Raw genomic sequence first — 144,179 nt, forward strand, 5'->3', positions numbered from 1 at the left:
GTCGGTCGCGTCGCGGCCGGCCATAAATGTACCCGCGATGCCCGCGACGCGATGCACCCGATTTCCCATAGGAATCAATGTTAAATGGCCCGACCGACGCGATTTTACTGTTAAATGCCTCAATGGACCCGATGTGGGCATAGGAAACAATGTTAAATGGGCCACAGAGGCCAAATAGGCAACCTTGACTGGGAAATGGCCCCCCCAATTGTTACCGCCACCCCACGATCAACGTCAACCCGAAGCGTGGCGAGCGCAGCAAGCCCGCGAGGGGCGGCGGTACGCGTCCTCCGACCTTTTCATGCCCTACTCTCCACGTCGGCGTGGAGTTGAGAATAGAATAGTGTGGCGAGCGCAGCGAGCCACCGAGCCCGAAGCGTGGCGAGCGCAGCGAGCCCCGCGAGGGGACGCGGATACCTTCACAGGTAAACGCGTCCCCTCGCGGGCTTCACAGGTGTCCGTGGCCACGCGGACACCTGTGAAGTCCGCGAAGGGACGCGTTTACCTGTGAAGGTATCCGCGTCCCCTCATGGGGCGCGCTGCGCTCGCCACGCTTCGGGCTTGGTGGCTCGCTGCGCTCGCCACACTATTCTATTCTCAACTCCACGTCGACGTGGATAGTAGGGCATGAAAAGGTCGGAGGACGCGTACCGCCGCCCCTCGCGGGCTCACTGCGCTCGCCACGTTTTGGGTTGGCGTGGATCGTGGGGTGGCGTTAAAAATTTGGGGGGACATTTAAGGGTTAATTGTGCCTATTTGGGCTCTGTAGCCCATTTAACATTGATTCCTATGGCCAAATCGCGGGCATTGAGGCATTTTACATGAAAATCGCGGTCAATCAGCCTTTTTAACATTGTTCCCTATGGGAAAATCGCGGTCATCGCGGGCATCAGATTTTTATGTACCCGCGATTTACCCGCGATGCCCGCGATGACCGCGATTTTTTACCCCCGGCGCCCTTCTAGGTAAAGAGTACCTATATGTACAACATAAATGCACGATACCTGAAGATACATTATTGAAATAGTAAAATATTCCAAAATACGGAATAATTCGTTATCCAAAATTCGGTACTTATGTAGTATCTGGGCGTCCGATTTTGTGATTGTATGCCTTACCTTAAGGCATACAATCAGATGCGATTCGATGCGATTTTACATAGGATTCAATGTTAAGAAGGTCCTGTTCATTTCCCCACTATCCAAGTGGGCATAGAGTTGATTTTATATAGCGTGGCGAGCGCAGCGAGCCACCGAGCCCGAAGCGTGGCGAGCGAAGCGAGCCCCGCGAGGGGACGCATATTTCTTAAAAAGTATTCTGTGTCCCCTCGCGGGGCTCGCTACGCTCGCCACGCTTCGGGCTCGGTGGCTCGCTACAGGTTTATATCCAACTCCATGCCCACTTGGATAGTGGGGAAAGGAAAAGGACCCCTTTTTCCCATTGAATTCTATGTTAAAATAGACTCAGACCATTTTAACATTGAATCCTATGGAAAAATCTTGACCATCGCATCGCATACGATTTGGTCGCATGCGATGCGATGCGATCCGATCCGATTTCTAAATCGGACGCCCAGATACTACATAAGTACCCAAAATTCTGCTGCTCCCGAGCATTTTGGATAAGGGATACTCAACCTGTATCATTAGCGGCTATGAATTATTCTTCTTACTATTATATAATGTGAGCACAAAAGTAAAAGGTGTGCATTGTCATATTCATTGCAATTTCAAATAACATGAATTTGTGTCAGCTGTCTCCAGTAATATCCCATAAGACACTAGGAGCAGGTTCCTCTATTGATTTTACTTACATTACAACATCCAGTAGTGCAGAATGTTATTTCTACATAGAATTATTTTATCTGGATATCTTTTTTGATTTTATTTGTAGCTTTTTCATAGAAAATAACATGTCATTTTAGATGTTGCTTATTTTAGATCTTACATGCATAAACACTTGTATAGCCTCTTTTAGCTTATATACCGAGGGCCTGATTTAACTTTAAAATGATACAGAAATCTTGAATCTCTGATTGCAGTACAAATTTGTTCTCAAAATGGGCAAAACCATGTGCACTGCAGGTGGGACAGATGTAACATGTGTAGAGAGAGTTAGATTTGTGTGAGTGATTTTGTTTCTGTGCTGGGTAAATACTGGCTGCATTATTTTTACACTGCAATTTAGATTTCAGTTTCAACACACCCCACTCAAATGTAACTTTCTGTACATGTTACATCTGCCTTACCTTCAGTTCACATGGTTTTGCCCATTTTGGGAACAAATTTGTACTGAGATCAGATCTGAATAAGGGCCTATGAGCATAAATGGTGGGGTTGGGATAATTTGGTCTACAGCATGATGGCCGACAGTCATTAGGTCGACATGGGAAGAGGTCGACATGGGAAAAGGTCGACATTGTTCTAGGTCGAAAGGTCATTAGTTCGACAGGTCGTTAGTTCGACAGGTCATTAGCTTGTCTATGTCAACAGTCAAAAGTTCGAAATGGGGTTTTTCACTGTTTTTTACCTGAATGTCAACACAGTCAGACTTGGACACAGTTTAAAGTGCTCCGCATCCCCTCGCATCGCTTGCTGCGCTCGCGATGCGTCGGGCACGGTGCCTTGCTGCGCTCGGCACACTATTTTATTCTCTTACCACGCCCTAGTGGAAGGTAGGGCATGTAGACCAAATGACCGCATCCCAAATGGTGCTACTCCTGCCTGTGCTATGTACTTACGTGGGGCACTACTCCCGCTGGCCCTATGTGCGTAAGCGGAGTTACTCCTGTGGGCATTAAGCTCATAAAACGCGCTACTGCTGAAGGGGCCGGATTAAGGGGGGGGGGCAGGGGGTCAGTACCCCTGGCCCCCCTCTATCTAGAGGACCCCTGGAGCATGTATTTTTTTTTATTTAGCTAATGGTTTGTGCATGGGAGTGGGGTAGTGCTGCAGTTTCATCTATCTGCCAATGTGACAATGATTAATGGTGCTGAGCATTAGGAGCCAAGGCACACTGACTGCACAAGTGTGCAGTGCATTACTGGGAGTTGACTAAGTACCATGAGACTTTGCTCAAGAGGTCAGAGGCTGAGAGGCTTGTGCTGAGCTCTGCTTGGTGGAGCTCATCATATGCTTCTCAGGCCCATGGATAGCAGCAGCAGCGACCTTGTCATGGGAGGGTTTTTAATCAGAGGGAGTGCTGAGCCTGTCAGGGCTTCTACAGAGTAAGGTACAGAGGGATAAACACAGGCTTTTCATGTGGTATTATATAATATATATATTTATATTAATCCCCCCCCTGCAGTTACCCATTGACCAAGTTTATACTGCCTTTACTCTGTGTTTTGATAATGTAATATTCTCCCATGCAGTTTGTGGCCAGTAATGACAAGTGGGAGGGGGCCCCCTTGTCTAAAGTGCACCGAGCCCCCTGAAGGTTTAATCTGGCCTTGACATTATGTGTGTAAATGGCGCTACGTCCATGGGCATTATGGATCTTGGCTGTGTATTTGGAGGGTGGCGGGAGGGAGTCAACCAGAATAATACCCTATGTGCGTAAGTGGCACTATTCCTTTGAGCATTATGCACATAAGTGGCACTATTCCTGAGGGCAGGGCCGGTGTCAGGCTTCTCAGCACCCTAGGCAAAATTTCAACCTACCCCCCAAACACACAGCCATACTGCCACCAATACCCAATTTTCAACCCCTTAAGGCAGGCATATCCAAACTGTGGCCCTCCAGCTGTTGTGAAACTACACATCCCAGCATGCCTTGCCATAGTTTTAGCATTCTCTAATAGCAAAACTGTGGCAAGGCATGATGGGACTTGTCGTTTCACAACAGCTGGAGGGCCGCAGTTTGGACATGCCTGTCTTAAGGCATACTTGCCTAACATTCCGGAATAGCAGGGAGGCTCCCAAAAATCAGGTGATCCTCCCAGCTCCCCAGGAAGGTGGTCAAGTCCTCTGCTTTCCCTGGAGGCCTACCTTTGCCTCCCACAACAGAGTGCAAGGAGGAGGTAGCAGCAGGGAAGTATGCCTCAAGGGAAAGTATGGAAGTGAGGTGTTAGAAGTTCCACAGCTGCCACTTCCATTAAGTACAACCAAGATCCTCATAGACATCACAGACTTGGTGGCGCCCCCTCAGATCTTGGCGCCCTAGGCAGCTGTCTAAAGCTGTCTAATGGTAGAGCCGGCCCTGCCTGTGGGTATTGTATGCTTAAGTGGAGTGTCACTACTGTGGGTATTGTGTGCGTAAGCTGTGTGGTACTACTCCTGTGGGTGTTATGTGCATAAGCAAATAAAATGGTACTACTCCATGTGGGCATTCTGTGTGTGTGTGTGTGTGTGTGTGTGTGTGTGTGTGTGTGTGTGTGTGTGTGTGTGTGTAAGCTGAGCTACTCCTGTGGGAATTGTGTGCATAATCAGTGATACTCTTGTGGCCATTACGAACGTTAGTGGTGCTTCTACTGTGGAAATTGTGTGCACAAACAATGCTACTCTAATGGGCTCTACCTGGCATAGTTTGTCTAAGTGGATCTACCTGGTGCAGAGTGTCTAAGGAGCTCTACTTGACTGAGCATAGGTGTGTGCAGCCCATTTTCTCAAGTGGTGCAGCATTGGAGGGGTTTTCATCACTTCTTACTCTGCATGTCTATCACTGCCTACTGGGCATCAATGCAAACTAAATGGGGGACTTACTTATGTATGTATATGGGCCTTAGAATAAATCATTCTCCCCCAGACACAGTAGAAACAAGGACAGTGCGTGCCAAAGGCCCGCTGCAAAAATGTACACTATAATGCCCATTACACATAATGCCACACACCATAATGCCCATTAAACATAATGCCCATTGCACACGACACACACCGTAATGTCCATTACACATAATGCCACATACTGTAATGCCCACTATATATAATGCCACAAACCATAATGCCCATTACAAATTATACCACACAACGCAATGCCTATTGCACATTATACCACATAAGTGAAGATTACCTACATTATTATTTATATGGAGCTCAAGGGTTCTGCAGCGCCTGCCGGACTTCTGGGGTGATATTTAATGGGATGAGATATTGTGACTTTTACGATTTTTTTGTCAAACTATCGCTATTTGTAATGTTGTGGAACTACAAGACCTAGCAGGCCCTTTAATTGCCCACTGCTGCCAAGTCCCTGCATGTGGGGCAGGCTTTCTGGGACTTGTAGTTCCATAACATTATGCAATAGTTTCATCTATTTTTTAGCCCGATGTCCAACGCCCAAGGGGCATCGGGACAGCTCCGGGCTTCATCCTGTCACTCTGGTGGGGGGGGGACCCCTTTATTGTGTGGTCCCCACTCCTCCAGGGTCCCTGCCCGGGCTGACCAGCCACAGGGATCAATGCTTTGGCCGAGGAAACTTATGTAAAAAGTTTCCCCCGGCTGTGGCATTACCCTGTTGGCTGTTTGGGCCCGGTGCTGGTTTTCAAAATATGGGGGACCCCTAGTCATTTTGTCCCTCATATTTTGGGAAGCAGGACCCACCCTTGAGCCTGGTGCTGGTTTTAGACATCTTGGGGATCCTCTATGTTTTTGCTCCCCTGAATTCCTAAAACCAGGACTGATTCTTTGAGCCTGGGCTGGTTTTGCTCAAGAGGGGGGACCCCATGCCATTTTTTCTTTCATTTTTTTTAACAAAAAATAAACATAACAAAGTCTACAAAATTGCACATGTCCACTAATTCGCACATTTTCATGACAAAAACGAGCACATTAAAAATCGCACCATATTGCACTTTTCACCCGCAAATGCGCAGCCCATTCAATAATCTTTTTTTTTCAAACCATTCCAGATTTTGGCCATTTTTGGTAGGCGCGCCGCCGACAGAGTGGTCTGCTGTGGGATGGAGGCGGTGTGGGTGTGTTGGGCATTAGGGTGTGCCCCCCCCCCCCCCCCCCCCCCCCCCCCCCCCCGCGCGCGCTATGTGTCTCAGTATGTCTAAGCTGCACTTAGTGTCGTAAGTTCATCCCAGTTGCCCGGAGGCAAGATAAATATCGGTGCCCCCCCTTCCTCACAAGCACACACATACCACCTTATTTAAATATTTTTGCTTGTGTGTATGTTTGTATGTTATGTGTAATATGTTTAAAATAAAGATAGTGTGACCTCTATGGTCCTGCTAGGCTGCTAGGAGGGGGAATCACACACAGAAGAGGTATCACTGGATTTCAATTGATTTAAACTAGCAGATGAGGATAGGTGCCCCCTTGGGAGCAGGAGCCCGGTGGCAGATGACTCCATTGCCTCCCAGAGTTCTGCCTCTGGCTGCTCTACCTGGCACAATGTATGTTAAGGTTCATGCACATTAGATGATCCCTGCCGACACCGATATTGGCGGCAACGGGGTGCGTACACACTTGCCGATGCTGGCAGGGTGGGCCATGCTGCTGTCTTTCAATAATCAGCCGCCTTGCAAAATCACAGGGTTTCGATCAGGTCTGAATAACCCCCATAGACAAAGCTTCCCCATCTATCTCTATCCCCTCCTGCAGTTCCACGCACGGTACACACATACACAGTACACACAGCACACAAATACATACACACACACACACACACACACACACACACACACAGCTCAGTCGGCGGGGAGATGGGAGAAATGCTAATGAGCCCTATATTTTTATGGCTGATGTGGATGCGTGCGGATCTCACCTCTCCCTCACACCTTTTGCTGCACATTAGCAGGGAGAGGGATATGTTATTTATACCCACATCCATAGCTCTGGCGTGCTGCTCTACTGCTATATACAGTAGCTGCCTGTAATCTGAGGACGGGTGGGGGGAAAGGATCACTGAAATGATGGGGACTCTATGTGCACTGTTATACCTGTAAGTGAAGTTGTGTCTGGGGGGTTGGGGGGTGTTAACCCTCACATCTACGTAATTGAATGTAGAACATGCAATATGTGGCTATTGAGTGGCAACACACTGCTGCCACACAACAACTATTGCAGCACATGTGTTATATTATATAATACAAAGCGAGCCAGGCGAGGCACCCCTGAAATCCGGTGTTTTTATTTTGTGTTATGGGCTTTGAAATAGTTAAAACTCTCGTTGCTTAGCACTGTTATAAAGCCTGCAATGTCCCTGGACTGACGGCAGGTGGCGCAATTGCTGTAGGTGTAATAGAGCCCGGTGCTCTCGCTGGGAACAATGCAGCCACACAGCCAGCTGGCAGAGCGCAGAGCACGGCCGGGCAGGAAGGTACGGGCAGGTCTCTGGGTGAGAGTATGGGGCATCCTATGCCCCCGAGGAATAGGGCTGTCACCTAATCTCTGAGTCACAGCGAGCAGCTCAGTCCCGGTACGTGCTCCTCGGAACTATTGCATTACCTGTGTGTGTGTATATATATGTAATGTAACTGAGTGATGAGGAAAGATACGCGTGATTGATCGCTTGATGTGCTGGATCCACGTGAAGAACATGAACCACAGACGTACCGTTGTCTGGTTTGTTGTACTGTATTTGTATGATGATCTAATATGGAATGTACCTGTGTAAGGTGGGTGTCATGCCATATTCTGTGGATGGAGAAATTGTGTGTGTGATAAGAGGGGACCGATGCTACTGTATATACTGTATATTGACAATTTGTGCTCTAGGAGAATGTACATATAAATGGTGTGGATTTCTTGCATATTGACTTTGAGAGTTGCCTCCTCTGTAAGAGACGTATTTCCTGCTATAAAATACATATGTGTGCTGCTTACTAATGTACATTTGTTATTTTTGTAACTTACAAAATACTCTGTCCTTTTCTATGTATGTGTCATAATAGATCTTTAGATGTATCTGAGGCATCCTCTGCCTTTTACAGGAGAACCCTATTGTTTAAAATGCTGCATCCTTATGGGATGTATATACCTTTGATTTAAATGAGAAATGCTGATATAGTGTCTATACGTGTAGGTCACGTGTTCTAATAATGTGGAACATTGCGTGACTTTGCATAGGTGAAATGTGTCTGCTTACAATTGGTATACAGTAAAAGGGTTAATGGACTGTGATAACTGAATATTCCAATATATGGTTATATCAATGTATAAAATGTGTATTATATACCGTAACATATTTCTGTTATTATGTTCAGAGTCTATATGTGACCTGTTAGTTTGTCAAATTCTGTGCATGCTATGTATATTTATAATTTCAATATGCAGCTTTTGGTGTATGTACAATTAATATGTTGTCCATAGATAAGATTTTTTTTTCTATGAGCAAATCGTAAGGAATTGTGCTTTTATAATGTTTACTGTATTTAAGAAGTACATGTCCGTTGCAAATGTCTGGATTATAGTAAAAGGTTTAATTATACGATACACTGTGTAATCTGTATGGACACTTTTACACTCAATGATTTTTAGATGTGTATTGACAAAACTGTATATGTGGAAAGATTACATTGCACATGTAAAATTATATTTGTTATATGTATATATTTTAAGAGTAGTATGTTCATTGATGCCCTGTATTTAAATGGAACTTTGTTAAATTCTTTATCTATGTATACTTTAGAAATATGCGTACTGGTATACTGTACATACATTTTATATGTTTTTATTTATATACTATGTGTGTGCAAGAGCTGAGTATACACTGATATACTGTACATGTGTGAGGGGTGTGTATGCATGGAACTGCTGATATACCCAGACTGTGTGTACATAGAGTGTTTGCCTACATAGTACATGTATGGGAGAGTTTATGTTTAACTGTTTCTGTTGTGGTTGCACTGCTTTTCTGTGAATGTGTGAATAGCTGCTACATTGTCTGTAATTGTGTGGAAGCTGAGTGTGTCAAATATATTGAGCAGGTGTGAGAGTGTCCCTCCTTGCATGGGTCATGTTGGGAGGTATGTTTTAAATGTGTGTACTGATATAATGTGCAGGTGTGTGTGTGTGCGCGCGCTAATATACTGGGCCTGATTCTGGTTCACTGCAGGTGGGGCAAATGTAACATGTGCAGAGAGAGTAACATTTGGGTAGGGTTTGTACTTTAAACTGATATCTATATTGCTGTTTAAGAATAAAGCAACCAGTATTTACTCTGCACAGAAACAAAATTTCACCCGAATCTATCTCTCTCTGCACATTACATCTGCCCCACCTGCAGTGCACCTGCCAAGAGAATTTGCTTTTGCAAGTGAACCAGAATTAGGCCCACTGTGTGAGTGTGTGTCCTGTTATACTGTGCCATACTTGCCTACCTGACCCTCTCCATGCGGGAGAAAATGCTCTGTTCCTCGACTTCCCTGGTAATGTAGGATTGCCATCACCTGTGGGGAGCTAGGTAAAGGTGTTTCACCACAGGTGCTGGCAATCATACATTACCAGGGAATTCCAGGAGCAGAGCATTTTCTCCCGCATGGAGAGGGTCAGGTAGGCAAGTATGTACTGTGCAGATGTGATAAATGTGTACCAATATACTGTGCAGGTGTGTGTACTGATATACTATGCAGGTGTGTACTGATATACTGTGCACATGTGATAAATTTGTGTACTGTATCATACCTCCCAACATGACCCTCTCCAGGAGGGACACAATGCTCTGTTTCTGGACTTTTCTTTGAATGTATAATTGCCATCACCTGTGTTGAACAGGGTAATTGATAAGAAAGGTGTTTTTCAACACAGGTGATACAGTTATTCATTCAGAGGGAAGTCCAGAAACAGAGCATTGTGTCCCTTCTGGAGAGGGTCATGTTGGGAAGTATGCTATATACTAGTGGTCAGGGAACTCGGTCCTCATTACCCCACACAGTGCATGTTTTGCTGGTAACCCAGCAGGTGCACAGGTGTACTAATTACTCACATACACATGTTATAAGGTCCGCAGGTGGAGTTAATTATTTCACTTGTGATTCTGTGAGGAGACCTGCAAAATATGCACTGCGTTGGGTAATGAGGACCGAGTTCCCTGACCACTGCTATATACTGTGCAGGTGTGAGAAGTGTGTGTGTGTGTGTGTGTGTGCTGATATACCGTGCAGGTGTGAGGGGGTGTGTCCTTTTATACTGTGCATATGTGATAAATGTGACTGAAATACTGTGCAGCTGTAAAGCACACGGGGGCGATAGGGGCTGAAATCGCTGGGAATATGGTCGCTGGTGACCATATTGCCAGTGATGGGAGTGTGCCCCGGCGATAAATCGCCGGGTTTGCGCTCCCGTTTTCAGCCCCATTCTAATCGCTGATTACCTCTGCGGCACCACCCGCCAGAGGTTCTCTTTCATCAGCGACCATCTCTGGTCGCTGATGAAAAGGAGAAACTGAGCAATATATCTCCCCCTTGTGTACGCACATTAAGAGGTGTGCACTGATGTACTGTGCAGGTGTGATACCTGTGTGTAGTAGTGTGAGTTTCTGGGCAGTAAATGAGAAGTTACTGTTCAGATGCACAAACAGGGTCCATCTTAGGTGGCCATACACACGCAGATTTATCTGCAGATCTGTCTGGTTGGAACAAAAACCTGGTTATGGATGAGAGCAAATGACAGTTGACCATTTGCTTGGAAATGCTGGAAAACAGACAAACTGTGACTCCTCCATAACCATGTTTTTGCTCCAACCAGCCAGATCTGAAGATAAATCTTACTAGTGTATGGGCACCTATGGGTGTGTCACAGGCCTATCACTGAATAAGTTGCAAACTTAGATGCTTAATTTCTAACATTGGAGGCCATACTCTGATAGAGAATCTGCACCTAGTGTGGGGGCTGGTACAAGGCACTTATTGAACTCTGAAAAGTAAAAGTCATTACTTGGTGATTTTTGCTATTCTGTACAAGCGCACGCGACGTAGCGCATATGCTTACATTGCAGCATTGGGTAATCAGCGAAGCAGCATTGGGTCATGGTTGCCTACCTGACCCTCTCCTTCAGGGAGAAAATGCTCTGTTCCTGGACTTCCGTGGTAATGTATGATTGCCACCACCTGTAGTGAAACATCTTTCTTATCAATTACCTAGCTCCCCACAGGTGATGGCAATCATACATTACCAGGGAAGTCCAGGAACACAGCATTTTCTCCCTCATGGAGAGGGTCAGGTAGGCAAGTATGATTGGGTGGGTACGGACTGGACAATGGAGGCATGTCCACTTCATTTTCTGAGCTGTTTGTGGCGGCTGTGTGACATCACACGCAGGAGCTGTGAGCCAAAACATGGCGGCCCTGTTCCTGTCTTTGCAGATATGTTGAGCAGGCAGAGGGCTGCAATGTGATTACAAATATTTTGCAATCACATTGCAGTGAGTGACCCGGCATGCTGGGCAGCCCCACGCATGTCAGAGCAGTCGGGTACAGTTTTGCAGTTTTTCGTAAAACTGCAAATGAATCTGAATCAGATCCAAGATTGGGACAACAGGGAGGTATGTATGCTATATTTCTGTGTGACCGGAGTGTGTACTGACATGCTGTATATGTGTGACAGGAGTGTATGCTGACATGCTGTATATATGTGTGACCGGAGTGTGTACTGACATGCTGTGTATATGTGTGACCGGAGCATGTACTGACATGCTGTGTATATGATTGACAGGAGCGTGTACTGACATGCTGTGTATATGTGTGACCGGAGTGTGTACTGACATGCTGTATATATGTGTGACCGGAGTGTGTACTGACATGCTGTGTATATGTGTGACAGGAGCGTGTACTGACATGCTGTGTATATGTGTGACAGGAGCGTGTACTGACATGCTGTATATATATGTGTGACAGGAGTGTGTACTGACATGCTGTATATATGTGTGACAGGAGTGTGTACTGACATGCTGTATATGTGTGACAGGAGCGTGTACTGACATGCTGTATATATGTGTGACAGGAGCGTGTACTGACATGCTGTATATATGTGTGACACTAGCGTGTACTGACATGCTGTATATATGTGTGACAGGAGTGTGTACTGACATGCTGTATATATATATGTGACAGGAGTGTACTGACATGCTGTATATATGTGTAACAGGAGCGTGTACTGACATGCTGTGTATATGTGTGACAGGAGTGTGTACTGACATGCTGTGTATATGTGTGACAGGAGTGTGTACTGACATGCTGTGTATATGTGTGACAGGAGTGTGTACTGACATGCTGTATATATATGTGTGACAGGAGTGTGTACTGACATGCTGTATATATGTGTGACAGGAGTGTGTACTGACATGCTGTATATATGTGTGACAGGAGTGTGTACTGACATGCTGTATATATGTGTGACAGGAGTGTGTACTGACATGCTGTATATATGTGTGACAGGAGTGTGTACTGACATGCTGTATATATATGTGACAGGAGTGTGTACTGACATGCTGTATATATGTGTGACAGGAGTGTGTACTGACATGCTGTGTATATGTGTGACAGGAGCGTGTACTGACATGCTGTGTATATGTGTGACAGGAGCGTGTACTGACATGCTGTATATATGTGTGACAGGAGTGTGTACTGACATGCTGTATATATGTGTGACAGGTGTGTACTGACATGCTGTATATATGTGTGACAGGAGTGTGTACTGACATGCTGTATATGTGTGACAGGAGTGTGTACTGACATGCTGTATATATGTGTGACAGGAGTGTGTACTGACATGCTGTATATATGTGTGACAGGAGTGTGTACTGACATGCTGTATATATGTGTGACAGGAGTGTGTACTGACATGCTGTATATATGTGTGACAGGAGTGTGTACTGACATGCTGTATATGTGTGACAGGAGCGTGTACTAATATGGTTTATGAATATGTGACAGGAGCGCATACTGACCTGCTCTATATGTGTGACAGGAGCATGTACTAATATGTTTTATGCATGCGTTATAAGAGCATGTACTGATATGCTGAACATTAATTCATTAATTAAACATCCCTTTCTATATAATAAAAGGCTAATGCTGCTCCTCACCTCTTTGGGGAGGTCAAGTGTTTTGCATGCCGGTGGCCACTAGAGGGCTCCTGACGGAGCAATTGAGTGTTGCTCCATTCGAGCGCTCACAGCTCCCAGCACTGACATTACAAACGGCAGTACGGATGGTGTAATGGTTAGCATTACTGCCTCACAGCAGTGAGGTCATGGATTCGATTCCCACCATGGCTCTAACTGTGCAGAGTTTGTATATTCTCCCTGTACTTGCGTGGGTTTACCCCGGTTACTCCGATTTCCTCCCACAATCCTGGTAGGTTATTTGGCTTCCAACAAAAAATTAACCCTAGAATTGTCTGTGTGTGCATGAACATGTGGCAGGGAATCTAGATTGTAAGCTACACTGGTGTGAATGTTCAACTATACTCTGTAAAGCGCTGCGGAATCTGTGTGCGCCATATAAGAAACTGTTAATAAATAAATAACTAGTAATTTGATAAATTGCTTCAGATGGTAATATACAATGCTAAAGAAATGGTAGGAGATGTTTGAATATATTTTGTTGGATAATTGTGAAAAGATTATTGTGCGGTATACTTCTAAATTACCTGATAAAATTCAGTAATATATTATCGATTTTATTGGACTTTGCTTAAATGTGATTTGATCAGCCGACATATTTGTCCCAAGGTGAAGCAGCTCCAAATGTTTTCAAAGTAATTGGACATGACCTGAAGATACTCATTTTGTAGGGCAGAGTGAAGTCATTAATGTGAAATAAGCACTGTACTAAATTAGGCAGTTAAAGCTTCTGTTTGGACCACACACTAACCAATCAATATAACCCAAGCCACATGTCTGCACATCTCCGCTCTGTGGCCTGAGGAGAACATTTCCTGCTTTATGATATAGGAGAGAATAGGAAGATGTTGTGCCTGATGTAGAGGTGGAAGTATTATTCTCTTTTATGTGTAACAGTACGCAGTTTGTTCTGCATATGAATATCCACATTTAACTTTCAGGGAAGATGATGAATGATTTTATTTATTATTATCATCATACTGTATCTTGGAGGAATATGGGGGATCCTGAGTCAGGCCTAGATCACACGTAATCCCAATGTTCATGTAGTTGAACTACTGTATTACATACTTCAGGAAACGAAGGCGCATACATTATCCTAGGTGTATGCACTATCTGCTGATGCCCACTGCACAGATGAGATCAGAAATGGATTGGCAATGTAGTGAGCATTCCCGGATAGTGAACTTTAAAAGGTAGTGTCATGGATGTGCCAGTGAAGAGGCTGCATTGTCACACACACAGCCGCTTCCTCAAAGGCCAGGTTCATATAGAGAAACTGCATGGAATAAGAACTGCTGCAGCCGGTGTCAGTGGTATAGAAGATCTGAAGCATAGCGAGCGATGCGGTGCACTGGAAACTGTGTCCATGTCGACTGTCGACATTCGAGTACAAAAACAGTGAAAAACCCCATGTCGACCTTTTGACTGTCAACCTAGACACTGTCGACCTTGTCCCATGTCGACCTAGAACCATGTCAACCTAACGGTGTTGACCTAATGCTTGTCAACCGACATGCTGTAGACCAGACGATCCCAACCCTCTTCTTCTGGGTCCAGGCAGCCATGTGAACTTCAGATGCTGCAGAGTCCATGTTAGTATTTCTCCCAATATCCCAATCTCTACCTCTCACCCTAGTGCCTAAACCTAACCTCCCCTTTCCCACAACCTAAGCTTAACCACTGCCTTCTGCATAACTGTAAAGGCCCCCATACACTATGCGATTTGGGCACGATTTCACCCGAATCGGCCCAAATCGCACTTGTAGATATCCTGTCCGACCCAATGCGCCGTCCCATGCGCATCGGATCAGAGTCGGGAGGTCAGATGCCATAGGACGCCTTTGATTGGATGAGAGAGGTCTCAGCCAATCAGTGGCTGCCCATTCATCTGTATGGGCTTTTTTCTTTTCAAGTGCTCTGCTACTCCCACCGCTGCCCGGCAGCCAGCGTCTTCTCCTGCCCGGCGCCCTGCTCCCGCTGGCACCCTGAGTCTGAGGGCAACAGCTTCCTTATCTGCCCGGCTCCCTATGCCACCTCCCCCTGTTCCCTCAGCCTGGCTCTCTATTAGCCGGCACCCCCTGCCCGCTGCCATCCCCCGCATGGCTTCCTCCCCTGCCCGACTCTCAACAACAGCTCCCCCTGCCAGTCTCAAGGCTCCCTCCTCCTGCCGCTCCCCGGGGACTGCATCTGATAAATCCATGCGATTTATCATATGCAACACTTGGCACATCAAGTGTCTAATTGTGTGTCCCCCTCTCGGGGAGCTGCAGGGGGAAATCAGGGACAAGTCGTCCCTAGGACAAGTCGGTCTAATGTATGGGGTCCTTAACCCTAAAGCTGGAGCCACACATAGCAGCCAACATACACATGCATGAGCAATCAGGGACCTGCCAGCCATACTGCCCATGTGCATGTAATGAAGGTTATACAACTGGCATGTATGATCTAATGCTTGTGACACATGTGAAGGAGACTTTGGCTTTAGGCTGCCTTGCTGATGGTGAAGCACAATGTACCCAAAGTTATGGTTCCACTAGTAAGTTACATTGGCACAACCATCTGCCAATCTCCTTAAGAACTTTACCCCCACAGTACACCAGGACCGGTGATAGCTAAGAAGTATGGAATAAATTAGGTCTTATTTTAATTCTTCGGCTGTCACCTTCAAGCCCCCTCCCACCCCCCCTACAGTGAACACTAACCCCAGTCCTGGCACCCAATCACTTTATTGGTTAATTAGGCACTGATACTGGCTTTATTTACACTGGTATGTATCCAATAAGAGGAGGAATGTATGGTATTGCGGATGCAATGCTTAGTATATACCACTGCAAATCTCGTAGCCTTGCGTGTCCCCCAGTCGCCACCCGCACGGCCGCCCGTCCCCCCACGCATGGTGCAATTCCCTGCAGTAATGCAAATGGATGATTTGCATAATAATCCATTCGCAGTGTTGCGTGCGGGCACAAATTCCTTATAGTTAATGACCATCGAATGATTTTTCAAGTGCTTGCAAATCTAAGACACCTCTTTGGTGTCTTAAATCTGCGAGTGACCCTACAGTAAGCGGGCAGGCAGCTGACATCTGCTGACGCAGCGGCTGCACATGCACATAACTGACTATGCACAGATGCAAAAAATTGTTCCCCTGCACAAACACGCAGGGGAGACCATCAATCTGAATAAGGCCCTGAGTCTGCACAGTCACTTCATGTCCCGAGGATGGCCACTAGCAGCCCAGCATACAGTGGTCAGTGGCAGAGGCGCTGTCAGTGTGTGATTGCTGTCAGTCGCTGCATGCGGATGCTATGGTTCAGGGGGCCTTCTCATAGAGGGGGTGCCAAGGGATTTGACTCCTTTTGCCCCCTCCGCCTGAAATTGCAATGGTATTAAGCCTTGGGGATTATTCAGACCTGATCGCACAGCTGCACATTTGTTGGCTGTACTATAATCAAATGACTGCTCATGCTTATGGCTTGTAGTATACATGTGCAAAGGGGTGCTGGACGGCTCCCCGACAGTGGGGATTCCGACAGTCATTCCTCCAACGTCGGAATCCCGACTGCTCCCTGGTGGGGGTCCACAACCCCCATAAAGGGAGAATAAAATAGGTGGCGAGCGCAGCTCGCCACCGTGCCCGCAGCGTGGTGAGCGCAGCGAGCCCGCAAGGGGCTTCATTGCGCTCCCCTCACTGTGCAGTCGGAGAAATGACTGTCGGAATCCCGACTGTCGCCCATTTATACCACACCTGTGCAAAGCCATCCTGCTGCTTATTTTATTGACATAAGGCCGGCATTTGGGGTTTATAACCGCCCATTTTCTGGGAGTGTCATGGAAAATGCAGACATGCCTAGGTATTTGAAGGGAAGTCATGTGACGTCCGCTCTGGCCCTGATCAGCCTGTTTCTATTGCACAGCTGAGTAAGTCCTGGGCTACGCACAGACTGATACACTGGATAACTCATTTGATGATGAGCGGTTTGCGAATGGATTTACAGCTAATTGCAGGGCTGCGATAGGATGTCACTCTGTCTGTGCGGTGATTACCTGATTGCAGGGCTCTGCTAATTAGCAGCCCAGCAATCAGGTTTGAATAACCCCCTTAATGTAATATTGAAGTATTTAGAACTCTATGTATATGTTTATGTTATATCATTGCCATTGGGAATTTACACATTGTCATTTTGGATACAGTAGTTTTGCAAAAATTGACTTGCAATTATTTATATACCTCTATTTCCATGAAATAGATGCATTACACCTTCAGCCTAACGCGCCCACTTGAATAAATCATTATTCACTTCAATTGTGTTCTAAATTCTCACCTGCAGTGCATATAAAATGGAATTAGGGACTTGGCCGGTTTACCTGCACAGAGAAAGCTGCTTTATGCCATGGCACAGTGAGTACTGACCTCAGAGCCAGTGTTATATATGCTGAGAGTAATAATGTTTCAATAACAACAACAAACAGGATTTGTAACAATGCTTGTTGTTATAGACGTCTAACCAGGGGTACATTGATTTCTAGGCCTCTTAGCAGATTCCTTTGGAGAAGAACTGGCAATAATTGGGACTGGAATTGTGTATGTATGTATGTATGTATGTATGTATGTATGTAACAAAACAGTGCGCAAAGGGTTAAATCCTTAAAAGATAACACTTCAGTCTGAGCAATGAAAAATTGTTCCAGAAAAAACTTTTAGCAGTATTTATCGGATAACATATCCAGAAAGACAATTTAAGCCAATGCACTTTAGGTAATTATAAATCCGGCTGCTCCGTCTGTGACCGTAGCCTGAATCCAACAGGGGTAGCGTATCTAACATAAAGCAAACGGGCGCTCCATAGTGCAATTACCACACATAAAATAGGGTTTATTACATGAACAACCTTGTGGTGACGTTGTTGATGTAATAAACCCTATTTTATGTGTGGTAATTGCACTATGGAGCGCCCGTTTGCTTTATTTTAAATAAATGTATGTATGTGTGGGTACTTATGTATTATCTGGACTCCCATGTTAAATGCACCCCATTTTTTCATACCCCTACTATCCAACTACGCATGGAGTTGATTTTATATAGTGTGGCGAGCGCAGCGAGCCACCGTGCCCGAAGCGTGGCGAGGGGACGCGGTCTCCTAAGAAAACCGGGAGTCCAGATATTACATAAGTACCTATGTGTGCACGTGGCTCTCTCTCTTAATTGATACAAGGAGTGGCTATTAAATAAGGAGACTGATACTATGATTTACGTTTAATTATATTAATTACATTTTTACTCCATTTACACACTACATACTCCCCTTCTCTGCATCTTGCACTTTACGGCAACAAAAATGTTGTGTTTGCATCACAGGGAGTGTGCGTGTCGGGCATCATTGCCCTCCGCCGGGCACCCCCCCACCGGCTAACACTGGTAGTTGTAATTTTGCAGAATCAGGCCCTAAAGCCCTGTGTACACACAGGGGCGATAGGGGCTGAAATAGCTGGAAATATGGTCGCAGGCGACCATATTGCCAGTGATGGGAGTGTGCCCCGGCGATAAATCGCCGGGTGCGCGCTTCCGTTTTCAGTCCCATTCTAATCGCTGGTCGCAGGAGCTTGCTCCTGCGACCAGCTGATTACCTCTGCGGCACCGCCGGCAGAGGTTCCCTTTCATCAGCGACCATCTCTGGTCGCTGATGAAAAGGAGAAACTGAGCAATATATTGCTCAGCCATATATTGCTTGCAATATATGGCTGAGCGATATATCTCCCCTGTGTGTACAGGGCTTTAGATCTGATTGCATGAACAACTACAGACTGGTTTCAAGCCTTCCTTTTCTAGGAAAGATTGTTGAGAAAGTGGTTAGATGTCAAGTGGAAACCCCTTTGACTTCTTGGAGGGAGAAGTCGCATAAGATTTCCCATGAACTGAGCTTCCCAGGCATCAGGATCACATAATGTGTGATATATTGCATGCAGTCCTTTTCACCACTGCTGGAGGCTGTCCGATCTGACAGATGCTTCGCGCAGCAAGTCCGACCTCCGACTCCAATGGACATGGGACCTTGGATCGGATGTGAAACACATGTGTGTGAGCGAACCCTGGTGCTTATCAGCTGTGTGCCCAAGTCCCCTAGTTGGAAAGTCAGCGGCTGTACAATCAGGACGAGTGCACCCATCAGTTTCAGGATAGAGTCTCTGACAACTGATGGCACACCACTGTGGATTGCTCCATCCATCCATCCAGGAATGTACCTATGCCGGGGTAAGCTCACACACCTGCTCAATGGAATTATACTCCGGCCCGTATTGAAAACCTCCTGGGTGACTATACTATCAAACCCCTTTCCAAACAATTTACATGATATATTAGAGCTCCTGTACGCACTAATATAGACTAATACAGAGTTACCAGTTGAATATTTGGGTACTTGTTTCCTAGCATGGCGCCCGTCGTGGGTCATCGCATACCTTAAGTTAAGGTATGCGATGGACCCGACCAACGCGATTTTGGGCTATTTTTAGCCTTTTTCCGACAATTAAAAAATCGGGTCCATCGCATGCCATTATAATGGCATGCGATGCGACCAATGCGATTTAACATTGAATGCATTGTACTCAGTGTTAAATTCCTATGTAAAATCGGGTCCATTGTATGCTATTATAATGGCATACAATGCGACCAATGTGACGGACCCTGATTTACATAGGGAACAATGTTAAATGGGCCAATGCACCCGATTTTTGATTGTATACTCACCCTGATGGGTAATTTGTATGTGAAATGCCCCCCCCCCCCCCCATTGTTAACGCCACCCCACGATGAACGCCAACCTGAAGCGTGGCGAGCGAGCCCGCGAGGTGCGGCGGTACGTGTCCTCCGACCTTTTCATACCCCCACTATCCACGTCAGCGTGGAGTTGATTTTATATAGTGTGGCGAGTGGACACATAATGAAAAACAGGGGGTTTAAGCAGCGCTAAATAAAAAATGGTAAACTGTGGAGTGTTGGTAAAAAATGAATGAATGAATGAATGAAAAGATTGGTTAGATCTAGTACAATTATTTATTAATTCTAAAAAAGGGAAGTAGACATGTAGCCAGAATACATGGATATTTTTAAAAGCGGTTTAAAATAAATGTTCGTATCTCACCAAACCAAACCATGGAATGAGTATGACCAGGAGAGTCCCACAAGTCCGAACGGAACTGTAATATTGTCCCCAATATGGCAATAGGGAGGGAGGACCAGATGTACTGTCCAGGAGCGGCCCAAGATGGCACGAATCACCGGCTCCCTCCGCTAGATGGAATATAGCGGGATGGTGTCCTCGACCTCTACCTTATTGCAAGATATTTGTAATCCAAATTGGACGGGGATCCGGATGGTAAACAAGCGGGTCTGCACTCACAGGGTCTTTTGTTGTTGTAGGTGGTTTTGGAATTGGTGGAGATAAAATCCTAACCGGTTTCGGTGCTCCAGGCAGCTTTGTCAAACTTAATACACACTTAATACCTGTGAAGTAATGCGCGTCCCCTCGCGGGGCTCGCCACGCTTCGGGCTCTGTGGCTCGCTGCGCTCGCCAAACTATATAAGATCAGCTCCACCCCAACGTGGATAGTGGGGGTATGAAAAGGTCGGAGGACGCGTACCGCCGCCCCTCACGGGTTCGCTGCGCTCGCCACGCTTCGGGTTGGCGTTCATCGTGGGGTGGCGTCAGGGCTATTTTTCAGCAGGCTCCAGCAGGAACTGAGGCCCTTATTCTAGTTCACTCTTTCTGACAAAACCATGCGCACTGCAGGTGAGGCAGGTGTAAAACCCCACCCAAATCTAATTATCTCTGCACAAGTAACACCTGCCTCACCTGCAGTGCACATGGTTTTGTCCATCTAAGAAATATTTTGTCAGAGTGAACTAGAATAAGGGCCTCAGTTCCTGCTGGAGCCTGCTGAAAAATAGCCCTGGGTGGCGTTAACAATGGGGGCATTTGACCCATCAGGGTGGGTATACAATGAAAATTGTGGTCTGGTGGGCATTTAACATTGGGTCCAATGTAATATCGGGTCTCAGGGACCATTTTACATTGGTTCCAATTTTAAAAATCACATCGATCGCATCGCATGCGATTTGATTGCATGCAATGCGATCAATGCGATTTTTTAGGACCCGATGGATACAATTAAGATCGCAAGCGCCGTGCTAGGAAACAAGTACCATTATTTGTTTCACCAGAGTAGTGACCTAATAATCTTAATAAAAAGTACTGCCTAGTTTACAATACTAGATTAACAGTATAAATGCTATTGTCCACCTTCTGCGTTGAGGAAATTAATTAGTGTATATGAATTGTTCTTTTTTTTTTTTTTTATTATTACAGGTGTATGTTATTTCTTAAGTGTAAAAATAAATAACTGCATTATTTTAAATTATTGTGTATTATAATAAAAAGATTTTTTTAGTGTGGTGGAAAAACAATATAGAGCAAGGATAGTATAACCTCAACTACATATTCATTTGGCTATTTGTCCAATTTAAGTCAGTGTTTGGGTACTATGGCCTTTAATGAAGATGTTGTACATGTCCCAGCATGCCCTGCCACAGATTTTATATAATGGATTGCTAAAACTGTGGCAGGGAATGCTGGGACGTGCAGTTCCACAACAGCTGGAGGGCCATGAGTTTGACACCACTGATCTATACCCATATAAAAAACTATGCGTTTGACTTTGCACCAGTATGACTTTGCACCCATATGGTCAGTGGGTTAGCTTATAGCCAATGTACCAGTATAACTGCCTGGGCTGGCTGCACCAGTTCCATATGGTCAGTGGGTTAGCTAATAGTCAATGTACCGGTATAACTGCCAGGGCTGGATTATAGCAACAAAGGACAATAACGCCATAAATGTATCAGCAAACCTTGGTCACCACCACACCTCCAGCAAAGAGAGGATGCTCCTGGATAGAATTCATGCAAAATAGTCAGACAACTATACAGGTTGAGTATCCCGTATCCAAAATGCTCGGGACCAGGAGAATTTTGGATAACGGATTATTCCGTATTTCGGAATATTTTAATATTTCAATTATGTATTTTGAAGTATCTTGCATGTATGCTGTATAAACACATAATACACACAAATATATTTTATTACCACATAAAATACACACAAATATATTTTATTTGTTCAATAAACAAGGTTTCAAAACATGAAACAAAATTTGTGTACTATCTCAGATATTGAATTTGAATGCCAAGCAATCATTTTCTTGCACATATATAGTGCCAGTTACATATCATGTCACCAGTAGTGCTGTTACAAATGTCCCCAGTGAGTTTTTAGCAAAAAAAAAAAAAAAAATTCACTTTCTGGAATGTATGGTTTTCGGAATAATTCGGATAACGGATACTCGGATACGGGATACTCAACCTGTACCATCTGGAAAGCAATTTAAACTTTGCCTCAACTACCTTCATACTATTAGAACAAACACTAGTGGGGTGATTTTATTCTAAGTCAATTACAATTCTTTGAGAGACAAGTACCTATCCCAAGACTCCGGAAAAAATGGAACAGTAGGTAAAATAACAGTCAACAGCATTTGGTATATATTGGAGATAATGGGGGAAATTTACTAAAGGAAACTTGTAAAAAAATAGGTGTATTTGTATCCAGAAATACACTTATTTTTGACATTTACTATCCCGAAAATATGGCAATTCGTATTGATGTGCTAAGTGTATTTCTGTATACAAATACACCTATTTTTTACAAATTTCCTTTAGTAAATTTCCCCCAATGTGTGTTAGGGTGTGTTGTTGAGTGCATATATGTTCAAATGGAGTGGGTTCCCTAGCACATATGTCAGGCCCCCCATGGATGCAGCAAAGTGGAGTAGTTGGAGATACAACCAGTGATCTTTACTAGATACTGTAATTCCAGGTCTTCAGTCAGTGTCTCAAAGGGTTATACAGTATTACCCCAGCAGAGAACATTTGATAGTTCTTGGTGACATTTGCTCTTTACCAAAGTGTACTTGATCTGCCAGACATACCTGGCAAGTAAAAGGGCTTGGGAGTGAGAGTAGATATCTTAATGGTAAGGTATAGGCAAATGCATATGTTCTTCCATATAAGTAAGGTGGGACCCACTGTCAGATGTAAGGAGTGGTTCACATCAGATAGCCAGGGAGTATATTGAAGTAATCCAGAGGAAACCAACTCCAATTGAACCCCTTGTCTGTCTTCTGAGTGACATGTCCAATCTAGAATCCTACCATAGCAGACATAGTTGCATAATAAAATGTACACATTAGGAGCCATTGTCTACCTCCCTGTGATTTATGTCTGGCTAAAATTTGATGCTTAAATTGGGGTTTCCTGCCCCCATATAAAATCCCACAGCACAGCATAAAGGTCCGAGAGATATTTTGAGGGTATGGAATAAATAAAGTATTCAAGAAAGGATATTCATCTTAATTATATGGAGACAGCCTAATCAAGAGCATTTTATTGGTAGCCATATTGATAAATCGTAGAGAGGGATAAAATTTAGAGATAACAATTGGTCAATGTTGTTTGGAATGTGAATGGCCAAATATTGCAATTGGGCATTCACTTAAAGCCTCCATAAATAGTATGAAAATCAATGGCAATAGGTGGAATCCATGGCTCCTTCTATTATTAATGTGGATCAAATTGGAAAGGCTACCATGTACTTGTACCTGCCCTGTCAGAGCTCTGTATAAGGCTAAAGGTGCCCATACACGTACCAATTACCCGGTACTTTTTGTGCTAAAATAGCATTGCATCGCATGCACAATGCATGCACAACGATGCTATTTTAGCACAAAAAGTACCAGGTAATTGGAACATGTATGGGCACCTTAAAACTTTATGGACTCAAACAGGGCCGGTGCTAGGGTGTCTGGCGCCCTCCTGCAAACTAGAATTTTGCGCCCTTCCACAAACTGAAATTTTGAGCCCTCCCTTGATTTGTGCTACCAAACAAGGTTTTGTTAGAGTACCTCTTCCCGTTTGATTTTTTTTTGTTAGAGTACCCTTCCCCAGGATTGCAATGGATGACAAATGTTTGTGTGTAAGTATTTGGAACAAAAACTGTAGTGTGTGTGTGTGTGTGTGTGTGTGTGTGTAAATCCACTCCCAAATTAAATAGATGAATATAGACAGGCAGATATATAAATAATAAAAATAACAAGTTGATAAACCTAGGTGCGCTCACAGGAGCAGCTACAATACACTAAATCGAGTATGTTTCACCTAATACATATATCCTAAATACAAAAATCTCATGAACTCCCTCCCAGTGCTCACTTATTTATCAAAAATGGGAAAACAGGAAAGTTACTTCAAACAATGAACCTTAAATATTGGTGGTGATAATTCCACATGCATTGCCAGGTGTCACAGTGTATCGTATACATAAGACTTGTGCTGCCCGGATGGGAACAATATACTCCTATATCTTAAGTAACTGAAATAAAACAGAAATACATAGTGCAATACAGTAAAGTAAAAAAAAGGTGGGCTGGTGAATACTATTGCCCTATCACCATTAGGCCTTAAAGGTGTTTCTTCCCAATCTGATGTACGGCGTGAATTGGAACCACATGATAGGAGACACTGCCAGAGGGATCTCCTAAAAGATACACCTTTAAGGTCTATTTTCACCTAGCTAAGGGTGATTGCAATAGTGTTCACCAGTCCATTTTTTTTACTTTACTGTATTGCACTATACAGTATATTTCTATTTTATTTCAGTTACTTAAGATATATGTGAGTATATTTTTAGCATCCGGGCAGCACAGGTCTTATCACCACCAATATTTGTTTAATTGTTTACATAACCTTCCTGTTTTCCCCTTTTTTTAAAATCACTGAGCACTATTGCCACCCATACACGGTGCGACAAGATTCGTGCTCCCCCGCACATCACATGGCACAAGTATGTGCTGCAGGTACTTTTTGAACCATTGCATCTAGTTCAAAACGTGCAGCACATTGTATGCGTTTTGAAATAGATGCAAAGTAATATAGTTTAAAATGCATGGTGCACATCGCACCGTGTATAGGGGGGTTCATCAGAAAGTTAAATAAATAAACAGACTGACAGATATTAGACAGATAGACATACAGAGATAGATATTAGGCAGAGAGAGAGAGATGATAGATAGACAGACAGACAGGGATAAAGATATATGGGGAGAGAGAGAGAGAGAGAGACACACACACACACACACACACACACACACACACACACAGACACTGACATAGATAGAGTGAGATGATAGATAGATAGATAGACAGACAGACAGGGATAAAGATATATGGGGAGAGAGAGAGAGAGAGACACACACAGACACTGACATAGATAGAGTGAGATGATAGATAGATAGACAGACAGACAGGGATAAAGATATATGGGGAGAGAGAGAGAGAGAGAGACACACACACAGACACTGACATAGATAGAGTGAGATGATAGATAGATAGACAGACAGACAGACAGACAGGGATAAAGATATATGGGGAGAGAGAGAGAGACACACACACACAGACACTGACATAGATTGAGTGAGATAATAGATAGGTAGATAGATAGAATAGATATAGACAGACACAAATGAAAACAAACTCACTCAGCCAGCTCCTCTGTAGGCTACCGAGCCATCTCTCTCATGCACAGCTCCACACTGAGATGGGGGCATCTAGTGGCTCCTGCCAGTACTGCAGTTAGCAGTAACCACGGAGCTTTAATCTGCCTCCTCCGACGCTCACCATTCCCCGCGTGCAGGGTGGTACTTCATGTTGCCGACGCCGCTGTCTGTCAGGCAGTGTCACAGGCAGCGGCAGCTGACAGGAGCAGGGTGCAGAGCTGGGAGAGCGCCTCTGCTGGCTGGCGCCTCCCTGCTTTGCATCCCTTGCTGAGCGGGTTCCGCCGGCCCTGGACTCAAACCCAATTTCCCTTAGACTCCTTCCATAAAATCCCAGTCTATCCTGTTTAACACTTTCTCCATGTCAGTCTGTTGGTGGATCATGGGAACTTTATGCATGGAATATTAAGTCAATGGCCTTATTTAGTCGTGTTATCCTTTGACTTGCAGCAAGATACAAAGCCTACCTGGTCTGAGGGAATGAGACTCGGGAGCAATGTTTTAAGTCTATTTGCTACAAGTGTAGCATAAATCTTTAGATTCACATTAAGAAAGGAAATAGGCCTATAGCTAGCAGGTAGGCGAGGGTCTTTTCCTTCTTTAGGGATTACCATAATGTGAGCCAAGATAGATTTGTACGAAAACTGTGTTTGAGATGAGACCGCATTGCATGATTGCAGTAGCATGGGTAACAAATGATCCTGAAAGATCTTATAATATTTTATAGGGAAGCCATCAGGCCCTGGGACTTTTTTGATGCGTAACTCGATCTGATTGGTTAAAATTATATAAATCAGAATAATATTCATGGAAAATGTTGGCAATGGCTTCATTGCTCATTTCCTTTTTAATACGAAGAGCAGTACCTCTTATTGAGATCCATGCCTTTTTGGAGAGCTATACCCAGTAGAGCCTTTTAGGTGGTACAAAACACAGCTACATTACCAGGCTGTTAACCAACCAGCCCTATTCCAACAGCATAATGTCCATTCTATACTCCCTCCACCTACTTGATTATTATGATCTGTATATGAAGGACTATTAGCAGTGCCTAGAATCTCCCAATATTCATCTGAGGTTCAAACTTTTAGTCATTCTGCTCCAACTTTATGGAACTCGTTTCCCTGTACAGTTTGAGAGGCTTCCACTCTAGAATCCTTCAAAAAACAGACTCAAGACTTTCCTGTTTATTCAAGCATTTCCATGTGTGTCCCTTTTAATATCTCTATGCACTCAGTATTTTATGAAAAGCTTTTTTGTACTGTAATATGTTTATTCGGTACTTGTTTCCTATCAGGGCGACCACTAAGCTATTTGCTTAGTGGGCTATTATGCGAAGTGAAATCGCATCGCACATAGCATGCATGGCTTTGTGTGCCTTGCAATGCGTGCGATGCGATCTCAGTAGTTAATTTAGTTAATTTATTCACTGCACCCTGAGTGAAATCACATCGCACATCGCGTGAGATGAGATGCGATCTCAGTAGTTCATATGGTAAAACACCTAAAACAGCACCACTCTCCACGTCACCCTGAAGCGTGGCGAGTGGTGGCGGAACGTGTCCTCCGACCTTTTCATACCCCCACTATCCACGTCGGCGTGGAGTTGATTTTATATAGTTTGGCGAGCCCGAAGCGTGGCGAGGGTACGCGGATTACTCTACATGTATTCCACGTCCCCTCGCTGCTCTCGCCACGCTTCGGGCTCACTGTGCTCACCACACAATATTAAATCAACTCCACGCCGGCGTGGATAGTGGGGGTATGAAAAGGTCTGAGGACGCGTTCTGCTGCGCTCGCCACGCTTCGTGTGACGTGGAGAGTGGTGCTGTTTTAGGTGTTTTACCATATGAACTACTGAGATCGCATATCTCTCATCTCATCTCACATCTCACGCCACAAAAAAGGGCCATGCGATGTGATTTCACATTTTCAGGGTGCAGTGAATAAATTAACTAAATTAACTACTGAGCGTACGTAGGAAATCTGGGCGCCCTGCTAGGAAACAAGTACCGTTTATTCTTTTAAACGCCTTGATTTCACAGGCATTTTATAGTTTGTATAAGGGCAATTCCAAAGTACCGGATGTAACTCTCAGATACAATGTTTGTGGTAAACATCTGGATTGCTACAAATATAAAATGCAGATAAAGAAGCACATTTTACCACCATTGTATCTACCACTGGTGAATAAAAATATGAAGTGTGAACTAGCCTCACCATTGTTGTCTGCTATAAATCAATTCATTGTTTAAATGTAACGGATCTAACCAGGATAGGACATGGCAATTTCCAAAATAAATACATGTCTGATTTCTGTGAAACTACAACAAATATTTATTACCATACTTTGGACATAAACTATGTTACGTCTGTTACATTAAGCATGTTACATAGGTTACAGTACAGAACTGCCAAAGTCAATACGTTTTGAACAAATGGCAAAGGAAATTTTAATCCTTTCATAAACCATTCGAGATCTGGTAAATATCATGCATTTACTCATCTTTTTAACCAAAATATGGAAAAAAATACCAAAAAAACATAACGGATGTGACACAGTGGGTGCAATTTAATAGGGTCAGAATTTGTGACTTTTGCGATAAAATGGCTGAAATTGCACTTTTCCTGCAATTCGCACATTTTATAGGATGAGATTTGCGGGGAAAAATCGCACATTTCAAAGTGGCGATTTTTTATTCACACTTCTATTCGCATCCAGATGTTTTCCCATTATAAAGTATACAACTTGCAAATTTAATGGGATGCGGTTTTTGATAAACATTACTAACAATCGCAAAAAAAATAGACCAGGTTCCGACTAGCAAATTTGACAGAACCATGCAAAGATCATTGAGTAATTTTTTTTTGTATCCAAAAATACAGAGGACATAAAATGTAGGGGTCCCCCGTATTTCTGATACAAGCCCCGGTCTCTTGGACCGGTCCTGGTTCCGAAAAAACTGGGGGTCCCCCGTATTTTGGAACCAGCACAGGGCTCCAACAGCCCGCATTGTCATGCCACAGCCGGGGGACACTTTTACATAAGGTCTCCCGGAGGTATCATGCTCACCGTGGCTGGTCAGCCCTGGACGGGGTTCCTGGGGAGAAGGGAACCCCCTAAGCCTTTACCTGTTCAGGGATGAAGCCTGGGGCAGTCACCGGTGTCCGTGGGCAGTGGACACCGGCCTGATAAGGTAAAATCACAAAAAACATTGCCTTTACAGGTGAACTATGAGTCCCAGCAGGCCTCCCTAGCACTCCCCCAGGTACCCCGTTCTGGACTGACCAGCCATGGTGAGCATGATACAACCGGGGGACCTTATGTAAAAAGTGTCCCACAGCAGTGGCATGAGACCACGGGTTGTTGGAGCCCGGTGCTGGTTCCAAAATATGGGGGACCCCCAGTTTTTATATCCCTGTGTTTTTGGAACCAGGACCGGTCCAAGAGTCCGGGGCTGGTTTTGGAAATACAGGGGACCCCTACACTATTTGTCCCCCGTATTTTTGGAACCAGGTCCAGCTCAATGAGCCCAGGGCTAGTTATGCTCATCGTGCGGCTCCGCCTCCCGAATGCCGCTATTGGCCGCTAGGCCGCAAGGCGGCCAATAGCGGCATTCGGGAGGCGGAGCCGCACGATGTAAACACCGTGCGGCTCTCTGTCCGGCTGGATTCGGGGTGTTCGGTTTTTTTTTTTGCCAAGACCCTTACCTGGACTACGTCGCCCCGGGACAGGTGAGTATGGTTTCCTTCCACAGCTTCCACATGGATTTCGTCGGACCCGGACACCGGACGCCATCGCCGAGAAGGACGTCGACATGAAGAGGAACGCCGACACAGGACCGGAGGACATCAGGACCAGGGCTACCTACGGGAAGAAGATAGGTAAGTATTAGTATGTGTGTAATGGATGTATTAAAGTTTTATTAGTGTGTCAGTGTGTTTTGTGCACTATTTTTTTAACTGTGGAACTACAAGTGCCAGCGGGCCCTTTAATGCCCAGCAGGCTGGGACTTGTGGTTCTCCAAGTCCCAGCTTGCTGGGGAGGCTTGCTGGCACTTGTAGTGCCACAGTAAAAAACAATAGTTTAATCTATTTTTTACACCACTATCAGCTCGATGCCCACCGCCCTGGGGCATCGAGGACAGCACCAGGCTTCAGCCTGGTCAGGTAAGTCCTGGAGGGGGGGGACCCCTTCATTGGGGGGGTCCCCACTCCCCCAGGGCCCCTGGCCAGGTTGACTGGTCGGTAGGGTTAATGTTTTGGCCGCGGGACCTTATATTATAAGTGTCCCCCGGCTGTGACATTACCCTGCTGGCTGGTTGTGCCTGGGGCTGGTTCTTAAAATACGGGGGACCCCTAGTCATTTTGTCCCCCGTATTTTGGGAACCAGCCCCGGACCTGGAGCCTGGGGCTGGTTGTTAAAAATCGGGGATCCCCTATTTGTCGGGTTCCCTGATTTTTAATTACCGGCTCCGTCAGCCTGGTGCTGGTTACAGCTGTGGGGGGGACCCCACGCCGTTTTTTTTTTTTCATTTATTTATTTTTCTATTTTTTTTTTACACACTGCAGCCTGCACGGATCTGACTGATCCGTGCAGACTGCCTACAAATAATTCGTATTCGCTGCCGTATATACGGCCGCTAATACGGATGGCTACACCATCGGAGGGTTACAAAGCAGTCGTATCTGACTGCTTTGTAACTGACCCTCCGGAACACGAGTTTGCATACGACTTAAACAGTCGTATGCAACCGTAGGGGAAATACCAATACGAAAAACTAGGTTTTTCATATTGGTAAATTTCCCCCATAGTTTCTGACCGTACATGTCCTTAACTTGTGTTATATACTATAATAATATTACCCTTGTTTTCAGAAAACAGCAATAGATAATCAGTGGTCGCAATCAGTGTCTGCCTTGTAACCATTACTGAAATAAGGCAAAATAGCAGCATGTCCAGAGCCGGCCCTAGGCTTTGGCAAACTAGGCAATTGCCTAGGGCATTTGGAATGCCTAGGGATACCAGCAGCTTCTGCTGAGTAAAATGATACAAACAGAATATAGGCATGCTGCATGAGTGAGGCTGTATCTGCATATGAAATAGTGTATTCATGGAAATCACTGTAACATAGCATTCTGTATGCAGGTACAGCCACAGTCACACACAGAATATAGGCATGCCACATATCATTTTAATCATCGGAAGCTCCTTGTGTGTCCTAGTCACATAACAATGCAAATAAGACGAATTTTCAGCAAAAAATGCACCCAACGTTAGCAGAACTGGCCAGGAGCTTCATGGCCTATTGAGGCAAGATGTATGAGGAAACGTCTGTATCCAAGCGGAGGCAGAGGTCACAGTGTTAGTGGCTGTGCGAGTGCTGTCTGCGGGTGGGTTGGTTGTGTAATAGTGTTCGGCATATGTGTAAGGGGCATTATGTGTGTCATGTGTATAAGGGCATTAATAATGTGCAACATATGTGTAAGGGGCATTATGTGTGTCATTATGTGTATGAAGGGCATTAATAAAGGTTGGCATAATGTGTAAATGGCATTAATAATGTTTGTCATGTGTAAGGGGCATTACTGTGTGGTATTATCAGGGGTGCAGAGAGAAAGGGGTAGGGGGTACAAATTACCCAGGCCAAAGTCTGTTGGAAGAGCCCAGTGGGGGCCCCGGGCCCCTCCCCTTAAGTGACAGCAGCAGCTGCAGCTCTTCTCCTCTGCCCAGCACACACTGCTTTGTGCTGGGTTGCAGTGTGGCCATGGAGGTGCTTAAAATACAATATTTTCTCAGGATTTTTTTCTAAGGGTATAATGTGAGGAGTAATGTATATAAGGTAAAGTGGTACTACTGTGTGATGTAACGTGAATAAGGGACATCATCTCATGATATAATGTGAATAAAGTTGCACTACTGTGTGGCCTAATTTGAATTGGGGGTACTAGTGTGTGGCCATGCCCCTTCCCAGCAAGAACACACCCCTGTTTGGGCTGCGCACCGAATGTGTGCACTGTTTCTATTTAAAATATTGTGGGTAGGAGCACCAAAATGATGACTGCTATGATGAGGGTTGATGGTGCTGTCAGAGGCGGAACTAGTGGCGGTGCTAGGGGGCACCTGCCAAAATCTTGCCTAGGCCGTCATTTAGGCTAGGGCCGGCTCTGAGCATGTCATGTGACATACTGTTACCAAACGATTATTATTATATATATAATACTACAGACTATGACTGATGCACTGGGAAATTCATATTTTGAATATCCCAACTTTTTTTTTTTCATGACTCATGTCCACTTTTTGTTGGAATTGCCCATAATGGTTATCAGTCATTTTAGACTGTGACTATATGGTTGGTATGTTCTCCTCTTCTGCTGTGTCTACATTTGCACTTTTATGCTGTCAGGTAGGTTTGCATCATTGCATATTGTGCCAGTATGTCTGCATGCAATATACTGTATGTATATGATAGCTACTATATATGTCTTTTATAGTTTAACTTGGTAAAATCAATATACTTTCATGTTGTACATCTTTCTTATGGCTATACAGCATAACGGTTATCCCATATACAGGTATAGTTACACACATTAATTGAATAACGCATTTGTATTTTGTCCCGCCTGAGTGGTAATAGATTAAAAGCTTGTGAGCAGGGCCCTCCTACCTGTATGTCGGGTTGTTTCTGCCCAGTTTGTTTATTCACTATTGTCTTCAATTGTAAAGACTGTTGTCTCCAATTGCTGCGCTATATAAGAAACTATAAATAATAGGAGATGCTAACTCCAGGCTGTTTGTTCCTAGATTGAAGAATTGGATGGATCTGGTCTAGTGGTGATCTCTTCCACTTTAATCTGCAGTAACATCCACATACAAGGATGTTGTCTGTAAATTCAGATGGGAAAGTTTTAGTCCGAAGATGCTTCCTTACTCTCAGGCCATTCCGGTAAGTATATTAATATTATTATAGTTGTGAATTTGTGATGAAACTAGCATAGCACAAATAGAATTTAATTTATTATTACTACTTTCATGGAGGTCAGTTTGTAGTGGAACTGATCACACTGATAATACCTTCATAGTAAACCTATGTTAGCCTCCTTCTATAATTTACTAAATAATAAATAAATGAGAATGAATAGTAATTAGATGCACTAGGTGGATAGAAAGGTGAGTATAGGCTTTAAGGATCCTATTGTAGGTGTAGATGCTAAAGGTATATGTAGCTTATCTATTATCTAAGGAAATGCACTGTACAAGCACTTTGTGCTGGCTAGTTGGGGGTGCTATGGGTGAGATTTAATAGGATGAGAGATTCAGAAAGTAAGAGATTTGGTAAGGTTTTTTTAAGCGACAATCCTTTACACTGCAAAAGCAAACTGGTTTAGCAGTGTAAATGATTGCCGCTTTAAAAAAAAACCTGGAGATTTCTTGCCAAATCTCTCACTTTCTGAATCTCTCATCCTATTAAATCTCATCCTCTGTATCTTGCTTTGGGAACTTTCCCTCTACACCAGGGGTGGGCAATAATCAGCCCTCTAGCTGTTGATGAACTACACGTCCTAGCATGCCTTACCTTAATTTAGCTATTTAATTATGCTGAAACTGCTGCAAGGGAAGATGGGATGTGTAGTTCATTAACAGCTGGAAAACCACTTATTTCCCACCCCTACTGTAAACGCTGCATCTTATCAGTTACCATCAGGTTTTTATATCTTTTCCCATAGTGTACCATTTAAGGTTCTCGCTCTGCAAGACCAGGATACGGTCATTCGGTAGACACCATTCGATTGACATGGGTCTAGTTCGACAGGTCATTAGGTCAACACAAGCATTAGGTCGACATGGGCATAGTCGACATGGGGTTTTTCACTGTTTTTGAGCCGACATGTGCTGGCAGGCAGTATTTCATGCCGCCCTACCATCAAAACAAATAGCCACAAGGTTTCAATAAGGTGACCATCCACTAGTGCGATATGGCCACTTTTTATGTGATTCCAACGCATTGCTGCGACGGATCACATGAAAAGTGACACATTGCATGTAATTTACCTGCAATTGCAATGAGGCATGTTCCCGTGCACCTCGCATTGCAGTTGCAGATTCTACAGGCTGCCATGTATATTTGTGGCAGCCCGTAGCTGTTGCTAGGACGGTATAAGATACATTGTCAGGGCCGAAACTAGGTGTTTCGGCGCCCGGGTCGGCAGTCATTTGGACGCCCCCCCCCCCCCCCCCCCCCCCCCCCACACACACACAAAAAAAATCACTGCCTTGGGGTCAGGCAGCGGGGGTCCGGGGACTGGAGAAGGTTAACTCCGGCTCCTAGCGCTGCCGGGCGGTGGGCGGGAGGCAGATTTTGAAAAGACTTGCCGGACGCTGATTGGCTGAATTCAGCCAATCAGCGTCCGGCAAGTCTTTTCAAAATCATCAGCGCTTCCCGCCGCCAGGCAAATAGCGAGCGGCTGTGTATGTGAAAGCTGCCGCTACACCAGTCCCTGGACCCCCGCTGCCAACATACCTGTGTGTAGCGTCCAGGGGTCCAGGGACTGGTGTAGCGGCAGCCTTCACTTACTCCGTCTCCTAGCGCTATCTGCCTGGCGGCGGGAAGCGCTGATGACTTTGAAAAGACTTGCCGGACGCTGATTGGCTGAATTCAGCCAATCAGCGTCCGGCAAGTCTTTTCAAAACCTGCCTCCCGCCCACCGTCCGGCAGCGCTAGGAGCCGGAGTTAACCCACCAGTCCCCGGGACCCTGCTAGGACCTGGCGTTAACCCTTCAGTCCCCGGACCCCCGCTGCTCATCCCAGGGACCACGCTGCCGGGACACCAAACTAGCGCCCCCACCCTCCAGCGCCCGGTGCGCATGACCCCCTAGCCCCCCCCTAGTTACGGCCCTGACATTGTATGCAAGAGATCCGCCTACAATGTATTCTATGCGATCCTGGGAGCTGGGAACACACAACCTGTGCAAAGATGCAGGACATTTCTACCACCGTGCCTGAATTCCAACATTGTTTGTGCTAGTCTGGGATAGATTAAATTAAAAATCCCATGACCGGGACAGCTTTGATTGGGAATATGGGATGTTGGCACCTGGGAATAATTTATGAAATGTATTCACTTCTGCCATGGAAAATTAATTAAGTTTAATCCTATTACCAAATGGCTTGTTGAGAATCTGCAGGTTGTTATTCCATAAGCAGATCGAGCAGTAGCCTGCTCATAAAGCAGCACCTGAGACTTCTTGTGGATTATTATGATGTGGTTTATGGTATTGTACTCTAGTTGAGATTTTACTGAATTCATAATATATTTCTACGAGGAGGTTTTCCTAGAATGTGTCAGAGTCTGTTGTGAAAATTCTGCCTGTGCCCGGAGTCTTCTATTGTAAAAGTATTAGCTCAAAAGATCTAGCATTAAGTAGGTACATTTTATTTGTAGGCCATTCAGAGGACTGGATACAGTTCTATAATCTGTATATTGTGTAACTTTATTTTCTGATGGCAAATGTTGCGACATGTTTTCCTGTAAGCTGACTCTCATTCTTCATTTACCTGCAGGATTTTTGTCCTGGGCATCGGATTTTTTACCCTTTGCTTCCTGATGACCTCATTGGGTGGTCAGTTTTCGGCCAAGCGCTTGGCGGATTCTCCATTCACCATACGGACTGAAGGTTGGTGCTACAGTACTAGAAGTTCTCAGAATCAGAATGGATGTATGGATCTCCTAATAGGACTTATAACAAAGAAAAAAAAACGAGTGATGGAGAACACTGCTGAAATAAACACAAAAATATTACAGTACAAGGCATATGACAGATCGCACATAGAAAGTGTGTGAGGGATATATTACACTTAATGCACACACAACAAAACAGGTGCTAAGCAGAAAGCAAACAAATAACAGGATCTGTAATGGCAGAAATAATATGAAGTACACACAGACAGTGGCATAACTATAGCGCCGCAGACCCCGCAGTCGCGGGGAGGCCCTGAGAAAATATGGGCGCCGGGGGTCTGCGGGTCTATGTTACACCGCTGCCGGGACCTGCCGCCTCTCTGGTCGTGACCGCAGATTTACTTATCTGCAGTCCCGGCGCTCCTCCTGGCTCCTGCTATTGAAAACTGACCTTCAAAAAGATGGCTGCCTCCTCTAGCATCCTTAAAAACGGGGAAGCAAAATCCGTAGTTTTGCCACTGCACACAGATACTGTATTATATAAAGGATATGAAAGAGCTCACACAGACAGCCTATAGCAGAGCACTTACAGAAAGCATATGGAGGATATAGGAATGCAGACTCTGTGTTTCCAGTATGTTGCCTATGGCCCCATATGTTTTAGAAAAGTGCATTTAGAAATGAAGCTAGGAACATAATTACTATAGTTATATAGAATGGAGGCGGATGCTGGAGTGCACTAACATTATTTGTTTAAAGCGGGGAATGGTAAAACTGGGCATCTCAACACAGTAATAGGTGCTATAAAAAATGAAACCAGCAATATACAATTCTGTCATAAAATATCGTAAGAAAAATTTAGACCATTGCATGCAAATATCTTTGTGTATATGACTGTAATGTTATGGCAGATATCTGAATGTGAGGTTTCCTTACAAGAATGTATAACAAATGACTACAATTTGCAGGTGCGGGGAGGAAGAAAATGCAGCCAAGCAGCTAATCTTTATATAATAACAATAATGCATAATAAACCATAAATGTAGACATTACACTGTAATACCAGTTGAGTATCCCTTATCCAGATATCTATTATCCAAATTATTCAGAAAACCATAGTTTCCCGAATGTGAATTTTTTTTCTTGCTAAAAGCACTACTGGGAAGATCAGTAACTGGCACTACTGGGGACAACTGTAACTGGCGCTACTGGGGACATGATATATAACTGGCACTAAATATGTGCAAGAAAATGATTGCTTGGCATTCAAATTCAGTGCTGACATCATACACAAACTTTTTTTAATGTTTTGAAACCTTGTTTCATGCACAAATAAAATATATTTGTGTATTTTTCATGTGTTTGTACAACATAAATGCAAGATACCTCATGATACATCATTGAAATATAAAAATATTCCAGAATACGGAATAATCCGTTATCAGAAGAATTTTTGATAAGGGGTACTCAACCTTTTTTTGCAATACTAGTTGTATATAAAGTAAATGTCAGCTGGCAGTTGAGAGAACATAAAAGAAAAGTGAAAAGAAGTCATATTTAGCACTGTCAGGGACCAAAAAGTTATAGTAAAATTTAGCGCCAAGTTCTAATCAAACAGAAGGATTACTGAAAGATGTCAAAATGATGCGTTTTTTGAAAAACACACTCCCATTCCACACCACGGGGCGTCAGCACGAGGCCAAAGAAGGCAGTGGTGGATCACCTAAATCAGGGGTGGGGAACCTCAGTCCCGGGGTCCATATGCGGTTCCATAGCCGGTCTGAGTGGCCCGCCCTGCGACTTTGCCGGGAGTCAAGTAGAGGGGAATTCTCACGAGAGGTCGGTAGTTCTCGCGAGATTCCTCTTTATCAACAGCAGCCAGAGACTGACAGTCCTATTCAGCAGCAGCCGCCGGAGCGTGGGACCGCTGCAGCAGGACAATTTGTAAGAGAAATGTTTACATATGGCCCCCGAAGGATTTTTTTCCCCATACAAATGGCACTTGGCAGAAAAAAGGTTCACCACCCCTGGCCTAAATGGTAGAAATGGTATCTAACGGAAGTATGGAGATTTATAAATATAAAAAATATACCAGGATGTTTGGATTGAAAGACAAAATTATTATTAGAATTCATAACTGTAATGACGGGTCTACTACACCTAAAAATATAAAAAAATTAATATAAAATAAAAAAAATCGGTTCTTGTTTAGTCTCACGACGGCAACATGGCCACCCGCTACTTCCGGGTTTGTCGCTCGGCAAACTTTCTAAAATAAAGTCCATGCCAACGTGAATAGTTCATACCCCCACTATCCACGTTGGCATGGAGTTGATTTTAGATAGCGTGGCAAGTGTAGCGAGCCACCGAGCCCGTAGCGTGGGCGAGCGAAGCGAGCCCCGTAAAGGGACACAGACGCTGCTGCGACTGAGACGCTGCCACCGTGAAACTAAACAGGTACCAAAAAATCTAAAGAAACATACCCACATTCACCCCACGAAATTAGTTTTATATACAGACACTGGTTGGTTAATATATGGTTATGAATTTGTAAGGCTGTGCCAATTCACTTAGAACAGCAGCCAGAATCTGGGTACCCAGAATACTGTCAAAGTTTACATATGTACAGAATGTGCTAAAATTTCCACTCCTAAGTTGGTACGCATTGACCAAAGTGATGTTTTGTATTGACCACTAATTGACTGAGTTGAAGATGGGATGTTGCTATAGGCAACCAATCAAAATCTACTTCATATTTATTTAGCACCTCCCATCTTCAGTAGAATCCCATCTTAGTAATTAAACCCAAGATGTTGGAGGGAATGAGCAGGCAAACTCTGGTTAATTGCAGAATTTGAGTCCCAAAGTGAGAAGCGGATATGCCTGTCAGTTACAGGTGGCTGAGGGCTGGTGAAAATAAATGCAGATGATGTTGCCAGCACTAATTAGCTACTAAAGGTAGTGCGCCAGTGGTGCTCCGCTGGAGGCACCACTGGTGCACCTTCTACATAGTGGTATGCCTGGAAATTTTCCAGGACAGCCCGCTGCGGCAGCGCAGCTGATACTGGAAAATTTCTGGGCATACCACTAAAGTGGTTAAATCAAACCTAATAGTGATTGTGTCTTTCGCTATATAAAAAAATAGGGTACTTGTGTATTTGCCAGGCGCACATTTAGCATATGTACGCTGGGGTACTGAAATAGCATTTCACGGTTTCGTGCAATGCGATGCGATCTCACTAGTTAATATGGTACTTGAATATTAGCACGGCACCCGTTATGCAGTTAGCGTAGCGGCGCTGTCAGAATCAGCGTAGTGTTTCCGCATAGCCTAGTCAGTCAGAAGTAGCATAGTGTTCCCGCTGCCAGACAGTCAGTGTCCCCGTCAGAGCTGAAGGTGAAGTGACATTGTAATGGCTACAGAACCTGTCACAATGTTCAGCTTGCTGCAGACAGAGGAGGAAAGAATTGTATAAATGGACACCCAATGTGCCTCAGCATGAAGGAGTGCACGTGGCGCTGCCATATTAAATCGTGCCGTAAGAAGGTGAGCCTGCGGGAGGCAAATTGGTTCCTGGGTTGCGGTTTACCTTTTTTGACACTTGTAAGGTTTATTTATTCATGGGCGGAGGAGCTCACAACTATCTTTTTTCTGTGAGCGTCAACTTAACCTGTCCAATAAAACAACGGTCCAGTATAATAATGTTATGCGTGAGGCCAGCACTAGGGACCTGATGACACCGCCCCAATACAAAATTGGCGGTCCGGGGAAAATCGTAGAAGTCGACGAGAGCCTCTTTGTACAGAGGAAGAGCCATGTGGGGCGGATGCTGCCTCAGCAGTGTATATTCAGAGGCATTTGCAGAGAGACTGGTGAGTGCTTTGTGACACCTGTACCAAGACGTGATGCCAGTACCCTGATGGCCTCCATAAACCAAAGCATTGAACCAGGGACGACCATCTACTCCGATTGCTGGCGTGCCTATAATACGGACGAGCTGGAGCAGGAAGGGTACCACCATGCTCAGGTGAACCGTAGATCCGGAGACTGGGGTTCACACACAAAACATTGAACGGTTGTGGGGATCCTGTAAATGGCGGAACAAATGTCCAAGAGGCACCGCACGCCAGAATCTCAACTCCTACCTGCAGGAATTTAGGTGGCGAAAGACTGTAGGTGCACAAAACGATTTTGAGCGTATTCTTTATGCCCTTTGACTTCTACTAAAGGCTGATGCAGAATCAGAAGAATGACTGCTTTTATTATTTTCATTTGTCATGATAAATTGATATTATTGTTATTTGTTAAAGTGATCTTGTCTCCTTTATTATTAACTAAAATCTAGTTAACAGTTAACACATGTCGTCATTACTGTCCCAGATGTATGATATGGTAGGTGTGAATGTGTTCCTGAAATACCCCCACTATCCACGTCAACCCAAAGCATGGCGAGGGGACGCGTTACGCATCCTCCCAACCTTTGCATACTCCCACTATCCACGTCGCGTGGAGTTGATTTTATAAAGTGACAAAGCGTGGCGAGCGCACGTGGATTACTTTACATGTGTTCCGTGTCCGCTCACGGTGCTCGCTGCCTCGACACACTTTATAAAATCAACTCCACGCCAACGTGGATAGTACGGGAATGAAAAGGGTCGGGAGGACTCGTAACGCGGGGCTTGCCACGCTTCGGGGTGACGTGAATAGTGGGGGTGTGCTATATATATCATTACATTACATTACATCACAGAGACATGTACACTGGGGGTGTTGTTCTAAATTGCAACGCACACAAAATCGCATGCAATTTTGCGTGACATGCAATGCGCCTCCAGGGTGCAGTGAATAAATTAACTTGGAACAGTGAATAAATTAACTAGTGAGATTGCATCGCATCCCATCTCATGGCACGGAAATGTGCCGTACAAAGTGATGCGATTTCACTACGCAGAATAGCCCACTATTATAGCTTAGTGGGCGCCCGGCAAATACACAAGTACCAAAATAAGATTTTGGTAGAGAGGGGAGAGGCGTGGCCATGGCAGGACGTGAGTAAGGGCGCGAGTTCGAGCTCCCCTGTGTCTGCAGCTGCTTATGGAGCCCTCCCCTATGCTCGGTTGAGCCTCCCTGAACACAAGTGACCCAGCCCGGGATACACTGCCTTCCACCGCCCCTGAACCTCGTGGAGAACATTTACCCGTGGTGTACCTGGAGGCGGGTGACTGCCGGGAGACCGGCGAAGCGTGCCGAGGTCTGGGAGAGACTCCGGTGTCGGTGATAGCCGGACACGGTGACGGAGCTTCCCTCTTCTCCAGTTCCCCAGCTTCCTGCCAGCCCGGGCGTGGGTGAGTGACGTGCGCTGGGCAGTACAGCACAGCCGGTGATACAGGAGGGTCTGGCCGGAGTAAGAGGGCTACCCTCACGCCGCAACGCAGTACAAGTCCCAGCGGTCAGAGGGTATCGGGGGAAAGCCGGAATATTCCCTCCCCCTCCGCCATCTCCTGATAACCCGGGCACGGGTGTGAGACGTGGCCGGGTGACACAGCCCATGACCTAGCAAGCTGATGAACAAAGGTACAAGGCGCTAAGTCTCCCAACAGAGCACATATAGTGAAAAGCAGGTGGGAAGAAGTCAGCAGTTTATTGTACCGTTAAGGTACCTGGCTGGCATCCCTTGTCCGATATATAGTATCTGAGAGTCGGCTGGAGAAGGTAAAATAAAACTTTCGCTCTTTTTTCTATTTGCACTGACTGTTTATAAAAAAGGACGGTTACCTCATAAAGTGGACTGCTGTGTAGCGTCAGGTGGGAATCCCATCCATCCCTGGACACCATAGATAGCAGGGTCAAATATCTGGGCCTGCACAAATTAAACTTTTATGGTCTATTGGAGGTATTTGTGGGGTACGTGCAGGTAGCTCTCTTGTAAAACCGTGACTGTATCATCTAAAGATGGGGAAAACGGGACAAAGTGCTGTGGCTACACGGCTAGAGAAATATGCCAGACAGCAGGCAGGCAGTAGCTCACAAACCAATACCCCGCTTACCACCCCTGTGAAAGAGAGCAAAACCCAGCAGCTCCCAGAGGTAACTCTGCAACAGGTGTTGGAGGCCATTAACACCTGCGAGTCTCGTCTCTTAGAACAGATTAATAAAGTGCAAAGTGATATTATGCTCCTAAGGAATGTCGCACAAAAAATTCGGGAGAGAGTCACGGAGGCAGAAACTAGACTAGGGGCACTGGAAGACACGGTTGCGCCTTTGCAGTCTCAAGTTAAAACCTTAACTGGACAAATGTCTGATATGCGCCATAAAATGTCCGATATTGAAGGCAGACTTAGGCGTAACAATGTGCGCTTTATTGGGTTCGAAGAAAAAGCAGAGGGGAATGCCCCTGAAAAATTTCTGGAGGGGTGGTTGCTACAAAATTTTGGAGACAAGGCCTTTTCGGCGCAATTTGCAATAGAGCGAGCGCATCGGATCCCAGGTCGGCCGCCTCCCCCAGGGGGTCCCCCACGCACCCTGATAGCAAAACTCCTGCATTTTAAAGATCGGGACTCAATTCTTAGGTTGGCGAGGGATAAAGGAGACCTCGAATTTAATGGCAGGAAGATCTCGACGTACACCGATTTCCCCATTGAAGTGCAAAAAGATCGAGCCAAGTTCAGAGACATTAAAACTCGCCTTAGAGAACTGGATCTTAAATATTCAATGTTATACCCATCAAAACTACGGATCATTGCGGATGGTGCTACAAAGTATTTTTTCTACCCAGAAGAGGCAGCGCAGTGGCTAGATAGCACGTATCCGGGCAGAAAACAAGTATTATCAAATGTGACCAGTTAGAATAACGGCTGGGACTATGTGAATATGTGCCGTGAGGCAATTATTATATGAAATATTGTCGGATATACATGCCTAAATATGGATATATGTGGTAGTGAAGGCTGGGGAACTTGTTCTGGGGGATGGGGTGGGCGGGGAAAAGTAAGGGAAATTGTATAATTCTATGCAGGAAAGCAGGCATGGGGGGGCAAGAGCGGGCCTCGGTGGTGGCCATTAGTTTATTGCCTCTGGAGTCATAATAATGGTATAAGGTGGGGGGTGTGGGGGATAGGTATGCCTAAGGGTATAGGTTATACAGGGTGGGGGCGGGGGGGGGGGGTATTTGTACGTGTATGTATAAGTGTATGTCTATGTATGTTCCTGAAGTATCCACGCCCGGACCAAGGCCCCTAAAGGATCCTATGAATCCCCACATCCCTAAAAAATACCATAGGACTCCCTATAAGGATAAGAAGAATATATGGGCTCCCTACACCCCCGAAAATAGGGATACATGAAACAAAGTATTATGGTACATATATTGGTAGACTATTATGGTTAGGATATTGCCTGGAACGTCAGGGGACTGAATGAAAAAGTAAAAAGGGCTTTGGTACTTAAACAGTGTAAAATAATGGAGGCAGATATCATCTGCCTGCAAGAGACCCATTTAATTAAAGATCGGGTGATTTCTTTAAGGCGGCCCTGGATTGGTCCCTCGTATCATGCGCCCTTCTCCTCAGGGTCAAGAGGGGTAACAATTCTGGTGAAGAAGTTGTTGGTATTTGAATGTAGAAGGGTAAAAATTGATACAGGGGGAAGATATATATTTCTGGAATGTAGCATAGAACAAACTTGTATATGTATACTCGCTGTGTATATCCCCCCCCCCTTTTTCCTATGAAGTGGTAAAAGCGGCTGTTGAGTTCGCGGCACAGTACCCTGATAATATGGTGATATGCTTAGGAGACTTCAATAAAGTATTGGTACCCAGACTAGACAGGTGGAATAGATCGGAGGAAGAGATATCCAGGGAGGGAAATAGATTTGCTGAGTTTATGAGGGAGGTGGGTTGGAGGGATCCATGGCAGATTAGGAACCCTGAGCTTCAACAATTTTCATGTTATTCCTCTGCCCATAAAGCATTTTCCAGAATAGATATGGTCTTGGTCTCTGATGGGCTTCTTAATAAAATCACCCAGGTAGAATATAAACCCCGAGGGATTTCAGATCACTCTCCCCTTGTTATCCATCTGGACCTGGATATCCCGGTAGGTTTCCGGTATTGGAAACTTCAGCCCTATTGGCTGGCTCAGATGGGAACACCGGAAGAGTTGGATAGAACGATAGAAGGTTTTATGATGGATAACAAGGGCTCAACTCAAGCGGGGTATGTATGGGATGCCTGTAAAGCTTTTAGAAGAGGGACCTTTATTAAAAAAATCGCTTTCTTAAAAAAAACACATAGAGCTAGGGTATTAGAACTCGAGGGAAGAATGACTGCTCTAGAAAATATTTTTCTTGTAAGTAAAACTGATGAGGCCAGGTCTGAATGGTTGAGGGCACAGAGTGTGTGGCTAGAGTATATGCAAGATATAGCTTGCCGTAAAATGGCAATTGGGGCTCACAAATGGTACTCAGAAGCCGATCGGGCGGGGAAATTTATGTCCTACCTAATCAAGCAGGATAAACCCTCGAATATCATCCCCATAATCAGGAACGAATCCGGCATAACATTGACAGAAACCCCCAAAATAGTAGCAGAATTTGTGGCATACTTCAAAGAAATCTATCGATCCAAAATTCGATGTAGTGATGGAGAAATAGAGGAATATTTGGGTAGAATTGATTTGCCACAGTTGTCCCCAGAAGCAAGGGAATATTTGGATTCACCAATAACCCAGGAGGAGGTGGATTTAGCGATAAAAACACTTAAGGGTAATAAAGCGCCCGGGCTCGATGGGATCCCTGGAGAAGTATACCAGAAATATATAAAAACATTAGGTCCCCAATTGTTGGAGGTTTTTCAGGACATGTTAGTAGCCGGTTCAATCCCCCCCTCAATGTCAGAGGCGACAATAATTATGATTCCAAAGGGTGGTAAAGATCTAACGAGGGTCGAATCTTTTAGACCAATATCGCTCATAACAACTGATGCAAAAATATATGCGAAGATCCTCGCGAACAGATTAAGCCGGGTGATCAGTCAGCTTATTCACCCTGACCAGACGGGTTTTATGGCAGGAAAGTCCACCATGATCAATTTGCGTAGGGTCTTCACATATCTTCAGTGCATAGATCAGAAGAAATTGGACGCTGTGATAGCCTCGTTTGATGCGCAGAAAGCGTTTGATTCGGTAGAGTGGAAGTTCTTATGGGGGGCATTGAAAGCATTCGGGATTGGTGAAGGGTTTATAAATCTGGTTTCCCGGCTATATCAGAATCCGAGCGCTCGGATGTCAATTAATGGATATACATCCCCCCCTTTGTGTTGTCCAGAGGTACACGGCAGGGGTGTCCCTTATCCCCTCTGCTGTTTGCAGTGGCCATGGAACCCCTGGCGTGTATGCTGAGATATGCCTTAGAGGGGAGAGGTGTGGAAGGGGGCACTGGAAATAATTTAATATCGTTGTATGCGGATGATCTCCTGGTGGGACTGATGAATCCCCAGGAAAATCTTCCAGTGGTAACTGAGATTATACGAGGATATGGGGAGTACTCAGGACTAAGTATGAATTGGACAAAATCCCACCTCCTGCAAATAAGTAATTATAATAACAGGGTATCCTATGATAATACCCAGTTGCAGAAGGTGGACAAGTTTAAATATTTAGGGATTTGGTTTGCTAGAGCGCCACGGGATTTCATTCAGGACAATATTGTGCCTTTTATGGAAGAATTAAGGGCTAAATGTAGATGTTGGGTCAGGCTCCCAATCTCCCAAATGGGGCGAGTTGGTCTAGTAAAAATGGTTATTTTGGTACTTATGAGTTATCTGGGCGCCCGATTTTTTGATTGTATGCCTTAAGTTAAGGCATACAATCAGATGCGATGCGATATCGTATCGCATCGCATGCGACCATCGGATGCGATGACCCGATTTTTCCATAGGAATCAATGTTAAAATGGACTGAGTCCATTTTAACATGGAATTCAATGGGAAAAAGGGGTCCTTTTCATACCCCTACTATCCAAGTGGGCATGGAGTTGGATATAAACCTGTGGCGAGCGTAGCGAGCCACCGAGCCCGAAGCGTGGCGAGCGAAGCGAGCCCCGCGAGGGGACGGTATTCTGTGTCCCCTCGCGGGGCTCGCTACGCTCGCCACGCTTCGGGCTCGGTGGCTCGCTACGCTCGCCACAGGTTTATATCCAACTCCATGCCCACTTGGATAGTAGGGGTATGAAAAGGACCCCTTTTTCCCATTGAATTCCATGTTAAAATGGACTCAGTCCATTTTAACATTGATTCCTATGGAAAAATCGGGTCATCGCATCGCATCCGATGGTCGCATGCGATGCGATGCGATGTGCCCGATCCGACCTGATTTAGAAATCGGGCGCCCAGATAACTCACAAGTACCGTTATTTTACCTAAATTTACATATATAGTCCAACAGTCTCCAGTGTATATAAGGGATGACTACTTCAGGAAAATAAACAGCCTAGTCTCATCACTAATATGGCGGGATAAGAGGCCCAGAGTCAGGCTGGAAGTTCTCTGCAGGGATGGAGACAAAGGGGGGCTTGCTCTGCCTGATTTCAGGACATACTATATGGCGGCACAATCTGTCCATTTGTGCTCGTGGATCAGGCACGAGGAAGCATCTTATGAATTATTACATCTTTTTGAAACTGTGGACCCGGAATCGACACCCCTGCAGAGACTGATGGCTAAGGGGCTCCCCCGGAAATTTCCTCCAATTATCATACAGGCGGTTAAAGTTTGGAAATGGGTTAGTAAAACGTGTAAGGCGGAGGGCTTAGATCCAGACACGCCAGTTTTCTCATTACAGATAGTTAAGGCTATTAAAGAGCAACAAGGAGGGAGGATTTGGAGCGCATACGGGATAGCAACAATGGGACAGCTATATTGTGAGGGAATGTTGAAATCCTTTGACCAGTTGCAAAGTGAATATAAGATCCCAAGAGAAATGTTCTTTAGGTTTCTTCAACTACGGAGTGCCCTGAATCAATTTAGTGGGAATAAACGGGTGTGTATTATGTAGTCTCCATGTAAAAAATTCATTAAACAACTGGGACAGGGTAAGCGATTATCCAAACTGTATAATATCCTACACTCATATGCTCAAACTGAGGAATTGGAGTCGGTAAGGGCAAAATGGGTGGAGGATATGCCACAATTGGAGGAGCTAAGTTGGAAAGGGGCCCTATCCGTTCATAAATCAGCTACTAATTCTATAAGGGTACAGCAGATACAGTTAAATATTCTGCATCGGATATATATTACCCCAGTGAAGTTAAAAAGATTCAATGGGACAAAATCTGATAAATGCCCTAAATGTGGGGAAGGAGAGGCCGCATTCTGGCACCTACTTTGGAGATGTCAGGTGGTGGCCAGATTTTGGGATGGGGTAATTCAAATTATGGTCCAGGTGGGAATCCCTAGGAGCCAACTAAACGATGTGAATGTACTGCTAGGGGTATGGAGGGAGGGCGTTATGTCATGTGATATGATGCAAATGGCTAGGAACCTTTCTGCCCTGGCAAAAGTAATCTTGGCAAGATATTGGATGGCGGCCAAAGGTCCAGAAGTGGCAGAATGGTTGAATCTAGTAAACTCCACACATGACCATGAAAGGTATATATTCGCATCACGCGGGAACCCACAGAAATTTAAAAGGATATGGGGGTACTGGCAAAGATCTACCTATTATAAGTTGACGAAAGGCAACCTAGCATAAGAAGGTTGAATTGGGGCAGAGCGCGCTACTAGGAGGTGGGGAAGGGAAGAGTGAGGGTAAAAGATATGTAACGTATAAAAATAATAGAGTTAGAGTTAGAACCACGTAGTGTGTAAACATCATAATGTTTGATAAAATAAGAGTGGAAGATAAATAATTTAAAATACTGGATGTGTTTAGGATACGAGAGTTACACCGTATAGGAGTTCACAAAAAAAAAAAAAAAAATATATATTCACAGTGGGAGGGTAGGGAATGGGTGGGACGTCTCTGGGGGGGAAGGGTTACGGATGGGGGGTGGGAAGGGAGGGTAAGGGTGTATCGGTTCACATAATATATATAATACACGTGGGGTAGATATAACACTATTTAATAATGTTGGTCACACTAGGGGATGATATATGCTTACTGAAATTTTTCCCTTTCCCATTTTCCGCCTATATGAATTAAGGGTTAGATCTTTGCATAGTGCATTATGATGATTTGGGCTCCATTGAAAAGAAAAGCTAAGGGGGAAAAAAAAGTGAAGAAGGGGTGGGGAACTATGGGATACTGGGTGGGGATAGGGATGGGAGAAAGGAAACTCAGGAACTTGTATGTTATGTAATGTTTTTGTAATGTATGTTGTGATGTTTAAATATATGCGTAATTTTAATGGAAAGATATGTATTCTTGTATATGGTGAATGTCGGAAAATACAAATAAAGACTCAATAAAAAAAAAAAAAAATCTAGTTAACAGTTAACACATGTCGTCATTACTGTCCCAGATGTATGATATGGTAGGTGTGAATGTGTTCCTGAAATACCCCCACTATCCACGTCACCCCAAAGCATGGCGAGGGGACGCGTTACGCATCCTCCCAAACTTTGCATACTCCCACTATCCACGTCGCGTGGAGTTGATTTTATAAAATGACAAAGCGTGGCGAGCGCACGTGGTGTCAGGCCGCGGGATGCCCGGCGGCCGGGGGACGGTGCTCGGGCGGTGCACAGAGCACTTCCGCCCAGCACCGCCGAGCATTCACTGTGCGCTTCCGCTCGGCGGCGCAAGGTCACTTCCGCCCGCCGGGGGAGCGCGTCCTCACGTCCTCGGCGTGCCCCTGCAGCCGCTCAGCGGTTGCCAGGCAACAGGGGACGCCGAGGAAAGAATATCTCCGCTCGGCCACCTGAAAATTATTAATTAGGGGGCTGGTCTGGACGGCGGCCATTGATTGGCGGCGTCACCCCTTTTAAGGGGTGAACGCTGGCAATATGGCGCCGGTTATAGCTCCCAGCTTATGTATCCGGTCCCTGGTGTTGCTGCTTGTCAGTCTGCTCCAGTCCTGATATCCGCCTGCTTGTTCCAGCGTCGGATTCCTGGATATTCTGTCTGCTTCCAGTATCCTGTTTCCAGTGGTCGCTCCATCTCATCCCTGGCAGGAGGCTGCGTTGGTTCCACATCTTCCATTCCTTGGTGGGCCACGTAAGTGCTCCTTTGGAGCCTGGTTATTCTTTATTCTTGGGATTGGGTCCGCCGTGACCTCAGTCCCTCCGTGGGACCTCCCTTGTGTCTGTTTTATCCACTTCCCTCCTGTGTCTTCCTTCTTGCGCCCTTAGTTTCCTTAGGCAGGGGAGTCCCCGTTTTTTCCATCTGTACCCTGCTTTGTGGAAGCTAGTTTTCCTTGTGTATTCATTCGGTGTTCCCCGTCCTCATTGTCTCTGCGACTGGGTCGCACTATCCCGTCCTTGGCCTGGTGCCGGTCAGTCAGGGGTCCTTTTCCAGCTAGGTTCCGGTAGCTAGTTTGTCCTCTTGTGCTACCCCCTGGTGATCGCTTGCCCTTTGTCACCTCTTAACACCTGGCTGCATCAGGGTCGGAGCCGGCTTAACCAGCTCCTTCGGACGCGGCGGCTACAGGCGAAGCCTAGCTCTCTGCAGGGGCATTCCATCTTCCCGGGGGACTCAACAGAGTGAGTGTAGGTTTCGCTGTGGCCGTCCTTACCGGCGGTCCCGGCTGCGGGCTCACGCCTTATCTCCCTGTTCCCGGTTCCCAACACACTGTGCCTAGCGGCAAGCATAACATTATAACCGGCCAAACTGGTTATATAACGATAGTATTATATAGCATTTTCTGGGTTGTGATCCATCATGAACCCTCAAACTTTCTCAGATCAGATCCAGGGGTTAACCCAAATGGTGCGTGAATTGTCTCTTAAGGTGGCTTCCCAAGAACAGCGGGGTCGCTCCCCGGACTCGGGCGCTCTGGAGCCTAAGATGAATTTGCCTGATCGCTTCTCCGGTGACCGCAAGGCATTCTTTAATTTCAGAGAAAACTGTAAACTTTATTTTCGGACTAGGCCCCGGTCCTCGGGTACCGAATCCCAGCGGGTAGGGTTGGTAATGTCTCTGTTGCAGGGCGATCCTCAGACCTGGGCATTCGGTCTGCCCGCGGATAGTCCTGCCCTATCTTCTGTTGATAATTTCTTTAGTTCTTTAGGGCTTCTGTATGATGATCCCGATCGAGAGGCTTCTGCTGAGACACACCTACGGGCTCTCAAGCAGGGTAGAAATCCGGCCGAGGTTTATTGCACAGAATTTCGGCGCTGGGCTAACGACTGTGGCTGGAATGACCCGGCTCTCCGCAGTCAGTTTCGCTGTGGGCTGTCAGAGCCTATTAAGGACAGCTTAATTCAGTATCCGGTTCCCAATTCTTTAGACAAGCTCATGGAACTGGCTATACGGATTGATCGACGTCTCCGTGAACGACGGTCAGAGCGAGGTGCGCAGGCTAGGCCTCTGCCTTATGTCCCGCCAGTTTCGGATGAGGAGCCTATGCAAGTAGGTGCCACCCGCATCCCAGCAGAGGAGAGAGCCCGGCGGTTTAGTTCTGGTCTGTGTTTTTACTGCGGAGGGAAAGGACATCTTCTCCGAAATTGCCCAGTAAGACCAGTAAAAGCTCTGGCCAAGTGATCAAGGAGGAGGTTCATTTAGGCCTGCAGCTTTTCTCCTCCCAAAACTCCCTATTAGCCCCTTGTAGAGTATCATTTCTCGAAAAGGATTTTTCGGGAACGGCCTTCCTGGATAGTGGTGCGGCCGGAAATTTTTTGGATATTTCAGTAGCCCGGGGGTTGGGTATTCTCTTTCTTGAACTTGAGAGTCACGTCACTCTTAGAGGGATAGACGGGAGTATCTTACCTAATGGGGCAGTCTCTTTTCAAACCCCGCCCGTTTGTCTTACTGTGGGGTTCACGCATACAGAGAGTATTTCTTTTTTTCTCGTTTCTTGTCCTGTTGTTCCCATAGTTCTGGGTCATCCTTGGCTCGTCAAACATAATCCCGTGATAGACTGGAAGGCGGGGCAGATTGCCCGCTGGAGCTCTTTTTGCACGGGAAATTGTATCCAGTTTTCCTTGTTGCATGCCTCCGTGTCTGTTTCCTCGATCCCTACGCCCTATAGAGATTTTGTGGACGTCTTCTCTAAAGGGAAAGCGGACAGTCTTCCACCTCATCGCCCGTACGACTGTGCCATCCAATTAATTCCCAATGCTCCTCTACCCAAAGGGAGATTGTATGCTCTTTCCATCCCCGAAACCAAAGCCATGGAAGAGTACATTCAGGAAAGTCTCAGTAAGGGTTTTATCCGGCCGTCCAAGTCTCCTCTCAGTGCTGGCTTCTTTTTTGTGGCTAAGAAGGATGGTTCTCTCAGGCCCTGTATTGATTTTCGGGCTCTTAATAAAATCACTATCAAGAACACGTATCCCCTTCCTCTGATCTCCATACTTTTTGATCAGCTGCGTTCTGCCACCGTTTTTACTAAGATTGATCTTAGAGGGGCCTATAATCTTATTCGGATAAAAGAAGGGGACGAGTGGAAAACGGCGTTTAGTACTCAGACGGGGCACTATGAGTACTTGGTGATGCCCTTCGGTCTTTCCAATGCCCCTGCCGTTTTTCAGGATTTGATCAATGATGTTCTTCGGGAATTTCTGGGTAGATTGGTGGTCGTCTACCTAGACGACATTTTGATTTTTTCCAAAGATTTGGACTCTCACAGAAGCCAGGTTAGGCAAGTTTTGCAGAAGCTGAGAGAAAATCAGTTATTTGCAAAATTGGAAAAGTGTGAGTTCGAGGTTCCGCAAGTCTCTTTTCTGGGATACATCATCTCTTCCCGAGGATTCCAGATGGATCCTAAGAAACTTCAGGCTATTGTGGATTGGTCTAGACCCACCAATTTGAAAGCTGTCCAACGTTTTCTGGGTTTTGCGAATTATTATAGACGTTTTATCCGATCCTTTTCCTCCATTGTTGCTCCATTGGTGGCTCTGACCAAAAAAGGGGCGGATCCGTCTACGTGGTCCCCACAAGCTGTGTCGGCTTTTGAGACTCTGAAGAAAGCCTTTATCTCAGCTCCTGTCTTAAAACATCCAGATCCTGAGCTTCCGTTCATTGTGGAAGTGGATGCTTCCGAAGTGGGGGCTGGAGCAGTTCTGTCTCAGCGAGATCCAGAATCCCTCAATTTACATCCTTGTGCTTACTTGTCGAAAAAATTCTCCTCAGCCGAGGCCAATTATGACGTGGGCAACAGGGAATTGTTGGCAATAAAGTGGGCCTTTGATGAGTGGCGACACTGGTTGGAAGGTGCCGTTCATCAAATCTTGGTCCTCACTGACCACAAGAACTTGCAATATATTGAGTCAGCCAAAAGACTCAATGCCCGTCAAGCCCGTTGGGCTCTATTCTTTATGCGGTTCAACTTTGTCATTTCGTATAGGCCCGGGTCTAAGAACATTCGAGCGGACGCCCTTTCTCGTAGCTTTCTTCCTCGACACGAGACTAGGACTAGTAAAAGTCCCATTCTGCCTTCTTCTTGTATCCATGCTGGGTTTAATCAGTCTTTGTTGGATCTCATCCAGCAGGCTCAGGTTCAGGCACTTGTCGAAACCCCACCCTCTCGGTTATTCGTTCCCGAGTCCTTGCGACGCAAGGTACTATCAGAATTTCACGATTCTAAAATTGCTGGTCATCCTGGGGTTGCTAAGACGTTGGACTTCCTCGCACGTTCGGTGTGGTGGCCAGGAATGTCACGTGACACGAAAGAGTTTGTCTTATCTTGTCCGGTTTGTGCCCGGTTCAAAGTTCCGAGGGCTCGGCCGCTGGGGAGTTTAATGCCCTTGTCCATTCCTTCCAGGCCTTGGTCCCATTTGGCCATGGATTTTATTGTGGGACTACCTGTCTCGTCTCACTGTCAAGTCATTTGGGTGGTCATATACAGGTTTTCTAAAATGGCACATTTTGTGGCCTTGAGGCAGTTACCATCAGCCAAGGAATTGGTCGGGTTGTTCTTACAACATATCTTCAGACTTCATGGTTTGCCCACGGATATTGTCTCCGATCGGGGCCCACAGTTTGTTGCTCAGTTCTGGAGATTATTCTGTTCCTCTCTTAAAATTAAAACCAGTCTCACCTCTGCCTTCCACCCACAGTCGAATGGGCAGACGGAACGTTTAAACCAATCACTTAAACAGTATTTGCGATGTTTCATCTCCAAATGGCAAAATGACTGGGTTGGTCTTTTACCCATGGCTGAGTTCGCGTATAACAACGCTTGCCATTCTGCTTCTAAGGCTTCACCTTTTTTCGTGGTATACGGGTATCATCCCCGGGCCAATGCGTTAGGACCCGAAACCCCTAGCCCTCCGTCTTCTGCAGTTGCTCGTCTGAAGATTGTATGGAAGAGAACCCATGAGGCACTTAAAGCAGCAGCTTTTAAGGAAAAATTGTGGGCGGACAGACGGCCTTGTCGGTTTAAGGTGGGAGACTGGGTGTGGTTATCCACTCGAAACATCAAACTCCATCAACCGTCGGCAAGGTTAGGGCCCAAATATATTGGTCCTTATCGGATTGTCAAGAGAGTTAATCCGGTGGCTTTTCGTCTTCTGCTACCCAAGTCTCTCAAAATCGCCAGCACTTTTCATGCTTCTCTGCTCAAACCAGTATTCTTTTCACGAAAGTTCCCTCGTCCTATTCTTGCCAGGTCCACTCCCGTGATGATTCGGGGACAGCAGGAGTTCCGTGTAGAAAAGATACTGGATTCCAAGTTGCTGAGAGGGTCTCTTCAGTTTTTAGTTCATTGGAGGGGTTTCGGTCCTGAGGAAAGATCTTGGGTCCCGGATGAAGATTTGCATGCCCCTAATCTCAAGAGGTCATTCTTTAGGGAATTTCCTTACAAACCCGGTGGTAGGGGTTTGTCGACCCCTCATCTAGGGGGGGTACTGTCAGGCCGCGGGATGCCCGGCGGCCGGGGGACGGTGCTCGGGCGGTGCACAGAGCACTTCCGCCCAGCACTGCCGAGCATTCACTGTGCGCTTCCGCCCGGCGGCGCGAGGTCACTTCCGCCCGCCGGGGGAGCGCGTCCTCACGTCCTCGGCGTGCCACTGCAGCCGCTCAGCGGTTGCCCGGCAACAGGGGACGCCGAGGAAAGAATATCTCCGCTCGGCCACCTGAAAATTATTAATTAGGGGGCTGGTCTGGACGGCGGCCATTGATTGGCGGCGTCACCCCTTTTAAGGGGTGAACGCTGGCAATATGTCGCCGGTTATAGCTCCCAGCTTATGTATCCGGTCCCTGGTGTTGCTGCTTGTCAGTCTGCTCCAGTCCTGATATCCGCCTGCTTGTTCCAGCGTCGGATTCCTGGATATTCTGTCTGCTTCCAGTATCCTGTTTCCAGTGGTCGCTCCATCTCATCCCTGGCAGAAGGCTGCGTTGGTTCCACATCTTCCATTCCTTGGTGGGCCACGTAAGTGCTCCTTTGGAGCCTGGTTATTCTTTATTCTTGGGATTGGGTCCGCCGTGACCTCAGTCCCTCCGTGGTACCTCCCTTGTGTCTGTTTTATCCATTTCCCTCCTGTGTCTTCCTTCTTGCGCCCTTAGTTTCCTTAGGCAGGGGAGTCCCCGTTTTTTCCATCTGTACCCTGCTTTGGGGAAGCTAGTTTTCCTTGTGTATTCATTCGGTGTTCCCCGTCCTCATTGTCTCTGGGTCGCACTATCCCGTCCTTGGCCTGGTGCCGGTCAGTCAGGGGTCCTTTTCCAGCTAGGTCCGGTAGCTAGTTTGTCCTCTTGTGCTACCCCCTGGTGATCGCTTGCCCTTTGTCACCTCTTAACACCTGGCTGCATCGGGGTCGGAGCCGGCTTAACCAGCTCCTTCGGACGCGGCGGCTACAGGTGAAGCCTAGCTCTCTGCAGGGGCATTCCATCTACCCGGGGGACTCAACAGAGTGAGTGTAGGTTTCGCTGTGGCCGTCCTAACCGGCGGTCCTGGCTGCGGGCTCACGCCTTATCTCCCGTTCCCTGTTCCCGGTTCCCAACACACTGTGCCTAGCGGCAAGCATAACACGTGGATTACTTTACATGTGTTCCGTGTCCGCTCACAGTGCTCGACACACTTTATAAAATCAACTCCACGCCAACGTGGATAGTACGGGAATGAAAAGGGTCGGGAGGACTCGTAACGCGGGGCTTGCCACGCTTCGGGGTGACGTGAATAGTGGGGGTGTGCTATATATATCATTACATTACATTACATCACATAGACATGTACACTGGGGGTGTTGTTCTAAATTGCAACGCACACAAAATCGCATGCAATTTTGCGTGACATGCAATGCGCCTCCAGGGTGCAGTGAATAAATTAACTAGTGAGATTGCATCGCATCCCATCTCATGGCACGGAAATGTGCCGTACAAAGTGATGCGATTTCACTACGCAGAATAGCCCACTAAGCAAATAGCCGGGCAAATAGCTTAGTGGGCGCCCGGCAAATACACAAGTACCAAAAATAGTTAACTTTTTTTTTTTTAATTGGGGGAGTTGCTGAACACTCACAAGTTAATTCAGTTGGGTGTAAGGGAATCTGATCTACGCCTGATATTGGGCCTAATTCAGCATGAGTTGTGGTTTTGGCAGAAACTCCTTCCACTAGAATGCGGGGAGCCTCCCAGCAAAAGGCAATGCCGTCCGCCGCAGATGGAGGCCGCCCTGCATGCTAGGTCCCTCCCTGCAATGCGATTAGAAAAACTTGAAATGGCATTTCTGAAATGTGAACGCTTCACTCTATAGCGCAGCATCATTGGGGCCTAGCTGCAAAGGCAGTTAGCAAGCTGCCACTTCTCCCATTTCAGTGGCTGTGTAGGATGTCATGTAGCCGTTGTGACCCGCCCCGCAAAAAGACAAGACATGCATCTGTTCTCCAGGCCATGCCCCCCCCCCCCCCAAACACCATCTTGATGCCCACAAAACACCCTGTCACAGCCTTCCTCCGGCACTTAGACTGCGGGCACATTTACCTGAATGCAACCCCAGTTTAAGTGCTCATGCATGCGCGCTGCCGTGTGCATGCATGTGCAGATGGGTGGAAAAACGCAGAACAGCGATTTCCACACTGTAGCGGGGCTTTCTGAATTAGCCCCATAATTCACCACAAATAAGGACAGGACTAGTGCTCTCCATGCAAATTGCCTGAAAAAAGGATGTGCTTAGTTGTCCAAAGCATTGCTTTAAAATACAGAAAATTATCAAATATAATATTTAATACAACATACAGTACAAAACAATAACACACTTTAAATATCAATGGCAAGATGTGTATATAAATGCACAGTATCACAACATATATCTGGTCTGCACACTGGTACAATAAAGGTCATATTAAACCTTCTATTTTAGAGGTCTATGTACTAAGCCTTGGATAAGTTAAAGTGAATGAAGAAAAAGTATCAGCCAATCAGCTCCTAGCTGCCATGTTAGAGGCTGTGTTTGAAAAATGACAGGGGCTGGTTGCTTGGTAATTTATCTCCGCCCACTTTATCTCTTCCCAAGGCTTACTGCCTAGTCCACATAGTCTTTTAAATCCAGTTTTTAAGGATTATTGTATCCCAGTGATTTTAAGCTGAGAACGTTCAGTAAAAGTGCAACTAATTACCAGAATGTCCAGAGTATTAGTGCCTTATCCAACAGCTTTCATATTCTCCATCATCATAGGTAAGTTTATTTCACTGGCATAACCATGGCACACGTGTTGTTGGTGCTGCTAATGAGCAGGTCTCAAGATACAGATGACTTGAGTGTTAGGATTATAGTAAGTGCAAAACGTAGGGAACTTGAACCTTTTATGAAAAAACGTGGTGTTGCTGTGATCAGACTGGATACTCAGAAAATAGAAACCCCATTGATGATAGATACACAGAGATGAAGTATAATGGTCAAGCTATCGAACACACATAGTCATTGACCACAGGCATAATAACGCAAACCACACACATACCCATGTACTATAGCAGCTTGCTGTACACAGATTTCCATTCTCATACTCCGCTGCTCAGATAATGAAATCTTCAGGCGGAAGGGAGGGGGGATATTGCCACAGCAGCTTAAACTCTTCTGGGAGCTGTTGAGAATTGGAATCAAAGACAACTTTATAAACCCCTCCAGCAATTTCTCCCTCCCCCAACTTATGAGGACCGACAGAGCCCCTAGGGACTCAGAGTCATGAGGAGAGAGCAAGAAAATCTGCAGCACAATCCAAGCAGAGAGTAATAATTATACACACAGCTACATGTTTAATGTATGAGCACTGTCTGTGTCAGTATGTCACCCTGCAGACAGAGAATGGGTTCTATGTCCTAAAAATTTGTCCTGTCCTCTGTCACTGTGTCACATTGCATATGAGTAACAGAGTTTACTAAGCAGAGTAACATTTTATGGATTATTGAAATTAATGAGTCTCCAGTGTCTTTAGAGACAGAAGTTGCATTGGTACCGTTTGTGTGATGTCATTTCTGGATGTTGTGGCTGTGATTGAATCCGCACAATGTGAAATGGATAGAGTCAGTGCCTCAATATTCCTTTTGTTTCCTATAAACACAGACTGCTTGGGTACTTGGATTCATTCCTAATATCCCTGATTCAATGTAGTCCTGCCTTTAGATACAGATGTCCCTTTCCTTGGGGTGAGATCAGGCTCCGGGTACTGCAGTGATAGCTATATAGATGTTAAGAGAATGTTGACAGGGGGAGAGCAGAATTGCCCCTCAAGCATTTTTCTTGTTTTTACAGATGGGGGCTGGCACTGAGGGAAGTTTGGTGCTTGTATCTGTGCAGTAATTAGTGCACTAAGCATTACACAGTCACTGAGAATATACCCTACATAGCCGTGCAGCTGTTTAAAGAGTCTCTGTGGCCCAAACAAGCAAACACACAACAGATTTTCCCTCAAGGCTTCAGAAGCACAAATAGGTACAGTTAGGATGTTTTTAGCAGAACATCATTGCTTGCTCATCAGGAATTTTCTCTCCAACTCACCATGATAATCTTAGAGACTGCTATGTACCATGGTCCATTTACTTGTGATGAAACATTCTGTCCTATGCTGGTGGATGTACTGTACAAGCTTGTTTATGAACTATAGACATAATTTACTCTGAATCAGTCAGAGTCTAACAGAATTCATGATTCTCCAACAAGATCTGGCAGGATTATCCACATATTTGTAACTTATATACAGGTATATTGAGGTTTATCCTTGGGGGAAATGTATTTCCCTGACACGGCAGGCTGTAAGTGGTATCTTTGGATGATTGCAATCTCCTGAGCGACTGATTTGGTGAGCTTCCAACCAATCCGCTTCTGTCATTTTACAAACACAGCCTGTAATATAGCAGTAAGAGTTGATTGGATGTAGTTTAACTTTCTCCACTTTATCACTCTCTAATAGCGCATACACACTGATTGATATAGTTAACAATATTGTTTATTGACCTCATCAGGGTCCCATCCGTACATGCAAAAGTTGACGATCTAGTCAAGATTGAGCTACGTTTTCAGATGACGGAGGACAATGGCGGGAGTGCGCATCATTATCAACATTGAGCATACATACTAGACGATATTAACAATATATATCGTTAACAATATCGTTATTGATAACGATATATTGTGTATAGAGCTGTAGGCTTATTACATCTGCCCGGTACAGTTATGCACATCTTGCATTACAGTGGACAACATAAGGACTGAATGTTGTGCGAGCCAGCTGTAGCTATGCTAGGCACATCTCCACACTGTTGATAAATCATGCATTCATTGCTGTGCCAGCGCTCAACAGTGCTTTCAATGACTCTTCATTATAAAATACGAATGACCTCACTTCTCATGGTGGCATACCATATGTTGCTTACCTGCTGTACCTATAAAAAAAGAACGTTTAATTGCTATGTGTTTCTGCTTCTGTGACTACAGCATTTATTCGTTTTGAATGATAATTACTGGGGTTGAAGTCAGGTCACAGTAGCAGACTTTCAGATCTGCGTACCGTCATTTTTCCAGTGGACAAAGGGGGTTATTCTGGTTAATTCGCAAGGCTGCGAATTTGCAGCCTTGCGAGTTCACCAAACCCCACCTTGCGAATGGTGGTACACCGGCCCAACATTCGCACGGGCAATTCGCTTGCAGGGCCTGCGAATGTGTAACATCCATTTGCAGCCTTGTGGGATCCGCCCACTTCATTCGATAGTCGGCGACCATTGAATGATGGCGAAGGCACACATAAAGTGACTCTGAAGTCACTTATATATGTGTGGACGCTCGGGATAGTGGGTGGGCAGCTGACATACTTTGATTACAGCGGCCCGCCCTCTGCATCTGCGCCATCGGCCTATTAAAATGCTGGGCTTTCCCATATGCTAATGGGCCGGAAATGCTGCCCCACACGCCTCTCCGCCCCCCGCCCGCTATCTTGGGTGCGTATGCACATGCACAGAAATGCGCATACGCCGAACATCGGACCCCTTGCGAACGGACCAGAATAAGGGCCAAAGAGACAGCCTGCAGCCCTGTAAAACCATGCCCATCTATGTCCAACATGGGTATGGGTCATTGGGTCTACACATATTAGGTCGATATGCATTGGGTCAACCACAGAAGGTTGACATGGCTAAGGACGACACAAGCATTAGGTCGACAATTGCTAGGTCAATAGTTAACAGGTCAACATGATTTTTTTCACGTCTGACTAATCCCAACTGTCTAATCATAGAAATTCTTCCGACTTGGCCTAGTATTGCAGGGCAGCTAGGTGGCTGTAATGTAAGTATGTCTGTTTCAGTTCTGGGCTCAGGAGAGTCTCGAGGAGCCTTGCGCAGAATGAATGACATATTAGAGACCCTGGTGAGGAGGATGGACATTTTAGCAAGACTGGAAAATGCCAGCGAGTCTCGGAGGATAGAGGACACAGGACACTTCACATTGGACAGGTCTGTAACTTTATTTGTATATAACATGGAATAATAAAGTGCTAGCACAAATCCAGTAATGTTCACAGAATAGTGCACTGTCACCAGGCTGTACAATATGTGCTCACAAACCTACCTTATTCTCTATCTGGCCCGGCAATTACTTATTTATGGCACAGTTTTACAGTAGAGTGGGAAAAGGTAGATGATCAGTGTAAAAGGGAATTGTCACTTCACTCCTCCACTAGGAGATATAAACAGACTGTGTGCAGTGCCTGTCTACTAATCCTGACAGTTCTGTGCCAGCGTCTGGAATCTTGTCTTTTCTGGCTTTGCAACAAAGCATGCTTGGCGTTGTCTATACAACATTACTTAATGGGGAGAACTGTGCAGCCATGTGAGCCCTGTGTAAGCTCTATCAGTATGAAGTATCTATAAACCTTGTTATTGTAATATGTAAATGAGTGTGATTTATCAAAGATTGGAGAGAGATAAAGTTTAAAACAGATAAAACAGATTCTGTCATTTGTTGAACACAGCCTGTACAATGATGATGGGAAGTTGATTTGTTAGCACGATATCTCTCCTCTTTAGCTCTCTCCAAGCTTGGATACATTTCTCCCTCTGTCTGATTTTCTTTTCTTTTTGGGCCTACACACGGGGAGATGTGATGAGCGTTCTGAGCGATACTAAATCGCCGCTCAGAACACTCAGCAAGATCGCTCGGCACACAGCTGTGTGTCAGTGATGTGTGCTGAGCGATCTGTCAGGGCCAGAGTTCTCCGGTGAGAAAACTGGCCCTGACCGATTAATATCCAGCTTGCTGGATATTAATCGCCAGGGCCCAGGCAATACTGATGGTCGGGGCCGCGCATCGCTATCGCTATGGCTCCTACACACGGAGCAATGAAGGGGCATTTTGTAATTGCTACATGTGTGGGCCCCTTTTCTTAAAGACAATTTGTTTGTGAACAATTCAGCTTTTCAACATTTATATTGCTTCTATAATGCCAGCTGAATGAGGAATTTTAACTGCATCTAATGTCCACTATGAAATATTTGAAAATGCATTAATCATAATTCCATAAGTAAATAGAAATACATCATCTGATTGTGGTGGCATCCTTCCATTCTTATGTCAAACATTGAGAAAACGCCAGTGCATGCAGTAAAGAACAAAAACAATTACCGGAATGTGAAATTGAGGCTCTTAGTATAGTTTTTGGCCAATATTATGGGCCCGCCTACCATGGCTTGGTGACCTCATCTGGTGGGTCCCTAACATTCCTAAGGTTCATTTCCAGAGCAGATTGGAAGTATTTGACCAGCAAAAAATGTGGGGCAAACTTAACATTACAGTCAAACCGACGTAGACTAGAAAGCATAAATGACATTGCATGTCACTCGCACTGCGTGTATATGTCTTGCAGCGTGCAGTCAATGGGTCTGATGGAGAAGATTCAAGCTATTGCTCAGAATGTGTCTGACATTGCAGTCAAAGTGGATCAGATCCTGCGAAACAGCCTCTTGAGAGGGAAAGGTGAGGCATGCCAGATAACTAGATATGACCTCCATATGATATGTGGATCTCCGTGACAACTTTGTTGAAATATATAATGAAAATGTCTGCGGCAGCTTGTTGGCTTCTTGAGCTGCTTTTTAATTTTTTTTTACTGATTAATTAGACTATTAATCTCTGACCCAACCCAGGTCGCCATAACCCCCCAAGATCTTGGGGAGGCCATTCAGACATCCATCCCACTTTTATGCTTCTGCTGTTAAACTCACCACTGTATCTGATAAGAACTAGACACATTACAGGTTATCTATTTAGCCTCTAGGGTGCACTAAGTGGCTGGCTCTAAGTGAGATACAGCAGCTATGTGTGCTTCTTTTCCCACAGCTGCGTCTGCTATCTAATGCTATACACTGGTATAAACCCATTCCTTGTATACAAGCATGTGTCTGAATGTGCAAGGGCATACTCTTTGCATGTCTTTAACCATTGGATGCACCATTGGAACTTGCACCAGTCCTATGCTAGATGCAGATTATCCATCACAGTATGGCCTCCAGTGTAGGTGTTTATAGTCCATTCTGAGACAAACCCATGGCCGTCCCATAAGACATCTCGGTGTATCTAAATAGCCATCTTCTAGCCACTGCCCAGAAATGCCCAGTACATATCCCAAACATTTCTAAAACTGTGCTTCTCTATCAGTCCTGGAACTCTATACACTCACACCATGGGACCAATGCACTGTGAGACTTTTTAGCGAATTCGGACCTTATACTGTTTGACTTGCCAAGCTGCGTATTTGAGAGTCCACCAAACGCCGCCCATACATCTGCCCCCCGCCCGCATGCCGAGTTTTCTCACATGCGTGCGAATGGATGTTTTGTATAACAATGCATGCACAAGGGATGTGATCCAATACGATGTGTGCTGTTTAAGTACAGAACGGATCCGATGAACGGACCGTGTAAGGGGGGCTTTAGACTCATGTGCACTTCTATAGCATTGACCATTAGCATGATTACTGGCATTGCGTCCAACTCAGAATCCGATCCTGAATAAGAAACAAGCAAATGCAGGCAGAGTTAGCAGTACTAAGCCATTACAACACAGAATGTAAACACCTTCTGAGTGCCTCATGTCTATATGTCATATTAATTAATGTATGTTTTAGTGCTTGAAGGTCAGAGGGATCTTTGCGACATTCCAAGGGACCCCTGGTTCCCAGACTGCTTGGGAAAAGTAGAGGTATGTTCTAGTATCAAATAGTCAAGATAAATGTAGAAATACAATACAAACTTATGGCACCAATTTATAAGGAGATTACACTCCCCTTGTAGTAACTAATACCCCTGCCAACAGTGACAAAGTTGAGCACCTAAGAAATCAGCTCATCTGTCCACACATTAACAACATTTCAAAAAAATATGTACAATATATCAAGAGGCGAGTGGATGAAAGTGTTAAGTTACATTTAAAAGAAACTGACATATTTACCGTTAAGGATACATTATTAGAATTTAAGGACCGGACATAGCACTTTAATCTACAATATATATCAATAAATAGGCTATCAACCTTTTGAAATAACATTATTACTATGACACATATGCCATAACGCCTTCATCCACTCCCCTCTTCATAATAAAACAGCGGGGCCTGAATCACGGTTTTATATAACAAAAGCCTCTTCTATGGAAACAGAAAGATTGCTATTAATGTTAGCAATGGTCAAGCCAGGGTTGCCATGTTTTATATAACCTGTCTGGGCAACCTCTATGGCACAGATTACCTTCTGTGTGGGAGTATGGTGGTAATGAGTATGAGTGTTTGGCGATGCAGAACAAGGCAACAGCTATTACAGCAGTACAGCTTTTATAACTTGGTGTAAGAGTTCACACTATAACATTTGACATCCCTCACTGCATTTGTAGTCCAGCAATATTCCATATACAAAATGTAATACAAATAGTTAGCATTGGTTAGTGAGCAGGCAGTTGTTACTACTGGGCCGTCTTATTGTTTGCATTGCCTGTCCTCTCATGATCCCATGTTATCTGTGCTCTGTGTTTTAGTGGATGCGATCACGGTGGACGTCCGACCCCTGTTATGCTTTCTATGGGGTGGATGGCACAGAGTGCTCCTTTCTCGTGTACCTTAGTGAGGTGGAATGGTTTTGTCCAGTGCTTCCTTGGAGAAATCAATCTATTAATCCTTTTTTCAAGCCACGCCCCAAAAAGCAGGTATAAATTGGAATTCATGGTATATATAATGAAAGACACCACTACAGAATGTGGTACAATAAGTGAGCCCTGGAAAAAGCATATTCGTGTTTCTAATAGAATATTTTAACCTGCATCATACAGTGCAGTAACTATACGCTAATGTCCAGAGTTCTATAACCTCTGCAATATTCTGCCTCATAAGCCCTTTGTGTTCTTCAAAGGCTGCCTTCCGCACAGAGCTCTCCTCTCTTGTCGACCTAATGGGAACTGGCAAAGACTCTCTGATTTTTATGAAGAAGAGGCTTAGGAGGCTAGAGGCTCAGTGGCTGCTGGCTGCTCGGAGGTTGGAGGTCAGGATTAATAATACACCAAAGGAGCAGAAACAGGTAGGAAAAGCTTTCATTGTACAAGTTTCTCAATTTCTATCTTTAAAAATGGTTTGTTTTTATGAGATTATAAGATTTAATCTGAATCTTTCTAGTGCACCTCATGTGACATATTTTAATGTTGTAAATTGTTCAATACTGTTATATAACACTAGCCTTAGTACAATTTGCATTATGTAGGGTAAGGGAAAAAGCACCCAGCTGAAGAGTATAAGGGAAAGGATTTGTAGAAACACTAGTGTAAAACATTTCATAGAAGCAAAAAAAACTTCTCGTATTAAAACAGTAGGTCGACACTGAATGGTCGACCATAAACAAAATGTGCAGCTGATCTATAATCGGCTGCCTTTCAAAATTGCAGGACTGCAATCAGGTCTAAATAACCCCTATATATACATAATGTACCTACCTTTCATTTGTTTGGTGTCTTAGCTAGATTTTAATCACCTCCTATTCAATATCTCTCCAGATCCTTGTCCACATTGGATTTCTGACAGAGGAGTCTGGTGATGTGTTCAGTCCTAGGGTGCTGAAAGGAGGACCTCTGGGGGAGATGGTGCAGTGGGCAGATATCCTTGCGGCTCTCTATGTGTTAGGCCACAGTCTAAAAATAACAGTGTCTGTGAAAGAATTGCAGAGGTGAGTATAGCAACCATGCAATCGATTGCTACCTGAGCATGATATTTATCATTGATGCCAGTATTAGAGCTTAGCTGTGCCGTACCTGCAATGTGGACGGGTAGGCAACCATTTTAAAGTAATGTTAAATGATTGGACTATTCTGTGATTGTCAGGCTAGGAAGATAAATTGTAGTTTAGCAACAAAATCCAATTTACGCTTATCTTGGTGTTGAATAATATCCTCTTTCATTCATCCTTTTTTTTCATACAAAGGATCATCCAACCTTTAAAAAGACATTGATGAATGTACAGTGAGTTTGTGCATGTACAGTATGTGACGAGCTTGTATCTCCTAAGAATGTTATGCTCTGCTCAGGCTTTATTCCATGTTTCAGCTACTTAGGTGTCCCACCCGGAAGGGGAAATTGCCCACTGACAGAACCTCTAGGTTTTGATCTCATTTACACAGACTATCATGGCATGCAGCAAATGAAGCAGCACATGGGACTGTCCTTCAGGAAATACAGGTGAGAAAGTAGTGTAAATGGAGGCCACAGCCCCAGATATGGACTATGCACCCAGCTGTACTGTATCTGGGGCAGCCTGACTTCTTACTGAAATATGACCTGTGACTCTGACACATGACCGTGGGCCTATTTCAGAGTGTGTTGCCGTTAGCGAGGATTCGCCGTGTCCCGCTCTGCAATGTGGCAGCAAAATTTTGGGGGCACATCACTTGAGTATGAGCGCTTCGCTACACAGCCGTATTCACACATGACCAGCAGACCTCTGTCCGATAAGACTAGCTGCAAAGACAGAAGCAGGCCGGCGAGGTTTTGGGTCGCCTCAGCAGTGTATGACATTATGCAGGCCTGCCCCCTGGAGGTCTGGACACACCTGCATTGTCAGACCTATCCTGCAAAAAACAGCGTCGATGCCCCTGCAACTGTCTGTTGCTGCCCCCCATCGTGTGGTCAACACCCGCCATCACTACTTAAGTTGTGCTCACGGCGGGTCCGCAGTTTAAGTGCTTGCGCATTGGTATGTGCATGCATGCACAGATCTCCATAAATCAAGGATCTGCACATGGGTCTGATTCAGACCCATGCACAGATCTCCAAAAATCACTTCTCGAAAATGACTTGCACTTTAGTAGTGTGCCCACAAAATGTTGCGGTCCTCGCTGAACTGCAGCTCACTCTGAATCAGGCCTCATATGTGGCATCGCATAGATCCACAACCTGTAAGACCTCAATTTGCTATCAGACAAATCCCATGTACTAATTCCCATAGTTTCCTATTGTCATTTTGATTTATGCCATTCCCTAAAACAAATAGACCTGCTCTTTAGCACACACAGACATTTGATCCCTTATAAAGGGTCCACACCATGAATACCCCCCTCCTGCAGGTGCCGTCTACGTGTGGTGGACACATTTGGGACAGAGCCGGCTTATAACCACGAAGAGTATGCCACACTCCACGGCTATCGCACAAACTGGGGATACTGGAATCTTCACCCCAAACAGTTCATGACCATGTTTCGTAAGTTTGGGAAGATAGCTCTGGGGGGGGGAAGGACATTGTGTTTAGCATGCTACATGGCATATATACATGTTCAGTATTTTTTGGTCTATAATATGTGTTTTCATTGCTATTGTGCACTGTCATCTAAGGGGGAATTGTTGCTTTTAAACATTAAGCTGGGTACACTCTATATGATGTGTTGCCAGCAGGACATTGGCAGTGGGGAAGCCATCATCGGCAAGTGCATACACACTTGCTAATGCATGCAGCATCAGCGGGATCAAGCATGGCCCTCGCTAACGACATCCCCCATTGGCCCGATATGTTGGTAACATCTGCCAGATCGGGCGACCTATGCTCTAATGTGTACCCAGCTATAAATTAGTAAAAAGCCATGAATGTGGAATAAAGCAGTAGTATTCCCGATGCTGTGTTATACTGTGTAGATTTGGTCAACATTAGTTCTTAGTTATCCATTTTATATATTATGTATCCCATTCATTGCTAAGATTATATAAGTGAACAGTTGTTACCGTTGCATAATAATCAAGGCACTGTAAAAAAGACATACAAATGGCTGCAGTCCCTACATTCCATGACAGAGATGGCATACTATGACAAATGACTGCAGATTCATAATAGCCCAGGGCAGCTCTTGTGCAGTGTCATATGCATCGCTCTGTGTAAGATGCATTTTCCCAGTGACAAAAAACAGTTATTGTAGCAGTGAAACAAAGACTGTAAACCGCCACTACTGAACACCATTAAATTCATTACATACTGTAAATGGGTTTTTCATTTCCTGTAATATACTGATTTAAATTTATAGTCAGCTTATAATAAGACTTACAATTCTTATCTTTTGACGAAACTTCTCCTTTAGTTTTCCTGCACTTTAAAAACACAAATTGTAAATGAACCTCTCTCACTGACTGTGAAGTTAATTTCATTTCATTTTCCATTATCATCCTAGCAACAATTATGACTAGAATATAAAGCATTGACAGCGCAAGATTGTGTTAGTTGTCGACAAATTAAAACGTTGATTGTAATCAGATATCTGGGGTACTGAGAAGTGTGAGGTAGGAGTGCAATTTTTTAAATAATATATTTGGCAGGAATTTTGGTTGTTTTAAGAGACCAGGTTTAAATAGAGCTAATGAACCTTATTCTGGTTAACTTGCAAGGCTGGGAATTTCGCAGCCTTGCGAGTCCATCAAGTGACGCCTGCACGGCCGCCTGCACCCCCCCTCGTACGTGGGATGCCCCGCAAGCATGCCAATGGATGTTTTGCATTCGTAGCTTGCGTGTGGGGAGGAAATCATTCGGTGGTCGCTGATCATCAAATAATTTCTACAGCTCTCAGACCTAAGACACCTCTGTGGCTCTTTCCCAAGTCCAAGAAAGTAACATAACCGGCTTCTGACAATCATTACACTAAACCTGGTTACACATTTGAACAATATATAGTTTGTTTTAGCAACGGACAATATATCGGTAGTTCATCAACTCGCAGTATGTCTGTGAAAGACATCATATCCGATCTTCCCTGCAGCAGAAGCAATGCTGATATTTCTTGCAGATATATCAACATACTGTATATGCAGTGTGTATGGCCCACCAACTAACCGTCCCATATGCCAGCCACATGAACCACCAAAAATGAGGTCACAGCTGGAAAAGTTTAAATTTAAAAGCCTGCCTAGTGTGTGATCTTACCTAATTTGCAGCAGCATACAGTGTACCAAGCAAATGTGTATCTGGGTGTGCCTGATTCAGAGCCTAGTAAGCAGATTAACGCCATGGTCTTCTCCAAATTTGAGGCGGGTACTGACGTGTATGACATCATCCACCCGCACCAGGCAGGCGGTGGAAGGCCTGTGTTCCCTGGAGCTGGCCCACCCTTTTTGTGGCTACCAATCACTATTCGAACACCGCGGGGAGTGATAAACTCACCTTATGCTTGCTGCGTGGGTCTGAACATTGCCACTTATGTGCATGCACAGTCCCCCGCCATCAGAGAAGGGGGCCGAATTTTGACCTGAACGAGCAGGTTCTGAATCGATGTTGCTAAGATGGAAAATTGTACCTTCTAGCTGGAATTGTTTTCAAATTTAATGAGAACTATAGTTATAATTTCATCCACCTAAATGTTTTTGTTGTCAACAACTGAGCTGTATCATTGGGCCTCTGTTATAGCAAGGGCTTGGGCTGCTGCTAATGTACCTGTCCATTCCCTAATGCTCACCTGTGTTATTGCACATCCATAGCACTGTTCTGCTTCCCTGCACTTGGCTTCCTGTTGTTCTGTTATTAATGTACTGTAGCTTTTGTTCATCCACTTTCTTTGTGTCTCCTGTAATTCCACTACATTGACTGCAACAGTGAGGTTTATATCTGCTTATAGACTTTTTCAACAATATGCCCTTGTCTGCAGCTCACACGCCAGATAATTCCTTCATGGGATTTGTGACGGACGAGCTGAATGAAACTGAGCGTCAGCAGGTAGCTCAGAACAAGGTCCGGAACATGGCAGTTGTGTATGGCAAGGAAGCAGCCATGTGGAAGGTAAATGAGGCCATCCCCAACTGCCTATGTCTTACCTACAGTATATCCATAAACATTGCAGGTGTAGAGGTAGGCAATACCTATGAATCTGCCAGGGCATAGCTTTCAGGGATATAACAAGAGAATTGTCACCATGCCCATTGATCCCAAGGAATCAAGACAATAATGGACATTTAGAATATTTACAGTGCCTCTTTATATGTGCAAGATAACCTGCATCTCACTGTAAAGTACGCAAACCTACGTTATGGTCTATGTGGACACCATTGTACGTTCAGTTTGTGCTTAGGCCTATATTTGCAATGTGCTCTGCTAAATGCCCGAGTGGAGTATACATACGTGCTCAACAAACTACATCCTTATGGCCTGGTTCTGGTTCACTGGCGAAAGCAAATTCTCTCTCTAATGGACAAAACCATGTGCGCTGCAGGGGGATGGGGGGCAGATGTAACGTGCAGAGAGATTTAGATTTGGGCGTTATTATGTTCCTGTGCAAATAAGTAAATACTGTCTGCTTTATATTTACACTGCAATAGATATCAGTTTGAAGTACAAACCCCACCCAAATCTAACTCTCTCTGCACACAGGGCTGGTGTAAGGCTTTTCAGTACTTTAGGCAAAACGTCAGCCTACTCCCCCCCCCCTCCCCCCCCTTCTATACTGCCACAATACCCACTTTGCACCCCTTTAAGGCATTCCGGAATGGAGACTCGCAAACATCGGGTGGTCCTCCCAGCCCCCTGGGAAGGTGGGCACGGCCCCTGCTTTCCCTGGAGGCCCCCAGGAGGGGACAGGAAAATACGGAAGTATGCCTCAAGGGAAAGTATAAAGGTGAGGTCTTAGAAGTTCCACAGCCTCCACCTGAATTAAGTACAATAAGGATCCTCAGACATCCTTGTTTTTTTGATAGGCTGACTTGGTGCCCCCCCCCCCCCCCACATGGTTTTGTGCATTAGAGAGAGAATTTGCTTTTGCAAGTGAACCAGAATCAGTCACATCAACTGGTGGCAGTAGGCTTGGCTCCCCCTTTTGAATATTGGACTGTGCTGCAGCCCCAACTCTGTAACTGCCACTTGCAAGGAAATCCAGAAACAGAGCATTTTGTACCTAATGGAATGGGCCATGTTGGAAGGTATGCAAATGTAAGCATGTGACAAAAGAGCTACAGTTTAGAATTTTTTTCTTTCCTACAGTATATGATCATTTAATATGGCTGTACTCTCCAATATAGTTTGCCATTGCCTACTATTCTCTTATACTATGTACCTTTGTTCCCTTATCTCCCTGGGCATGCTGAGCTGCCCTGTGGTACATTTGCTGTATGTATGATATTATGTCCTCTATACAGTATAGTGCCACTGCATACTGATAGTGATACCACATATAGCTGATGAATTAAACCCATTTTAAAATATTTATTTAAACCTTAAAATCTTAAAAGTGTAAATCCGTGTTGAAACTATGTTATCTGCTCCTATAGGGCTGTGCTCTATGGGTGCTGTAGGTGTTTCATCCAGTCCGATATTTGTGCTGCTTGGAGTCACATCTGTCCGTAGCACTTTCGTTTCCTATGATGCAGTCAATCATTTTAAAAGTTGTCTCTCATGCCTGTACCTATTCTTATTTTATCAGTACCGTTTTGTATCAAAGACTACATCTCAGTCATTTCAAAGATAGGGAAGAGGAAAGACTCTCTTTTTCTGGGGCACTCTTGTCTGGAGATTAGTAGACATAATCTCGGTTTAAACAAATTATTACATGGGTAAACAGAGGGAGAAACGCCACCTAGGAGTACTCAGGAGACGCCCCTAGTGGTAACAATAAATGCTAGTATAACACGTGAAAATAAGAGGATGGTGTAAAGATGAAGGTTATGTGTAATAAAAATTAACTTATTTCTAAATATCGTTAAAACGAGTTACTAGACAGACATATACAGTTTATACACACAAAAACATAAAACACATTCTTTGAACCACACTTGTGATTCTAATGTATGGGTGCAAACTATGCTGAGATTGTCTCAGGTTTCCTTGCTCACCAAATTGATGGCTGGGGAGAAGGTTTCTGTGCCGGGTTGATACCTTATAGACCTCTATTCAGTGTGTAAAAGTGGAGATGTTCACAAAGTTTCAAAATATTGTTACACAGAGTTCAAAAAGAGAGACACAGTGGGTGATATTTAATAGGATGAGAGATTCAGAAAGTGAGATATTTTGTGAGAAATCTCCAGTTTTTTTAAAGCGGCAATCATTTACACGGCAAAATCAAACTGATTTTGCCGTGTAAATGATTGCCGCTTTAAAAAAACCAGGAGATTTCGCACAAAATCTCTCACTTTCTGAATCTCTCATCCTATTAAATCTCACCCAGTGTCTAACATAGATTGGTGGATCGACATTTATTCACTCTATATACAGTTCATCAAAAACCTGAACCTGTGCACCGGTCTACTCCCCCATTCCCCACATCCCTATACTTAACTACATCTCAGTCATGTCTGTCTGTTTCTAAATTGTTTCCATTTAATTACAATTGACAAATAGTTGAGTTACTGATATCCTTTTTCTTTTTCCATTGGAATATCCCCTGATGATGATGATGATGCACAGTTGCAGGTATGACTTGTATATCTACACCCCCAGTTAATTCTAGTTGTTTAACCTATGCTGCAATGACCCATCTTGCATTGCTAAAAGATCTGTACATTCCTCATAGCTGTAGTGTCATATGTTCAGTGGGTGTAGGCCTGTAGAGATTTAGAAAGGAAAAGTCTGGGGAAAAGCAGATAAACCGTAACAAGGAAAAGTAAAGGAAAATGCAAAGAAAACTAAATGCAAATGTATCTCTGTTACTTATGGGTACTGTACGTGGAAAGTAATATCCAGATGGCTGCCTGCAGGGCACTAGAACCTTTTGCATTGTATGTACATGTTCCTACCTACAGACAGAATCTGATGTATCTTAGACACGACTAAGCCCCTTAGGATTTTTTAAAATGATGGTTAGTTTCTCCCGATACCACTCCTCTCAGTTCTGTGCATTACCCGTAATACCTGTATAGTATTGCAATAGCTCTGCAAAGGTGGCATTGAGTAGACATTATGCGATTAGTCCAGAATTGTATGTTCAGAAAGACTTGAGTATTGATCATCTACAGATCCAAATAAGTGGTTCTTTATTTCTACTGTTGCCTAGTGCTCACGTAATCTGTGTGTAGTGGTTACTGATATGAGCGTATTGCTTGATCTGCCAATAAATGCAATATTCTGTTTATTTAGGGAAAAGAAAAGTTTCTGGCAGTATTACACAAGCACATGGAAGTACACGGGACTGTTTATTTCGAGACCCAGAGGCCCCCTGAGGTTCCTGCATTTGTGAAAAACCATGGGTTGCTGCCTCAGCAGGATCTCCAGCAGCTGCTGAAGAAGGCCAAGGTGCTTTGGGAGAAGGGTCATTTATTTATTTATTAATTTACAGGTTTTTTTATGTAGGGCAGCAGAGTCCGTTGTGCTTTACATTTGTAGATGAAAACAAAACTGGGTGACTTGGAGGGAAGAGGGCCCTGCTGCAAGCTTACAATCTATGGGTTATAAGGAGATGAATGGGATTCTGGCAAGGGGCAAGTAGTAGGGTGTAAACAAGATATGTGTCACAAGATCAATAAGCAGTGGCACCAGTGCGCCAATTGGGAATATACACTTACACATTAACACATTAAAATCACATTAAATGAAACCGAAAAGACCACGGGACTCTCATAGTGCGTATCAGATAGAACAAATAGGCAACAAATCGAGTCACTTTATTTGCATGAATGAATAGGTGTACCAGAGATGGGCCTCTCCTAGGCCTTCAGTAGCCTTCAGTATACAGGATTACGTATCACAAATTGGGGGTATCAGGAACCAGTGTCACCTGTGGATGGCGTTGGTTCACACAGGCAAACACTGAAAACTAAGTTTTTGGATTTTGCTGAATTGCAATTTGTATCATGAAGTTGCCAACACTATATCATGAAGATAATAAACCCTGCACTATACAGCATTGAACGCTGCAGTTACCGCAACCGCCCAGAGGCAGCGAATGAAGGCTAGCCTTCGCTTGTTGCTCGCAGGGTGATTAACACCCTCCAGGCATTTGGGATTTGGGAGCGTGCTGCCGGTGTGTTTTTTTGGGGGCGTCCCCCAGAAAATGCAGATGTTCCTCGGCCATTTGGAGGGAGGGACACTGACCTCAACAGTGACCTCCTTCTCCCCATGGCTTTTGCAGCGCTGAGTAAATCCTGGCTCAGTCAGCGCTGCGAGCAGGGAAAATCATTAGATAGCGAATGATTTTTCCCCTGTGCGCATGGCTGCATTTGCATTTAAAGCCATGAACAGGGGGTGGGGGTGGGGGGGGGTTGCACTCGGCAGGTGGCAGCTTCCTGCTCGCTGGCCTCCGAACACTCGCAGCCCAGCGAACAGTTCTGAATTGGGCCCTCTATGTGGTATTGCACTTAGTGGATAAAAAACAGTTTGCAACTAGAATTAATAAATATGGACCATTAACTGAAATGTCATTGTATAATTTGTCACCGGATATTTGGCATACTGTCACGTGATTGTGGAATTTCCATAATTTTTGCTGTATTTTGACAGCTGGGATTATCAGAGTAAACAATTTGTGTTGTGTGTAATTGTGATGTTCACAACTGAGATAAAGGCAAAATTACAGGATAGAAATCTAATTGGGTTAATACTAGACAATATGCCTAAATGTAGTATTAGCAAAAAGCAAAAGTAGTTACTTTGTTCTGTATTGCAGAAATGCCATAAAGCTTCTGAGAGTTTGTTAATGAAACATTAATTTAATGTACTGCTGGTCATACATCACAGCTGTTCACTGACTTTATCACTGTCTTCTGAAAGTCTGTTCTACAATTCCCAGTATGTGTCCATATCAGTTTTACAAGCCAGGCATTCTGGAATATGCATATTCCAATAACGGATGAACATCTTATCTTTATTTGAGCTCTGTATTGACCATCCCGCATGAAGCTTTCTATAATAGAAGAACAGTCCCCAGTTCGCCGACAAGTGTCAGACTTTTGTCAGGTTTACTCAGCAATGTCATTGAGCTGTGATGTACATTGATCGATATCTCCAGATGGTCTTTTATTACATTGGTGTAAATCCCAGCTGATACAGTAAATATGTGGGTATGGAGTTTGTGCATGAACAACCTAACCTTCTAGACATGTTTGTGGGGACGATGGGCATCTACTGGTCAGAAAATACTCAAGATCAGTCAGATCTTCACTCTGTAGAAGCAATATTAGAATTAATGGTAGCATGGGTCATTGGAGGCTTCACTTTCAACAGTAGTCATTAACTATATTGTTTTCCCTGCAGTTCCAATAGTTGCATAGTTTTATTGTCATTTACCTGGTAAGGGTATGTTTTAACCTTAATAACACTAAGTACTGTATTGCAGAGCCAAAGGCTCTGAAGAGGAGCATAATAAAAGGGATGCAGTCAATTTGCCGGCGGTCGGGATCCCCGCGGTCGGAATCCCGACACTGGAATCCCGACCGCCGAAATCCCGAAACTTTCTCCCTCCGTGGGTGTCCACGACACCCATAGAGGGAGAATAAAATAGCGTGCCGAGCGTAGCGAGGCACCGGGCCCGCTGCGTGGCGAGCGCAGCGAGCCCGCATGGGGGAGCGCTCCACATCCCCCCCATGTCGGGATTTCGGCGGTCGGGATTCCAGTGTCGGGATTCCGACCGCCGGCATTACATATCGGATCCTAATAAAATAACTGACAGCTGTCATTTGTGGCAAATGTAAATGATCAATTTTCCCTCGCTGCCTCAACTAAACTTGTGTTCGAAAATTCCAGCAACTCCGTTTAAAACTAGTAACAATTGATCATGACCTAATAAGCTTGTATAACAATAGACTAGGATTGATTTTGTCATGCAAGTGATATAAATATATATAAGCAGTATATATAAGCAGTGAAACATTTCTGTTAATGTCACACAAGATAAGTCATTTCTTGTCAGCTGGGTTCTGTTTGCGCGTATTTTTATATCCTGTAATCTAGGGCTTCAGTAGTTGCATATTTTAGGTAGAAATGAGTGTGTCCGGATTTCTGAAATCTGGACGCTACTGAACAGCAGGGATCTGAACTGTGATTTGAGTGCCATTCGGCATTTCCCCCAAGCTTGGCTAGCAGAACGAGGCAAAACATCCGAACTTGATATAAGTCCCCCTCAACTGCCGCCATCTTCACTCTGGCATTGGAGAGGGTTGAGGGAAGTTGGTCTCTGTGTCTTTCAGGGGTGGCAGTGGTGGTGTCCTGTGGTGTCTTGTACAGTCCCGTGCATTCCAGTCCTGTGGTACTTTGCTGTCTAGTGCTGCTGTATAAGTCCAATGCAGTGGTGCTGTCTAGTGCTGCCATTAAGTCCAGGGGTACTGCTGTTAAGTCCGTTGGTACTGCCGTTAAATCCAGTGGTACTGCTAGTCCTTTGGTAACGCCATTACGTTCAGTGGTACTGCCATTAAGAGACTAAAGAGGGACCTGTAATGTTGGATTCTAGCAGGGAAGAATTCATAATCTGTGAGGATGTACATACTAAAGGGGGTGAGGAATCTGAGGATGAGGACAACATCTTGCTTGTGTAAAGCCGGTTTGTACAGGGAGAGATGAATTGCTTCTTTTTTTGTAGAGGCCCAAATAAACCAATAATTTCAGCCACAGTCGTGTTGCTGAAATTATTTGTTTGTTAAAGTGTTCATGTCTTATTTGTGAAACATAAGGGTGGGTGGGAGTGCCCAAGGACAACTCCATCTTGCACCTCTTTTTTTGGCATTATGTGCTCCTTGGGGCCTAGTTTTTTAAACTGCCATCCTGTCTGCCGCAGCAGTGCCACTACTAGATGGGCCACATGTTTATGCTGCCCACTTATGTCACATAGCATAGTCATTCAGCTACCTTGGTGCAACCTTTTTTGCCTAAAAACAACATTGTGAGGTGTGAGATATTCAGGATAGACTGAAAATGAATGGAAATAATGTTATTGAGGTTAATAAATGTGCGATTTTTGCAATTTTTAAGTTCTTTTTTTTTTTTTAAATACAGTTCCAAAACATGAAACACTGAAGGGTGGTGCCTTGGAACAGATCCAGATCTAAAACACTGTCAGAGATACAGTTTCAAAACACGTTTCACAAAACAATAAAAGTAGCTTGTGCACATCTCTAATTGTAGGATAGATCTACTGAGACCTAAGCTTACATAACAACATATTTGGCATTCAGTATGCACCCAAAGACAAACACACGAGACAAATACTAACTTCAGCACACTACTGTGTGCGAATGGCACAGGACCACTGCGGCAGATGATGTATATGAGCACCACAGCACTGGAGATGGAATTACCAAGCACTGGGTACTGAACCACAATGGTGTTAGTGGTATAGTCCCAGGCAGTGTCTAAATACAATAGATTACAGGCATACAAGGGACAGGACTGGACTGTGGAGCAGAGCCAGCACAGGCGGGCAGATACAGACAGGCAGGACCAGTATAAGAAAGAGCTTGCTAGTACCGGCACAGACAGTACAGTACATATATATTAAATAGCAAAGTAGAAGCTACTACCGTGTTTCCCCGATAATAAGACCTACCCCGAAAATAAGCCCTACCCTTGATTTTGGGCACTAGTCCTAAATAAGCCCTACCCCGAAAATAAGCCCTAGTAAAATTTCATTATCTGGCTTTCAGACAAAAGATTCTACACCTGCTTAACCCCCCTGATCCCCCACTCACCACCCCTAACCCCCCTCACCTCCGTTGTGTAGGTAAAAGCACAGGCTTCTTCTGAAGCCGCTTCTATTCCCATGGATGTATTGCGGTGCGGTACGTCACCGCGCACATAACGCGGCTGCAGAACGGAGCTGTGTCACAGCAAAGAAGAGCTGGACATTATTGAGACTTAAAGGAGTACTGGGGTATGTTTACCTTTATCACGGAGGACTGGGGACATGTTTATTACTGTAAGGAGGACTGGGGGCATGTTTACCGGTATAATGGAGGACTGGGGGCATGTTTGCCGATATAATGGAGGACTGGGGGCATATTTATTAAGGAGTACTGAGGTATGTTTACCTGTATCAAGAAGGACTGGGGGCATGTTTCTTGACATTTGCTGTCAATGTTCATTAAAATAAGCCCTACCCCTAAAATAAGCCCTATGGTGTTTTTTGTTTAAGAAAAAAAAATAAGACAGTGTCTTATTATCGGGGTAAACACGGTAGCAACATGGACAGACATTCAGCATGACCAGACTGTGGGGTAGTTCTGGTTGCAGACAGCCAAATGCATACCTCCCAACATGACCCTCTACTCGAGGGACAGAATGCTCTGCTCCTGGACTTCCCTCTTAATATCTGATTACCATCACATGTTTCAAACAGGTTAATTGATAAGAAAAGTGTTTTACCACAGATGATGGTAATCATACATTAAGGGGAAAGTCCAGAAACAGAGCAATATGTCCCTCCTGGAGAGGGTCATGTTGGGAGGTATGGCCAAATGGGTGAAAACACAGGTACATAAACAGAAGCTCTTAGCAGAGCCAGTATAGGCTGGAATACCCAGGATCAGACACTTCAGGGAAATAGCAAGCTAGTGCATCGCATGGTAAAGGTGCGTACACACGTACAGATTTTCTGTCTGATCTGTCTGGTGGGAACAAAAACCTGGAAATGTATGGGAGCAACTGACAATCAAAAAATTGTTCCCAAACACTTGAAAACAGACAGTGATAAGTCAGACAAATTGTTTAAATCATACTGATATAGCAAATTTATCAAAGCATAGATTTTTTTTTTTCTGTTTTCCTGCATTTGGGTGGAAATTTTTGATTGTCATATTTCCAGGATTTTGTTCCCACCAGATAGATCAGACAGAAAATCTGTACGTGTGTACGCACCTTTACACTGGCTAGTCAGGATAAGATCAGGGTTTGTCAGCACAGAGAGCTAATGTAGGGTACACACCACGACGACCCGCTCACGATGCACATCGTGAGCAGGTCGTCAGTGTCTCGTCCGACCCGCTCACGGTGATGCGGGGGGGCACGACCCGCTCACGATGTGCACCGTGAGCGGGTCCGATCTGATGGCGACCCGCACCCGGCTGTATGGTCGTTCTTCAGATCCTACCTGCAGCAGGTAGGATCTGAATAACGACCGACCGACCCGCGGGGCCTCGCATCGGATCGGGATCGGACCAGAACAGGGGAAAAAAGGGCCCAATCTACCTACAATCTACATCCAATTGGTCGGAATTGGATCTAGATTGAGGGGATCGGGCCCTAGTCGTCCTGGTGTGTACCCAGACTTAGGACAGGCTGTATAATATAGGCAGCAATATCAAATCAGAACTGCTGGAATGGACAAGCCCCCTAAATGAGTAAAGTCACTGCAGGTAAGCAGCCTGATACACAGATGAACTGCACACAGAACAAATACACGAGTCAGTCTGCATTTACACAGACCTGCCAGAGGCGGCTTGTAGCAATATTGCTGCATTGTTAGAAGGGTATTCTGATTTCACTGACATTCACACAGTGGTGAGCTCCAATGGGATTTCACTAAGCAGTTCTGTACCAGACATACAATCACCACAATTTATTTTAACATTCTTGTTCTGTATAAAGCCCTGTACACATGCATCGATTTTTCCAGATTTTCGATTCGATTTTGCTTATAGAAGCAAAATCAAATCGAATCCTAAACTAAATCGAATGGTTTTTGTGTCACTTTCAATATACATTCGATTCGATGCGAGCTCCCGTTTTCACAAAATCTAACAGAAAAATCTACTGTGCAGCCAAGGAAATATCCTATTCGATTTAGCAAATCGAATGTGTACAATGTACCATGAATGTATATCAAATTCGATTTCTAATGCAAAAGTACAGAACTAATGCCAAATCTAATGGAAAGATCTAATAGAAAATAAAATCTAACATCAAATCAAAAGCAAATCGATGTGTGTGTACAGGGCTTAAGTGTCATGGATGGTGCAATGGTTATCATTACTGCCTCACAGCGCTGAGATCATAGGTTTGAGTAGCACCATGGCCCCTACTGTGCAGAGTTTGTATATTCTCCCTGCACTTACGTGGGTTTCCTCCGGGTACTCCGGTTTCCTCCCACAATCCAAAAATATACTGGTAGGTTACTTGGCTCCCAACAAAATTATCCCTAGAATGAATGTGTGTGTGTGTACGTACATGTGGTAGGGAATATAGATTGTAAACTCCACTGGGGCAGGGACTGATGTTTAAATATTCTCTGTAAAGCTGTAAATTCTCTGTGCTGAATATGCATGCGCTCTATAAATAACTCTTAATAATAATACATTTCTAATAGTTAAAAAACAAGGAAAGGTATTTGGACTGGTGCCAATAAGTAGCTAATTACCTGCAGCTTTCAAACAGGGTTTAGTAAGAATATATACAAATATGTTATGAAAGCTCTGATAATTAGCTGTTCTTTATTTAAAAATGCGAAATCACGTTAATACCTTAAAAAAATCCATGCAAACATATTAATACACAGAGTAAGAAAAAAATATGTATATTTATAGTGGCCATGGGTGAAATCCTTATACTTTTGCTATAATGTTCTCAAAAAATAAGAAGTTGTTAATATTCAGTTATAGATCAATAACACTTACCTCCAAGATGTTGCAACAATTCGTGGACAAACGGTATCAAACTGGTTGAAGTAGCTCAGGCATGTCCGAACTGTGGCCCTCCTGATGTTGTGAAGCTACACATACCAGCATGCCTTGCCATAGTTTTAGCATTCCCTAATAGCAAAACTGTGGCAAGGCATGATGGGACTTGTAGTTTCACAACAGCTGAAGGGCCATAGTTTGGACATGCCTGACGTAGCTATTTTGTGTCCATTTATGGAAAGAAACAGGAGATTGTCACACTGATGCAGAATTTATCATATGGGATTCCACTCTGGCTTATTACATATGTGTATGTAAACGTCCTGGCTGTCAGTCCTTGTTTAAGGCAGTCCTCAGCTAAAGGATTTTATTTTGAATCCCTGAAATTTAGGGCCTGATTCAGCATGGCTCACTATGCAGCGCACATTCACTGCCTAGCGAGCCCTTAAACTCTGCCCAGTGGAACGCCTGACCCCCATCCCCCCACAGCCGAATCCCCTCAGTACCATGTGAGGGGATGTATGCGAACATGCGGCCGAAGGGGAGAGAAATAATTCGATGATCGCCAACCATGCAAATTTTTTCTCTCCCCTTCGCTAATAAAAGTCAGTCTAAACTAACTATTATTTCTGTCGGATCAACCGAAGACGGGGTGTGTGCTGACTTCATGCGTTGTCAGTCACCCGCCATGAGCATCAGTCTGCCTGCATTCCCAGGGGAACGCCCAGCGTTTTTATGGGGACGCCCCCAACATAATGCTGGGCGTTTCCCTGCTGCCACCCCCTACATGCCCCCAGCCCTCCCTCCCCGCAGCAAACGGCCAACGATTCTTTAACTTGCAGCTAGGGTTTGCACATGCACAGAAATGTGCACGCAAATCCCCGACCATTGGGGCTGGGTCAAAAATTGGATCACAATGAGTGATTCTGAATAGGCCCCATAGTCCTAATGGACTGTATCTATATATATATATATATAAACAATATTATCATTCATAATCACTGCCTTGGTGTTTAATGATGGCTACTCATTCCCATTATAGATGGTTTCCTGTACATCATATTGTGCAGTGTTCAGACAGTCGCTTCTATTTTGAGTGGGCAGTGTACTGTACCCATGGCCTATCTCTGAGGGGGGTGCATGGGAGCACCACTCCTAGGGTGCTGGTGCAGGTGCTGATGCAACGATCGGACAGCCATCTATGTCCTGCGGCGCGCTGCTGCATGCTGTGTATCCATTCAATGCCAGCTATTTGGAAGCACTGTACAGGAAGTACAAAAGCTGTTTGCTTTTCCACATTTCTCGTAATCGGTACATCTGTCAGAACAGACTTAGGTCTACATTCATTAGGTCGACCCCGGAAGGTCGACTGGCCCCAAGGTCGGCAGGGTTAAAGGTCGACATGGGTCAAGGTCGACATGACTTAATGTCGGCATGGGTTTTGGTCGACAGTCATTAGGTCGACATGAGTTTTTCACTGTTCTTTTGACCCGAATGTCGACACAGTTGACATGGACACAGTTGGAGTTGAACCGCAGCCCCTCGCTACGCTCGGCACACTATTTTATTCTCCCACCACGCCCTAGTGGATGGTAGGGCATGAAATACCGCCTATCGGCACATGTTGGCTCAAAAAACAGTGAAAAACTCATGTCGACCTATACCCATATTGACCTTTAGTCATGTCGACCTTGACCCATGTCGACCTTTAACCCTGTCGACCTTGGGGCCAGTCGACCTTCCGGGGTCGACCTAATGACTGTCGACCTAAGTGTGTTCTGACAGATGTCCGTTTCCCCATTTCTCATGTGTGTAGTAGCTTAGCTACAACATGTTGCACTGCCTGTGAGCTGATTTTATCTTTATATAAAAATAAAAAAAAATTCTTAAGTGAAAACTCTGTATAACAGTAGCTGAGTTAGCTCAGTCACTTGAGTACAGTGAGCTGTGTTCTGTTCCTTCAAATGTTTGTGATGAGTAAGCTGACGTGATAAATCCTCCATCACTTCTGAAGAAAATCAATTTAGAGGCATGTTGACATTTTATCATCTCATTTTTATAGCTGTGAAGATCCACCTTCTTTGGCCTGAGGTTTTTCTGGCTTCATGTGGATTTCATTTGTAGACTTTTTTTCCTTTTAATATGGATTTCAAATCAATAAGATTTTATATAACTTTTTCCCCAAATCAAATTCCAGCTTCCTCAGGCCAAAGATTATCTACCAGTTTACTTGTCTTGATTATGCCCTCCTGTTACCGCCTAGCATTAACTGTAGCTCTGCTGCACAGTCATTTATGTCTTTGACTATTGATATGACACTAAAAACTAGATTTACTTTTGCATGTATTATAATGTATTGAATTTGTAAAAGCTGCTGCTTAGTAAATCTAGCTCTGAGTTGTATTAAAAGACTGACCTGCATGAATTATACAGATTGATTATTTGGCCAGCTTGAGCGATTACTAAATGGCAAATATCAATTCAGTCGTAAAGCTGACGCTGGATTGGTTCCACCCTGTGTTCCATTATCTACCTGACTATCTCATTAAATAAGTTGATAATAAAATATGGGCCAGATGTACTAAGCTTGGAGAGTGATAAAATCAGCTCCTACCTGCCATGTCACAGACTGTGTTTGAAAAATGACAGGTACTGTATGAGCTGATTGGTTGGTGGTTTATCACTCTCCATTTTATCATATTTTTTTAAGGCGTAGTAAATTTCCCCCATACAGTGAAATTACATTAGATTGACTGTTGTAACAGGACTTCGGAATCTGTGTACCATGTAAAACAGATACTGATTCACTTATAGTTCTTGTGTACAATAAGGTCACAATGTAATGTTTACTATTCTTTCCTGGAAGTCTAATTTACAGTATTTCTAATTGGTCTGTGCAAATCTCCCATTTAATGAGGTTATCAGAATACAGATTACCCAGAATAAATGCCGCTGTAGGTTTCTTTAAACTTTAAAGAATAACTAGTTAGACAAAGCAGATTATTTCAAGGGACAGTAAAGTGTGTAATGCTTTTATTGAAATTGATGCCACCGTCTAACTATTTGCTTAAACTGTTTATATATTAAAACGACAAAAACAAGCTGAACATACCTAATACAGAGGCACCCAATAACATACATAAATACATAACAAAACAGAAGTGTCCAGAAATATAACCATTAATTAGTAAAACTGGACACGGGAGTGTCCAGGGAGCGACCTGGCATTTGCGCTAACTGTGACATACAGCAACCATGCTTATTGCCGGCTCGCTGACATCATCTGGGGGGCGGCGCAGAGCAGGGGTGGGGGGAGGAGGCAGCACTAAGGTAACGCTGCTGCCTCCTTCATATGATTGAACTGGAACTGGGTCACTAGACCCGCGTTACCCATTCACCCATTCTTTTTACCCGGGTTGGATTGCTGGGTTGCTGGACCCAGTATTTTTTAAAGGCCCTTTCACACCGCACAGTGACCCGAGTCAATCCGTCAATAACCCAGGTCGGAACTGGGTTATTTGTGTGGAGTGGAAGGGTAAAAATGTAAAGCAAAAATCTCAGACAATTTATAATAATATTTATTAAAAACAAATTAGGTACTTCTGTACTTTCACGGCGCCAGCATGGCGCCGCGCGTCAGAGTCCCCTTGCGGGGCTCGCTTCGCTCGCCCACGCTGCGGGCTCGGTGGCTCGCTACGCTCGCCACGCTAATTAAAGTCAACTCCATGCCAACATGGATAGTGGAGGTATGAACTATCCATGTTGGCATGGCGTTAACTTAGTTTATTTTACTTAGTTAGTGGCGAGCGTAACCCGGAAGTACGCGCGGCGCCATGCTGGCGCCGTGAAAGTAAAGAAGTACCACAAATTACAGCATAATTATTATGAGACATGTGGTGTATCTAGAATCCCAGAAGATTAAGCAGCTAATTTAGTTGTTAAAACAGATGTAGTGTTACCAATTTTTCTTTTAAACATTTATAAAAGAGTCCTCCCCAAATACCTTTAAAGATGATATACATCACAAAGGACGTCCTTACTAAGCCACTGATGCCATCTATAGGGACTTTGTCAAAGTTTATCATTGGAATCAAATACTGTTAATTAGGATAAATGTCCAGGTTATTGTGAAAGTATGAATGCTATTTATGTGGCCAGGCAAAACAAGAGTACTAAGATGGCTAAAACATTAATGCATCTACCCATGTATATCTTAAAGACATTCACAATGATTTGTGGAAAACTTGAAGATGGAGTGAATGGCATTGTGCCATTTTATACTGTTACTGATCAAAATTGTATAGGTGGATTGGGTAAAACATTTTTACATGCTAACTGAGCTTTTGACTAAAAGTAATATGAAAGCTAAGGGATGGTGGCCTAAAACAAAATACAAAGGAATGAGCATCAAAGTATCAGGGAAGCATAATAATCACCATCCAAATATACTACTTCTAGGCCCTTATTCAGATCTGATTGCTGTACAAATTTGTTCTCAAAATGGGCAAAACCACGGGCCTTATTCTAGTTCACTCTTTCTGACAAACGCCTTCTTAGCTGGAAAAACCATGTGCACTGCAGGGGGGGCAGATGTAAAATGGCAGTGTAGGAATAAAGCAGTCAGTTTTATCCCTGCACAGAAACACAATAACTCAGGAGGAGGAATTTGCCTCTAAGAGTGAACTAGAATAAGGCCCCATGTGCACTGCAGGTGAGGCAGATGTAACATGTGCAGAGAGAGTTAAATTTGGGTGGGGTGTGTTGAAACTGAAATGTAAATTGCAGTGTAAAAATAATGCAGCCAGTATTTACCCTGCACCGAAACAAAATTACTAACACAAATCTAACTCTCTATATACATGTTAAATCTGCCCCACCTGCAGTGCACGTGGTTTTGTCCATTTTGAGAACAAATTTGTACAGCGATCAGATCTGAATAAGGGCCATAATTTGGACTGATTCACAAGAAAAATCATTGGTGGGCAGAAAAACTGATACATAGAAGGCTGTATGGGCCAAGCTGTCACTAGCTGCGCATGGGATGAACAGATTACAAGTTATTGATTATAGATAAATCAGACTTTGTGGCAAGAGTATGCAACTGTCCACATGCAGATGATAATAGGGGAAGGCAGCATGCCTGAAGGTCCATCAAGTGATAGTTGAACACCCCCATTGAAGATGTTCTGCTTAATTACACTTGGTAATGTATCTTTGAAGAACTGAAAACATTAAGAAATCAATATCCAATATGCCCATAATGACATCACTCTCCTCACTGAATGTTAGAGGTAGAAACTGAAGGATAAAATCTAAGCCAAGGAGACAGGAGCCTATTAGGGTCACCCTTGCACTTGGAAGCTACATATTGTTACTGTGTAACAATGTATACAATGTGGTGTGCCTTTCAGTAGTAGGTAGACAACAACCAATAAGATTGTGTGTGTGTCAACAAATCAGTGTAATTCATTCTGTCTGATATGGAGTAAATCACTGCTTTGGAATCCATACACCTTCATTACTCTGCTTTCCAGATGCATTACTCAGACAGCAGGCTTAATAGACATTACTGCCAATAGAAGATCAACGGTTTGACTTTATGAAGCACAAGCTTAACCAAGCAACTGGAGAAGTCATCCCTGTTAGAACCTTTCTGCACAGCTTCATTTACAGCATCTCAGGCCTGGTCATATACTGTAGTTTGGAGTCAGCATTATGTTGGTGATTTTGGTTGGTGGAAGAGTCTAAGCCGCCATTTGTAAAGATGTAGAAGACTACTGAACCACTGTGACGGTTGTTAAAAAAGACAAAGGCTGTGGCTATAGATAATGGGCTGGATTGAAATTATTTCACTCAGACAGCCACTTGAGGGCACCTGAGGGCACCTGAGGGCAGAGATATTCAAATGTAGCACCATTTGGGGGTGTATGGCTGCCGGTGCCAACATTTCAGCTTGCACCCCCTGGGGGTGCAAAGAAAAACACATGGTGCAGATGCACACTCCATGTTATTAATCAATAATAGAGGTTCTTGGTAAATTAATTGGCCAAGAAATATTTGCCCACCAACCAGTTTCACGGTGACCTCATTTCAGGTGGATCCTTAATACTAAGTTTGAATCTGGCCGGCATAAGCCAGTCACCCCAGGGCAGCACACAAGTGAAAAACTAAGCTAGAAGTGTATTAATAAGAAAGAAGCAGAAGCTAGAGGTTAAAAAGTGACACAGCCTAACCTTTATTTAGCACTATTTATTTTCCACTAATATTATGGACTGGCTTATGCCAGCCTTTTATGCCGGCCTTTTTTGGGGTTCCGTGCCCCAGATTCAAAGTATTAGGGACCCACCAGAAATGAGGTCACCATGAAGCTGGTTGGTGGTCAAATATTTCTTGGCCAATTAATCCCTTGAGTGGTGGGTTTTGCTGGGGCAGGACAAACCTACCAGGGCAGGTTTGTCCTGCCCAAGCAAAACCCACCACAGACTGTAGGAAGCCCCCTCACCTCCGCTCCAGCGTTAGTAAGCCAGAGCTCCCCTGCCGCCACTGCCCCAGCCGCCTGTCAGTCATCACACAGACGGCAGGCTTGGGATGTTTTGCGGCAGCTCGGGACTACTCGGGCGCCTGAACTCTTCCGAGTCCCCCCAAGCTGCCCCGATCATCCCCGAGCCTGCTGCCTATGTCACTGTTGTAAACTGCATGGCAGCTGGCGGCTGGGGAAGAGGGGGTCAGGGGAGCTCTGGCGTACGATCGCTGGAGCAAAGGTGATGGGGGGGGGGGCCTCTAGAGGTGGTGCGCCAGTGGTGCACACCTGGACACCACTGGCGCACACCTTTTCCACATTAGTGATATGCCCGGAATTTTTCCGGGACAGTCCGCTACGTCATACCACCCAAGCGGTTAATATACCAAGAACCTCTATTATTGATTAATAATATGGTATGGCATGTGTTTTCTTTGCAGAACTACAAGTCCCAGCATGATAGCACCTCATGTATATAGGGTGTGCATTCTAAGATCCCCCCCAGGGGGGCAATTACACCCCCCTGGGGGTTGGCAAGCTAAAATGTGCAAAAAGTCACAGTTTTTGAGTCTCTCCCTAGTTTGGTCGGGTTTAGCCACTATGTTCGCCTAAATCCGACCTTAATGGGTGCGATGTGAGCAATAAAAATGGCCATTTGAATATTGCCCTGCAATTTCCTGTCACTTTACACATGAGGATCAAGTGCAAGTAATCATTTGAATATAGACCAATGTGTATGTTTCTATGTTTCAGTACTTCTTTGTAGGTATTATTGTTATAGGGCTTTGGGTTAACATTTAATCCATTCTTGCTATCTGGTACAGGAAAATAAGTTGGCATGCTTCCTCCGGGAAAACTCCTGTAGAAGCATATGCCTGTATGTGATGTTTACCTCATAAAAACAGCTGGTTGCTTGAAGATGTGACTGCTTAAATCTCTCATTTCTGAAGACTAATACATGCAGACAGAATTATTCCAAGATCTACAGTATACCAAGTAAACAGAATCTTCCACTATACTTAGTCAGTATAAGAAATTCTAGAGACGCTATTTCCAGCTAAGTAAAATATTGCACATTTGATACCATTGCCAACCACTGTAGCACTAAAACCAGTCTGTCCAGCACTCAAAACAGTGTATAGCAAAAGGTGCGGCACTCTCAACTTGAATAAACACATGTCACACAGCGTTTCAATCTGTATTAGATTGTCAACCTAATGACAATGTGCCCTCCCGGAAGTAATGTACAAACCATGAAACAGAGGCGGCACTAACAGGTTTAGATTAAAAAAATCAAAGTGTACAGATGGAGCGCCTCTCAGCCAGTGCCGGGGCTCGCCAGATTGCCCCCGCTGAAGAGATGGCGCTCCATCTGACTGCGTCCCAGTTACCGGGCAGTGGGAGACGCGAACCCTGCCCGTCTCTGCTTCTGGGTGATGGGCATGGGCAGCATCGGGTACCGGCGGTGGTGACCGGAGGTAGCTCCATTAGAAGGGGATGCGTGTGCGTCCATGGCTGGTGGTTGGCGATCCGACCGCCAGCCCCTGCAACAATGACAGGTACCACATCTGTATTTGGTCACATCAGTTGCCCGACGTTATAGGGTTCACACCTTGAAAAAAAAAGGCAACCCGCTTCGCAACATCAGACAACTGATTTACTGACTAAATACACTTTTGAATAATCTTCTTTTTTTTTTTTTTTTAAACTAATATACACACACATTTTTGGCTGAAGCACAAACTGAAAAGACTGGCACAACCTTATTGAAAAGCATAGCACAGACACCATTATTGGGCTAGGCCTGTGTTTGTTGACGGATGAACTACTATTGTAGCCTGATAAGTATCCATCTACAGCAGTGGTCAGGGAACTCGGTCCTCATTACCCACGCAGTGCATGTTTTGCAGGTCTCCTCACAGAATCACAAGTGAAATAATTAACTCCACCTGCGAACCTTATAAAATGTGTCTGTGAGTAATTAGTACACCTGTGCACCTGCTGGGTTACCAGCAAAACATGCACTGTGTGGGGTAATGAGGACCGAGTTCCCTGACCACTGATCTACAGTATTATTTTGGAACACTACTACCGACTCAGAGTCACACAAAGTTCTCGTAGTTGAGTGGGTTTTTTCGCTACTTTATATGTTATTGCATTCTGCTTTTCCCCTTGCATATTAAACCTATTCAAACTACTCATCCACCCACTGTAACTTATGTTGTGCACTAAGGTGTTTGCCTGGTACTTTCGTCTACAGGTTGAACAACATGTATATTCAGTGTGTATCTTTTTTTTTTTTTTTTCACTTTCCACATTACCCTTGTTTGTCTTATTTCCATGTATTGCTTATCTCACACCTTGTAACCTATGTAGTGCGCCCAAGATCGCTGCCTTCCTGCTACTCTCATGTACAATGCATGAATGAATCTGATAATTTTGTAAGGCTCATCTATCTCACTCTAGTTTTCTGTATCTCCCACAATATTTTTCATCTCAACCAGGTGTAATATATTCTTTCCAGTGTATCCTATTTTTGCGAAAGAACTATATACTGTAAATATAAATAAAATAATAATTTCTTGGGGGTGCAAGGTTGTCTTCATAGGTTAATCATTATATCTGTTTCCAAGGGGATAACAGGCAGTTCTTATGCTGAGCATACACTGTCAGACTGTAGACATTTTATCTGACAGCCTGAAACCAATGAGATATTGTGGCCATACACTGTGAGAATTACCTCCCATGGAGAGGAAGCATTTTCCTGTTCCAACTTCCTACCCAGAGAAGGAATAGGGGATAATATCAATCGCTCAGGCAGGGGCAGCATACACTGCCCAATGTAGTTGACTTGCTGGAAAATTCTGGCAGAGCGATTGTGGTAAGTCACCGTTACAAACTGTGAAGTTATCAGCCTGCATTGGTGAAACATTAATAATTGTATAATGTATGACTTACATTAGCCTCCTACCTAAACAGTGCTTGTCTATGGAGCTGACCCAATACATATGTATACTGTAGCTTATCATTCTTTGGAACCTGTGAAATTGATTTAGCCCAATAAACTATTGTCTACATAAAGGACAGTTTCATTTACTAGCTTTTTGATTGTTTATATCTTTCTGCATATCTATGTGATTATTATTTTTTTTGTATATACATTGCATAATTAACATATTTTCTGCAGTCAGTTTAATCCTTGGCCATTTTTTCCTATAGCTGTTTATAGGATTTGGTTTTCCCTACGAAGGCCCGGCACCCTTGGAAGCAATTGCCAATGGATGTGTGTTCCTGCAACCACGTTTCAATCCACCGCACAGTTCTCTCAACCATGAATTCTTCCGAGGCAAACCAACCTCCAGAGAGGTATGGCTGGATATCTTTTATTGGTCTGATATTTTCTCGGTCAAGAATTAATAATCATTAAGGGCCAGTTGTACTAAGCTTCAAAAAGTGGTAACTTGGAGAGTGATAAACAGACAGCCAATTGGCTCCTAACTGTCATTGTACAGGCTGGGTTTGAAAAATGACAGGTAGGAGCTGATTGGCTGGTTGTTTATCACTCTCCACTTTATGACTTTTTGAAGCTTGATATATCTGGCCCTTATATTGTTATCAATGACCTTTGTGTTATGACAGTGCTCATTACAAGTTTACTGTGGAACACTTGGTAAAGGTTTATATTGAATTAACCACAAGCAGAAAGTTATGTGTTGCACAGCAAGCCTGGGGGGATTAATCATAGCTACCTGCCAAAAAGCATAATTACCTCCATTAATTAGACAAGATCTCCCACTGAGTTCTGACGAATGGAGCTGTCTGTCACAGACTGTCAGAGAGATTCTCACAGTTGTATACTGATGTTATCTGAAAGCACTGAAGAGAGGAAACTTTAAAGATGGGAGGTGTAAAGATGTATAAAAAACATATAGCTTATATATATACCACCAGTTGTTAGTGTAGGACTTGCAGTGAAAATGGGTCCCTTGGCGATGGGCTGCAAGCTTAAATGCATTGATCAATTCATGAACTAAAACCCCATTATTTATTTAATTGATTATTTGAATGTTAAGGTGAGTTAGTTTGTTGTAGTGAGTGCTGGGCCCCCTGTGTTTGTATTTACTAGAGTGTGTTGTCACAGGCCACTGCACCCCAGTCTGGGAAGTGGGTGCTGTTTGGACCCCATTCGTAGGAATGGTGAGTGTGTTGGTTCTTCTGTATCTAAATCTATCTATCTAACAGAAGAAGGAGGAAGAGGGCACTCACCATTGAGATGATAAAATCTTAGAAGAGTCGGCTCAGCTTATCAACGTTTGATTCGTATTGAATTTCGTCAGGATACATAAACAATTTTAATCAACACGTTGCTGGTTCCCACGGCGTCGGACCACGGCGGGCGACAACCCGTCGTGATGTAATCACGCACCCCAGGGCGCACACTCATGACTCCCTGCGTCTGACGGGCTGCCTCATGATGACGTCACAACGGGTTGTCATCCGCCGTGGTCCTATGCCATGGGAACCAGCAACGTGTTGCACCGGGTGGGGATATAAGGTAAGCACTTGATTAAAATTGTTTATGTATCCTGCTGAAATTCAATATGAATGAAACGTTGATAAGCTGAGCCGACTATGAATGTTTATTTGCTATGAGTGCCACACACTGCTGCTATTGTATACCTCCCCTTTTTAGAGTGGAGTACCGGACCATCTGTGTTTATTTAAATTATATACCATATATACTCGAGTATAAGCCTACTTTTTCAGAACATTTTTTTATGCTGAAAAAGCCCCCCTCGGCTTATACTCGAGTGAGGGTCCCGCTTGAGTCAATGAGTTTTCCCAGTTTTTTTGTTGTAAAATTAGGTGCCTCGGCTTATATTTGGGTCGACTTATACTCGAGTATATACGGTATATATATGTGTGTTTGTGTCATTAACTCAGTTAGAACAGCCTGTGTGTACTACCTGTTCTCGCTAAAGATTATTGATTCGTAAAAAAGGCTCTGCAATACTTCCTACAGGTTTCATCTCAGCATCCCTACATGGAGATGACCATTGGGCGGCCACATGTCATAACAGTGGACTACAATAACACCCAGGAATTTGAGGCAGCTATAAAAACTATTATGAGGAGCAAGGTATTGTGCGGGTTAGGAAATTGTGCATTGTTGCAAGAAATTATGGAAGTTTTTGTGTTTTTTTTTTTTAAATTTGATTTGTCTTTTAATGTTCGAGAATATCTTTGAGCATCTTGCACAAAGAGCAGCATTTCTCAATTATCAACAAGCGAGGCTATATAATAGTGTCTGCTTGGCCAAGACTTTAAGTCATTAAGAAGCACTAGCTATCTGTATTCCAAAGAACTGTCAATTAGCTACCCTGTTCATGCTGATACTGCTAATAAACAGCTCGGGGAAATTAGTGAACAAAAGAACGTAATGTCTTTCATGTGTCAGATTTTCCTTTTTGAATCGTGCCTCAAATAATGTTAACTATCTGTGTATCTAGAACATTGGAATGCATATGCTAGATGTACATTTCTGTTGTTTTAGTATACAGGTACATGACTGTGATCAAAAGAATGAAAGAGTTAATTTAATCCTAGAACATATATAAGAATAGTGGCTCACTATTGGCAATTGGACAGACACTACCTTATTCTTTATAGAAGCTTCAAAAAGCCCTAGACTAGTCTTATTAAACATTATTGCTTTCAATTTTATTAGAGAATTTTATTAAAATAAAATTAGGGTAAAGGTGCGTACACACGTACAGATTTTTCTGTCTGGTGGAAACAAAAACCTGGAAATGTATGGGAGAAAATGAATAAATACAATAAATTTGTTCCCAAACAGTTGAAAACAGACAGTGATCAGTCAGACAAATTGTTTAAATCATTGTGATATAACAAATTTCTCAAAGCATATATTTTATTCTGTTTTCCAGCATTTGGGTGGAAACTTTTGATTGTCAGTTGCTCCCATACATTTCCAGGTCTTTGTTTCCACCAGATAGATCAGACCGAAAAATCTGTACGTGGACCTTTCATTTTTTCAGAAAAGTACAGATGGAGCGGGTCTCGCTCTTGCAGGGGGATGCAGTCAATTTGCCGGCGGTCGGGATCCCGGCGGTCGGAATCCCGACACTGGAATCCCGACCGCCGAAATCCCGAAACTTTCTCCCTCCGTGGGTGTCCACGACACCCATAGAGGGAGAATAAAATAGCGTGCCGAGCGTAGCGAGGCACCGGGCCCGCTGCGTGGCGAGCGCAGCGAGCCCGCAAGGGGGAGCGCTCCACGTCCCCCCCATGTCGGGATTCCAGTGTCGGGATTCCGACCGTCGGGATTCCAACCGCCGGCATTACATATCGGATCCCTTGCAGGGGATGGCGGAAGATTCGCCATCCCCCGCCAGCCGCCGTAAGGGGACGCGCGCGCACAAGATGCGCGTGTGTCGCCTTACAACGGAGCTCCCCCTGGGTCCCCGCCGCCTCGCCGAGGGTCGCCCAGGGTCCCCACCTCCTCGCCGCCATCCCCCCCCCCCCCCTAACCCTGTCCGTCTCCCTGAAGCGGAGACGGACAGGGTTCCCGTCCCCCTGCCGACGGGAAACTGAGACACGCGTGCCCGCAATGAAGAGACCAGCTCCATCTGTATTCCCTCCAAGTATGGGTATTTCTTTAGCCAAAGATTTTGGAAACACAGAACTTTCCATGGGGGAATTCTATCAGGCAGAACAATGCTAAAATAGCTGTGTGTTAACGGTTTTACTGCTGTCAGAATGCATTACTTGATACTCGTAATGGTGCACAGCACATGTTATTAGGTGGTGCACTGTCAAAGGGGTGTGTCTAGTACCACCTTTTGGGTGTGTCTAACACTGCCCATTGGGTGTGTCTAACACCACCAATCAGGTGTGTCTACCATCATCTATTGGCACTCGCTACAATATAAAACGTCTCTCAGCCACACCATAATCTGCCTATTTCACTTTTAATCTTCTAATTACCCTGTGTAACAGTACATGCAAATAAAGTAAAATCATATATGTAATGTAGTGATATGACAATAGTCTAGTATAATTAACAATGCAAAACGCACATAATTGATTGATGGGCACTTGTTTTAGTGGAATACAGTTCTAAAAAAGTATTTGGCAAAACGTATTGCTGGTATTGCTAGCGGCAGGGAAGTGTTCTAAACATCCTAGCACCTCATGTGTGTGTATCTCTAGCATGTTAAACCTTAACTTAACTTATCTTAACATAAAACCTGAAATAAAGACTCGGAGACATAGGTTTGGCAGAAATTGATAGCTGATTTATTATTTGAATATTTAAGCTAGTTTTTGATTTGATTAAACTAATTTAAATAAATGGTGGCCAAGAAAGAACGGCTACTAAACTAAACTCCACCCCCAAACTCAGCATACGTAATCAAACTACCCTACCAAGCGGTATCCACTCGACCTACTACATTGACTACCAACCAGCCAGGTGGTCTCGCTGCCCCCGAGCGGGAGATCGAGCGAAAGGCCTAAGTCAATGAATAGGCGAGCGCACCGAAAACAATCTATATACGTTGCATAAACGGGTAATGAAGGCTAAGAAACTATTAACCTGCCGTTCTTTCCCGCCTATCAGCCAATGCGATTAAAACACCCCGAAACCCCCCCCCCCCATTTAAAACCAATTATCACAGGGATGGAAGGGTGGGAACATTTCAGCAGGAAAGAGAGGAAGACTCCTCCCTTTCCTGACCCAATATTCAGCTAACTCTGCCATTCCCAAGCACCTTATTGGATCCCCGAGTCACATGCTCCCCAAGGGTCACACACACAGCCTGGGATGTTTAACCCATTCCATGCCTAGTGCTGGCATTACATTAATCAAAAGTGTGTGCACAGCATTAGGAAGTGCCTGTTCACCCCTAACACTCAATGTGATCACGCCTATGCTGATACTTGAAAATTAATTAGGGGGATTAGAATCACATCACAAAGCTTCATGTTACATGTACAAATAAATGTACGGTACTTGTTTAGTTTCACAACGGCCGATATATCGGATGCAATATCGGCCGATATATCGGCTGATCCGATTCGATTTTTTTTTACCTGTTCATAACCCCACTATCCACTACGCATGGAGTTGATTTTATATAGTGTGGCGAGCGCAGTAATCCGCGTCCGCTCGCCATGCTTCGGGCTTGGTGGCTCGCTGCGCTTGCCACACTATATAAAATCAACTCGATGTGTAGTGGATAGTGGGGTTATGAACAGGTAAAAAATCGCATCGGATAGGCCGATTATATTGGCCGATATCCCATCCGATGTATCGGCCAACTTGAAATTACCAAATGTACTTCTTTTTCTTGGTAAAAGTGACTTTATTTGACAAAAATGAACCTAGTTTGTGAGAATTTACAAAATATTAAGCTCCATAATATCTTTTGGGAATAGACCGGAAATGTGGAAATCAGTCCTGTGTTTGGTGGGGTATGGGTCATTGGGTCTACATGAATTGGGTCGACCACTGAATATCCACAGGACTTAGGCTAACACCTGAAATAGGTCAACATGGCTATGGTCGACAGGGTCGGAAGGTCAACACAAGTATTAGGTCAACAATGGGAAGGTCGACAGTCAAAAGGTCAACCTGAGGTTTTCATGGATTTTTTTTGTCTCGAATGTCGACATAAACGACATGGGGGTTTATTCTAGTTCATTCTTTCTGACAAAATCCTTCTTAGATGGACAAAACCATGTGCACTGCAGGGGGGCAGATGTAACATGTGCAGAGAGAATTAGATTTGGGTGAGTAATTTTGTTTCTGTGCAGGGAAAATACTGACTGCATGATTTTACACTTCAATATAGATCTCACTTTGAAGAAAAACCCCACCCAAATCTAATTCTCTCTGCACAAGTTACATCTGCCCCCACCTGCAGTGCACATGGTTTTGTCCATCTAAGAAGGATTTTGTCAGAAAGAATGGACTAGAATAAGGCCCATGGAGTCTGTCAAAGTGAACCACTGCGCTCGCCATACTTTTTACACAGTGCCTCGCTGTGCCAGCCACAGTATTTAATTCTCCCACAATGCCCTAGTGGATGGTAGGGCATTAAATACCACCTGTCAGAATGTCGGCTCAAAAAACGTTAAAAAAAAATCATGTCGACCTTCCCATTGTCGACCTAATGCTGGTGTTGAACTTCCAACCCTGTTAAGCTAAACCCTGTCAACAGTCAGTGGTCAACCCAATGCATGTCGACCTAAATAGGGTCGACCCAGTGACCGTATCCTGTTTGGTGATATTCATGCCAACTATGGGCCTTATTCAGATCTGAGCTCAGTACAATTTTGTTCGGAAAATGGGCAAAACCATGTGCATTGCAGGTGGGGCAGATGTAACATGTGCAGAAAGAGTTAGATTTGTGTGAGTCATTTTGTTTCTGTGTAGGGTAAATACTGGCTGCATTATTTTTACACTGCAATTTAGATTTCAGTTTCAGCACACCCCACCCAAATGTAACTCTCTTTGCACAGGTTACATCTGCTCCACCTGCAGTGCACATGGTGTTGCCCATTATCCAAACAAATTTGTACTGAGCTCAGATCTGAATTGGCCCTATATGCCTTTGTCTACTGTACCTTTTATTGCATCTATTTTAAGTGATATTCAAATTATATATTTAAATAAGAATATATATTCATACTTAAAAGTGTGCCCCAGAAAAAAAAGAGTCTTCTTTATTTCTTCATATGAGCTGTTAGTCCAACATCATAATATCATTCCATTTTTAGTAAATACATATAAAAATCATCTGTTGGTTTCCGCAATCAGGTTGGTGAATCACTGAACCTGTGTGGGATCTCCTCCCTTACACATGATTAAATTCATTTCACCAAGACTCATGGCATTTAGGCTGGTTTATTAAATTTGCAAATGTTGCAAACAATCCTTGAAACCAATCAGGTACTTGCGTTTATTATCTACCACGTACTAGACAAATGAAAGGTAACTGCTGATTGGCTGCTGTTGAAAAAGATTGACTTTTGAACCTAAATGCAAAGTTAGTAAATATTGCCAAATGAGTTCTTGTTCCTAGGGCATTTATACTCCCTTTAGTTTCAAGATCATACTAACATTTTTGGTTTGGGGATAGGTATGACATTGTCACCATTGCCATTTAATTAGTACTTCACACATTATCTCCCTAATGCAGTATAAGTTGAACTCACAGGTTGTAAACAAAATAAATAAAATGTATAATTTAAATCTGTTATTTCATTTATCCCTGGATGCTCTTTTTTGATGTTGTTGTCTGACATGCACAGGAAAAGGTTGTCAAAATGGAGGCGATTCATCACATGAATAATTGATATGAGAGTGAGACACGTTCAATCTTGTATTATTATAGTAATTTGGTATTGGGCTTTCTCCAATAATATCCACTATAATTCTTTGAAGTGTGACATAAAGCGTCCTAAGCACCAGATTAAAAAATATATTCTTAGGGAAGCACTGCAGTATTCTACAAACAGATTACATTTCAAAAATTAACTCCTTTTTGATTTGTTATAATTTGAGTATTTATATGCAGCGTATGCTTGTTCACTAGGCAACAGAAGCACTCGGCTTGGACTAAGAGCTAATAAGCAGTCAAAGTGTCTGGTTCCGTCTGACACAAAGGGAATTTGTCACTTTTACTAAAATATTCCACAGTTTCAATGTATAATTCTGATTTTTCACCTAATAGAAAGCATATGGCAACTTGACTCTAGACCTGGGGTAGCCAACTCCAGCACTCGAGAGGTACCAACAGTTAATGTTTTCCAGATCACCTCACAGAATCACAAGTGAAGTAATTAGCTCCACCTGTGGATCTTTGAAAACGTTTCAGCTAGTAATAAGTGCACCTTTGCAGCAGCTAGGGTGTCTGGAAAATGTGAACTCTGAGCGTCTTTACATACTGCCATAGTATATGCTTTGATAATGTGCCCTGTTGGGCGATCAAAGGCACCGCCGTGTGCAGCTTTTCAGTTGTTGTTCCTAATGAATCGACACCGCTGAGTGTCGACCTGAATTATTCAAATGTCCTCTTGCATGTTTTCTATGCACTGAAGTGTGTAACACTTTGGTATGTTTATTGAATCATTGGGCACCGCCGTGTGCCAGGACGATGTGCTATACCTGAGGAAGTGTGCTTCCATGTAAATGTTTTTTGACAACTGGGCAGTAACTTCCTTCTGGCGAGATGTCAGACAGTTCCCCGCCCTGGCTATCACTTGTTATGTCCAAACATGGGCATCCCACACAATCTCCATGGCTACCAGCAACTTACGGAGCTTTTCACAGCATCACGGAGTGTTCAGCTACCTCTTGTCACTCACACCGCCCCCTTAGGTTGCTCCCTTCTAGCTGCCTACAGTACAGCTTGCTCTGGTACACAGCAGCGGAGACATACAGCGCTATCGGGAAGCCGGAGGCTTCACAGAGTGACGCGCTTAGACCTGCCCCGGGAATCCCGTGACGCGCCATCACCCGCCCACCTGTCAGACGGCCGGAAGGAGGCTGCTGTCAGCTGGTCAATTTTTGAATACTGTTGGCGCAATTTGTGCACTTAAATAGCGCACACTTTGCTGTGTACATTCACCCCTGAGGAAAACTGGCCAAGTCCAGTTGAAACGGCTGTCGGTTGCAGCTGCTGAGTGCCGGTCTGGATTCTTCTTCACCTTGTGTGGGGGGTAAGTGCTGTATACGTTCCCTGTAGGACCTGGCACCGGAATCTGATACTAATATATTTATGGAGTGCCGACCTGATGCCCATTGTGTGTGTATATATGTGTGTGTGTGTGTGTGTGTGTGTGTGTGTGTGTGTGTGTGTGTGTGTGTGTGAAGGCAGGCACTCACCAACTGGAAGTTCAAGATAACATTTTATTCTGAAGTAATGGACATTGTCAGTCACACGTTTTGATCCTCCACAAGTATCTCTTTCAAGATAAGACAAGTGTGACACAAGGACCCATAGCACCAGGTATGACACTACCTGGTGCTATGGGTCCTTGTGTCACACTTGTCTTATCTTGAAAAAGATGTAGAGGATCGAAATGTTGATTGACTGACTATGTCCATTACTTTGGAATAAAACGTTATCTTGAACTTCCAGTTGGTGAGTGCCTGCCTTCTTCTACAAACCTCTATACCATGGGTCTTCAAATTGTGGCCCTCCAGATGTTGTGAAACTACAAATCCCAGCATGCCTTGTCACAGTTTTAACACTCCCTTATAGCAAAACTGTGGCAAGGCATGCTGGGATTTGTAGTTTCACAACATCTGGAGGGCCACAGTTTGAAGACCCATGCTGTATACTATGGGAACCAAATTCCTTTAAGTGGAGCACTGCCCTGTTGTCTTCAAATTGAATTGAGTGCGGTTTAGACTCTGGCTGTGTGTGTGTGTGTGTGTGTGTGTGTGTGTATATATATATATATATATATATATATATATATATATATATATATATATATATATATATATAATGTCCGGGGGGATGGCGGCACTCAGGAATCAAAACACACCACACATGGGTAGTAACCAACGTTTCTGGGCCTAGAGACCCCTTTATCAAGGTGCAGGAAGAATGTTCTTCCTGCACCCTGATAAAAGGGCCTCTAGGCCCAGAAACGTTGGTTACTACCCGTGTGTGGTGTGTTTTGATTCCTGAGTGCCGCCATCCCCCCGGACGATATACATGGCAGATTTGTGCTGCACATGGGCGGGCACATATATATATAATAGATTACAGGGAGATTCAACCATATTTCTGTTGTTTTATTCCTTCTGTCTATGGTGGAAATTTACTAAGATGGGAGTTCTATTTCACATGAGATGTTGCTATGTCCAATCAGAATCTACTACTTATTTACCTTAAAGAAGATAATAGATAGTTTCTGATTGGTTGCCCATAGCAACATCCCATGTGAAATAGAACTCCCATCTTAGTAAATTTCCCCCTATGAATCTTTTTGCTACCTACATATGGCGAGGATATTCAGTTGATGATTTATTTAACAGTAGTTACCAACAACATAACAGTAATGTCAGTGACAACAGCTGTGTGTGCCTGAACGGAGAAAAATTTGAAATGCTCTGTCTGGCACCATCTAGTGACCACCGGTGCACAGAACACTTGAATTCCTCCCATAGAGATGAGGAGCAAAGTTATCATTTTATTATACTAAGCCAAAACAACTGAATAAAAGTTTACTGCTTACTTTCCTCACCATTACATAATAGCGTGAATAGCCCTTTGTTAGGTTTGCATTAATGTGTAGAACAATGAATCGGCTTGAAACAAAGCGTGAATTCTTTTGCGTAAAGCATTATCATGGGCAAAACAAAAAATGAATTGGCCCCTAACAACCTGAACAACACTGATTAGTGTCGTGCAGAGAGAACGCTAGGTACTGTGACTGCTGTCTTTCAGTAGCAGCTGTCATTATAGTATCGGAGCATGAAAGTAGGTCCGGACCACATAGAGAAATGACAGGACATCATGGTGTCACTGTGCCTTTATGAGAGATGGGTAGTACATTATGGCAGTGAGGTACAGTAGGATTGTTAGCAGTGTCAGTTTTCTTTTATTTAGCTTTCAGCTCAAAACTCCTGGAATTCTCTAATGAACAATTGGAACTGTCAGAAGACACCATGTGATCACATCATTCTTTTATATCCCCGTCTCTGGCACCTTCATATTACCGTTCAAGGTGATCAGATATATCAAACTGTAATTGTCTGAATTACTCTCCAAAAGCCGGCCGCACATTATTCTAAGCTTCTGATATGCACTTAAAGGTCTCAGGAAGAGTTGGAGGCACGCTCACCATAAATATAGGGAGGGAAATGTATAGAATTATTTCTGTACAAGCCTTTGAATTGCAGCTATATTTACCTATATTTTTCTTTTTAAATCACTATTGAGTACAAACACCAGGGGAGGATGAAAAAAAAAAGGGGGGGTTATACAGTACAAATAAATATGGGAAAAGGAAAGATAGAAAGTGAGGACAGAACATAGTTACATACCGCAGTGTGTCAGATAACTGTATAATACAATGTGAAAAGATCATTAAACAGAATATTCTGCTTTTAGAGTGGAGAATGGGGAAGAGGAGGGGAGAGAGTCAGAAGGACAAGAAAAGAAGTGGGAAATGTAGGAGCCACTGCCTGAAATTGTGGCAAGGAGTAAGAGGTATAATTCAGTCAATTCAGTGGTGGAGAGGAATTATAGTAAGCGGTGCCTAATGGAGGATGCTAGAAATGTATTCCATTCTATAAGTCTGTCAGGCTCTAGTGACATTAGAAAGCAAGAATGAGATTTCAGGTACCACCACATCTTGATGAAAGGATGACAGATGGCCCACCTACAATAGATAGTAGTATTGCCTGAATGTGAAAGCTTTAAAAGATTGTCTTGCAGGGTCTTATTAAGTGTCAGTTGCTTTCACAATAGGCCACTGCAAATGCCATTGCATGTTTATGACAAGTTTAGAGCCAGGCACATATACAGATGTTGAGCTGTGCCCCCTTCCATTTACTTGCAATCCCTTCCCCTTATTCTACCTGACAGAGATGACACTGGATTGCCACTAGAGACATGGCTTCTGCATGCATTCACAAAAGTGTAAAATAATAGTATACAATGCAGTCGCATTACAGTTAACAGCTGGATAGAGCAGGTAATAAGTACCCAAGAGTATGGATTGTGTAACAGGCGTGGCCCGGCGCATGTGTAAAAGGCCACAGGACTATGCCACGCCCACACACAGCCGCCATCAGACACACATACAGTAGCACAGGGCCGCCTGCCCCTGAATGTCACTACAGCCGCAGCTCTGCCAAAGATGGGTGAGTCGCCGTGACTGCATGGGGCTGCAATCAACGCCATATTTCAAGGCTGATACGCAGGTGTGTGGAATATCTAAAGAGGGGCAGGTGTGTGGAACAACTAAAGGGGGAGCTGGTGTGTGGAAATGTGAGGGGCATGTGTGGCATTACTAATGGGGGCAGGTGTGTGGAATTGCTAATGTAAGGGGCCTACTATTATGTTGCATGATGTGTAAAAGAGGTATATGTGTTCTACAATACATTCAAAGACACACACACACCCTATTTCTGGAGTGCGGCCCTCAGTCAGGCAGCATGCCTACAAAATGGGTAACATACCCCCATTTTGGAAAAAGGTGCCGGTTCCCACCAACAAATGCCACACCATGTCAGTAATGCTGCAGCTAATGGGGGTTGCAAGTGATATTGCAAGACCCGTTTTGCATGTGATCAGGTCTTTTGTCTGTCCATAAACATCAGACTTGAAAGTACCATTTGCATGGCTTGTGTACAAATCCAAATCAGGCTGCTATTTTAGACACTTGAGCCATTGTTCAGATATAGGGATAATATTAATCTAGATAAAAGGCAAACTTGGGCTTTTGTCCATGTGTATTCTTATGGATGATTTTTTTTTTTTGTGTGTGCATTATATTGTATGTGTAAAAGGCTACAAGTTTATTATTACTGTCCATAATCACTGCATCACTGTAGGCATTACTACTCCTATCCGCTTTTGAAAATGGAAGTTTCTGCATTTTTTTTTATACGGTCGCTACTTTATTAGCAAATGTAGCAATGCATGGTTTGCTAGACAGACATACAGACGTTCTAGAGTCCAATCTTTGGCAAAAAGTATAGCTGACTGGAGGGAGGACAGAGGGGACAGGTGGGGGGGGAGCAACTCAGCCATAAAAGAGTTTGAGGTCTGGCTAATGCTTCAATTTGAGGTCATTGAGCCGTGGAGGTGTCAGATGCGGGTGGTTTAGCAGCCAATATTCCCAAGCAGCAGAGAGAGAGGTCTCATTATCTGGAAGGTTCTGTGCAGAAGAATAATAGTATATCACAGAGCTCAGGGACGAGGCCCAAGGGAGCTCATTAGACAATGAGATGAGGATAGAAAAGCTGCAGTCACAGAAGCAGAACCCTAATATTCTCTGTTTATTACCATTGGTGAACAGGGGGTAGGCTTTTGTTGCTGTAGTAATGTCCCTATGTTCAGATATACACTGGTGTTATATTTTGACAGTCTTCTTTCTAGTCTACATTCTTACAGCTACCTCTGTACTCAAAAATCTGTTATTCCAAAATGTATTTTGTTTCCTTTTTGTTTGTCACCCTGATCTAGCAATAAATCTGTCTCATTTAGATTCAGAAAGTGTAAGATGGCCACTTCCTCACGCCTATGTACTAATAGGGAGAACAGTGGATGTTCCAACAATGTAATTGAACATTTTTCCTCCACAGGTTGATCCATACTTGCCCTATGAGTATACGAGTGAAGGGATGCTACAGAGACTACATGCCTATATTCAGCATCAGGTGAGCAAAGCAGCCATTGACCCAACACTGTGGATATCATTGAAAGTTTGAAACAGCTGTAAAATATTTAGTGCCAACTTTATTAGGTTTACTTAATCATTTGTCCTCCTCGGGTTTTGGCCCTATATGCACATCGTTCCATGCTGTTCCACTAAATTATATATACAATGGAAATCAGACTGTTGGATGTTTATCTCTGGTGATAACATGGACATATTTCTAACAAATGTTCAATATTCTTTGTATAATGGCTATTAGTGCATTGTGTACCTTACATTCCTTTTCCTTCTTACTTCATCATTCCTTATTAATTCCTATTTCTCCTCCATTTAATCCATCAATTTTGTTTTATAAACTGTAATCCTAATCACTAAATCTCTTGAGTGCTTCCTTAATCTTCCTCTTCTGTCTCCTTCCTTATTATATCTTCTTCTTCCTCTGTTTCATTCTCTTTCTTCATCACAACTAACATTATCCAATTCCTCCAATGGGCATCTACTTTCTCTGCATTCATTGGCTACATATCTGTACTTTATCATTCTACGTATTGTTCTCTTTTGTTCCCTATGTGATCACAATGTGATTTTCTCTTTTCTTTTACTTTCTTTTGTATCTCTCCTTTGTAACATGTTACAGGAGTTTTGCTCCCCTCCTTTGCCGATGCCCATTCCTGTTAACACATCCCAGGCTCCTCTGCCTTCTTGTTTGGTTCTCATTAATCACACACACCTTGTTTGGCCATCCAGTGAACCTCCTCCCATCATCTGGCCCCCAGTCACATCAATGCAGGTCTGGCTGTCTGCAGAAGGGGAGTCATGCACAAATGCTTGCTGGGAGCGCGACTTGGTGTGTGAGCCCGCATTCTTCAGCGTTATCAACCGTCAGCGTGTTCTGGAGAAGTGAGTATACTAAAGGCCAATAACCTCTCACACTGACACAGAATTGAAATTGAAAACAGAAGTCACTTGATTTTTTTGCGAATGTTAAAACTTACAGTATACCTGCTGTGAGGGCTTTGGGGATGGCAGAGGCAGTGGATGACAGTGGGAGGCAGAGGCTGGCAGAGTATGACTTCACAGATCTCTAAGCTAGTTATTCAAGTCTGAAGTAACAGACAATTCAACTGATCTTTGAGATTTTAAGAGATCAGAGAAGTCATCAGCAGCATGGAGTCGCCACGGCATACTGAGGTAGCCAGGACCCACAGTTTGAGAACTGCTGGACTATGACATCATTACATGCCATGGGGGCTAGTAGTGAGTGAGTTTAACAAATATAATGGGAGTCATTCTTACAGCAGTGAAATGCATACATGTGGTGGTGCGTGGTGTCTGTGTGCTAGACTGTCAGATTTGCCCAAATACACTCGTGTGTGTATGCCTGCAGTACCTGAAGCATAAATTCTCCTGGTGATCACTTCCATTCTGGCTTGTACTGAGCATCTGCTGTCTATTTCAGCATTTATGTCTATTTGCCCAATCAGTAAATCATAACTACAGCAGAATTTATGTGTTCTTGTCAGTGATAGCTTGAGTGTTAATATTAATATAACTGCTATTCTTATTTCTGTTATGTTAAACTCTTTGATGAATATTGGGGTTATTCAGGCCTAATTGCAAAATCACATTTTAAGCAAATGGACAAACCCATGTGCATCACAGGTGGGGAAAATGTAACATGTGCAGAGAGAGTTAAGCCACCCCCCCCCCCCCCCCCCCCATCCACTAGGCAGACATATCTGATGCTACAATCTGGGAGAGTTCGATTTCCCTCGTACTCTCCCAGATATCTGGTCTGACCCTGGGCTAATTAGTCACTCTATTCACCTCAGATACAGACCCCTGACAGCTTCAGATCAGATGGATCTTTGGGCACCACCAAGGATTTTTTCATCAGATGGATCTGAGACTCAGCCGCACATCTGATCTGAGGAAGCTCAGATTTGGCCTTTTTTCTTCAGATCAGTCTGCCAGATCCATCTGAATCTGAAGGAAACAGGCTAAATATGTCTAGTTGATGGGGCCTTTGGGTGAGCGTTTTTTTTCTTCTGTGCAGTGCAAATACTGGCTGCTTTATTTGGTACTTTTTGATCTTAGGCATCGCAAGGAAAAAAATTCCGTCGGTTGCATCGCATGCGGCCAAAAAATCGCATGCGATGCGACCGACGCAATTACCGCGATTTTACATAGGGAACAATGTTAAATGGCCCAATTGACCCGATTTCACATAGGGAACAATGTTAAATGGCCCACAGACCCCAAATACCCACCCTGAAGTGTGAAATGCCCCCCCCCAATTGTTAACGCCACCCCACGATCAACATCAACCCGAATCGTGGCTAGCGCAGCGGTACACGTCCTCCGACCTTTTCATACCCCCACTATCCACGTCGGCGTGGAGTTGAGAATAGAAAGTGTGGCGAGCCCGAAGCGTGGCGAGCGGACGCGTAACACGCTCCCGAAGCGTGGCGAGCCCCGCGAGGCGACACGGATTACTTAACATGTATTCCGCTTCCCCTCGCGGGACTCGCTGCGCTCGCCACGCTTCGGGCTCGTATTCCGCGTCCCCTCGCGGGGCTCGCTGCGCTCGCCATGCTTCTGGCTCGCTGCGCTCGCCACACTTTCTATTCTCAACTCCCCGCCGACGTGGATAGTGAGGGTATGAAAAGGTCGGAGGACGCGTACCGCCGCCGCTCGCCACGCTTCGGGTTGACGTTGATCGTGGGGTGGTATAACAATTGGGGGGGCCATTTCACACTTCAGGGTGGCTATTTGGGGTCTGTGGGCCATTTAACATTGTTCCCTATGTAAAATCGGGTCAATTGGGCCATTTAACATTGTTCCCTATGTAAAATCGGTAATCGCGTCGGTCGCATCGCATGCGATTTTTTTGGCCGCAACCAACGCGATTTACATTTTACCATGCATTTCTATGTAAAATCGTGGACATCGCATTGGTCGCATCGCATGCCATTATAATGGCATGCGATGTACATGCGATGCCTGCGATGGGCGCCGTTCTAGGAAACAAGTACCCTTTATTTTTACACTGCAATGTAGATTTCAGTTTGAACACGCCCAACACAAATCTAACTCTCTCTGCACATATTACATCTGTCCCACCTGCAGTGCACATTCAGGGTCAATTTGGTTGAATCGCACTGGGGAGCAATGTTTTTAATATGCGCATAATGAATTATGCACATGTGCGAAGTCCTTGGGTGAACGGACTCCTTGAATTGGATAGTTGCCGATCCGTTCACATGGACCAATGCAGACCGGGGGCGTGGGGCAGCAGAATCGGATGTCTCCATGGGAACACCCAGCATTTTATGGGCATCCCCATGAAATGCTGGTTGTTCCCATGGGATTGCGGGCGGTAGGAGGTGTGCCAGGGGCGGGCTGCTGACGTCACATGACGTTAGCCGCCCGCCCTGTCTTCACCCTGAAGCCTGCAAATATAAGTTAGTCTCCACTGACTTATATTTGCGTGGCCTGAAGAAATCATTCGATAGTTAGCGACCACTGAATGATTTCTCCGCCAGTAGGACATGGGAGGGGATGTGTCTTCGTGACATACGACGGTGATGCAGCAGGGTGTGCCCTCTAGGACTCGGTAAGCTGCAAGCTTCTCAGCTTACCGAGTCAATCAGAATGAGGGCCACTGTTTTGTCCATTTGCTAACAAAACTTTCAAGACAACATTTTTTCTTCCTATATATCAAAATTAATGGTACAGAAAAGGTTTTGTTCAAATAAAACGGCGCAGATTTCACCAACGCAGTCCAAAAAAACACCCCTAACCCTTAGGTCCACCAACATAGAATTACAAAAAATGTGGTGTTTCAGGCGCTTAAGTGATAATACCAGTGCTTATATTATAAACATGGGTTACTCAGCTTTTCAGTATATTCTCCTTTTGGGTAGAGATTTGTCACACTTTAAAGCCACTGGTGGTTCTCCTTTTCAATGAGATCAGTAAATGCAATCCTATTGGAGAAAGCATAACATCGCCACCATGGTGCAGTAGGTTTCAAACATACAAGGATTTCTTAGTTTGACAACAAACTCACATAAATAGACAGTTAAAAGCATTTAACCACTGATAGTGGAATAATGGATATCACCCGGATCCAGGTACTGATCTCATTGAAAGAGAAAACCACCAGTGGCTTTAAGTGTGACAAATCTCTCCCCAAAAGGAGAATATACTGAAAAGCTGAGTAACCCATGTTTATAATATAAGCACTGGTATTATCACTCAAGCGCCTGAAACACCACTTTTCTTTTTTGGATATATCAAATATAAATATATAAATCACACGATGTACTAACTAATGGTGGTGCATCCTGCCACTTACTGCAATGATACTAATAGCATATGTACTAACATATGCCATTAGTATCTCAAAGAACAGCTCTTCCGATAGGAGCTGTCCTTTGGAATCAGCGCTTTAAATCAGCACACAGAGAGATGGGGCAGGCCAGGCAATGGCACTGAGAGGGGGAATAGATACTCTGCGCAGGCAATGGGAGAGAGGACAGGCTGCCGCTGCAGCAATGCCTCTTCCCCCAGCTCAGCACATGCTGCTTAGTGATGTGTGCTGAGTTGGAGCAGCAGCCTATCCTCTCTCCCTGTGGTGGTGTGCAATGCTGCCCACCCCCCCACCGGTGCCTGGCCGCCCAGGTTTTTTCTCTGCAAAGGGGTGTGGTTACGCTCCTGTGGCCACACCCCTTTGTTTTACTGTAGGTGTCCATGGCCGCAGTGAGTGCTGGTAAGGATTCAGAAGGAAGCCCATAGGTTTCTATAGGGTAACATCAGAAAACACTGCCCATAGTACAGTACATTTTTCCTTTAGTAAATCCTGCCCTACATCTTTTATTGTATCTTGTGTTTGCATGTAAGTGTATACAGTGGGAAAATGAACAAATCACACACATGACCCTACTGTACTGAGCATACAATAGGTTATAATGCGCTGTCCCATGCTTTTCCATTCTGTCCATATATATGTGTGTGTGTGTGTGTGTGTGTCACCGTTCTGGGCATGTGCAGTGAGAAATATTGTACAATATGCTGTGCTAACTGCTTAGTACTCACTGCATCAGCGTGTTGTGGGGAAAAACCTGATTATTACTTAAGTGGCCTCAGTTTCTTCTTTTTTGGCTTTATTCATTTGATATGTCAGAAAGCGACTTAAGCCAGGTACATTGAAAGTTCAGATCTGAGCTTTGGGCTATTTTATACGAATCTCTTTAGAAGTGAATGATCTAATCTAGTTAATGTTAACTGTTACTGCTGGCCACAACCTTTCGGTGTATAGAAGGTCATTATCCAGCATGGTAATTGATGCTAAGACCTCTTTCTTTATACTGAATTTTTTTTTATTTTTTAGCAAGTCTTGGTATATTTCTAACCTCCAGAGATGATATAATGACATTTGTACGGGAACCATAGAAGTTCAGGTCTAGCAGACAGTTGTGTTTCATCTTTTTAGAACCACAAGTGAGTCGTAAGCACTTTCACACAGCATGCCTTCAAGCCACTGGGAAGCTTTCTCTGCATTATCAAACCAGGTTATTGCAAGCAGGAGGGCTCAAAGTTCTGTCCATTCTAGAACCAAATCTTCATTTTCAGCAAGATACAGACTTTTCACCTAGCGTATCTATCACCACACTAATGATCCTTGCCAGAAGGGGATTGGAATCCATATGCAGAGACAACAAGGAAACAATAAAGGACAGACTAGGTGCAGATTGTTGATATAGGGACTTCTGATAAGCCAAAGACATACAGTAACAGGAGAAAGCTCTTGGCACAAGATTCAGATGACATTAGCAAAACTGTTGGGTGCAGTTTCTCCATCCGAGTATGGGCTCGTCTGTGAGCAGTTGAGCATCTCTGTACACGACGGCTTGCAGTGACATTCCTGTAACAAGACCATAAGACGGACCATCTCTGCGCATCCGCTAAGCCGCCTCCCTCTAATTAGCCAGCAACGCAAACTACATTTTTAAGTGTCTCTGCTACTCAATCACAACCCCTAGTCTGACATCACCCTTAATGCCTATATAAAGCTGTTATTGCATATTTGTTTTCCAATGAATACAAACACCCTGAGGTAGTAGTTGCTTGTGGTGACAAAAGGCAGAGTGCTGCCATACAGTATATAAAAAAAAAAAGCTGAAAAAGTTTTGAGAAGTCAGAAAAAGGATTATACGATTTGGTTAGTTTTGCACCTCCGCAGGGAAGAGGCTGTGTAATACCATACAAGAATTGATCAAATGCTGCAGGTGACATTTGTAGAAAATAGATGCCTCCTCCAGCTTACCCAGGGTGGGATGTACTAATCAAAAAAAGCGGTAAAAAGACAGTTTTCAGGGTTTTTACCACATTTTGAAATGCACTAAAGTCCCTCCTGGCGGGGCTCCACTGGAGGGGTTGTGCCAGATCTAGCTGGTGTATCCCCAAAGAAGCATGTGGGCTTCTCTTCTCAGCGCTGCTGTGTGAGGGATCCAACACAGATCCCTCCCAGCATGCCCCCCAGCTTCTCTGCACATGCGCAGTTGGACTTCCGTGTCAGAAACAAGAAAGTCCAGGCACCGGCGGAGATCTCCCAGCAGCGGTACATACCACCCTCAGACTGGCATCAGAATCCTCTCTGTTTGGTCCAGAAAGTCTGAGGATGCAAACTCTGGGTTCATCACGCCTACAAAACGGGTCTCTGTCACCATCCCCAAATGCCACAGCATATCAATCATGCCGCAACTAAGACGTGACTGCAAGTGAGCACACAGGGCCCATTATGAACAAGCACAGAACGTTTTCTGTGCATGTCATGCGCAGTTCCTAAACATTAGATTTGTACATAAACCATCGGGTTTGTGTACATATTTGAGTCAGGCCCAGTGATGACTTTCAGGTCTAGAACACACATTTACCATACCTCCCAACTTTTGAAGTCGAAGGCCGAAAAGGGGCGTGGCCTCAAGAAAAGGGGGCGTGGCCTCACGGGGTGACGCGAAATCCGGCCACGCCCCTGTTTTCGCCGCTCGTCGTAATATTATCGTGGTTTATATCTCCCAACCGTCTCGGGAAGCCGGGACTGCGGTAAGCAGTACCGGGACGACGGGACATCGGCCGTAAATCGTGAATGTCCCGCCGAATCCGGAACGGTTGGGAGGTATGCATTTACTAACATTTAAAAATTAATATAAAAATAGATCTGTCATTAAATGTGTTTTAGCACTGAAAGCCCAACAACAATTATGAATGATTTTTAATTTGACCTTTACAAAATAATCTGCTAATGATCTGCATCCAATCTGATCCCAATCCGATCTGAGTCTGTATCCAGTTGAATGGATCTTTTACAGATCCTACCTGCTGCAGGTAGGATCTGTAAAACGACCAAACGAAAGCGGGGACGCGCATCGGATTGGAATCGGATCGGAATTGGATCTAAACATGCAAAACATGCCCAATCTACATATAATCTACATTCAATCAGTCGGAATTGGATCCAGATTGATGGAATTGAGCCCTAATCGTTCTGGTGTGTACCCTGCCTAAGGGTAAATAGCGATACAGCATTATCTTCAGCAACAAAAAATTATGTTTTAATAGAATTTACCACACAACGTAGTACGCAGCTATATTTCCATTAGGCTTCTTGGGAAGGGATACGGTCATTAGGTCTACAACAACTAGGTCGACAAACATTGGGTCGACACCACTAGGTCGACATGGGTCTAGGTTGACATGGGTCTAGGTCGACCTAAGCATTAGGTCGACATGGACTAGGTCAACAGTCAAAATGCCGACATGTGGTTTTTCCACTGTGTTTTGAGCCGACGTGCCGACACGCGGTATTTCATTATTTCATTCCCTACCATCCTCTAGGGCGCGGTGGGAGAATAAAATAGTGGGCTGAGCGCAGCATCGCCAGGGAAGCAAGCGATGCGAGGGGATGCGGTGCACTTCAAACTGTGTCCATGTCGACATTCGGGTTAAAAAAAGTGAAAAACCCCATGTTGACTGTCGGCCTAGCCTATGTCAACCTAATGCTTGTGTCGACCTAATGTCATGTCGACCTTGCTGCATGCCGACCTAGTGGTGTCGACCTAGTTGTTGAAGACCAAACGATCCACACCCCTTGGGAATGAGGCAACTCTTGTGTAGCTTCCTTCACAAGGAACTGTGATGAGCATAGAGTTACTGCTAGTGCTCCAGCCACCCTGCAAACTCCACTGAAAGACTTGACAGAAATGCAAATACACACTTGTGTATGTATGAAAGTGGAAATGTAGCCTACTTCAGATCCACTTATTTAAGCTTATCATAATAAATACGTGGCATTTTGACTTTTCACATATGTCTTGCAAATATTTTGCTTTACAACTGAATTGTATGTTCTGGACCAAACTTCCATCCTTCTTTGATAATTGTTTGTCATCTCTTTTTTTTTTTGTAATTGACCTTCAATAAAAAAGATATGTAATGCAGATTAAAGCCGTCTACACACGGCTGCGATAGGGGCTGATATCGCTTGGAATATGGTCGCTGGCGACCATATTGCCAGTGATGGGAGTGTGCCGCCGGGTGCGTGCTCCTGCCTCCAGCTGATTACCTCTGTGGCACCTGATGAAAAGGAGACACTGAACAATATATTGCTGAGCAATATATCTCCCCCGTGTGTGTACGTACCTTTAGTATAAAGCCATTGGCGCAAGAATAGTGTAATACCAGCAACCTGAGGAGCAGAATGCACTCTGGTGAACAGACTATTCCAAAGGGAAAGGTTAGTGTTGCCGAGAGCAATCACGCAGGTTTTGTCACTTACTGTAATTGCACTTAATGAATTGAAAGCAAACCTCTAAATCCTGGCTGCTATAGATAATACACCATTTTGTCTTCTGCATCGTTCTAATGTATCCATTAATGTATCCATTTTGTTAGTGGGTGCACCATCAAAGAGGTGTGTCCAGCACTACCTATTGGGCGTGTCTAACACTGCCCATTGGGTATGTCTACCATCATTTATTGGCACTCGCTACAATATAAACGTCTCTCAGCCACCCATAATCTGTCTATTTCAGTTTTAATCAGTACATGCAAATAAAGTAAAAACATATATGGAGGATGCAGATATGTAGTGATATGACAATGGTCTAGTACAGTTAACAATGCAAACACGCTTCTTTTAGCGGAATACAGTTCTAAAAATCAAAAGTCTTTGGTGAAAGGCATTGCTGGTATTGCAATGGGGAGGGAGGGTGATTGGTCGCACTGGAATTTAAAGATAGTGTATTAACCTCTTTATTAAAGTTTGTGGTTAATTGTTCTATATAATCATGAGGTGTGCTACCGCCAGACAGTAATACAATAGTACAAGGGAAACAACAGAAAGTCTTTTTTTTGCGGTGCACCAGGAGAAGAGAAAAAAAGTGTTTTAAAAAGTAACTTTTATTAATTAATCAATTAAATGCGAAATATAAAATCAAAACATACAACATAAATTGACACTGGACTTGTTAAAAAGGGTGAGAGAAACTCCCCTTATCGTAGTGGGGGTAGATTTATATATAATAGTCGCTGGTTGCTTAGTGTGTACCCTAATACACTGGGCTGTACAATCTATAGTCACTGGTGTTTCTTCAGGAGTATACGTGGAACCATGTCCCTTTATTGTATGAACACCTATATAGAGTAACAGGAACCCTCGTTTGTATCAATATACGGTGTAGTAGTGTTGCTATTTGAATGAGCAATTCAAATGTAGCCGGATAAACATACAATGTTTCTAATGTGCACCGTGCTGTGAGATCATCAGCTACGGTCACGCTTAGGGGGGAATCTGCAGGGACGGCGTCCCGTCTGCAGCTATCACCCCCTGAAGGCTGCGTGTGCTGCCGGTAAGGGCTGGTAGGCACACGGACAAGTCGCCAGGGGAGTCAGGCTCTCTATGGCGCTAACGGCTACACCGATAACCACCGCGTGTGATTAGCCGGCAGCGGTATATGCTGTCATCAGGATGTGACTCGCATATATCACCGGCTATCAGTCGGGCAGTTAAATCACATAAAAACACAATCAAAATACATTTCCCAGCTACCCCCACTAAACGATCCACGCCAACGCGCGTTTCGCCCGAGGGGGGGCCTCGGCGCAACCCACCGGGCAGTCCGTAGCCTAGCAGTTGCTTGGGCTGGCTGCCAAGATCGGAGTACTCATCCCATCCAGGAGCCAGCAGCAGCGGGAGAAAAAGCAGCATGTGTGTGGGGGGAGGGAGCCCGGCTGCAGGAGCAGAAGTCCCCATGTCACTTTGCCGGGAGTAAACAACTCCACCCTAGCGCATGTGTGACAAGCAGGCGTGGATTTACTGGGGGAGGTAAGATGCTCCTGAGGGCTTGGAGATATGGGGTGCCGCTACTGAGGGCTAGGGACAAGGAAGGCTGCAGCTTGTGCTGGGGAGCGGAGAGCATGGTGGGGGGCTGCTGCTGCTGTGGAGGTGAGGGGGGTGCTGCGGAGAGCCTACCCCCCCCCCCCTAATTTCAAAGTTTACATCCGCCCCTGGAGGCAAGTGGGAGTGGGAGATGATCTGTTATAAATGTGAGAGTAGGCCTCTATGTTTGTTTATGAGCACCCATATTTGCTAAATGACTGAGAGGAAAGGAGTGTGTGTGTGTGTGTGTGTGTGTGTGTGTGCACATATAAAGGATAGATGTGTGTGTGTGTGTGTGTGGTATGTGATAGACATGTGTGTGTGCGCAGATTATGTGATAGACCTGTGTGTGTGTGCAGATTATGTGATAGACGTGTGTGTGCATATTATGTGATAGACGTGTGTGTGCATATTATGTGATAGACGTGTGTGTACAGATTATGTGATAGACGTGTGTGTCCGTATTATGTGATAGACGTGTGTGTCCGTATTATGTGATAGACGTGTGTGTGTGCATTATGTGATAGACGTGTGTGTGTACATGTTATGTGATAGATACGTGTGTGTGTGCGTATTATGTGATGCAGGCGTGTGTATTTAGTAATAGAGGTGCTTGTGCGTAATACGTGGTAGAGGCGGAAGTAAGTGCGTATTACGTGACAGACGCATGCATGCATATTAAGTGATAGAGGTGTGTGTGTGTTTTTTTTTTTGTTTGTTTTACAGCGTGCATAACCAGCAGTAGCTCCTCCTCCACCCTCACCTCACAAAGTGATGAAAGTGTAGTCACAGGTTCTTAGAGCTCACTGCCAGCAATTATAATTAAGTTTTATTTTATAGATTACTTTGTGGTACTATGTGCATAAGAAGTGCTATAACTATTATTTGAAAAAAGATCACTACTGAGTTGTGTAATGTCAACTAGGATTGGGTATATTGTGAATAATGAGCGATATGGTGCGATGTAATGTGAATAAGGAGCAATACGGTGGGTGTAATGTGTATAAGAAACAATATGGTGGGGTGTATTGTGAAGAAGCGATAGTGTTTTGTACTGTCAGCATGGAGGGATACGGTGTGGGTAATGTCAATAAGGAGTGGTGTAACGTAAATAAGAGGCACTATCTATAAGAGGTACTGTGAATAAGGGACGCCAACGTGTAACATAACATGAACAGGAGACACTTTCATATGATAGAATGTAAATAATGTTGCAGTAGTGGCGTAATTTTAATCTGGGGTACTATTGTGTGACCACCTGCCTTCCCAACATGGACCCCCCCTATTTGGCCTATAAGAGTTCACTGCTCACTGTCCCTGTTTCATATATGGGGGCACCAATGCTCTTGGGTACCAAAATGCAAATTGCTATGGTTGAGTATTGATGGCTGTTGCTGGCTGCTTATGTGAACTTTGCTGCTTGGTGATGGGTGCTTTGCTGACAATGGTGTGATTGGTCAGAAGTGGTACTAGTGGGGGTGCTAGGGGGCACCAGCCAAAATCTTGCCTAGGACATCAAACTGGTTAGGACCGCCTCTGGGTGGCTGCAAGGTGATTTTGTTACCGGGCAGTCAGATACTGACTGACCCAGCGGTGGCTGCAGTAGCTGCTCTGGGTTTTCCCAGAGAATCCGTGCAGGTGGGCGTCACACTGCGTCATGATGTCTGCCGCAGCATGACATCGGATGCTGGACCCGCCTGCACTGCAAGTGCACAGCGTACACGGTGAAGGAGCAGCAGGCCAGGGGGTGGCTGGAGGCATGGCCCAGACACCATCTAGCCCCAGCAAGAACAGTGCTGCAGGCAGACCCACGCTTAGGTAAACCTGTGGGCTGTTACCATATTATTTATTTAAGTTGTATTTTTACTGTTAGTGACTGTTGTCTGCTAACTTGGCAATTCTGTAATGCCCATAGACACATCCTTCCCCTTGTCCACCTACCCAGTGGATGGATCTGTACCATCAGCGTTACACCCACCATATATAGACTGTGTATATATGGTGGGGTGGGTGTAACGCTGGTGGTACAGATCCATCTACTGGTTAGATGGACAAAGGGCAGGCTGGATCTATATATAATATAATAACCATGGAATACACCTATTGGTGTATAAGTCACGCATGTGCCAAGCTAGTAGGGTGAGTTTAGGGGTGGAGTACGGGAGATTGGCCCGGGTGCCTCACCAGCCACTGACCTCACCGCACGCCACTGGCTCCTGGACTTCCCTGGTAATGTATGATTGCCATCACCTGTGCTGAAACACCTTTATTATCAACTAACCTGTTTAAAACAGGTGCTGGCAATCATAAATAAAGATGGAAGTCCAGGAACAGAGCGTTTTGTCCCTCCTGGAGAGGGTCATGTTGGGAGGTATGTGTGTGTTCCTTTTGATTGCTTATCATTGGAATTGTCAGTATTATTTAATAATAAAAACCGTTTGAATAAAATAAAAAAGGAAGATATACAGGTCACAAAAGATGAGCAGAGACATCAGAAATGAGCTTATATCGGCATACATCAAAGGAAACAACTAGAAATATATGAGAATGCAATTTAAAATATATTCGAAATGCATTAGTTTAATGGGATCAGCTGTTGCCCAGTTGATGTGTCTTGCAGCCCACTGTTAACATCCACTGCTTCTAAACCTTAATTCTGCCACAATACATGAATCCCTTGGATGAGAGCGGACTCCCTCTCTCCCCTGCAAATTGATAAAATGTACTAGGCTTTTAAAAAATAAGATAAAAAACAGCAGTTAATGTATCGGTGACTTGACACACAGAATATAGACAGATCACTGTTTATATACAGGGTGACTGTTACATCTATCTTCTGCAGATTTAAAAAGATTTATTTTACTATCTTTATTTGCATTTTCAATCTAAAAAAGGAAATAATGCTAATTAAAGTTCTAATATTTCTGGATGTCTTGACATTTAAGTGTACATACCATTAGGAAACAATCTCTCTCTCTTTGCTAACTCCTCATCCATAGGGAACATCCCCTTTAAGACCTCTATTTCCAGATGGTTGAAGCAGGTAATCACCAGGACCAGCAGTGCCTTAGGGAAGGTTTCTTCAGTGAATGTGTAAGCACATTAACCAGATCAGGTCCTTGGTAGTGTCTTCAGTGAGAAAAGTATAGATGGCGTTTCAATGAGTCTATATTGTTTTATTGGTATTACGCTAAGTAACATATTCTTCATATACCTTCCTTTACCATTTATGTTTACTTGGTTTTTTTTTTCTCTATGGAGTAATTCTAGAATAATTGTAGGGCCATGTGTTCTTTCTATCCATTTAATCCATTTCTTTTAGTGCAACAAACAGCTACCCAGACCTATAGCATTATAGAGCGATCCTGTGTAGTCTGCAGTTATCACTCTGAGCTCACAACAGTATTACACCACAGTGGGGATGCACATGTTTTACTATATATTGCTGTGTGTTTCTATGTGGACTATTGTTACAGACTCGCCCCAGAGAGGCTAAGTCAGAGGTCCAGAATAAGGTTACAGCAAGGATCCTCAGTGTGTAGTTAGTGACCATACCAGTAGGGCTTCTTAACACCCTTCGCAAAACTTCAGTCTACTGCCCCCCAACCCCACACTGCCATCAATACACACTTTCCAGCCCCTCAAGTGAACGTGTGGAGATGGCATCTTAGAAGTTCCACAGCTGCCACATGTATTAAGTACAACATGGATATCTTTATCATAGACCTCCTTAATTTTGTTATAGGCAAGCTGGGTGGTGTCCTCCCAGATCTTCCTAGGCAGCTGCATAATGGTAGAGCCGGCCCAGCATACCAGATGGTTACAGAAAGCTGTGCATGCCTGGTTATAGACCATAGCATTCAGACAAGGGAAAGATGGCACAACTAATAAGCATACTGGATTAATTGGTCATTATGTAGAGGTGGATTAAAGCCCATGGTGTCTTCTTGATGATGAAATGTATTGCTTTGCATGCTGTTACCCTAAAAAAAGGTCGAAATTTCATAAAAAGGTGTTTTTGTATACTTAACTATCTACATGAACATAGAGGGAGGATATGAAGCCCCGTACACACGGGGGAGATATATTGCTCAGCCATATATAGCTAGCAATATATGGCTGAGCAAAGGGAATCAGCTGGTCGCGGGAACAAGCTCCTGCGACCAGCGATTATAATGGGGCTGAAAACGGGAGCGCGCACCCAGCGATTTATCGCCGGGGCACACTCCCATCACTGGCAATATGGTCGCCTGCGACCATATTTCCAGCTATTTCAGCCCCTATCGCCCCTGTGTGTACACAGGTTATGAAGTAAGAAGTATGGCGAGTGAATGCGGTACACTTATATGGTATCTATGTCAACTTGTGTTGACATAGACACCAAAAAACATGAAAAACTCATGTCGACCTTTTCCATGTGTCAACCTTTTGCCTGTCGACCAGTAGTGGTCGACCTATTGACTGTCAAATCTATGACCCATACCCGTCCAAATTAGGGGGAAAATTGGAGAAACTCTAGGAAAAATTGCTAAATAAATTCCAGCCATAGTGCTATTGCTGCAACCCTTACACACTTACTGTAAGTCCTTACCTTTGTGTTTCTGTATCTTACAGGCTTGGAGCCCAATGTGATAGCACAGAATCTGTCATGAACCACTTGTATCCTGCTGTGTCACCCTCTGTCCGTGAGTGCTACCTTCAGAGGGAACCATTGCTCTTCAGCTGTTCGGGACAAAGCACAAAGTTCCGTCGGCTATGTCCGTGTAGAGACTACCATCCGGGACAAGTGGCGCTGTGCAAAGACTGTTCCTGAAACAAACCCATTGCTAAGTCTGCCATTTGTCACCATTAAACTTCCAGCGACTGATCGCAGTGACTGCCGCATGCAGAGGTCCCACACCTACTGTATTTTTTCAAACTCAATTTAAAGGCTCGGATCTTTGCTCTGGGTTTGCATACAGCAATATAGTGTAAAATATACACTCGTACAGCAACCAGTGTAACAATTCCAGAGCCACGTAATGATATCCTGCCCTCTTATGATTTCTGATCCTTCTATTGCACAAGGAACAACAATATTTCTATGAGTAAAGCACAATGACGATACCGGAGGACCCATTTGAGGGATTTTGATTGTTACTGAGGAGCTGTCAATGGAGGATAAACCAAAATAAAGGGCACGTTCTAACCGCAATATTTTGAAGATATTGGTACCACTGCCATCCAGCATGCATAGACTCAGTGACAGATAGGAGTGATATAACTGGCATTCCTAAACATGACTGTTTTTTTTTTTTTTTACAGCCCGATAAGAAGACAGAAGTATTTCTTAAATAACTGTTAATTCATTGAAACAAAATTGGACCAAATGTGAAGTGTATGATTACCTATTTGCCAGCCATGTAGCAGTGATTTTGTCTTGAAATGAAACTATATGCACCTGTCAACTGGACAACTGGCGTTTCAGATTCAGTTGGAGTGAATCGGTGTGAGCAATAGACAAACATGTTTTTTTCTTTTAAATATTTATGTTCAATAAAGGTTTAACTGGAAAGGAATCCGAATGCTATGTCATTGAGCAGTGCTTGTTTCATTTGGGTTAATGGCTCATAGTGGGAGACCCAATGCTTCAAAATCTTTGTACACACTTTGTCTACAGAGCGGCCGATGCAAGTAAACACGGTACTTGTGACTTATCTGGGCGCCCGATTTTCTTCATCGCACCTAAAAATCGCGTCAAATTGCATCGCATACAATCAGATTGCATGCGATGCGATTTGCCGCGATTTTAATATGTGAAGGCACCCAGATGCCTGTTTCATATGTGAAATGGCCCCCCAGACCCCATTTTTAATTGTATACCCACCCTGATGGCTAAATGCCCCCATTGTTAACGCCACTCCACTATCAACGCCAACCTGAAGCGTGGCGAGCGCAGCGAGCCCGCCGAGGGGCGGCGGTACGCGTCCTCCGACCTTTTCATACCCCCACTATCCACGTCGGCGTGGAGTTGACTTTATATAGTGTGGCGAGCGCAGCGAGCCACCGAGCCCAAAGCGCGGCGAGCGGACGCGGATACCTGTGAAGCCTGCGAGGGGACGCGTATAGCTGTGTGTGTGCTCGCCACACTATATAAAATCAACTCCTCGCCGACGTGGATAGTGGGGGTATGAAAAGGTCGGAGGACGCCTACCGCCGCCCCTCGCGGGCTCGCCACGCTTCGGGTTGGCGTTGATAGTGGGGTGGCTTTAACAATGGGGGTCATTTAGCCATCAGGGTGGGTATACAATTAAAAATGGGGTCTGGGGGGCCATTTCACATATGAAACAGGCATCTGGGTGCCTGTACACATTAAAATCGCATCGCATGCAATACAATAGCATACAATGGAACGCGATTTTCTCTTCAAGGTAATTTCAAGGGAAATTGCGTCAAATCGCATGCTTAGGGTACTGGCATACAATTTTAACATCGGGCGCCCAGATAAGTCACAAGTACCGTAAACACTTACTGATTGGCTGATTTGTATGTGCCCACCCACCTGGGACATTATCATTGGTGGCTCCAAAGGAGGGGTTGCAGCACATCTCAAAATTCAAATAGGGGAGCCACGCTCATTGCCAGTGAGTCAGTTTGGATGGCAGTTGATGGCAGTCAGTGTGACTCCCCTGTTTGAATTTTTATCTTTGCTGCCGTCCTCTTCTGCAACCTCCCAATGACATTATATATCTTTGGATATTTGTACCATTGGATGTGCCTCCCCCTCCCTACAGTATAGAATACAATGAACCTCCCCTCCTTTAGTGAGAATCTGATCCCCACACTGCATTTAGAACCCATGCATTGCCCTATTCCAGCTGCCTTCTTTGCTGCACAATGCAGAAAAGAAGGCTTTTGTACCGCCCCAAGCAGGTAATCCGGCACTGCCTGTACTTAGATATGTGCATATATCACACACACACCACCACCGTCTCCAGCAAGTCTATTGATTTTGATGTTTCGCAACTTTTATAATTGATATCCTTGTCCACTTATAGTTCCAATATAATTAATAGCTTCAGCCATTTTATCTCTGCCCCTTTATTAACTATTACTAGCAAAAATGATTAGGAGAGAGAAGTAATGAGCAGTGCTGCCTAATGTGTACATGAGGAGTTGTGTAAACAAATGCTTTATCTGATCACAAAAGGGTATATATTACATAATTTGCTGTCTGATAGGTGTCTTTGCACAGACAGTGGCTATGCTGCTCATTAGGATGCAGCATATTTTGCCTAATTGATAGCACAAGAGAAAAATCAGATCCTTGCAATGTGAAATGGACAAACCTCAATCAATTATTGAGAATATTTTTTTTTCCGTAAGGCTGGTTTAATACCTTTATTGCTGTTAATTGATTATTTATCCTTATTATAAGATCATTGTAGATTTGCGGAAGGATTTCAGTTCATACAGTACCATGGGCCCAGAGGCAAAATAGTTGTTTTTGCCCATCTTCCTCTACTTACTTAATTTTTAACATTGGCTGTTCGTGGCTCAATAGAAGCCAATCAGCCATGGAGCTCCCCCTGGAGGACCCGGTGTATGACGTCACCGGGAAATCCCTCTATTCAGGGGAGGAGCTGCAAAGTGTAAATGTACTTGCGGCTCCTCAGTTTGCAACGACCAGGGGTTAAAGTGAGGGGAATTGGGTGAAACTGAGATCCACCACCTGTAATGGTAGAGGGAACGGAGTTCCCTCTCTACCACAGCCTTGAACCGTGATTCCAACAGAAAAGCCTGTCCCAGCGGCTTCTTCTGGCACGGCACGTATGATGTCATGCCATCACCACCGCTGAAGTGAAGAAGAGCCACTAAGAGGAGCAGGCTCTGTGCTTGCTAAAGACAGGGTGAGATGGGTCTTTAGGGACTCAGAGGTGGGAAGCTGCTGGAGAGACACAGGGCATTGAGCTGCTGGAGTGACAGAGTCCAATGTGTTTAAGTAGCACAACTGTGTGTATAAGTGGCACTACTGCCATGAGATGTGATGGGTGCTTACAATGAGATGTAACCCCCAGTATCCACGCCATCCCAAAGCATGGCGAGCCCCGCGAGGGGCCACGGTACGCGTCCTCTGACCTTTTCATACCCCCACTATCCACGTCGGCGTGGAGTTGATTTTAGATAGCATGGCGAGCGGACGCGGAATACGAGCCCGAAGCGTGGCGAGTGCAGTGCAATACATGTAAAGTAATCCGTGTCCCCTCGTGGGGCTCCCATGCTTCAGGCTCATATTCCGCGTCCCCTCGCGGGGCTCGCCATACTATCTAAAATCAACTCCACGCTGACGTGGATAGTGGGGGTATGAAAAGGTCGGAGGACGTGTACCGCTGCTCCTCGCAGCGATAGCTGCGCTTGCCACGCTTCGGGATGGTGTGGATACTGGGGGTTACATCTCATTGTAAGCACCCATCACATCTCAAGGCATGGGTGCTTGTACAATTAAAAATCGAATTGCATCGCATGCCGCAATATTCCAGGGGGATGCAATGCGATTAGATTTTTAGGCACCCATACGATGGAAATCGTGTGCGCCGTTCTAGGAAACAAGTACCACTAATTCTTATAAATCTGTTCTTAGATTTGTATAGCTGTAATGCTACAGGTATATTATATCTGTTTGCTGGCTTTCTTTTCTGGTTATTCTGAGCATCTGCTTACGTCTTATTCTTGTGGTTTTACTAAGGAGCCATTTATCTATATTCTGCCCACTCTCTTCTCTATGCTGGCTGCATTGTTCATTTTCCCAATAAACACTTCATCAGTAACAATGAGATCATTTGGATAATAAATGAGCAGCAATCTGATGTGCTCACTGAGTCGTCATATTCTACTGACCCCAAGGTCTGCCCATGAATTTAATCATTTCCAAAGCGTTCCTCTGCTGTAGCTTCTGGTAGGCAAATATGTGTCTGTCTAAGGGAATTTCTTAATGTTCTGATAAATATTTATTAGATTATCACTCATGTCCGTGTTTTTTTTTCTTTATGGATTCTTCAAAAGCTGTGGCAATATTAAGTCACCTATATTCTACAATTGCCTAATATTATACTAAGTTCACTGGTTTTTCCTCTTGCAACAACAATAATTCTGGGTCCATTTGGTGCATCAGTTTAGTATAAGATGCGGTTTCTGTCCCTTTCTAAATCTCACGCTAGTTCGAAGTGCTTCCATTTTTATCGGGAACATATTTGTTGATTACAGAAATACTCTTTTCGAAGTAACATGCTAGCCCAGAGGCTTCCAAACGCGGTCCTCAATGCACCTCAATGATCCAGATTTTAAGTATATTAATGGCCCCACACGGATTCAGAATGAAATCCCGGCGTTCAAAATCCCGACGCCGGAATCCCGACCGCCGACGTGGATTGCCCCCCCTTGCGGGCTCGCTGCGCTCGCCACGCAGCGGGCCCGGTGCCTCGATACGCTCGGCGCGCTAATTTATTCTCCCTCCAGGGGTGTCGTGGACACCCACGGAGGGAGAAAGTGTCGGGATTTCGGCGGTCAGGATTCCGGCGTCGGGATTCTGAACGCAGGGATCCCGACCGCTGGGATTTAAACTGCTTCCCCCCCACACAGATGATTACATCAAATTTACTGAGGTACTAATTAAGTCACATGGGGCCAAGCATGGATATATACTTAGTACAGGACCATTGGCTTGAGGACTGCCTTTGGGGAACCTCTGTGCTAGACTTTTAATATTCGTAATTGCCTACTCTGTGGTCAATTCCTTTAATTACACACAGCTCAACATCTAAGCAGTAAATTTACTAAGATGGGAAGTCGACTGAAGATGGGATGTTTCCCATAGCAACCAATCAGATTCTACTTGTTATTTATTTAGCACCTTCGAGAAGATAATAGAATATGGTTACTTTGGGCAACATACCATGTTTAGATATACTCCCATAAATGTACCCCTAAGGGAGCCCTGGACCAGGTTATATAGTTGCATTCTCATTTGCTGCATTTGCCTTTTAAGCGATTGGGTCTGACTCATCCAGCCTGAATTTCCTATTTAGTGAAAAGGCTGTGAAGTACATGTTAAGATATTAAGGATGCATGGTAATGGGGCATAATCTGACCTGCTCACTGTAATGTGATCTAACATGAGCTGGAGAGCAATATAATGTTGCATAAGAACTGTTACATAATAACTGGAACACTGGAATGTGGTACAATATAAAATGGAGGCACTATACTGTGGCATAATATGAACTGGGGAGCATTAATAAGGCAATATGTTAACTGAAGGGAACTAATGTAGCACAATAAGAAATGGAAGCACTATAATGTGGCATAATATGGACATGGGGCAATGTAATTTGACATAATATGGTCTCGGGACACTATATCATAATATTAATTGGGGGGTACTGTATGGCCTACTGTATACTGGCAGACCTACAATGTGCAATAATGTGAAATAGGACATGATTATGGTTCATAAAATGAACTGGAAAACTACTATGGGGCATAATAGGAAATAGGGCACTACTATGGTTAAGAAAATTAACTAGTCCAGCCTCCACCTTGGCCCTGCACAGTAATTGTAACAGAAAAGCATTATATAAGGCCATGATGGCTAACCTATGGCACGCGTGTCACTTGTGACACGCCAAGGCGATTTGAGTGACACGCATGCTGACCGTCCGATGTGCAGAAAGGAAGTGACGCTGCTAAGCCAGCACGCATGCTGCGCTGCTGCCTGGAAGGGGACAGAGGGAGCGTTGCCTGTACGCTGAAGGGAGCACAGCTAGCTCCCGCTCTAGTCTACCCCCGCTGCTGTAGTCGGGCCTGTGCTGCTTCTGCTCTCTATAGTCCACCCCCACTGCTGTAGTTGGGCCTGTGCTGGGAACTACAGGGGCTTTGGGCGAGGACTGGGCGCCGGCATCCCTTTTTAAGGTGAGACACCTTTCCCACACATGGGCTCTGTTGAAAAATCTGCAGGCTCCGAACGCCACACTATTCAGTGCTTCTATTGGCACTGGAAGCTGCCGTTTTGACAGACACTGTATTAGTGCAGCCTTCTTAAATGATATCTTGCTCTTTCACATTGACTTTCATATTTATAATAGGCACCACAGTGTGTGGCACATGTATAATGGCATCATGGTGTGTGGCATATGTATAATGGGCATCACGGTGTGTGGCATATGTATAATGGGCACCACAGTGTGTGGCACATGTATAATGGCATCATGGTGTGTGGCATATGTATAATGGGCGTCACGGTGTGTGGCATATGTATAATGGCATCATGGTGTGTGGCATATGTATAATGGGCATCACGGTGTGTGGCATATGTACAATGGCATCATGGTGTGTGGCATATGTATAATGGAGCATCATAGTGTGTGGCATATGTATAATGGGCACCACAGTGTGTGGCACATGTATAATGGCATCATGGTGTGTGGCATATGTATAATGGCATCATGGTGTGTGGCATATGTATAATGGGGCATCATAGTGTGTGGCATATGTATAATGGGCACCACGGTGTGTGGCATATTTATAATGGGCACCACGGTGTGTGGCATATGTATAATGGGCACCACGGTGTGTGGCATATGTATAATGGGCATCACGGTGTGTGGCATATGTATAATGGGCATCACGGTGTGTGGCATATGTAGGTATGTATAATGGCTGCAAATATCATCAAATTATTGATATTTCTTGAAGTGACACGTGACTCGAGGAAGACACTTTTTTATGATTTTCGACACACCAAGCTGAAAAGGTTAGCCATCACTGATATAAGGTGTGCCCAAATGAAAAGGAGACTTTTGGTGTAGCAGCGCAGTATCTATCTGCAGTGGGTAAGTGTGTTTGCCGATAGATGTCGTGGTGTTTTTCCCAGTTGTGCATGAATAATTTAACGGCATCTCCTAAGTTTCTTCATTCCTGGAAAGTTGTTTGCGCGGTCAGATGCATGATGGATTCCTCCAGATCAGCGCAAACAGCTGTTATCCAATTTCTTTATGCAGAAGGCCGGCATGCTTCAGAATTTTATCTCAGGATGAAGACCCTACAGAGGTTTGACTGATAACATTAAGGAGTTAAAATAATATATTCTCCTTAGATACAGAGATGATGATGATTGTAATGATGATGACATTATTTAAATCTTTTATCCTAAAATTAAGGCTAATTATTGTTAAGCACCATCTTTTATACTAGCAATAATGTGCAGGTCATGGAGTGTGGCACTGTGAACCGTATCATATGGCCCCTGTTAAAGTTGGTGGGAGGTTGGCACGGCACTGTAACAGGGCAATTTTGTGCTGGCCAGGCCAATTTTTAACAACATTGTAGACCCTGGGCAAAGCAAATGACTAATTCACAGGTTCCAGGCCTCGCATTACATGCTTCAATAAAGTGAATAGGTGTCAGCATTCAGATTTGTGGATAGCCCCAGCCATGCACCAATCAGTATGATGACAGCCATTCAGCGTCTGACCCAGACTGAGAGGCAGGTAGAGAATGTTGCCACATCGTTCTGTGACCACCAACCACTCTTGCACAAAGGCCCCTATAATTGTGGGGCCCTGGGCAGCTGCCCTGTGTGTCTATATGTTAAGATGGTGCCAGGGCTAGCCTTGTCCCCTGAACATGCAATGTAATGCCAATGAGCTTGGGGCACTTGTTGTAAAGCACTACCTTTGTCATGGTGCTTTCCTGGAGCTCTGCACTACTGCTCACAAACCCCATTTATAACCCTGTGCTGGCCTAGACTACTGGGGACGCTGGACATTCTGAAATAGTGAACAAGTATGGTTAATATACTGCATAAGCTGCTTACTGGATCTTCTCGAAAAAATTGGGGTAAGAAGGATTACTTAAACACTCTACTAAGAAGATAGCCTTTCCAGTACAGGAGCCAAATCAAATCTTTGAATTAGATTATTATGGATTTAGTAATGCATTTACTTAGAATTTTTTTAATTTCTGAAATTATTTTTGTTTTGTTAATAAATCTATAAAACCCATGCACACTCATAGAGGGCTTTCTGAGTGTGTACACTTCATATTGTTAACTATGTGCCCCCCGTCATCGGCATGTGTGTGTGCATTTGCCGATTCTGCCCCCGCTGATATCGCTGTTAGCGAGGATTGGCTAGTGTGTAGGGGGCTTAATAATTGTTGTTGATTTGTTTAAAACAAGTGTAAGATACAGGTTGGGTAGCTCTTATTTGGATATCCCATATCTGAAATATTTATATATATATATATATATATATATATATATATATATATATATATACAAGAATATAAGAATATATCAGGTTTTTTTGTTGTTCTCCGCACCGTTTTTAATACTTACCTCGTCCCCCATTTTTGAACGCTGCCATCAGAACCCTCTTCAGCGAAATCCCCGACCAAGGAAGCATTGCGCAGGCATGCCGGCAACGTCACCCGCACACCCACACAATGCATCCTTGGGACCGGGGATGCCACTGGAGAGGATTCCGATGGCCGCTGTGGATGCCAGGGGACACCGTGGATGTCGGAGGGGACCATCGGGGCACCACCAGGGCACTAGGTAAGTATGAAAAACAATATTACGAAATCCGCAAAAATCCCTTATCCAAAATCCTCGTGGTGCCAAGCATTTCGGATAACAGATACTCAACCTGTATATTCTCGTTAAAGATTGCTTTATTAATTAAAAAGGAAAAATGATAGTGACTGACATAACTTATTCTCATGTGTTTTAACAACCCAGATGGATAGGCATGTCAGACAGTAATTATTTATGTACTGAGGTGTCGGTAACTTAAAAAAAAAAAAAGCCTGAGACATGGTAGGAGGCAAATTGTTTGAAATACTGTAGATTGTGAACTGAGCAATAATATGTCTAGACAAGACATTAAATTAATTCTGTGAGTCAAGTGACTTAACCTGTGCAAGCCTTATAAACCTCCTATGATTAGCCTATTAAGGGAATCAAACTTGTTTCTGCGTGTGGTTCTGGTTGATAGATCTGCGGTGTCTATATAGACAGTCAATAGGACGACAACAAAAAGTCTACATGCAATATGTCAACAGGGTCAAAAGGTCGACATACCCCCAGATCCTCTTGTTTCCATGAATTGACTTTGTACATCTATTAAACGTGGCTCTGCTAAACAGATATAGTTATGATGCTACAGTGCTTTGCAAGATAAGCCCACAGAGTCACTAACAGCAACCCATTGTTTCCTTAGTGACTGAATACAAACAGGTACTTAGGTTGCTGCCAGGTCTTATTCTCGGCACAGTGTGGGCCACCTGATGTAAGGTCTCTGTTAAGAGTATTGGAGTTTGTGTGTCAGAATCAGTAGTGGATAATTAGCTGAACCCAAGGCAGAGGTGCGTGGTATAACATGCAGGGGGTATTCACCAGAGGCCCCAGCAAGGGTACATGGACTTAATGGTGCGTGACGTACAGGTTGCGGCCCTCTACCCGGATCACCCAATACTGATAAACATAACAATAGCAAACAGCCCAGCAGAATAGGGTATGCAGGAAACAAGATGATTGGACTGACCTGTGGGTATAGGATGCTGAGGTAATCCAGGTACACTTGGTGAATATACTGGGAAGTTGCAACAGTCTTACAAATACAGTATGACAATGGTAAAGTTCAGAGTTTGGGAGATTGCAGGCCAAGTCTTCCTATTTGCAGCAACACGGGACTGTGGAGCTTTGTACACAGACCCGGCATTGTGGTTGTCTGGTAACTGGAGAACTTCCGCTGATGTGCCCAGTGATACCCTGACTACTACACAAGCACCAGGAACCCACCTTATAATAAGCAATTGATTGGTGGCGTATTCCTTCTGCTCCATGTGTTTATACTCTAACAGCCGCCTCACAAAAAAAATTAGTCTTTATCAGGTGCACTGATACATTAGACACACTCTGACTTGTAACTCACAGTTCACTGTCTATCAAATTGTATGTCCATGCGGGCTGTCGTATATAGGCAAAACACATTCAAGGATCAAATGACCGCTCACCGTTCATCTATTAACTTCTTCAGTGGTGTTTTTTTTAGGGAGCTCACTGTGCAAGTTTTTTTGGGAGTGCTCCCAAAAAGCATCCTCTAAGGGAGGTGAATATAGTGACCTGCAAATGGCCAGAGTGGCATTAGCTGAAATATCACCCCCTAATAAAATGTATTCATCTCAATGGGCTTTACATGAGAAGTCAGAAGTCCATAACTTTGCACAATTAGCTTTCAATTAGCTTTCAGAACATCTCTCATTAGAGAGAGGATGAGATGGTTCTTCGTAACCATACAGGGACCCCAGATATCCCTGCCCTTTTTGCTCCCAATATTGACCCAGAATTATCGTCACTCATTGATGATAAGACCCAGAGTGATTCAATTGATAAGCTGCTGAGAAAAATTCAATTGAAGGTCTCAGACACTGCTGGCCCTTTGCTATTTGTACTAAATAAAGCAGAGAAGAGGTACCCTCTTCTCTGCTTTATTTAGTACAAATAGCAAAGGGCCAGCAGCGTCTGAGACCTAGCAGTTCTTTAGACTCACTGTGTGGCGTCCAAAGCAGCACTCCTTAAAGCGATTAGTAGGGCTAACCTAATGGTTGGGCAGACTTTCGAGTTTATATCAAACACTCGTAGGTCCCATTGGCTATTTAGAGCAGGGCTAGCTGATTTAGCACCCAAACCAGTGGAGGTTCCGAACCTCACTGATTCCGATTTATTCGGCCCAGACTTCATTGAAGAGGTCAAAATTTGTTATAAGGCATGCAAATCTTTTGCGGATCTGAAGAGCACCAGCCTTCCAAGTGGCCTTTTAGTCAGGAGGGTTCTGCCGCACCAAGCAGTTCAGCCCAAGACTACTGAGACTATTGAGGCTCCTCCCGAGGCCAGAGAGGAGGCTTCTCCAGGGCCCGAAACTACAGAGGTGCTGCACCTTCGTCCTCTTACTACAGAAGAGACAGAGGAAACGGTAAGTGTAACAGAAACACAACCACACCTTGGCCTCTCACAAGCCGTAGATCGGTGGGGAGAGATTACCACAGACAGTGGTTATCAAAAATTATAAAAAAGGGATTGTCTCTGCCGCTATTATGATTCCCTCGCCAGAGAATCCCTTGCTCAATAAATGCCAGTCCTCTCTTAGAAAGCGTCTTGACTATGGCATTGTCTCAGGGCAAGATAGAAATGGCAGACACCTTAAGGATGGGTTGGACGAGTCACCTCTTCCCCGTGGAAAAGCAGGATGGTTCTTACAGACCAGTTCTAAATGTTAATTCCCTGAACCATTACATAAGACACCGCACGTTCAGAATGGAAGGTCTTGCAGAAGTACCTTTCCTTTTGACACAGAATGACTTATTATATGAAAATATACCTCAAGGAGGCCTTCCACACAATCCATGTACACCCAAATCACAGAAGGCTTCTGAGATTTCTCTGGAACAACGTCCTTTACCAATGGACAGTGATGGTCTTCAGGTTATCCACTTTTACTTGACTCATGAAGGCTGTTGTAACACACCTTCGTCAGACACAAATTTGATATATAATCTAATTAGACGACCTCCTAGTAGTCCACTCAGAACAAGAGACACTATTCTCTCAGCGAGACACAATAGTATCCCTCTAGCACAATATAGGCTTCTCGATAAACTGCCAAATTGAAACTAACACCATGCCAGTCGATTACATTCCTGGGGTTAGTAATAGATTCCCATTCTTTCTCTATCGCAAAATACAGAATTGGACAGTTCTGACCATTCCTCCCCCCAGACCTCTGCAGGACCCTACACCAGTTATCATTATAACTTCAGATGCTTCTCTCACAGGGTGGGGAACATTTACTTGCGACATAGCAGTAAGGGGAAAGTGGTCTATGCAGGACTCACAAGCCCTTATCAACCTCTTGGAGCTAAGAGCAGCCAAGCTAGCCCTAGCGGCTCTTGTACCTCCGCATATTCCCCACATTCCCATTCAAGTCTGCTTGGACAACAAAACCGCAGTATCTTACATAAACAAGATACACGGTCTTTACTCCTTTGTCAGGAAGCAATAGACATTTGGGACTGGGCAATACGAAGATCCATCCATCTATCTGCAATATACGTGCCCGGAGAGCTAAACGAATTAGCAGATTCTCTCTCCAGAACACGACTCACACTAGACAGAGCAACACTAAAACCAGAGATCTTTCACATAATCATGACAACCTTCGGACAGCCAGGGATAGACCTATTTGCGACCCCGTACAACAATCAGGTCCCGACCTTTTCCTCCAGAATATGGTCCCAAGCGGTCTTCCAGATGGATGCAATGTCATTTCCATGGACAAATCTCGTCCTCCCATATGCCTTCCCACCTCCAGCCATGCTGTTGAGGGTACTGCACAAGATCAAGACAGACCGGGTACCCCAGACAATCCTAGTATATCCAGTTTGGCCATCCAGAGTTTGGTTCCCATTAGTCAGTCAATTACGGAGGGGCCCCAAGATTCCCCTAGAGCTATCAGGAGAGTGCTTCCAGGGTACCCAAGATTTACTCGGGCCGTCCCCGAGCCCCGACAGGCATCCTAAGTGCACAATATGCCTGCGGCTCGCCCCCCTCAGATCTCTCCCCAGCAGCTCATCTGCCACCACCTGAGGAAGAGAGCCATGCTGCAGCCGCTGCGCAGGACCTGCCGCGGCCACTACAGTGAGCAGGACTGATAGAGTCCCTGGAGACTGGACCCGGAAACATGCACCTAAATAATATGCGCGCATGCGCAGGATGTCTCCAGCCCGCTCCCCTGGCTGTCGGCAACCCCACCAGTTATTGCTAGGTGGCAATCCTATTCCCTAGAACAAAGAAAGTTTGCAGGTCATAGATTCCTGCAAACTACTGTATATATCTTTTTGCTAAGTGAAATAAGGATGTCAAACAATTCAAAGTTTAAACACTTGGGACAATGTTGCATCATCGTCCACCGATTATTTTTTATATTACATTGGCCAATGAAGCAGGCTAACTTTTACCCATACATCTAGATGGCAAGGTTCTTGTAGCAGGGACTTCTGTCCTGTTCATAGCCTCCACTCTCGCACTTCAAATACAGCTGTCTCCTATACAGGGACCACCTATACTCACATCTCCTCACTTATAATGCATCTCTTCCAATGGCAGTCCATCCCTAGTAGTTGCCGATTCTCCATTGATTCCATCTCAGCTGTATTGTGTATGAGTATTGTCACCTCTGCTTTGTGTACCCTGTATTGTTCTAATGTGTGCCATATGTACGGCATTGTAAACCACTTGTGCGCTTACGATATAAAATGTAATAATAATACCACAAAATGGGGATATGCAGACAAACCAGGCACTCTGTTCTGCATAAGCATTGACTGTTTTATGAAAGTATAAGATAATGAATAATAGAGTGACAATGGGCCAGATTCAGGCCTGATTGCTGCTATGCAAATTCGCACAGCACTCGATTATCGAAACACCGTGCATGCACCTGGGCTGGAATGGGCGTGCGCCACAACTGCTAGCGAAGTAATCCTGCTACTTTTTTACTTCACTAGACGTTCGCAAGCTGATTGACAGGAAGTCTGGTGGTAGTAACCAGCCGTTTAATGGGAATGCCAAGAAAAATGGTGGCGTGACAATAAATAACGCAAAGTATACTGTAACGATAAGTGTACTTATAGAAATGCAGGAGTGCCCAAGCATTTTAGGGGAGGGTTTGTGAAGTCATCTCCGCCCCCTTGATCAGGCTGATTTCATTGCAGTCACCGAGTAAGTCCCTGGCTACTCTGAGCTTGGGATCAGTGGAAAAATCAATCGATGGTGAGCATCTTATGAATAGAATTCAACAGATTTGCCTGGCTGCGAAGTCTTCGTTAGGAATAAACATCTATTCAAACAGTGAGCGCTAATTTGTAAGGCGATATTTCACTACACTGTGGCGGCGTCTACCTGTTTGCTGGCCGCTGCTAATTCACGGATGTGCGTCCGGTCTCGATCATCTTACTTTAAAGCTCTAAATTTGGTATATTTTTTACTTTGACAGCAAACACAACAATGAACTAAGAAAAAAGAAAATCCTTAAGAGGGTTAACCGGTACATGGCAAAAGTAAAAGAGGAAAGCGAATTCTCTGCTTTTATTGTATTGTAGGGAGGACACAGAGGATGGGGCTGATTATGAGTACAGAGCTTTGTATTCATTATACAGATAAAACTGGCACTTAACAAAATTACTAATTGGAGCCTTTCACTGCAGCGTGAGACGAGACCCAAAGCTAGCAATTATACCTTGATAATTGATTATATAAAGTAGGAGCTGATAATTGGGTTAAAGTCCCTTCTGCTTCTAGCGCTCAAACCTCAGCTGTTCTCAAATCCTTTTCCATTAACTCTTCTTAGGTTTGGTTTGAAAATTTGTTAAAACATTGTGGATTTACTATTGGGTAATATGAGACTAGCCATGGAGGTGCAGCAGAGCTGGCCCTAGGCATATGCAGTAAAGGCAAATGCCTGCAGGCATCTTGAAAAGCTTTTCGGCATCTGGGTAGGCAGCTGATTATATGACAGGCGACAGAGCATCAGAAAATATGTATAGCCCAGTGAAAATTATAAAGCTCCTGCAGCTTCCATCAGTGTGATTCTTTCATGACCTAAGGTTATGTCAGCATCATTCTCAGTGCGCAGCACAGGACAGAAGCAGAGAAAAGACAACAAGGTTAAGGAAATCATGAGGTTTTGGACTGGGATGCTGGAAACAAAAAAGGGGATGAGATTTGCTTGCTGGAGACAAAAGGGAGAGACTTGATGGGTGGAGACACCAGGTAGGAGGAGACTTGATGGCTGGAGACACCAGGTGGAGAAATACTTGATGGCTGGAGGAACAGAAGGGGAAGAGACTTGATCGCTAGAGACACCAGGTTGGGGAGACATGATGGCTGGAGACACAGAGTTAGACTTGATGGCTGGAGGAACATAAGGGGAAGATATTGGATGGCTTGAAACTCCTGGTGGGGGAGACTTGGTGGCTAGAGACACCAGGTGGGTTAGAATTGATGGCTGGAGACACCAGGTGGATGTAGACTTGATGGCTGGAGGAACAGAAGGAGAAGAGATTTGATGGCTGGAGACACAAGGTATGTGAAGACTTGATGGCTGGAGGCACCAGGTAGAGGGAGACTTGAGGGCTGGAGGAGTCAGGTAGGTGGATAATTGAATGCTGGAGGCACCAGGTGGAGAGAGACTTGATGGCTGGAGTAACAGAAGTGGAAGATACTTGATGGCTGGAGATACGGAATGAGAGCATTGATGGCTGGAGACACAAGGTGGATAGACTTGATAGCTGGAGACACCAGGTGGAGGGAAACTTGATGGCTGGAGGAATAGAAGGGGAAGGAACTTGATGGCTGGACACATCAGGTGGGTGGAGATAGAGTTGATGGCTGGAGACACAAGGTGGTGAGACTTGATAGCTGGATACACCAGGTGGGGTTAGATTTGATGGCTGAAGACACACAAGGAGAGTGAGATTGAAGGATGGATACACCATGTGGAGGGAGACTTGATGGCTGGCGATACAGAAGGGGGAGAGTGTTGATGGCTGGAGACACTGATACCCTCTACCTCCCTCAGTGTCACAAGCCCATGTAAATTCAATTAGGCCATGCACCTGGTAGCCTGTTGACTGTCTAGAGACACTAGATCCATCACTCACTGCAATCAGGCACCACCCAAAGTGTTTCCCTATATGTTACTGTATATCGTTATTATTCTGTACCAAGTTGCAACATCTGTGTTGCCTTATAGATAAACTTTGATGAAATATATTGATTCCATCAGTTTGCTCAATCAAATTGCTGCTCACTGGGCAGGATTATCAGATGTACATCTGTATGACTGGAATCTATGTATGACTGGAATGCCGCCTCACCCCGCAAGTATCTTAGGACATCGGTGTCCTGCGGGTGCACCTTTGGAGGGTACACGTCAATACATCTCCCTGCATTTTTCCTATGCCAGCTGCCTGCCTTTTCCAGGCATATATAATTAGTTGTAAGTATTTACACAAATAGGGACACACCCATGAGCAGACCACTCAAACAGAACACTGGTCACGCCTCCCACATTATTAGGTGCTGGCCACATCCCCTATTATTGCGCATAATAGGCCCTTAATAATTTTTAGCTCCAGGCCCATTTAGACCTTAATCTGGCTCTGACTGTACCAGCACATAATTATTGTGATGTAAACATTCTGGTCAGAACCTACAACACTGCTTTATCCACTTCCCTTGACAAAGTTTCTTTATTAAAAATCAAGCACTCAATGCTTAAACCACTAGTTCTGACTTAATAAGCAAACAAATCTCTCTCTACTTGCTCTGGGAAAAATCCTAATCTCGTCCTGATTTTCACCATTACAAATGTATCCTGTCATGCTGTAACTCAGCTCTCACAATCCAAGCAAATATGTTTCAGATCATTTATCATCAAATGTCAAAGGTGTGCTGCTAATATCCCAGAGGATCTAATGCAGGCACTCACCTAATTAATCTCTTTAATTAACCACTTGCAAAGGTAGATTCCACCTTACCCAAAATACTGTTCTCTGAATTAACTGTGGGAAATATATGGTGAAATCACTCATTGGCAGGCAATATATATATGTGTGTGTGTGTGTGTGTGTGTGTGTGTGTGTGTGTGTCCACGCAGTTGAACAAAGTTGTACAGCAGAGCTGCCTCTCACTTGTCTTGGGATAGTATCCTTCTGTCTCTCAATACAACCCCAATCACTCAAGCATCTGATGTATTTAAATCATATGACCTCATTATTTTTGTTGTTATCATTTAAGGCAGTGGTCCTCTAACTAGGTCCTCAGGACCCAACACATTAACTTTTTCACAGAGCACCCAGTAGGAACACCCGTTTTGTTACTAGGTGGGGTTGACCCCAAAGTTCCAACTCCTCTTCAGGGGCAGGAGCATGGTGCTGCACTGTAACAGTACATGCAGCATTGAGCTCCTGTAGGAGCTGGTGCTGCAGACTGACTGGTCTCCGGACCCTCACAGTGATGAAAGAGGGGTTCAGGATATTTGTGTGTCCACACATTATTTACCCTATCAGAAAACATAAAAGGGACTTTGGGAGTGTGGCTAGGTCCATGTGATGTCATATCATGCAGTAGCCGCACAATGCTCCTGTGGGAATGTTTTGGATGGCCAGGGTATCTTTATGGGCCCCTTGGGACCAGCTGGGCCCTAGGCAGGCCGCAGGCATTTAAGTTGTGTGGAAAATCTGCCTTTGCCTGCACCAGGTGTGCATAAAGGAGTGATACAGGTATAATCATAACTTACTGACTAATTTTAAAAAAATCCACAGGTGGAACTTATTATTTCACTTCTGTGATTACACCTGGAAAATATAAACTGTTTGGAAGCCTGAGGACCAGGTTTGGCAACCTATAATTTAAGGCACGGGTAGCCAGCTCGGTACTTGTGTATTATAGCGGCACCCCCGATTTCCATCACGCAATGTTTTAATCGCGTCGAATCGCATGCCATGCACCCGATGGCATGTGATGCGATGCGACGCGATTTTTGGCCCCTATACGATGAAAGATTGTATAAGCACCCTAAAGGGTGCTTTTAAGCACCGTAATGGGTGCTTACAATGTTAAATGCACCCCCACGCCACCCCCCACTATAAACGTGAACCCGAAGCGTGGCGAGTGCAGCGGTACGCGTCCTCCGACCTTTTCATACCCCCACTATCCACGTCGGCGTGGAGTTGAGAATAGAAAGTGTGGCGAGCGCAGCGAGCCACCGAGCCCGAAGCTTGGCGAGCGGACGCGGATACCTTCACAGGTATCAGAGTCCCCTTGCGGGCTTCACAGGTATCCGCGTCCCCGCGCGGGGCTCGCTGCGCTGGCCACGCTTCTGGCTCGGTGACTCGCTGCGCTTGCCACACTTTCTATTCTCATCTCCACACCGACGTGGAAAGTGGGGGTATGAAAAGGTCGGAGGACGCGTACCGCCGCCCCTCGCGGGCTCGCTGCGCTCGCCACGCTTCGGGTTCACGTTTATAGTGGGGGGTGGCGTGGGGGTGCATTTAACATTGTAAGCACCCATTAGGGTGCTTATACAATGTTTAATCGCATTGCATCGCATTGTATGCCATATACAATGTCATACAATTTTAAAATTGTATGGCATTGTACAATATCGCGCGACATCGCGTTGCATCGCATACCATCGTATGCCTTATGGTATGCGATGCGATGGGCGCCGCCAAAATACACAAATACCGCCAACTCCAGTCCTCGAGAGCTACCAACAGTTAATGGTTTCAGATCTCCTCACAGAATCACAAGTTAATTAAAATGTTTCAGTGAGTAATGACTACATCTGTACATCTAGGTGGTCTGGAAAATGTGAACTGTGGAGGGAGGACTGGAGTTGTCTACCCCTGATTTAAGGTAACCACAGAGCTCTTCTTTTTATAATCATTGGTACTACCAGCTTTCATTCATTTACTAAAGTACAGTGAAGAATGCATTGTATATACCATGGGCATTTTAATACAGTTGCGCCTTGTGGTGAATTGTAGTGGAGCACTGTGTGTGGAGAATGTGAGGTGGTACTGGACAGACTGGTGGCTGGTAACCATCACTGCCACAACAATCAGATGGACAAAAGAGCTACAATTCAGGGCCAAAAGGTGCCCACAGACGCATCAATTATCAAATGCGTTTTGTACTTTTTAAGCACAAATTGCATCTTATGTACAATTATTGGATGGTGTTTATGTTCCCTGGAGCCCGATATTGTATGTCTAAAAAAGTACGTGCTGCACGTACTTTTTAGACTACATCTGAAATTTCACATTACAAACATGGGTTCATCACATGCATCCAAGTGCACATCTCATAGCAAGATGGAAGAAAAATTGTATAGAACCATTGTACAGTCAAAAACGCATAGCACAGTACAATTGTAGCGTCTGTGGGCACCTAAAGGGCCAGACACAAGCAGCTTTATCAAGCAGCATAGCACGCCGCCAGACTCCAGAGCACAGCACTGAACGCAGCACGGACCAGGACTTGAGGAGACGCCGAAAAGGGCTCACTTAAGTTTAACATCATTTGGGGCCAACTATGATGGACCCATCACTGGATGATTTTATTTTATATACACTACCATTTAAAAGTTGGGGGTCACTTACAAATGTCCTTATTTTTGTAAGAAAAACACTGTTTGTTTTTTTAGTAAAGAGAACATTAAATTAATCAGAAATACACTTTGGGCCTTATTCTAGTTCACTCTTTCTGACAAAATCCTTCTTAGATGGACAAAACCATGTGCACTGCAGGGGGGCAGATGTAAAATGTGCCGAGAGAATTAGATTTGGGTGAGTAATTTTGTTTCTGTGCAGGGTAAATACTGGCTGCTTTATTTTTACACTGCAATATAGATCTCACTTTGAAGTAAAACCCCACCCAAATCGAATTCTCTAAGCACAAGTAACATCTGCCCCACCTGCAGTGCACATGGTTTTGTCGATCTAAAAAGGATTTTGTCAGAAAGAGCGAACTAGTATAAGGCTCTTTATACATTGTTAATGTGGTAAATGACTATACTAGCTGCAAACATCTGTTTTTTAAAGGAATATCTACATAGGTGTATAGAGGCCCATGTCCAGCAACCATCACTCCAGTGTTCTAATGGTACATTGTGTTTGCTAATCGCATTAGAAAACAAATGAAAAACCCTTGAAAACACTTGTGCAATTATGTCAGTACAGAGGAAAATGGGTTTGCTTGTTAGAGAAGCTATTAAACTGGCCTTCCTATGAGCTAGTGGAGTATCTGAAGCATCACATGGGGGTTCGATTATACTCTCAAAATGGCCAGAAAAGAGAACTTTCATGCAAGAAATTGCCAAGAAACTAAAAATATCCTACAACGGTGTGTAATACTCCCTTCAGAGAACAGCACAAACAGGCTCTAACCAGAGTAGAAAGAGAAGTGGGAGACCCAGTTGCACAAGAACATTACAGTTTGAGAAATAGATGTCTCACAGGTCCTCAACTGGCAGCTTCATTAAATAGTACCCAAAAAATAAGTCTTCTAGAAAAAGCCTTATCTGAGGCTGGCTAATAAAGTGAAAAGATTAATATGGGCAAAAGAACACAGACATTGGACAAAGGAAAATTGGAAAAAAGTGTTATGGACAGACAAATTGAAGTTTAAGGTGTTTGGATCAAAAAGAAGAACATTTGTGAGACGCAGAACAAGTGAAGAGATACTGGAAGAGTGCCTGATGCCACACAAGCATGTGTAGGCAATGTGATGGGCTGTTTTGGTGCTGGTAAAGTGGGAGATTTGTACAAGGTAAATGGGATTTAGAATAAGGAAGGCTATCACTCCATTTTGCAACACCAAGCCATACTCTGCGGACAGCACTTAATTGGAACCAATTTCCTCCTCCAACAGGACAATAACCCAAAGAAAACCTCCAAATGATGCAAGAACTATTTAGGGAAGAAGCAGGCAGCTGGTATTCTGTCTGTTATGGAGTGGCCAGTGCAGTCACCAGATCTCAACCCCGTTAAGCTGTTGTGGGAGTAGCTTCCATCTTGGATGAGGGCAAGTTCCTCATTGGGCCAGCCAGGTTAGTTTCCACCCCGCTGGGCTGGTCAGCCAATGGCAGCTGCTCCCTAGGGATTTAGGGAGGCTGTCTGGGGCAGACCAGTATCAGTGCAAAAAGTCTTCCTTGCTGTCCGTCTCCATCTCCATCAACTCTTCTCCGCCTCTTACGCCAGCTATATACCACTTCTTTCAGTCGCTTCAGTTGGTCACCTCAGTAATCCGCCATTCCCATTTCTTCACAGTTACCAAGTCCCTTTGCCAGTAACTTCTTTCTCCGGAGTCCATCGTTCACCCTCGTTCCTGCTGGGCATTAAAGGTCCCGCTGGCACTTGTAGTTCCACAGTTAAAAAAATAGTACACAAAACACACTGACACAAATTTTAAATAAAAGTTTAATACACACATCACACACACACTGATACTTACCTATCTTGATCCCGTCGGTAGGTCGCTTGCTCCGGTGTCGGCGGCTCCGGTGTCGGCGGCTCCGGGGTCGGCGTCCTGTCTGAAGAAAATCCATGGTGGACCTGTGGAAGGAAATCCTACTCACCAGGTCCTCCATGGATGGTCTTGTGTCTTCTGTCTTCTTTTCCAGGGCTTATTTCTTTATTTTCTTTCTTCTTTCTTCTTCTTTACGCTGCCGGCTCCCGAGACTTTCAGAGCTTCAGAGATGTTTCCTCCTCGACGTCTGGACTAAGAATGAATTCTAGCCAATCAGGAGCCGACTTTACTGGCTCCTGATTGGCCGCTAGGCGGCTCCTGATTGGCTAGAATTCATTCTTAGTCCAGACGTCGAGGAGGAAACATTTCTGAAGCTCTGAAAGTCCCGGGAGCCGGCAGCGTAAAGAAGAAGAAAGAAGATAAAGAAATATGCCCTGGAAAAGAAGACAGAAGACACAAGACCATCCATGGAGGACCTGGTGAGTAGGATTTCCTTCCACAGGTCCACCATGGATTTTCTTCAGACAGGACGCCGGCCCCGGAGCCGCCGACACCGGAGCTGCCGACACCGGAGCCAGCGACCTACCGACGGGATCAAGATAGGTAAGTATCAGTGTGTGTGTGATGTGTGTATTAAACTTTTATTTAAAATTTGTGTCAGTGTGTTTTGTGTACTATTTTTTTTTTTAACATCAATATTTTATTGAAATTTTGATGGGGGGTTACAGAATAAAGTAGAACAAGGAGGGGGGACGGGGGGGGGGACAAAGGGGTGGGGGAAGGGTACATAGACTCTGTACATAAGTAGGCAGGCAAGAAATATCGTCATACGGTACACAATGGGAATTCAGTAAACCTAAACAGAAACATCAGGTAAAGTATTTAACCATTATAGTAATGTAAGCTATATCTATAATAGCCAAATACATCTAGCAGTAAAATAATTAGATAAACATTCAGTGCGTAACGCAACCACACAAGCAGGTTATAGAGTGGAGAATTAAGGGATCAAGGAGAGTCTGTAGATTCTGCTTGTCTCTCGTTAAGGCTGAATTGGAGGGGGTCACATTGGGGTGATTTGGGAATGTGCGATGTACCTGCTCCACTAGTAGCATATTCATGCCAAAGCAACCAGCGAGCCATTGAAGCAGATACAGAGCCGGAGTGAGAAGCATATTGTGTTTCCATGGTAAAGTTAAAGTTAATTTTCTGAATAACTTTTGAAAGTAGAGGAGGGGCAGTTTGTTTCCAGCACTGGGCCAGGGCTGCACGGGCTGCAATGAATATATGGCCTAGAACATAGCGTTTATTAGGCAAGACCATGTCAGGGAATATATTAAATAAGGCTATTAATGGAGTGGGTAGTAGTGCTGTGTCTAAGACCTGATTTGCTAGGTCAAATACTTCCTTCCAAAACACAGTGAGAAGGGGGCAAGACCAGAATATATGGTATATGTGACCAGTATTGCCACAATGTCTCCAACAGAACTTGGAACATGTGGGCCAGAAGGAGTGTAATTTGGCTGGGGTTAGGTATAATCTGTGTATTAACTTTATGTGCATCTCGGTATGGTTCATACATTTTGACATAGCATAGGAGGAGAGAAAAATTTTGCTCCATTGAGCGTCCGAGAGGGTCATACCTAAATCAGCTTCCCACTTAGTCTGTGCATTTGACTTAGGGGTATTTGGAATGTCTATCAATGTTCTATACCAGAATGTAACGTCCCCTTTCGAGTTTGGTAGGTTAAGTCGGGAGTAGATATGTGAATCAAAGTTACTAGGTATACTATTAGACGAATGGGCAGTATTCCACCAGTGGCAAATTTGAAAATAATGCAGTAGTTCAGATTTGGGGAGAGAGAATCTCTGCTGGAGGGCAGAGAACGGGAGGATATGCTGGCCTTCCAAAATATCACGTAGTTTAGAAATACCTAGCGTGGTCCATCTGGCAAGATGTAGATTGGGTATTAGTTTGGGTAATGATTTCAATGAAATTAGTGGGAGTTGAGATATGGGGTGGGGGAGTCTAGAAATCAATGCATCCCAGGTTGCAATAGAGGCCCTAGTAGTTGGGAGGAGTGAGGAGAGATCAGGTCGGAATTGTTTAGGTATTCTAAACAGATCATCGATTGGGGTCGTTGCGTGTGATATCTCAGGTTCCACCCACCTTGATTCTGAGCGTGCTTCAAAGAAAGTTTTTATCTGGGCCAGTTTGCAGGCATCATGGTATAAACCTAGGTCTGGGAGGTTCAATCCACCTTTGGCTCTAGGGAGGGCCATCTTGGAGCGAGCCAGTTTAGGGGGACCTGAGGACCAGATATATTTGAGCATGATTGAGTTACATTTGGCAAGCTCTTTTTTGGGGAAAGTGTAGGGGATCGTGCGGAAGAGATACATAAGTTTAGGTAATAGGGACATTTTAACGGCAGCCATGCGTCCCATCCATGAGACATCAAACGCAAGCCAGGATTTGGAAAGAGTTTCTAATGAACTAAGAAGGGGTGGTAGGTTAACCTCAAGGACCTTCCCAGTGTCTGATGGGATATTTATACCCAGGTAGCGTATAGACACTTTCTGCCAGTTATATGGAAATTTAGAGGACAGAATTGGGTATGAGTCAGCTAACTTAATGGGTAGGGCATCAGTTTTTGTGGTGTTTAATCTGTAGTATGAGGCTTTACTAAAACTGTCTAGAGTATCGTGTAGGTGGGGTAATGTACATAAGGGATCAGAAACAAAAAGTAAAATATCATCCGCAAAGAGACTTAGCTTATGCGATGAGGATCCTGATTGGAGACCGGGAAAATCAGGGTCAGCACGAATTTTGGAGGCAAGGGGTTCAATAGATAGCACAAATATTATTGGGGAGAGGGGACAGCCCTGCCTTGTTCCATTGGAAATGGGAAACTGATCTGAGAGAAAGCCATTGCTAAACACCCGGGCCGTGGGGGTACTATATAGTGCCAAAATAGATGACATAATCTGATTCCGAAACCCAAATTTAGAGAGGACAGTCTGCATATACTCCCAGTTTAAGCGGTCAAAGGCCTTCTCCGCATCTAAAGACAGCAGCAGAAGGCCCTGATCATCCGTGAGAGAGTCAATTAAATTAAACCCTCGACGTGTGTTATCAGACGACTGCCTCCCTGGGACAAACCCCGTCTGGTCCGGGTGTACCAGCATAGGCAAATAATTTTTAATTCTGAGAGCTATAAGTTTTGCGAACAATTTAGTGTCGCTGTTCAGCAGAGCTATCGGACGATAGTTCTGGCAGTGGGCTGGATCTTTTCCTGGTTTGGGCAGGGTTATTATTTGTGCTTCCAGCATTTCCTTGGGGAGGGAACCTAAAGATGTGATAATATTGAAAAGATCAGTCAGATAAGGTGTGAGGGTTTCGCGGTAAGTGATGTAAAAATTATTGATGAACCCGTCGGGGCCCGGGGCTTTGCCCCTAGGTAGGAATTTAACAGCAGCATCTACTTCAGACGGAGACCAGGGGGCATTTAGGACTTCTAACTGATCATTGGATAGGGAAGGCAAATTAACTCCTTCTAGGAAAGAGGAGATAGACATTTTGGAGGGTTGGGGGGTGTCTGGGTCTAGAGATAGGTTATATAGTTGAGAGTAATATTTAGCAAACTGGTTAGATATATCCTTTGGGTTTAGAAGTTTCTCCTTAGATGGGGAATGTATAAGCTTAATCCTATTCTTGGCATGCTGCATTCTCAGTTTACGTGCTAACATTTTCCCAGATTTATTCCCTGATAGATAGAATTTTGTACGGAGTCTGTTCAAGGCCAACTGAGTTTGGGCCAGGAGCATTTTCTGCAATTGACTACGAGCTTCTGAAAGCTCTTTCCTGAGGGCAGCGGAAGGGGAGGATTGGTTCATGCAGTCTAAGTCCCTAATTTTATTTTCTAAGTCTGTTTGTCTTTGAATGTTTTGTTTCTTGAGGGCAGCCCCAGCCTGAATATCAGCACCCCTAGTAACTGCCTTGAATGCACACCAATGTGTGAATGTAGACGTGTCTTGCGGGGTATTGTTAGCGAAGTACGAGGATATACTGTCCGAAATAATTTTATTAGGCAGCGGGTCAGTTAGAAGATGAGGAGCTAAGCGCCAAGGTCTGGGAGGGATATTGAAGTTATTTAACGACCATTTCCACAGTATCGGGCGTGGTCAGACCAGGTGATGGGGAGGATGTCTATGTCTTTGGAGTGTTGTAGGGTCCATTTGTCACATAAGAGCATGTCAATTCTAGAGTATGAATTGTGGACGTTTGAAAAAAATGTATATTCGCGGCCCGATGGGTTATGAGTTCTCCAAATGTCATATAAGTCGAATTCCGTTAGCATATTGCGGAATGCTAAGGAAGGTCCAGGGGGGGAGGGAGCCTAGTCGTGAGAGGTTTGTTAGATTTATCTAGATGTGGGTTTAATACCAAGTTGAAATCTCCCATTATTAGCAGAGACCCTTTGGCTACTTTGCGGATTAGAAGAAATAATTTACGTAAAAAGGGGATTTGGTTAGAATTAGGAGCATACACTGAGACCAGGATAACCAGTTTGTCATCTAGCAGTCCAGTCAGGATTAGATAGCGCCCGCAGTAAGGGAGTGCTGGACAAATGTCACTTTATTGCTGAAAAGAATGGCAACACCATTACGTTTAACCTGACCACTAGCATAAAATCCCAGAGGATATCTGTTATCTCTAAATATAGGGGGGTTTACGGAGGAAAAGTGAGTCTCCTGTAGAGCGATCACGTCTCCCCTCTGCTTATGGAAGAAAGTGAGGGCAAGTCTGCGTTTGTTGGGGGAGTTCAGTCCCTTGACATTCAAGGAAAGGATCTTAGTCGTCATAGGATCACATGGGCAAAATGATGGGCGAAAAGGTCAACCAATAGCATAATGTTTATATGATATGTAAGGTGTACATATTTTTGAGCTACAAGACAGAGTCTAATGTGAGGGGGAGGACTGTAACTTAGGGGGAGAATAGGGAACAAATTGAAAAGGAAAGGGAAAATATTAAACCAAAACGGTCCATTATATCGGACCGACATGACTACTGCAGGTAGGTAAGGGGAGACAAATGCAGTAGTACGGGAGAAGGTGGGGGCTCTATAGGTGGCCTAGTGCCACCGCCCATGTAGGCCCAATAAGAAAATTGTCCAGTAAACAACACATCTATAAACCAGTGCTTAATTCGAAAAATACTGTATGAACATTAACGTAACCTGTCATTTAGCTGAGAGCTAGCACAAAACAGTTTTATCATAGGGATAGTAGCAAAAGGCATGTTATACCTAAACAAACAATAAGCCTAATAACCAAACGGCTGTTATACTTAGCCAAGAAGTCAGACTCCAGGATGTGAGGAGACAGGGATTGTCCAGATAAAGGACATATGGCTTACATACCCCAAAGGGGTAGTGGATTAGTCTCTCAAGTGTCCCCCCATTCCGCACACGGAGCTGAACTCCGTTTAGGCATGGATGGGTGTTTCACCGTGATGTCCCATTCTGAAAGGAGCTTGAGTCCTGCTTCAAGGGACGAGATGGTGTGTGTGGAGTCTTCATGGGTAATCAGAAGCTTCACAGGGAAACCCCAACGGTAGGAGATTTCGTTGGCTCGTAGTGCAGTGGTAATCGGGGTCAGCGCTCTTCTTTTGGCTAACGTCATTGCAGATAGGTCT

The 144,179-nt window shown here is 44.4% G+C and overlaps 1 protein-coding gene across 1 annotated transcript; it reads left to right on the forward strand.

Annotated features, from left to right (window-relative positions):
- Positions 1-6,972: 6,972 nt before the first annotated feature.
- On the forward strand, positions 6,973-117,911 carry MGAT5B (alpha-1,6-mannosylglycoprotein 6-beta-N-acetylglucosaminyltransferase B). Its single transcript, XM_083147861.1, has 19 exons — positions 6,973-7,365; positions 32,486-32,627; positions 35,244-35,356; positions 59,247-59,394; positions 60,804-60,913; positions 62,064-62,137; positions 62,965-63,132; positions 63,336-63,500; positions 63,970-64,139; positions 64,517-64,648; positions 65,533-65,666; positions 68,086-68,216; positions 70,830-70,835; positions 71,499-71,654; positions 88,698-88,844; positions 90,502-90,618; positions 101,836-101,910; positions 102,547-102,809; positions 116,968-117,911. Exons 2-19 carry the CDS (start codon positions 32,560-32,562, stop codon positions 117,164-117,166), a joined length of 2,376 nt encoding a protein of 791 aa, XP_083003987.1. The 5' UTR covers positions 6,973-7,365; positions 32,486-32,559; the 3' UTR covers positions 117,167-117,911.
- The last annotated feature ends 26,268 nt before the right edge of the window (positions 117,912-144,179 follow it).

This window comes from Crinia signifera, chromosome 6 (assembly GCF_055691185.1).
Source record: "Crinia signifera chromosome 6, ASM5569118v1, whole genome shotgun sequence".
Classification (NCBI taxonomy): domain Eukaryota; kingdom Metazoa; phylum Chordata; class Amphibia; order Anura; family Myobatrachidae; genus Crinia; species Crinia signifera.

Coding starts and splice junctions, on each gene's coding strand:
- MGAT5B (XM_083147861.1), top strand. CDS start 32,560: ATGTTGTCTGTAAATTCAGATGGGAAAGTTTTAGTCCGAAGATGCTTC. Junction 60,914..62,063: donor CAGCCTCTTGAGAGGGAAAG/GTGAGGCATGCC, acceptor TGTATGTTTTAG/TGCTTGAAGGTCAGAGGGAT. Junction 71,655..88,697: donor AGCTGCTGAAGAAGGCCAAG/GTGCTTTGGGAG, acceptor TTTTTCCTATAG/CTGTTTATAGGATTTGGTTT.